A 144179-nucleotide genomic window follows, 5' to 3' on the forward strand; every position below is an offset into this window, starting at 1 on the left:
ACAGAGGGTGCCACTGTCTGTCTGCCCGAGGGATCGATAGCAAGTAATGGCAGCAACTTGCCACAAAAAGGCTAGAAGATAAAGGTCTTGCTAGTTGCCATTCAGAATTTATTGTGATGATGCAGGGACTGCCTCGGTTTCTGCAGGTGTCTCAGTGTGGGCCAGAAGTGAGACCCCAAATGATTTTGAAAAATTTTGGTTTCCACCCCAAATTCAAAGACCATCAACTCCTTCCAAGGCATCTTCTGACATCCCAAGCCCTCTGCCTCTTCCAACACTCTGCCACTCAACCACCACCACCTTGGGTGCCGTCCTCACTCCTGGAGTGCACGAAGACTAAGCTCTGAGCCCTGCCCTCCCTGGGAGCAGCTGGCTGTGCCCCATGGCCATCCAGGCATGGGCTGCTACGGTTGCACCACTGAACACTGGCGTGGAGGCATGGAGGCAGAGACGTGACTGGGAGGGCAAAGAATTCCATGGGCTGCATCGTTTGCATTTGAAGTATCATCTCCCCCTTCCCTCTGTCCACTGGCCTGCAGAATGTGTTGAAGACTTGGTCTTAGTGATGGCAAAGATAAGCTAAGGTAAGCCAGGGCATCCAGCTTGTGTCAGCTTCCCCTTCTCAAGGCCATTTTCCTTCTGCTCTTTCTCCCCCATTTGTTGAGGTGTGGACACCTTTTCTCCTCTTTCATCGCATTCATTGGTGTCTGAGGTCACCACAGCTCTTGCAGAATTAAGCCCAGGCCATGGTGATCAGCCCTGAAAAAGGAATGAAATCAAAGGAGGGCTCTGATGAGATATGGTGATATCTGGCAGTAGGCAGCAGCAGGTTTTGAAAGAAACCTTGCTGGGTGGGGACCAGTGCCAACACCTCCCCTTGAAAAGCCTCTTGGTCAGAGCGGGCAGATGTCACGCAGACTGGATGTGATTTCCAGACAAAGACTGCACAACACCCAGATATTGCAGACTGTTGATGGCTTCTAGAAGGGGTTGAAAACATCATCAGCATAGCATAATTATTCGTAACATGGGCCAATTTCAACACTCAGCACAATAGTTTTAACAATACTTGATGAAAATCAATTTCCAAGTCTGTGGAGAGGCTGATAACATCCCTGGTTGCATTGCTAGTCCTACTGGTGTGCTCATTCTCAAGTAATATTAGAGGCAGATGCCGCACAAGAATGTGACTCCACTAACCATTAAGAGACACTGAGCTCCTTTGTCTTCTGCAGCAAATTTCCAGAGGATCATACTGGGTAGAATAATTTAAGATTGAAAAAACAACAGCAATCCTTAAATCATTTAATGGGACATTTCTTTAATCTTCCTTGTATGGAAGAATCCAAACTAATCAGGGGTAAGGGGACATCTCTCCCCAGGGGTAAATGGCCACGAAGTGTTAGCTCACATCGAATTTCTGTGGTACTAGGACATTCAGTGGTTTTAGTATCTTTGCAAATCTCCCTCCTAGGTGAAATTGCACTCCCGTTCTGCCAAAAAGCAGTAGTCATTTTCGGGTTTTGGGGGGCTTTCTTTTTCTAGATGAGAATATACAGATATTCTCATCACTTTAGAGAGGCTTTCAAAAGCCAGGTGCAGAGCTTTGGCATCAGCAACCTCCCCAGAGCACTTCACAGCACATAAATCTTGCTCCCAGTTAATCAAACAGTGCTGGAGTGAGCCAAGGAACCATGAGAACTCAAAACACTCCCTGCCTTCCCACTTATCAGAGATTGTTGCTGCTTCTTCAGAGGCAAAGTGAGGGTTTTTATTGCTTTAACCATGACTTTAACACTGGTAAGGATGCTGACTTTATTGGACACAGGCATTTTCTGTGCAAAGTTTTTATTTCTTTTGTTTTTTCCAGAAGTGCCCTTGTGGGCCAGCTGCTCTTCTGCTTTCACCCTACTCTGGAACAGGTCCTTCGACCCTCAACTTACCTTTAAGCCCAGTCCGAGTCCTCAGCAACGCTGGAACTGTTCTGTACTTGTGGTCAGGATCAATCACACCATTTCTCCCAGCCAAAGACTTAGCTGGGCATGTGGCTGCCTTCCTAACACCGAAGCAGAGCAAAATGTAAAGCGTAAATGGGGTAATGTGATAACCCTTCTGTTGCGCGTGTTTTGGTCCTCTGTGCTCCCAGGGTTGTGTGCTACAGGACGACTCAGGGTGCATTGCCTTTCATTGATGAAGAGCTTTGCAAGGGTGGGAGAGGAGGTAAGACCACCGAGACCATTCCTTTCCCACCAAAGGCATCCTGGGACAACACCCCCTTTTTGCCCAAAGTTAACGCTGCAGGTGCCAGACTGGTTTATAACCAGTGATACACAGACTCAACCTGAGCCATGCAGAGTTGGAGGAAAAGACTGCACCTCTGACCTGTTAGGAAATCAGGATTAGCACAAGGAGCAGGAACTGCATTTAGAGGTTTGTTCAACCTCCTGCTTAACTGAAGTCCTTACTCTAATCTATAATGGCATCTTGTTTTGTCTCAATGGAGTTATGCAGAAAGTTCTTCACTGAAAAGGCCAACCCAGGATTTTCTTTCTTCCCTTCAAGCTGAGATGAAAAGGACTCCCTGCAGCCTGAAAATGTGTTTCCTTAAGGAAATGGAGAGCAAAGAACTTATGTTAATGCTTTGCATCAAGCATCTTTGGATTTCAGGGGGTAAAATTAGCCTCAACCTGGCTGCTGTGTCTAGGTTTTCACAACGTTTTTCCCACTCTGCTGGCTCCAAGGTCAGTTTGTTACACTTCTGCTTCGGCCTGTTTTAATTCTGGTCTCTTAGCACTGGTTTCTGTGTGCAAGACATGGAGGCCACACCCCAGTGTATGCTACTCCCAGGCATTAACAACCTTGTGCTAAGTAAACACACAAAGATACTTCTGCATCTGGCTTTATTGGCAGCAGAAAAAGACATTATATGTCTCTGGAAATCTGATAAAGCAATGACATATAAATCCTGGATTGCAAAAATCGCCAGTTTAACTCCATGGACCAAGTTTGCTACAATGCTTAAGGCTGAGAACAAGATTTCTCACTTTTTCTAAGCACTGTAAAGCAGACAATTTAAAAAGTAGTATTTGGCAATATCTACAACTTTCTACCAGCAGATAATAACCTCTCAAATTCAGTTGCTGCAGTCTGACATGCTACAATAGGGTAATGACTTTTCATTTGTTCTGCATTATTTGTGGATCATTGCATCAGCCTGCCTTTCTGCCATGAATATTTAAAAAAGCTGGATAGTTACTTTGGAAAGGCCTGGGCTGGTGCCTGAGTGTTGTGCAGTCTCTACCATACTCTGCCACAGACTACCTGCGTGACCATGATACGTGCGTGCATTTCTCCCATTTCTCAGTTTCCCATCATTGCAGTGTCATTCCTTTCCTCTATACTTTGTCTCTAAGTTCCTTGAACAAGGAAATATCCCTTTATATACGCATCTTTATACAGGGTTTACCGCAGATCTTGTTTAAGTTTTCATATGTTAGAAGCAATATGATTAAATTAAGAAAAAAAAAACATCAAAAAACTACTGTTAACTTGGTTGCTACAATATTTGAGATTATTTGAGCATGAGATATATTCGTTTAGCCCGTGTTTGCAACAGCCATTCACCTAGCATCAGATACGGAGAAAATAGTTACTGCTGTGAACTAGTGTTTGGATGCAGGCAGAAGACGCAGCCGAGATGAGAGAAGAGCAACACCCTTGAATCACTTGCAAGTGAGATTTAATACTTGGAACGGGAGAACCTTGCTACAGAAAAGGACTGCCAGTCCTTGTCTCTGCTACGAGCTGTGTACCCTTTCCCAGGGGTGGATTGAAATGTCTCCAGTGCTGTATTCAGGAGCCCTGAATCCTGCTGATGTCCCCTGCTCTCTGGCAGCAGGGCAAGCCCACCCCATCTCACTGCCATCAAATCCTGTGGGTGATGTTCTCCTCCTCCCTCATTCCTTCTTAACCCACTGGCTGTCACCCTGTGAAAGAAGGTGGCCAGAAGGGGTGTTAGGGAGGTGGTTCTGGCAGCATTTTTCACTGTAGATGAGGAAAGCAAGCATGGTTTGGGGAAACCTGGAACAGGGATGAGGTTGTAGGATGGATGAGTTTACGGAAAAGCAAGTGGCAGAGATAGGATTGTGTGGCAAAAGTGAAAAGAGGCATGGTCAGTAGACCACTAACAACAGGGCAAATGGAGAGTTTGTCAGGACTGGTGGAAGAAGATGGAAAAAGAGTGGACTGAGGGTGAAAACAGGAGTTTAACTTTGGCCATTGCTGATAGTGAGTCCTCATAAATAAAAACATGAGCAACCAGGACACGAGAATTTCCCTCAGAACCCAGGACCTTCCTGACCTGGAGAACCCAGAAGGATCTGGCTGTTTTTACAGGGAAACAAAGCCCGCATCTGTTTAAAATTTACTCTCTCCTCCTGTAGTCCCCATCCCTGCCCTTTTTAAGAATTGCAAGTGTGACACTTCCGGCAAGGAACTCCCCTCCCTGCTACCAAAACAGAGCTGCAACCTTCCTCAGCAGACAAGGCCTCCTAGTGCAGCAGTGATGGAGAAAGCCATTGCTGAAGTACTCAGTTCAGCGCTTTCAAAGAAGCTTCATCAAACAAAATCAGAATGAAGAATTCTGCATGGGATATGCTTCTCTTTAAATAACAAAATTGACATTATTAGTGTTATAGCCCTTCACAGTGCATGTATATGGGCTACATTTAAGGAATGTATTATCTATACGTTAAAAAGTCACTCGGAGTGTTATGGAAAAAGACTATCTACAGATAACGTTGACAAAAGCAAAGCTGTGAGTACTTAACCGCTTATCTTTGCTTGAGTGTCCTCTTAGAAATACACATTTTCATATGCTACTTAATTTACAGAGCTTAGAAATGAATGAAATCTGCCCCTCAGATCTTCCATTTGATTATTTCAGATACTGGACTAGATTATTTCCTTAGCTCCTTGTTTGAACGCGTCTGTCTGTGAAATCTGGACATCTTCTGAATAAATGTTGCTAGTGCTGTTGCCCATGTTTTGCTATAATTAAGTAGTTTCTATGTTTTGCCTCCATGAAAGTGTAGGATTTGTCCTTTGGGGTCTATGTTGCATTTATAGTTTCTAAATGGGCCTTTGTAGTTAAATCCTAGGGATGTAATTTATTGTGGAGCAATGGTATACAGTTAAGCTTTGTTAAGTAAGAAAATACCTAATATATGGGTGCATAAAAAGCATTTGAGGGCAAAATTCTTCTGTCTGAGCCACACAATGGGCGCAGAATATGTCCTGGAGATGTGCTGTGGCCAGCTGCTTGGGTGCAATTACATGATATGTTCACTTTGATGGTAAAGCTAGTTTCAGATGTTGCAGTGAAATATTCCAAACACTGTGTTTAATAATTTAATTTTCCACTAAAACATGTGTGTCCTTCAAAAATGCATTCTTGTTGAAACAACTTAATCAGTGACAGATATTATGAGAAGGTATAATATACATCTTCTGTGTGCTCTGAGGCTCAGAGGAGAGTTTTGCCAAGCTGGATCATCTGAGGGGCACAGCGTGTTCACAAGAGAAAGATGAAAATAGCTGCAGTGTGTAATTGTCATCCCAGAGTTTGGTGGATTTGACACTTTACACCAGCACCACTTGAGAATCAGGGAGGGTTACTGGAGCTGAGTGTTAAGTACATGAGCCTGAGCAGTGTAAATGTCACAGGAATAAGGCCGTTTTGGGAACCGGTGTTATTTCATAAACAAGCCTCCTGCTTTTGTTTATAGACACGATTAAAGTCCATGTACCGGTATGTTCAAGTGTTATCTTTTTCCCCTCTCTCTTTTCCTTTTCTTCAGATAAGAGCATAGCACAGGTTATTCTAAGCTTACAGGAAATGACAGCGATATTAAATCACTGATTAATCAAGATCTCTAACAAAGGCCCTTCTATTTTGAATATTCATATTGCCATGACATTAGGAATGTCAGAACTGCCATTGTTCTGCTCTCAGTGACACATCCCTGCTCTTCCCGCCCAGCATCTCCGAGATGCAGTTCTGACGAACGTGAACAGTGCTGCTTCTTCTGAACTGCTGCCCCTGTTCTCCAGATGGGAGGCAGAGGCACAGAGACATGAAATGACTTGGCTGGATCACATGGGATCCCACGGAGAGCCAGGAAAGGAACTCAGGTCTTCTTAATCCTGGCACAGGGAGGGAACTTTGTTTCTCATAAACAAAATAGTTTGCATACCTGACATGAAAGGATGTATCAAGGTGATGAACATGTGTGTGAGTACCTGTGCACAGAGATAACTCATATAGAATGTGTGTGAGATATGTAATATTAGATGTGTAACTCATTCAGACTTGGCCAGAAAGAGCTATTGTAGTGCTCGCTGAACACATTTATGCAAATCAGTCACTGATGAAATTAATAAGCTTTACAATATTCTTCAGGCAAAGCAAATGCTTGTGGAACTGTTAGTCCCAGAGCCCCAGTCCAGAAAATAGGTTATGGTAGAAAAATGAGTCTTAACAGAGGGTGAAGGTGTATGAAGAGGGAATTATCTGTCATCCATCTTCCTGCCACCACCCCAAGGCCATTCGTGTCTTAGACCACCAGGATTAACCTTTGAGACAGGACTTTTCTTGCACAACTGGTAGTCAGCTTGGGAAGTTTGTTGCTTTAGGAGGCTGTGGAGGCAAGGAGTGCCAGCAGGGCCAAGGGGGATTAGACAAATTCATAAACAAAAGGAGCAAGCAGGGATGTGCCCTCTAATGTCACAAGTTGGAACATGGAAAATTCCAGTTAGACAGAAGGCCAACAATTTTTTTTACCACGACAATGGTCAAATATAGCCCAAGTCACCCAGAGAAGCTGTGGGATTTCCCATCCTCGGAGGTGTTTGAGGCTGGACTGGACAAGTCCCTGAGCAAGCTGATCTGATTAGCCCTGTTTTGAGTCGGACCGAGTGGTTTCCAGAGGTGTCTCCCAGCCTAAATTATTCCTTGGTTCTCTGAGTTCCCAGATCTTCCTCTTACTCGTCTCTCTCTTTCCTCTCCATCCAGCTTGCTTTCTCCCTAACACAGCTGGTCATGCAGGAGGATGGGCTTGCCCTCCCCTCTTGCCCAGCCACCCTCAGGCTTTGACCTTCAGGATTCCCATAATACTCCCAGGTCTCATGTCTTTTAAGGCTAATTCCTGTGCTCTCCTCCCGAGAAATTTTCCAGTCCCAGCTCCTTGAAATAGAAATGCTGGTTTCCTCGGGCAGCAGGTCCATGGCGCTCTCACTCTGGCAGGAACCCCTGGGATTTAACTGGCCAGGGAAAGAGCTGGCCCAGCCCTGCTGCCGAACGGTGGTTTCCATGGTCATGGTACACCAGTTTCCTAACATTCATCATGCTCTTGCATTTTACCTGGCCTGCGTCCCCACATTGCCAGCCCTAGTATGGGAAGCCTGCAAAGATCTGGTAGGAATTTTGGCTGGGCATCAAGTAAGCATTCACTCAAAAAACCATCAGTCTTGGCCCATCTGGCCCATGGTCTAACACTTTAAAAAGTGGAGGACGTACCCAGCTTAAATTTGTTTTGGTCTCTGTACAGCAAACACCTTGCTCTAGCTCATTTATGTCGATATGAAGAGGCAATGACAACATGAGATGCATTAACGGGAAGGAAGACCCTGAATTTCAAGTGTCCATACCAGAACTGGGAGACTGTTCTAATGTTTTGTGCGTCTTCCTGCCCTGAAGTGTTTCAAACACTCACATCTTGTTTGCTGAACGCTGTGAACAATACACGTGTAGTTACAGACTGATGTCATAAATCACCTGAAGAACAAGGCGATCTTTCAGAACGGAGAGGACAATTTTGAGGAAGTTTATTTTTTAAATGGCAATATTTATCCGCTCAGTACTTTAGAAAGAAAAAAAAAAAAAAAAAAGAAAAAGCTGTTGAGCTTGAAAACCACCTGGAAAACATTAGAGAAGGCCTATATTCAGTCTTTCACATTGTATGTTTCTGTGTATGTGTGAATGCACATGTATATATGGATACGTATATATGTATATAAAAATCAAACAAAATAAAAGTGGATAGGACCGAATTTCACAAGCCAAGTGAACTCCAAAGCTCGTATTTTATTTCAGATAAATGCACATTTTTGAGCCAGTGTAGAGAGATGAAGCTAAACAGAAACAGCCTGGATAAGCAACGGCAGAGGGCAAATTTCTCCTTCACAGGCTGTGCTGGAATGGCTGCATTGGCAGAGACCCCAGATGTAGACGTGTATACACTAACGACAGGAGCTCCATGTCTGATACAGCTATGCTGTGTGTCCTGGTAATACAAGCTGGATCAGCAAAAGAAATCTTGGAAGGTCCTACTGAATGTTCATGTTCTGCCTCAGGAAGATTCCAGAGTTTGTCTTCGATCTGAGCAGGGTTGAAAACCTGAAATTTCAAAATTACTGTAAGGAAAAACTTTGGGGAAAAAAAAAAGAACACATGAGTTATAGTCGCTTGATTTTAATTCAATCTATTGATCTGTTTAATTTTGATTTTTCAGTGTTTTCATTTTGCGGTATATTGTATGAAGATTTTCCTGCAGTATGATCCATGCTATAACAGAATACTAAAAGCAGCAGCTGTTCTATGATGAAAAATGCAAATTATTCTCAGAAAGGTGGAGTGGGTTATTTCAACAACTTTTCTGCTTGATTTTACAGATCTTCCAGATTTTAATAGAACCAATTAGTCTTACTTCCATTGGCATTTCTCTGTCTGGCTCAATTTTTAAATATTAAATAATTAGAGAGTAAAAGGCACACCTGATGGCCAGCAGTTCCACGTAGACAAATCCTGCTTGTAAGTTAGGTACAGTTTTTCGCTTCACCAGAGAGGGCAGTTACCATTGTAGGAGGTTGCCAAGGGATGCAAAAGACTCCCTAACACTTGAAGTCTGTAAATTAAGATCAGATAATTTTTTAAAGGCATACTTCACATCAGTTAGAAATTATGGGGGCAGCAGCAGGAACTGTGAAGTGAAATTCCATAACCTGCATAAATGATTAGAAAGATCTTTTTGGCCCTGATCATGGCCATGTCAAGCCGTGATTTTCTGATTCAGTTCTGAGTTCAGTAAAAGGGCAGCAATGTGCCATACCCATCACACTATCTGACAAACAGCTTTCTGTGTTAGAAGTCTCCCAAACAGACAGAGCGCAGCGTGCCTGCATGCTGTATTTCTCATTTACTCAGGTGTGTTATTTATATACATTTCTATGGGATCAACTTAATTACCAAAGGAGTGATAACAACAAGTTTTGCAAGTGGAGCTACTAAACACAGCAAGGGTTCAACAGCTGGAATATGAAGTGGCAGCAACTTAAAGAGGTGTGTGACAGCTCATTCCGTTCCCACAGGCCATCCAGGGAAAGGTGGTGTCCTCTCAATTCACATTGACCTCTGCCGCTGTGCAAGTGATAAACTGATGCCGTACATTTGCTCTCTGTCATGAACTGAACAGAAGAAGCAATTATCATCTCCCCTCTCTTCCTAAGAAAAATGAAAGCATCCCTTTCATTTTCATGGACTCTTTAGCATTTGATCACTTGCCCCTCTTGGGTAAAGTATCCTCTTCCCAGAGGCACATCATGGGATCTGCCATCCCTGCCAAGGGTTTGGTTTGGCTCCAGCTCTTCTGTGCACATGAACGAGTCTCTCCTTGGTATGAAGAGGTCGTGACTTGTGATGTCTCTGCTCTGAAAAGGTTTGTTGCAGTTTTTCAGCAATCCTTCAGATACAGAGGAGAAATTATGATGCTCAGTATCCCCCACGCTCCACGGTGGATCACCACAATTCAGATCAAGAGCAAAAAAAAAACCAAAAAGAAAGAAATAAAACTTCCTGAAGCTGCTTTCTTTCCTAAGAAAGAGGATGAAAGAAGTCAGATAGAAGTCAGATTTCTCTGATTTTAGGCAATCCATCCATCTTCACCTCTTCTCAGCCATTGTTAGTGGTCAACGATGTTCTGAGCTTTTAAACTGGATCCAGCTGTGGTCCTCCTTCAGGCTGCTGGAGTTCAGTACACAAAAACATGCATGGTTTGAACAGGATTTCTGTGCTGATTCTTTATAAGGGTGTCAACTGACGCACTTGGTGTTTTCCTCAGTGCTTTCCATACACATCTTCATGATGCTGATCACAGCAGGGAAAAAAAGCCAGAAACTGAGGATGGGGGACCACAGAGGCGAGTCCACACTCATTCCTCCAAAATAACAGTCACCTGAAAATCAGTCTCCTTCCCATTTTTGTACAGAGGATATACAGCACTCACTTCTGTGAAGAGTTAAAGAAGTTTTGTGTTTGTCTTTGCTGCTAAAAATTAAAAATAAAAAAGACATTGTTTTGTCCTGCCTTTTAGACCCTTTCCAGGCACAGTATGCCATGACCCAGGTGCAGCAATGCCCTACCTCACCATGCACTTTGGATGAAGAAATTTCAGGACGCTTTGGGAGAAGATGTTTTCCAGCACAAAACCTGTGCTGGTGCTCTGACCTCCACGGCAGGCAGAGCCTGGGCTCCTCAGCTCACCTCACTGCCTGCCACTGGTTCACATCAGGACTGCATCTCCAGTAATCCCCCTGCTTCCCTCCTTGCTCCTTTCACAGTTTACTAGGGACCGATGCCAGGAGCAAATTGCCATCTGTCACCAGCTCAGCCACGCTGCTGAGTGGGTGTTGGATGGGAGAGGAGTGCAGCCCTGCCACCCACTCCCTGCCCTGCTGCATGGGGAGGAGGGTCTCTGCCCTCCCCAAAAGGCCATTTTCTGCTTCTGGGGGTTTCTCCAGCCTTTCCAGGGAGGAAGGGGGTCCCATTACAATCTGGGCCCTGGAAAAAATGAGAGGAGGCAAAGAGCAACTGGGAAGGAGGAGAATGCTCAGAGCCACTGAACAAACAGACTTGTGGCATCCAGGCGTGCTGCCCCTGTGTCATTTCAACCCCATGGCCAAACAGCCTTGGGTCTCCCAGGCCTTGGCCATGGTGGGGTTGGGGGAGAGAGGGAGGGGACAGAGGTAATAGTTTCACAAGGACATACTGTTCTTGAGCAATTTCTGTGCAGGTATAAACATGATTCCCTGCGGCACTGATTGGTACGTAGGTCTCCTCACTCAAACAGGGCTGAATGCATTTGTTTGCTGTGTCTGATGCAAGGAAAACTTCTGACATATGCTTTAATTTATGAGGTGTCCTAATGTAGTGATACTTTTTGTGTTCATGAGGTAGGGAGGGAGTTGGTTACCTCTCCATGGCTCCTAATTTGAATGGCTGAGGACTGGGTTTATAGATGTGTGGAGGCATGACTTAAAAGCTATACAGGTCTTGCTGTGTAAGATGATCAGTAAAAGTGAAGTGTCTACAACTGGGTACATTCACAGACCCTGCAGCTTTCCCCATGGTTTAGCTGCTTCTTTAGAGATGCCTAAAAGAGAGAAAATGTGGTCCCAAAACCAGGAAGAGCGAGTCCAAATGATCTCAATCTTTCTGAGCTGCTGCTGTGGGAAATTGATACAGATGTAAAGACAAGCAGGAGGGAAAATGCCAGAGAACCTCCAAAACCAGGAATGCACAAGGACAGGAACAGCAGCGTGAACAGAACAAGCCCCATGCTCACACTGGTGCTCAGGACAGCACAGCAAGCTCACCAAGGGGCAACTTGGTGTCCAGACCTATGGCAGATCCAACTTTTCCAAGCGGCTGAACTTGCTCAGCCTGTCCCCTCTCTTACCAGTTGGACATGGGTGGCATGAAGAAGGCAGCCAAATGACTTGAGTGCTGGGGCTGGAAAGCTTGCTCTGGAAGGAGAGATGTGGAGGAAAAGTTCATCAAAACATAAGAAAGGATTGTACTAATTCAGTCATCAGATCCATCTTGCCCAGAAACCTCTCTCTGGCAGAAGTGCATGTTGCTGGAATATTCCTAGCCCCTAGGACTATATGGCATTCTTACTTCCTGGGCCAGGACTTGTACCCATGTAGTCCTCAATAATTTCTTCTATTGTGATCTGGCATTGACTTCATGAAAATGTCTGAACTGTCCACTACCCTGCTGCAAGGATTTCCAAAGACTGCCTGAGAAGAGGACTGATGTTGCACTGGCAGAGAGGCAGGGAGCTCTTGGCAGAGGGGGCTGGAGGATCTTTGTCCTGGCTGAGCAAAGATGCTCTTTTCAGAGGCTGAGGAGATGGCAGTTGCTTGGTCAAGGAGGCTGGAACAGGCAGCGATGTGGCAGCAGGAGCTGAAGAGGCAAAGCAGGTCTGAGGAAGAACCCTGGTACAAGGTAGAAGTCAGCAAGACTGACTGTGACCACAAGGTAAGCAAAATATAGAGCTTGGGTGAAGACGCCAACAAGAATGAAACTGAGATTCATTGTGGTCAGGAAATAATGGAAAAGACAAGGAAGAGAGAAACTATTCAGATGGGGAACTGGGAGAAGAGCAGTTGGGACCATTCGGGCCGGAGTGCAGGCAAGAACTGGAGACAGTGGGATGAGCTTTGAAAAAGAGTATGCGCTGAGCAATGTGCTGCTCAAACGTGAGTCATTTAAAGGCAGTTTGGGTGCATCTACCCTGTAGTTACTTCTGTGAATGCGGTGAATGATGACATTTGCTGGCATGGGCCTTTCTGCACAGGGCAGGTTACTATAGCAGTGTTTACTTTAATGGCAAACAAACCTACCCGGTGCGAGTTACCTTGGGTACAAGCCTTCTCACTGAGCAACAGCGATGTTACAGCTCAGCCCGTATCTGAGCCTGCCCTTAGGCTCTACTCCCAGGAGGATTTGATGGAAAGGGGCTTTAATAATCACTTCAGGAAAGAAAAATGTACCTATAGCTTCTGCTGACTTAAGCATTAGAGCTGGATGGGGTTTCTGTGCAAACCAGTCCATTCAACAAACCCACAAACAGGGTTTTGGATGAATGGATGCTGTTCATGAAGGCAGGTGGAATTTGCCAAGAGTTTTGGCCAAGCCAGATACAAACACATGCTATGTAGTGGAAGGATGTAAGGGGTTAAAGATGATGATAACAAGGTCAAATAAGATTTCAAAATTTTGAATTTTCTTTGTTTTAGTGTTTTCTTTGGAAATACCATCTTTTCATTCGATTCTCATCCTCTTTTCATAGTCCCCTCCTTCCAAGTTTTTCTGAAGGGTTTAGGTATCTTGCAAAGAAATTAAAGTCTTTCTTTTCAGAAGGTCTGAGTGGTCTGGGGTTTCCAAAGTTATTTTTTCTTCCATCTCAAAAAAAAAAAAAAAAAAAAAAAAGTAGTTACAAGAAATATTCTATATAAGGTAAACGCTGGAAATTAAGCCTGGTGCATGGCAGCCAGCCTGGCGCTGTGCCCTTGGGGGTGCTGCCTGGAGTCAGACATGGGCGTCCTCTTTAGGAAGGAGAAGCAGCAATATAAGTCCATGCCAGGACTGAGGCAGGGTGGAAAAGGAAGCGTTTGAGGATCTGCTCCCTCCCTCAGTCACTCACAAGTCCGTTGTATTACAACTTTTGCGTGCTTGACTTTAATATACCCACCCTGACCTGGCCACACACATTAAGCACGAGGCACCGGCTGGTCTATATATATTTGCCTGCAGGAAACACCAAAGTCACTTCCCCTGCCGTGTTTCTTCACCAGCTTAACTGGAGAAATGTCTGCAGTGACGTGATGAGGAGGAGAAGTGTCTGGCTGCCACCGCAGCCTGGTGCAGGCTCCCCAGGCTCCCTAACGGCGAGGGCTAATTGCATCAGCTTCCTTTTTGCAAAGACCTCCTCTCTCCCAGCAAGCACACAGCCTGCTTTCTTTTCCCCCTGAAATATCCCAGTCTCTGAGTCACCCTACCCACAGAAATCAGGGCAAAATTCAGTCTGTCATATCCTGCTTTTTATTTGAAGAAAACAATGAACGACAGGTCTGCCAGCAGGGTCCTAACACACTGGGGACGGCTCTGGGCCCCGAATGAAGTCCAAGGGGATGGGGCCGACATCTGTCCAGAAATCAAGATGGCTTCTTTGGTCCACATATCTGGATGTATCAGAGGACACAGAGGTGCACTTGAGTTTCCAGATAGGCCTCATGCTTGTAACAGGTCTGCTGGTGGGGATGGAGTTTGCAAGGCCATTGAGTCAGCTTAGGGTATGGTGATTCCTCTGGACTGGCTTTTGGCTGTCACCTCTTTTGGCAGGATGCTTTTGCCAGCCACCTCATGCACTTCGGCTTCCAAGCCACTTCTAACTGCAGGGTTCAGTTTATTTGGAAGATGCTCTTTGTTCCCCAGGTTTTGTGCCACAGTTTTTAGGTAGCTCACTGACTTTGATCCCCATGCCTTTCATTATTTTTAGGCTAGTGCTAGTAGGAAGAGTATGGCAGGTGATAGGTACCATGAAGCTGACAGGAGAAAAACTGCTGTGCAAAGTGCTTCTGTCCCTGAATTCATTTGAAGGTTTGGAGACCTTTTAGCATCCAGGTACAAATGTGACATGATCTGTGTTGGATGCAGCACTGTTTGTCCACTTTCGTCCAGCCACAGGGATAAAAAAGAAATTTGCTTTTCATCAGTACCAAAATGTTCTGCAAATTCTGTCAACAGCCTATGTCATTCCAAAATAAAAACCGTCTCCTCTAAAGGAACAAGCCACAAGAAAATGTGCTTTCGTGTTATAGTCCAAAGCAATTCTCCTTTGGCAGGCTGACTACTCAAATCACATACAGGAAGTCCAAGGTAAGGCTGGTTTTCTGTGAGTTTGGTTTGGTTTTTTTTTTTTTCCAAAGCCTAGTTTGACTCTCTAGAGGTCATGTAAACCATAGCTAAAATCTCTTTGAGTTGGATAGTGGAGACTGCAGCTCCAGTAGCTGCTCGGGGATTTTGCAGCTGTTCTTCAGCAGAGATGTGCAATAACTGTGTGCAGTAACGTACACGTATTTTCTTTCATGGTGGATGTTAATTTATGAGCTCGCTTAGAACTTTAAACACTCGGTTGGTTTACGCTGCACCTTTTTTTGTTACACATAGACAGCATTTCCTGAACCAGGACAGCAACTGGATACGGGGTTGCCTCAAATTCTTGGTGAGGTCTGCTGCTCAGAAATTCCACCCTAAACCCAGCCAGGTCTTTTGTCACAGAACATTATTAGTTAGCTCTAAAAGGCCCTGAGAGTAGCAAAGTACTTCTGTTTTTTTTAAAACTTACCTCAGGTGGGAGGGAGAAAAGGTGATGGGAGGCTTATTTGTGGTGAGAAGATGCAGGCTGAGTATAGGACACTTTTCTCTGTTGTTCTTGTAATATGTAATACATCTGCAGGTCTAAAAAGAAGCCCTCCTCCCATTACATCTGGCTTCAGCATTACTAACATAAGAAATCACTTATTTACTTCAGGGTGGAGGTCGCATGGCATGGATTTCTGACAACCCCCCTGCAAGCTACAACCTTCTGAGAGGCATCCTAAAATACAGGTTTTGTGCAACCAGCACTCTGCAAAAGAGGTGCTTGGCACACTCACCAAGTGGGAAGGAAGGAAGAGCCGAGGTTTATGTGGCTCTCCCAGTGCAGCGAAAGGGGATTCCCATGCAGTAGGTGGGCATCCTACTCACTGGGCTGTGGCATACAGGCACCATTGAGTCCCTGCTTCCCTATCTTACACACATTTCCAAAAACCTCTGCAACTCTGGTCACTTTCCCTTCAAATTATCCTTTTGCTTTCCTGTAAAAGAAGTCTTCGAGCAGACCCAAGTGAAAAAGATTATTAGGGCTGGGAAAAAAATAATGTTTTATTTGATCTGCTTTTTTAAAGCTTTGTTGGTTTTCTGAAACTCCCAGCAAACCAAAAATATCAGGTCGTTTCAAGCGTGGTTTAAGCATGTGGTTAACTTCTGGATTCTAAGATGTGTTCTACAATACCTGGAGGTAAACACAAGCCCGAGTGCTTTATGGAATGAATTCCCTGTTCTTCCAGTGCAGGGAACAGACAGCCATGATAGCACAGTATCGCAGAGACATGCAAAAGGACCTCTTCTTGGGCTTCAGTTTAGAGCAGTCTTTCAGAGCTTCATTTCTAAACCCAGACAAATCTCTGGAAGTTGTTCTGACATGTATTATAACAATAAATAAATAATCACATGGCATTTTATTACACCATCAGAACTCTCTTTGCATGGGATACCAGTGGATCTGGATGAAGCCAGTTCTAATTACAGATAAAAGGTTTGATGCATGAAAAGAAGCTGGTATTTACACCCAATTATCTGAGGGAGGAGAGATAGGGATGCGCTTCCTTTTATCATTTTCATTAAATTTCTTTTGAAATTAAAAGACTCCTTGATTTTCTGAAGATGCAACAGTCTTTTCAACTTGCCGTCAGTGAGATACAGGTTGTTTTCCATGACGTGTTTCATAAGTTCAGACACTGGGATCTCTCCCCCCTCCCCCAGCTCCAGTAGAGCGCTGCATGGTGCTTGTTCGCCCAGTTGATTCCTTTACATCCCTTTGCTGAAGTTTAACCTCCTGGATTTGCATTTCATGTATTGCAGGTCTGAGGCTGGGCACCCTGTCTTTGTGAATTGTCTCTGCCTTCACATCACCTGAAGTAAGTCACTTTGAAGGAATGAAACCTCCATGCCTTTGGGGCTCAGTCACAAGGGGTCCAGCAGCCTGGGGTTGTCAGGGAGGCGTAACCCTGGCCCATTGCTAACAGAGGGCAGCTGGACCTACAAATGTCATTTTACTCCGGGGAACCCTCTGAGAGAACAGAGAGAAGGGATGGGAAGCAGTCAGGTGCATGTGTCATCCCAAAGAAAGCAGCTCCCAGGGGTGGGGGGAGAGCAGGACCAGATCAGCTCCATGTGCTGCTCGCAGTCCAGATGATCTGGTCTTTGTGACTCTTCTCCTCCCTCCCTCCTTGGTGCTCTGAGCCCAGCATCTCTTCTTGATCTCAGAATAGGTCGTTTACTTCTCTTTTTTCCTCCATCTGCAAATTGGGGATGATGTGTGTAAAGCTCCCTGAAATCCTCTGCAGGGAGGTGCCACAGAAGTGGAAAGTATTAGCTATCAGTATCCTTGTTAATATTCTGCTCGACTCTGAGTGAAGTCACATAATCCTGTGTTTGGGTCATCACTGTTTGTTGCTATGGAAATGTGTGTTATCAGATATTACAAATTCAGTATCTGAGGACATCTGAGGAGGGGAAAATCCTTTGTTTAAAGAGACACTTGTGTCAGTGACAGGAAACTTCTCCAGAAAGAATTCACCTATTTGTTTTTTTCATTCTCTGAAATTTGCTGGAATGAGTCAATACAAGCTTCCCCACTCTCACCCCCTGAAAGCCAGTATCTCTTACTCAATGCGCTATTCCAAAATGACTGCACATGCTGGGTGAATTTCCTGCAGTCATATGTGAATGCATCTGGTAGGATCATTAACACTAGAGCAGAAGACAAATGCAAAGTATGTGCTTGACCATATGGGTGAACGTGAGCTGCTTAAGAGTGTGCACCGTAATGGAGATGGAAAGTCTTACGAGAGAAGATCAGTATCCCTCCATCTCTTTGGTAAGGGATTAAGGCAGTTGGTCTTGCAGGAGTATTCATAGAGCATAAGGCCAAAGGGGACAGTTAGGTCACCTAGACTGACCTCCTGCATGTTACAGGTCACAGTATTTCATCCAGTGACCCCTGAGCTGAGCCCTACAAGTGTGCAGAGGCTACAGCAAAGCTTTCAGCCAGACCAAAGAGGCAGATGCTAACAACTCCCAGGCCAGTTCGTTCCAGTGAATAAGCACTCTCACTGGTGAGGCACAGCTGGTTGGGGTGGATGCAGATTGCACCAAGCTTGCTGCAGTGGGGTCAGTCCCAGAAAGGGATGTGCTGGCCCAGTGCAGCTTCTAGGTCTGAGCTGGTGATGTTACATCATCCTGCACCTCAGTCCCTCCTGGCTCCAGACCTCTGTATGAATGTGTCTTTTCCCTGGGAATATGCTTGCTCACCAAGTGACCACAGTCTTCCTCAAGTGAAACAGAACAGGTTTTTTGGGCAGACTGCTGCTCATTTCTACAATTCTCTATTGCACCTGGGCAAAATCTGATAGTATTTTTTAAATCTGATGATGCCAACAAATGCAGGTGCTCACTGTTGGGTCCTGTGCATTGAGTCTATAGATATGAAAATCGCCTTGTGGTATATATTCAGCATCACTCTGATTTCTAGATCTTACTTTCAGGTTCCCTGAACAAAGACTGCTGTAAGAGAAAACCTCGTTCAGGTTTTGATAATGTCACTGCTTGAGGTATTTCACAACTGCACTCTTATCTCATGCTTAAAGATGAAACACAAGCCACACCTCTATTTCCCTTTGGATCTGTGTATTGAGTGCATTCCTCATCATTTACCAGTTTCTCATTTAGATTTTCCTCCCTGCTTTATGGAAAACTGTTTTCAGACCAAAAGAAGGAAGAAAGGTGCCTAAGACCAAGATGGCCAGCTCGAGTAGTTTTCTTGATTAAGGTCTCTATTTTCAGCTGTTCAGGCAGGTTGTAAAGCCTGGTAATACTTGGGGGGGATGCAGCCGCTGGCAGGCAGGGCTGATAAGAACTGTTGCCTGAACATCATGCATATACTATTTTTAGCAGGCAAACACCTGCACCCAGCATTAACAGAAGACTGTTGCAGTGAGAAATGGCCAGCTCATGGAAATACGTATGTGTGATTTTATGTATGTATGTATGTGTGCATGTATATATATATACACACACACGCATGTGTACATATACAAATATGCATATATATTTGCCAAGATTTTTGTCTATGACAAATATTTAATCCATTTAAGCCAGATTTTCCATATTTAATGGAAAGTTATAGTGGAAGACTTTACTCTTCCTAAAGGAAGGAATATATGTTGTAGGGTAATTGTATATTATGATCTATAAATTCCCTGTCTGCTAAGAAAGATGGTACAGTTTTTATTTTGTACAAGTTTCAGGTTTACAACTCAGATAGTAATGATCAGGCTGGGAATCTGAACGCAACTTACTATTTCTGCATCTTTACTACCATGCTGATTTTTCCCATCAGAACCAAAACCGCCAATTACGAGGCTGAATCATGACACAAGACAAGATATACTTTGCTTTTCCACCCAAATCAGCAGAACCTGCAAAACTCCTGGTGCTTGTAATTAATCCTAACACTCTCCAAGTCACATTTAAAAATCAAGAAGTCATCCAGAACTGCCCAAGGTGTTGCTCATCAGGAGCAGAAATGGTGAATTTAGATCTTGTTTGTAGGAAGCTATTTATCGGACCCTCCCTGTTGCCAGCTCCGTGCTATTACAAATTACACCAGTGCCTGCGACATTGTCACCGCCTCCCACAGACTGTCGGTGTTCAGAACAGGTATTGCAGACACTCTTAGGAAAAATGCTGGTGTGAAAAACCAGTATCTGTTCTCCTGTGTTTGATGGGAGAATGCAGGTGCTACATGTTTTCCAGCTTGACGAGTTGTTCTTCGCAGACCTCAGCTCTTCTCTCTGCTGAAGCACAGACCGCAGTTCTGACCTTGCAGGATGGTTTAGCAAAAATTATACAGACTTAATTGTTAGGGCCGTTGCAGGTAAAAACCCCAAATAGACACATAATAACACACAACAGAGGGCCATATAATTTTGGAAATATTTAATACATCAAATTCTGTACATGATAGCCACAATACATTCCACTCCTTAGTAAAACTCTACTTAATTAAAAAAAAAAAAAGTTACAATTTTGTAGCTTCTTTTCATGCAGTTTCTATAGTCAGGATTTGCGGGCATGTTTGTATCATTGTTTTACCCTCCAGGTCAACTTTTGATCATTTTGGCCACTTGCAACAAACATTTGGCAGAAGGGGAGAGCTCTCAGATCTGCTACACTCCTAATATTTCTGTCAATACTTGTCTCGTCTTTAAGGGGAGAGAAACCTCATTAGCTTGCAGGGAAAAGCTGAAAATGACCTCAACCACAGCAGGCACAAAGGGTGTCTACAAAAGATGTTGTAACGGCCCATCCACAGCCACATCTTATGTTTTATCAGACACCAGCGTCTCCAGTCACAAGACGTGCAGCCCTGGGCAGCTCAGCTCTGCCTCTTTGGCTGTTCTTGGAGTTACTTGTTTTAAAACCTCGCTGGATACGCAGCAGATGCCAACATGAGAACCTCAGCCCACAGTGCACGATTTATGAACCACATCAGCAGGACATGCTTCTTCACTTACACATCTCTTTGCTAAACTCCAACAAGAGCCAAACGCAGCGTTTCTGCAGATCGGTCCTGACACTTCTCAAGGCTGAGCTTTAGCACCAGTAATATCCCAGCTCGATTTCTGCAAACCCCTTGATGGCAGCAAGTGCTAGGGACCGAGCAGAATAAGCCAAGGGATTGCTATGCACTGGAAAGCAAAGACCTTGAGTGCTGCCAGCTGCACTGTAGGCTGTTGCTAAATGCTCCACTGCCCTTGGGTAAGCAGTTTACTCAATCAGTAGTTGATTAGGACACCCCTGGAGTACGTTCAAAAGGACATAGGTGTTAGGACACAACAACAGACACAGTTATTAGTCCTGGGCTGGGCTGAGCAGTAAACACTTGAATCAGGTTTAGCAGAACTGACTGGTAAAACCCATACCTAGAAAGCACCATTATCCAGCCCCTCTTTGGGGAGCTGTCCTGTGTGGCTGCAACGTACCAGACCTCCGGCCCCCGCTTCCTAGAAATTCTGCCCTAAATTTGCCCCATGGCTAGTTGCCATTGCCCCTGGGGCTGCATACCGCAATATTGGCTGGCTTGACTTCTCTGTGTAGTGGAGATGCCTACAGCACGTGCTGGTGACATGCCCCATGGTACTGCTGGATGTTTCTAGCCTGCTCCTGACTGCATGACTTTGGTCTTTTCTCTGCTTGTGTACAGGCACATGGGGATTTTCCAGCAAAAAGTGTATCCCCCTTCCCTGCTTTTGTGCTCCCTTTCATTGGATTTAAATGGTGCCAGGTAAAGCTTAAGGGTTTTAACTGAGCAAAACAAAAATGATGGTGAAATGAAGCCATGGGTATACAAGGCAAGACCAATTGCGTGCTTTCTACAGATACCTGAGGGTAAAGATTTGTTTTTTATTCACCTTAGCTGCTCCAGTATGCCTCTCAGCTCACACACGTTTCAACCTGGGCCTTTATGGCAGCACTGAATGATGACTCTTGGTCACTAGTGAGATTTTCCTTCTCTCCTAGTGCACTTGGGCTTAACCCTTCAGTTCCAGCCATGATTTCCTGGTTTATTTTCTACTTGGAAGCAGTTCTCCACCTCTCCTAGCTGTGTCTGCCCGACATGTCCCTGCTCTTTCCATTCCCTCCAGCCCGAAACCTCAGCCCTTTCTCTCACATCTCGCAATAGCTACATCCTTCTCTCTGTAAAGACAAGCTGTAGGGACAGGCTCCCTTCCTAGCCCTCTCCTCCAGATCTGCATCAGCAGTGCACTTTCCAAGCCTCTTCCTTCCGTGCTCTTTTCTTAGGCTGGGCTCCCCTCTCCAGCTCCCCACCACCACCTCCCCTCCTCTCCGGGAAAAACCCGTGCTCGCCCTGCCTCCAGCCTCAGGACACCAACTTCCTCCTCCACAAGCAGCCTCAGCAGCTTCCTCTGACCGGCTGTCCCAGACACTCTGGCTCCATGGCACACCCTCCATGTGCACAAAAACACTACACCCGGGCTTGCTTTCTTCTTCAAAAATTCAGCTCAACTTGAGCAGCTGCACTTTGAGGAAACACCTGTAACATGTGTCAACCACTGTACCAACACCAGCACAGACACCCCGACTGGCTCCACTAGCCATCATGACCCACTTCTGTGGGTGCCACTGGGGACCGTGGCATTTGCTGATGTCCTTATGCATCCATGTGTCCTGTAGGACCATGCTGATAGAAGATGGTATTTTTGCAAACCAGATATGTTGTTCTGTTACAATGCAGATGCCCTGTAGTCTGCGGAGGGTACCAAAATTTTAAGCGGATCCACAGAAAAACACCCTTCTTGGGTGGGAGTTTGCAGAGAGAGGAAGTATTCAGCTGGAGTTAGTGCCCGCGGACTACCTGGGCCGAAGGAGCCACAGGGAACGGGCAGGGAGAGCCATCTGTCCCAGGGGAGCCCTGTTTGCTCAGCTGCCCTCCCAGGTGCCATGACTCACCCTCCTGCACCATCAGCTTGTGTAAGAGGGTGAATCCCTCCCCGCGAGCGGCTCCTGTTGGAGCTTGCTTGAAGGTAGGCTGCTCTGCGTGCGAGCCACCCTGGGCAAAGCTGTCAGGGATGGAGGCAGGACCTGGCTGTCCCCGTGCAACCCTGCTATGGCCACGCAGCGGCGGGGCTGCTAATGCCAATGAAGTCCGGACCATGCCCAGTGGCCTGTGCCTGGTCTCTGCAGATGCCCATGTGATTTCTGGCAGATGGATAACCAGGCTTTTAGCACAGTTCTTGTTTTTGATGCTGCCAGCTCTCAGACAGCTGTCTGTTTTCAGGTTGTATGAATTCAGCAAGCTTGGAACAAGCTGCAACTTGGCAGAGAGATCCAAAGAAAATCCAGATGTTGCAGGAAGTGCTGTCAGACTGGGTCAACATAGGACTAATTTGGTGCTGGTAGGGGCCATGACGCTGCTGACCTCCAGCCTCCCAAATAGAAAGCTACTTTTAATTTCCTGGTGACTTGTGGCCACTAGAACCACCGTGATCTCCCATTCCCAGGTGCTGGAGTATAAGCGTCATTGGCCAAGCCCAGTTTTAACTTACTTAATTTCCTGCTGAGATTTAAACCAGAGAAGTTTTGTTGATTTCCTCCTTTCTAGGCAATGGTTGTGTAACACTTCTGGCTTGGGATAGCTGCTGTGTTCCAGTCCCAAGCAGCTGTGCTGCAGCGGCAGATTTTGGTGATCCATATTCTTTAGATATAGTGTTTGTCATCTGTCTGGATACCCTTCAATCTGGGGGGAACTCTATGATGATAATGAGTTAAATGCCTTGACCTCGTTTGGGAATATTACTGGGGAACATGTGCAGAACTTGGCTAGCAAGGAGTAGGAATACTCAGCCTGTTCTTTACGTTTATGCTCACTTAAACTGCATATGCTCTGACAAATGCTATCTGGAAAGCCTGGCACAGCTGCAGGCTCTCCATCTCAAGCAAACCCCAGGTCTACCTACAGGATGGGAGACTGCTTTGGGAAGTGGTACCAACAACTTCAAAAGACACTCTCTGTGCAGTGGGGTGACAAGAAAATTCTAGTTCTTCCACAGAGGGATGGAAGGTGGAGTGACATGCAATCAGGAAAGCAATCTCGTATCTGTGACAAGAATGGTTTAGGCTAGGGCAGCAAGAGGACATAAAGACACTGGAGGGTGTAAAGGACGATCAATGAAGTGAGGCTACAGCTGGAAGTGGAGCTTTGTGGACTGAGGACCAGGATGCTTGCTTGGACCAGAAGCTTGTCAGACATCAGGTTGAGAAGCAAATTAATCACTGCTGTGGGTGGGTGATTCTACCTGGAAGAGATCTGACAGAAGGGAACTAGAGAGGCTTTTTAGTCTTGCTAGTGAAGGGGCAGCACAATCAAACAACAGAAAGCCTGACAAACCCAGCCTTGCAGTAAGGAGTTCACTGACATCTCACCTTCCCATGTGGTAGCAAGAAAGAACACTTTTTTGCATGATGTGTTTGTTCCAGCTACCAGAAATACTTTTCAGTGAAGTGAGTATGTACAATAGTGTGATATTGCATAATGTGGGAGGTACTTTTCCCTCTGAATCCATCTCCTGATCGCCCTCTTCCTGGACAGAGGATGGAGAAGGCAGCCAGCTGGAATTGTCCTCAGTGGTTATCACATGCACGGCTTTGTCTTCAGAGTATCAGAGTGACACAAGTTCGTGGCTCCTACAGGAGTAGATGCATTCAAGAAGTGTATTTTTTTGTTCATTTACCACCTCCCTCTGAAGAGTCATGATGCTTCCAGTTACCAACATGACAGCAAAATGGAAAGACCTGCAAATTGAAGTGTTTCTGAAAATACTCTTCTGTCTGGCTGACATCTGGCTGATTGGCCTTGCTAGCACATGCACTAAAGGGGTGCACACAGTTTGGTTTCTCCAGAGGCAGAAAGAAACAGCAGGAAATGCGCGTATGTCTACAGAGGGTTGGGTGATTCAGCTGGAAGTTCCCAGAAGCAGCCAGTGAAAGGATGCAGTTCTTACTGGAAATGCTCAGGTGTCATTTCCCCACAACAGATCGTTAGCGTAGGTGGGTGAGCTGGCAGGTTGCACTCAGTCACACTCATCAAACCAGGGTGCAGAGAGAGAGGATTGTGTTCTAACAGTTCTCTCTTGTGGACTTGGTTTGGGCAATCTGCCCCCCAAGGGAGCTGAACTTTGTGGTGTGTGTGGAAGGCAAGCAGGGTCCTTCGCTGGCAGCTGAGTGCTAAGGGGAAAGATGTCTAGCAAAGGAACAAATAGAAGAGAAGTGAACAGAACAGAAGAGAACAGAACAGAATAGAACAGAATAGAATAGAATAGAATAGAATAGAATAGAACAGAACAGAACAGAATAGAATAGAATAGAATAGAATAGAACAGAACAGAACAGAACAGAACAGAATAGAATAGAATAGAATAGAATAGAATAGAATAGAATAGAATAGAATAGAATAGAATAGAATAGAATAGAATAGAATAGAATAGAATAGAATAGAATAGAGTAGAGTAGAATAGGAGCAGAGCAGGACAGAATATATCAGTTGGAAGGGACCTACAACGATCATCTAGTCCAACTGCCTGACCAATTCAGGGCTGACCAAACGTCAAAGCATGTTATTAAAGGCATTGTTTAAATGCCTTTTAAACACTGATAGGCTTGGGGCATCTACCACCTCTCAAGGAAGCCTGTTTCAGTGTTTGACCACCCTGTTGGTAAGGAAATGTTTCCTAATGTTAAGTCTGAACCTCCCATGATGCAGCTTTGAACCATTCCCACACATGCTGTCACTGGATACTAGGAAGAGGAGATCAGCACCTCCCTCTCCCTCAGGAAGCTGCAGAGAGCAATGAGTTCACCTGTCAGCCTCCCATTCTCCAAACTGGACTAGCCCAAAGTCCTTAGCCACTCCTCATAGGCCATTCCTTCCAGATGCTTCACCAACTTTGTTGCCCTCCTCTGGACACATTCAAGGACCTTCACATCCTTCTTAAATTGTGGGGCCCAGAACTGCACACAGTACTTAAAGTAAGGCTGCACCAATGCTAAATACAGTGAGATAATCACCTCGATTGATTGATGAATTGCTTTGGGAAAGAGGCTAAGGTGCTGCCATTCCCTCACTCTTGTAAGATGGGCACACTACTGAAGGGCATCTCTGAAAGATCTGGTGGGAATGTGTGTTTACAAACATACAAGGCAGCAAATCCCCTCAGAGACTTCAAAGTATGTAACAACAAGAAAAGGACTTACAAATCAGGACCACAAAAGAATTGATTATTGAAGACTGCTAGGTTTACTGGCTGATAACTGATTTTCTAATAAGCTATTTATAGTATTCAAATGGCACGCACAAGCTTTTGTGTGCATCAAGTCTTTCATTAAGAAATTACTTACATTCATTTTGCACATTGTTTGGGACCTATGGACAGTTCCTAATGAGGATGTTATACACTATCGCTCTGAACTGTTGTTTGGTATAACACTGGAGATTTCTGCCCAGAAGATTGTGGACTGTGCTTGAGCAAGAAGTGGAAGTGCAACAAAAAAAGTGGTGCAACAGTTGTACATGGAAGTTGCCACATCCCCTTTTGACTCCTGACTCTAACTTGCTGAGGGTCATAAGTGATTACTGTGTTTGAGCTTCAAAACTGTTTTTAACTCAGATCAGAGAGCAAGGACCTGGATTCTTTTTGCCTTCCTCTGCAGTAGTGGGTTGCTAGTTGCCTGCTGGTATCATGGAGGCACAGCTCACCCAAGCCCTCCTCTGCCACTGACATGGCACCAGACACCAGCAGGATCAGTCTATCCTGTTCCCAGACTTTTGGCTGAGATCCTGTAGCCTTGAGACGATCAAGATGTTTTGCCTAATCAAGTCACCAGACCCAGTACTTGGGTGAAATCTGATGGTCTGTGATTGCCAAGCCAGGTAAGACAAACTAATGGCCCCTTCTGACTTCCACCTGCATCATGCATTGGGTTCGTGTTGCTGTGTGTGTGGTGCCCTGCGGGACATGGAGCATGGTCAGTTTTGGGGTGCACAGAGGGGGACCAAGGGCTGGGCCACTCGCAGGTGGCTCACCCAAGGGGACAGGTCCCCACCAGGGAGCCTGTGGGAAGGCTCCTCATGAGGGGAAGGTGCTCGGTGCAGTTGGAGCAAGTGCCCTGATACCTCCAGGAGGGCTTCTGAGAGCCTGGGGATGCTGTGCTTTGAAATTTCACCTGAGGTTTCCCCTGGGTGAGCGTGACTGGCTTGCAGAGCTGTTCTCAAACTGCTCAAGCACTCACACATCTGCAGGGTGTGCAGTGTACTCTTCCCATGTCTAACTCCCATTGACATCTGCGGCATTTTTTACACATTCTTTTCCCTATGCTGCCTCTCCTTTCTGCCTCCCCTCCCCTGGTACAGCCACTGACCTGTCCCTACTGCCCAGCTCCTGCAACAGGCTCCAGCTGAGCTGCTCTGGGAGGGGAAGCAACCCCCAAGGGCAGCTCTGGATGTTCAATAGCTCCCACCTCAGACATTATCCTCAGTGCTGATGTGTGTTGCTCACAGAGCACCACTCACAATGGAAACTTCTCACGTGTTCTCCTTGGCTCCTCTTTATTCCCAGTCACAGCAATCATGAGGCTGCTTTTTGGCCTTTGTTTGTCCTGAACTGCTGTGCCTCAAGTGAGCGTTTATTAGCACTTCCTTCTCTGAAAAGGAGTGACTGCAAAATAAGCCAAGGGTCATTTCCCTTCCCTTGAGACCAGGAGATGTCCTGGCTTTTAAATCAGGCTCCATAAATTTTAAGCCATAGCATCTCATGTGTTTCGCCTAGAGAGGGGTGGAGGTTCCCCCAGAGAGAGTGAGGAAAAGAAACTCCTTCTGATGTGACAGCATGTTGCTTGGGCAAGTGTTTTCAAGGTATCTGAGACAAATGACAGCACAGACCAGTGAAAAAAAGCAATCATTAATATACCAACTGTGTGAAATCTATCAGAAGAAGAAGTGGAAGAAGGAAGTGACTGTTTTCTGTTTCTTGCACCATCTTTACTTGCATATCATCCTGCAGGGTTGGGCATCAGCAAGTGGAGTTGTTGAACATCAGCCAGCAAAAAATAATGCCAGTAAATAAAATGCTGTTGTTGAAAATTGACACAAATAGACTGTGCTATGTGTGATGAATGTAAATTTTTGGACTGAAAACACTCCTGATATCTGCAATGCTCACTTGAAGCTCGGAAACAAGGATTCAGTCTAATGTCAGAAGCTTGAATCTTCTACAGGTCCATAAAAATCTCAAATTTCCCAGCACATAAACTGCCTTCTCCACACTACCCATGGGTTTCTCTAATCCATGCTGATTCTTTCTGAAAGAGATTCCAGTGGGAAAAGCCATCGGAGAACAAGGTGGCTCCTAACAAGTGGTGTCAGGAGTACATGTTAGTGGGGCAATGTGGCAGGGAGATCAAGAGCCGCAATGGCTGGCCAGTTCCAGTGGTGAGCATGATATTTGTACCTCAGCATGTTCTGGTCCTTTGATGGAGTATCCCTCTAATGCCTGTTTACATCCTGAAAGCAGACACAAGGGCTGCATCAAGGAGTTCCTCTCTGCCCCTTCCTTTTCAGGGTGAGAGTCAGTTCTGGTAGCTGGGGGGATGTGCCCCCAGGGCAAACACCCTCACTGAAGCAGCACACCTGACCCAGAAACAACGGGAGGTCTGGTCCCAGGCTCAGCACTGTTCCTTGGTTAAAGTCAATAGGTTCCCCATGTCCCCTCACTAACAAGTCCCACAGATCCTAGTACTAGCATTGCTTTTTCCCATCAAGCCCATACCTTCTCTTCGACCTCAGTTTTAATTTCTTTTCTACAGACACAATAGTGAAGTTGCATACTCAGGAGGGCTCACGGCCCCAAAGAAGTCCAGCTTTTCTAAGTCCGTGAGCTGCTTAGTGACATTTTCCCACAGCGCAGAGCTGCAATACAACCCACATTCCCCCAGAGAAGCAGCTCATGGGTAGGAGACAAATGTGTGCCTAGCGCTCTTTCCCTCCATCCCAGGAGTGGCTGTCCTACATGACCATGGCAGGACAGTCGCCTGACAGCTTCGTCCTCAGGTAGGGATTAAACCACCAACACCCAATTCACCAGTGTAACCCACAATATGAGTACGTGGGATGGTTCTAGCATAGGAGCCACACCTGAACACAAGCTGTGTGTGGCATACAAGCCCACTTCTGCCTGAAAATCTAAGCATTGCTCAGGGTATGGAGCAACCTACGTATGGAAGAAACTTGTTGTCATCTTCTCTGGCAACTGACAGGACTATGGATGAGGGTGTGCCATAAAGAGAGGGAGAAGTCAGGGAATCAGAAGAATATTTTTTCTTGACTTCTGTGCTGCAATTAAGAAAAGGTTTTTGTTTTTCGTTTTCACGTGCCTCAACTCCCACCAGCTGCATGCACCCACCCACAGCATGTGTGCCATGTTTTTATTACGGCTGTAGCCCCAGGTAGCATGGAACTGAGGCCAAGCATACATTAGTAAAATTAGAAGAAATATCATCTGACGGGTCTGGACAGTGCTGTGGGCAGAGCATATTTGGCAAGACTGCTTCCTTCGCAATCCAGCCCAGAGACATTCCCTGATCCTATCTGAACAGGGACTGAACTTGCAAAACAAGCCCCAGCTTGCGAGCTGTAAGTCAGGGATGTCTTAAACACTGCCTCAGCATCCAACACTAACAAGCTCCTTTTATCTTGTTCGTCCTGCTTAAATAAAGGCAGCAAGCCCCCATGATAATACAGCAGCCTTGAGGGCTGCAAGGGATAGGTCTGTGTTTTTCACACCCTCCAGCATTTGCCCTTTTGTATTTGGCCATTTTTGACCCATTATCCTCCTTTTCTCAGGCCCAGCTAAGGAGGATCAACTGTAGTGCTCACAGGCAGTGGTTTGAAACCTGCATCTGCTCCATATGTTCCTGTTCATGTTCCTCACTGATGAGCCATAAGGATCTACTCACTTCAGTGGGTTTCTTTATGTAGCAGCCTTTGAAGGGTATGTGTGCTTAAAATCAAGTATACGTTCCAACTTCTTTTGAGTACCATCCTGTTAAACAAAGCCTCCTTCACAACCCAAGAGATTTCGTAAATGGTCTGTCAAGATGGGCAGGAGCTTGTGGAATACCCTGTGCCCCCCTGCCATTGTATCTGAGAAAGACTAATTAGAAATGTTGTGTTTAGGAACCATTTGCTGAAAAATGGTGATGAAAAACATCAGATCAGAGGAAGACAGGATTTACACTGATCTCTTCCAGAAAATCCCACGTGGTAATGTTATTGCAGTAGCTTGAGCTATCCTTGCCCAGGCTTCAGTGGGAAAGTGCAGATGTAAAGGCATGATGACTGCAAAGTGCATTTACCTTGCTACTAGAAGATGGAAAGAGAAAACTTTACTTGTGAAGCAAAAGAATTTCAGGCAGAAGTTTGTAGTGACAGAGAGTAGAAAGCACAGTGTTTTGTTCAAATGCAGAGCAATGAAGACAAAAGGCTGATACAAAGGGACTACATGGGATGTGGCTGATGCTTTTATAGCCTTGATTTATCTACTTTAGAAATAGGCAAGCCACAGAGAATAAATGAGTCCTGTATGGTAATAAACAAATAGCATTACTATATGGGAGAGAAAGGGTCATGCTCCTGTGTACCACGGATGTACCAATGTTTACTGTACTCTTGTGCACCAAGAGAGACATGTTCAAACCTAAATTTCTAAGGAGGGAAGAGAAGGATCAGATTGGAAGAGAAAATAAAGGCAGCTCAGAACTGGCTTTTATCTTAAATATATTTTGCTCCTCATCCACAATACAGTGCAATGCAGTCTTCATGCCCCTTTTCTCACCTTCCTTTCATTTTGCAGTATCACTCATTGCTCTTCACATGTCAGTACTGCCCACTATCAGCACAACGCACATTCCTTTAACAAACAACATCATTCCCCTCTCATGGTCTTAGGATGAATTATTACAGAGATATCATTCAAGGGCCTTAAATATATTGGCTTTAGAGCTATTTTTACTTGCAAATGCTTGAGCCAGACCTTTGAAGTTTCATTTGGGTTCAGGGCAAAATAGAGAACACATTAAAATAAGCAAGAGCTGGTGGTTTTGTTCTAAGTGTTACCAGAAGCCAGGGTGAGACTCAGAAGAGGAAGGGAAGGGGATTGCCAAAGATTTCCATTGGATGCTTACTTTCTCCAGGGTTTGTAAATCTGTCCTGTAACACCCTTAATCCCTCTTCCTGCAGGGCAGTATGGTATCACTGAAATCTTCACAATCTCCTGCAAACAGAGGTTTTAATGCAGCCCTTTGTTTATTGTCTCTGAAATTCTTTCATTTTTCAGGAGAAAAAAGGGGTCATTTTTTCTCTGGAGCCTGAAGGCTCAGGGAAGTTATCCAGTGTCTTATCCTGCTCTGCCTCCCATCCAGCATTTTGACAGGCATGGACTAGTCCATACCTAGATACCACCTCACTGGACGTGCCAAAGAAATGGAGTGCTGGAGACCATGGCATGACAATTTTCCAGATTCAGGGTGAAGGTAAGGCAACCACAACTACCAGGCTTGAAGCTGATGTATGTATTGCACTGAAAGCAGCCTCTGGAAAGGCCTGAAGGCCATTCAGGCTGTCTGCTACCCAAAAGTCTTCTCACTAATGTTGTGCACAGGGCCCGGGGGCTCCCCACATCTCTACCAGGGCGCTGTGTGTGGGGGCTGAAGAGGTGCGCAGGGCTCATGTGCCCCTCCATGGCACTCCATGGCTGTGCTCAGGGTGTGTGCCATGCAGGAGGCAGGCAAGCCTGGTCCTGACAGCAGCCTTGGGAATGCCCTCAGCCAACAGTATCAATGTCATCAAAGGTGGCAGGGATCAGGAGGCTGAACTGATTTGCTCCTGTCTCCCCACCCACGCAGGAGCTGAGGAAAGTCAGAAGTGCAGAGCAGCTCCGGTGTAGTCCGTTTGGTGAGCATGACCTGAGATAAGACAGGAGCTTTCCCATCTGGCACCACCCGAAAGCAAGAGATAAGGAGACTGTCCCCCTCCATCCTTGGCGAATTGTACAGGCAATTATTCACATCCAAATCATCCTGGGAGCACGCCACTTAAGGAAAGGCTAGAAGAGTTACAGGAGGACAATCTACATGTAGCTTTTGGCAGCCAGCTTGCATTGCGAAAGACCCATGCCATTCTCAGTGGGCATCATAATAATTGGCCTGGCTTACATACAGCTGGAACATTGCTGTTGATTTCTTGCATCTCAATGCCAAACACTGTAAAATCAGAGGCCTCAAAGAAGAGTAGAGACATGATCAGATCATTTGGTGTGGGTTTGATTTATGAAGATTAAGTGATGCTTAGATATAAGCTGGTGAAGAGATAAGAAAATAGCATGCATGAGTCTACAAGTATCAGATGGATCTAGGCAGGGTCACATATATGTGCTTGGTGAGAAAGAAAATGGGAAGAAGGGAAAATTCCTTACCAGTATGGAATAGACAAGACTTGGATAGGGTCTTAGACTAAGAGAAAATTCTCTTGCATAATATCATAGAATCATTTAGATTGGAAAAGACCTTTACAATCATCAAGTCCAACCTTTAAACCAGGACTGCCAAGTCTACCACTAAACCATTTCCCTAAGCACCACATCTACATGTTTTTAAACAGCTCCAGGGTTGGTGATTCCACCACCTCCCTGGGCAGCCTGTTATAATGTTTGACCACCCTTCTACTGAAACCTTTTTTCCTAATATCTAATCTAAACCTCCCCTGGCCCAACTCGAGGCCATTTCCTCTTGTCCTGTTGCTTGTTATCTGGGAGAAGAGATGGACCCCCACCTGCCTACAGCCTCCTTTCAGGCAGCTGTAGAGAGTGAGAAGGTCCCTCCTGAGCCTCCTTTTCTCCAGGCTAAACCACCCCACTCCCCTCAGCCACTCCTCATAAGGTTTATGTTCCAGACCCTTCACCAGCTTTGTTGCCCGTCTCTGGACATGTTCCAGCACCTCAATGTCTTTCTTGTAGTGAGGGGCCCAAAACTGAACCCAGTATTTGAGGTGTGGCCCCACCAGTGCCAAGAATAGCAGGACAGTCACCACAGTCCTGCTGCTCACACTGTTGTGAATACAAGCCAGGATGCTACTGGCCTCCTTGGCCACCTGGGCAGACCACTGGCTCATATTCAGCCAACTGTCAATCAGAACCCCCAGGTCCTTTTCCACCAGGCAGCTTTCCAGCCACTATTCCCCAAGCCTGTAGCATTGCATGGGGTGGTTGTGACCCAAGCATGGGGCCAGGCACTGAGCTTTGTTGAACCTAGTACAATTGGCCTTGGCCCATCGGGCCAGCCTGCCCAGATCCCCCTGCAGAGCCCCCTGCCCTCAAGCAGATCAACACTGCCTTCCAACTTGCTGTCCTCTCCAAACTTACTGAGGGTGCACTTGATGGCCTTATCCAGATGATCGATAAGACATTAAACAGGACTGGCCCCAGCACTGAGCCCTGGGGAACACCACTTGTGACCGGCCACCAGCTGGATGTAACTCCATTCACCACCACTCCTGGGGCTTGGCCATCCAACAGCTTCTACCCACTGAAGACTACACCTGTCCAAGCCATGAGCAGTCAGTTTCTCCAGGAGAATGCTGTGGGAGACAGTGTCAAAGGCTTTACTAAGGTCCAGGGAGACAAAATCCACATCCTTTCCCTCATCCACTAGTTGGGTCATCATATCATAGAAGGAGATCAGGTTCATCAAGCAGGACCTGCCTTCCATAAAACCATGCTGTCAGGGGACCTTTTAAATAGCAGAAAATGTTCTGTAGATGCAGCCTTGCTTGGATGGGGTAAAAGATAACAGTTGCAGCTCAGACCTGTAAGACCCAATGCTTCTTGATGAAAGGTGAATTTTAAAAGTGAGTTCATTTCTGCTATGGATACGGTTAACTGAAAAAATCATCATTTATTTCAGTTTTCTAGATTTCCTTTAAAAACATTATGTGCAATGAGCAATCAAAGGAAAGCCAAGAAGCTGAGAGCTAAAAGTTAGCAAAATCATTAAAGAAACAGCAAAGAAATATTAAGAGCACAATGCATTCAAATCGGCACAGAAGGCCAGATGGTACATACCCAAGGGTATTAAAGGAATTAGCTGAAAAACTCTTAGGCCCATTATCCATTATATTCAAGTGCTCCTGAAGAGCTGAGGAAGCCCTGATGACTGGCAGAGGGAAAATATCATGCTTCTTTTCCAAAAGGGGAATTACAGTTCAATTAACTTCACATCCTTTCCAGGTGAAACTTGGTCTCTAATAATCAGAAACTACTAGTAGTTGTTCTGCAGGAAGAACAAAACAAATACGTGTTACACACAAAGACAAGTCACATTAAGAGAAGCAGTTGCATCCAAGTGGTAGACTCTACAGCCACATTATGTTCACAATGTTTATGGGAGGAGGAAAACACCGGGGGGGGGGGGGTGTTGGGTGGGGAGAATGAAAAATAAGCAGCTGCTTATCCGTCATGTGGGATGGAGTATACACCATAGTGGGACGTGCTGGCAGGAGGAGGAAGGGGATACAGTCCCTTGAGTTGCTCAGTAAATTTGCCCTGAAGGGTTTCACTCATTGACAAGACAACTGGTTGTACAGAGAGCTTTCCTGCAGAGAGCTCCTTGATTTCAGTAATTCTATTCAGTTTCTTCAGACAGAATATTCCCGTAGATCCTGATGCATCCCTAAAGGATTCCATGCAGATGCACTCGACTTTAACAGTGGTTGGACTGGGCCCAAAGCAGAATAAGAAAGATGTAGGGTGGATACAATGTAGGGGGAATAACAATGAAAGAAATTAAAATCAGCCCCTACAACAGAAAGTGGATAATGCTTGTAAATATTGCCGTGGTGGGATCCTCAGGGACTCCTGCTGTGTTGGACATTATACTCATCTGCAGTAGCATCAAGGAAGGAGAAAAAAAATACACCAATCAAATTCAAAGAAAACACCCAGCTGGAGCGTGAATTGCAAATAATTTATTAGAAGCATCATCCTAAAGGGATTTCAATAAATGAAGAGTGGGACATAGTGGGAACAGCAAGAAATTGAACAAATCTAAGTGCAGAAACATCCACAGGGTAACAACACTCACTGAGGAGAGGTCAAAACAGTAAGTCAGAGCCTGTGGAGAGCAGTAATCCAGAAAAGACCCTTGGATGCAAATGTTGATAGAAAACTACAACTGATAATTCATTAAAAAAACCCAGATCAATCCACTTTTGAAATGCTAATAGGAATACCACATGGGGCAGAGCCTACTGAAAAGAGTGCAGGCAAACAGGTGATGTTATAGATTAACTGGTATAGACAAGAGGGTGGAAGGAATGACCTATTTACTAGGAAGATCAAAGGAAATAAACACATACATAGCCTGGAAAAAAATGGGAGGCAGCAAGTATAGTCTGATACAGAGACAAACCCTACCATGAAAGAATGCTGCTGAGTGGGAGGGAGACCCAGGGCTCATCAGTTAGCAGTGGTGGGGCTGCACGCACAGGGCCACACTCAGACTGGGAAAGGGGGTAATCTGATGACTTGACAAGATCTCCAACAGGATTGTCTTGGAAAGGGCTCCACTGTCCAGAAGATTAGGATTTAAAACCACCATACACGCTAGTCCTGTGTTTGGTCCTCCACCTACATGAAGTCACCAGTTGGCTGCCTCTGGGTTCATGCCATGTTGATAGACAAATTTGCAGCAGAGTTCCTTGGGCCGGTAGATGTGAAAATGGAAGCAAAATCATCAGAGCTTGAATACGGGGGGAAAAGTGTTATGGCAGGTGGAAGGAAAGTCACTGCAGAAGAGGTGGAAAATCCCAGGTGCATGGGGTTAGATCGCTCCAGGTGTGTACAGCCAGGGGTGGGCAAAGCAAACGTATGGATGGTAGGTAAAGGAAAGGACATGAATTATCATGTGGAGTAGCCCCGTCCCAGCATGAGGACTGCAATGTCGTTTGCCAACGGGCTATTTGTTCTCCTTTCTTGGAGACTAATCGATGTGGGCCAGAGGAGAGAGAAAACTCACCTCTTTCTCAATATCCCTGTGGTAGATACCATGGTTCTTCCACGTGGGAACTGGGAGAAAGCTATGCTATACCTCAGGGACTTAACTCCTGTTAGCTCACAACCTCAACTAGACTGTCACCATAGACATATTAATGCCACACTTGAATCCAAGTTTTGTCCATCATCCCTTAGTGTCTCTGCTTCCTCTGTGGACAGCACTGGCCAATATGGGAAAAGATGAGAGGACCTACTGGGAATTTCATGGTCAGCCTTACAAAACTGCTGGATCACTCGTTCTACCAGTGCCCCCATTTCTCTGTGTTGGCTGCCCACTGACCCCTGGCTGGGATTCACAGTGCAAGTTATGATCCAGAAACCTCAAAGAGTGCATGGCCAGTTAGAAAATTCATTTTCACACGTCATCTCCAAGCCTTTATTAACACGAGGCTTTCGGGAGCCTGCAGCAGGGTGTATCTGCAGCAGGCCCTCTGCTCTTGAATCTGCACCCAGTAGAGACACTCCTCATTTTTATCGGATCTTCCATCAGAAGTGGCAGCTCTTCACCTCTCCGCTGAGGCAGTGCTGCTCACAGTAGGCTAAGGAATTCCTGGCAGTTCTTCTCAGTGGAAAGGATTTTGCTATATGTAAGCAATATGAAATCCACCTACATGTTTGGGAGGGTGACAGCACATTATAATCATACGGCATCACTCGAGTGCCCGTAACAGCGAATGCAGCCACACTAACGGAAGCTCTGAAGGAAGGGAATGAGAAATTCACTCCCACCACTTGACTCATGTGGGTTGCTGCTTAGATACAGGTAGAAGCAGCCGCTGAAGTCATGGGTGTCTGTGGGCTGCTGAGTTTCTAACTTGATGTTTTATGGGGTTCTGCCTATCAAAATATTTGGGATCTGCTCATCTCTGGTTACCGTGCTGGTTTGAGAAGTGTGTTTTGGCTGCATATAAGCCGTAGTAAGGCACCATCTTGCTCAATGCTGGCTGAGTTTGCTGCATTTTGAGCATGGTTATCAGGGAAAAGCCATGCATGTACAGTAACTCTGAGCTGTCAACAATAGTTTGTCAGGGGCATCCCAAGGCTCCAGGGCTGCCATTCTGAGTGGGCAACGTGGCATTTACATAAGTATTGTTTCAGAGAAACAATCACAAAGGGAATACACAGATATGTGAACAATTGATGGATTTGGGACTAGTAATCAAGGACCCAAAATTAATATTATACTTTCAAAGGAAATGTTATATTGTCTAATCTTTAAATTGCACACCACTTCAGTGTTACTAAACGAGAGGAAGTGCAGACTCATCGCTGAGATGGTGAGACAAGTTAGTCTGAGGTCAGTTTCTAGTTCCAGCCCAGACTTCCTGAACCCAAGTCACTAATTACTCCTACCCTTGTGTCCAGCAGTTCCCTATCAGGAGATAACGATAATACTACCTTTCTCCACACTTTTTCTATCTTATCTATTAAATAATGGAGGGAGATGGAGAAAGATTTCCTATAAAGATGTACAACCCCCTGCATAGTGGAACACCTCATCTTGATTGAGGACACATACAGTATTGTTATTTATATTAATATCAGCTGTCCCACCATATTCTTTTATACAAAGGAAGACTATTAGAGAAAACAACTGTTGTAGAGCACCGCTAACTAGATATTACATGGGTCTGTCTCTCTGGTTTAAAGAAACATATATATCTGTCTAGACGTGGGCAATGTGTTAGAGGCTGGGTGGTTTATGAAGGCACATATCTTGTAATGGAGAGTGTATCGTGACTGAAAGGCTGACGACTAACTCTTCATTTTCATAGAATGGCTCCCAGAACTAGCTATTATTTACTATGAATCTATGCCGTGAAAGGATAATATATGTAATTAAAACTAACATAGGTATTTGATTGGTTTGGGTACAGATTACCACGCAAGCCTGTTTTAATTCGTAGTATAATACCTATTTTATGTTTTACAAGCAAGAGTAAAAGCTTAAGGGATACTGTTTTCCAGATCATGGTGAGTCAATGAAAGACTATTTAAAGCTTCCTATTTAGGTGAGTGGTTATCCCCTTGTCTTCTTTCAAATTTATGATCTTCCTTCCTGCCTTTAATTGTCTTAGTTTTCCTGAGGAAATCAAAACATAATGGTATAAACCAGTCATTTTGTTGTACATAATACATATGATTTACCTTTTAACTTTAATGGTTTTTACCAGTCTAAGGCTAAGAGTGCAGCATTTGTATGCTGTGGGACTGAGTCAGTGCTGTGATGGTGGTGAACAGGTTCTGCTTCCAGGCTGGGTTTGTTTGGCTTGTTCTCCAAATCGTCTGAGGATGCTCCAGGCCCCAGGTCATCTCATACAATCTCAGATGCTTGAAAGTCAGGAGCTTAATCTGTGATAGGCATCCTAGTCATTGGAGAAATAACTCTGCAGACCAATTCTTCATGTGGTTCTTCTGTGTGGTCATTATAAGAGCATGAAGAATCACCAGTGTTGCCAACCAGGCAGAGTAATTAAACCTTCTTGTCAGAGATCTTATCACAGTGTGACAATCTGGTAAGAAAAAAAAGCTGTGCCAGGGTGCAAAGGGGTTCACACATAACTGCCCCTGCACCCATTTGCTTCAGGGTGATCAACTGCCCTGGAATTTATGCAGTTACAAGGAGACAGCCTGATAGTGATCAAGGTCCTTCCACCCAAACCATCCCCACAAGGTCATAGATAGCTTTCGAGTCCATAAACAGAAGCCTAAAGTACCTGCTTAGGTATCTGCTGTGTTCCCTTGTATCCAACCGTCTGCAGGGGTTGAGTTGTAGATGTCTCTGAGATTGATTCTCCCCTGTCCCCTCTTGCCAGCTAACAGGGAAGGAAAGTTTAAAATTTCAGGTTCCATGTTTCCTACCCATGCCTGTATGAATTTATTTTAATAAATGGGATGGAAGGCGAGCTGTCAGTGTTTGCAAACCAGGAGTTCGTGGCAGTATTGATATGCCACTTTCAATCTGTGTTCAATACATGTCACTTTGCGTTTCTGTTCTTAACAGTCGTAAGTGACCTGGCACAAAGCACACTGTGATCTGTGGGGTTTGGAGCAGCTCCGTGATGGGCTCAGTGTGTAGAAGTGCTGAGTATATTGGTAAAGCATGAGATTTTCAGTCAAGCTGGGGAAGATGTGCTGAATTTTGGACTGCCTCAGTGTTACTTCTCTTGATGAAACACCCTTTAACATTATGCCCCATCTGAATTTTTCAGAGTCTAAGTTAGGACTCCTTCATAAACTCTGTCGCAAGAGCAGGCTCATGTTTTATAACAAAAATCACAGTTTTACTTTGCATTTATAGGTGAGATTGATCTTTACAATAAGGCTTTCCTCACTGCAGCTTCTTTAAAGAAGTAAAAGGATGTAAGGGAAACAGAGTTGGAAATATTGATTTATGGGTTTTTAGGTAGTCAAATGCTGAATCAATACAAAATATGCACTGTGCTCTTAAATCTGCTGCCAAGGAAGAGTGAGAAAACAGACGCTTTTCCCATGTTTGTCTGTGTCATCCTCTCATAGTGTCTGTTCCGCAAACAGCACTGTGTGCGTTTGAGCACCAGCAAGCCTGCAGATTGAACACTCACGTAAACCGAAGGCGAGACAGACCCTGGCTGAGTGAAGTTGTCCAGGTTATTTTGAAGTCCTTTTGAGGATACTTTGCTGAATAGGAGTGTGCTGAGCATGTTCATTACTTCATTCCCACAGACAGATGGGACAACTCACAGGGAACAGTCTATTTGCCAAGTGTAACCTCTGTGGCCACTGAATACTAGTTTCTTCAGATTTGGTAGCCATTTGAATCTCTACATCTTATTCACACATATTCTTTATGACCAGTAGCATGAGTTGCAAAAGCAAGTCCTACCAGGGTGAGCATTTCTGTTAGTTCATTTGAAATTTGTTTTCCTTAAACACACATCTGGCAATGCAACATTCACTTGCTACTCATTTGCCCCAAAAGGCCATGACAGCGAGTGTTGAGTAAGATGGGAAGTGATACTAATAAAATTGAAATTATGATTACTGCCCATAGGAAAAAGATACAAGTTAATACACCTCCTTCCACACTACAGTAGGATATATTTTGTTTTCAAAATATCCTAAATGGAGTGTCTTCCTGGAGTCTCTGCTGCTCCCATATGTTGCTTTTAAATATCAGATGAGTTTTTCCAATTGGTTTCAACATCTTATGCTGTGGCCAGCTGATGTAAATTGGCATAGGTCCATTATACCATTGGAAATACGTCAGTCTATACCAGCTGAGATTATAGCACACTTCTAGTTTAAAATATGCTTAACATCTTTTTAATGCTTTCTTGAACAATGTTAGTAAAGTCACCTGTTTTATCAGTAAGTCACACTGGTAGAAGTTAACATCTTGGGGAAGAGGAAAGAGAACAGGACCTGTCTCCACTCAATTTTTAGGGCAAATATCCTTTCCAAAGTCACGATAGGAGGGACTATGTTTCTGTAAGACCGGTGGGATAAAACATAATTTACCATTTTAAGTGGTTCTGAAAACCGAGCTAAATTGAAAGCATTAAAGCAAATCTTTTTGGCTTCAACCCTGGCGCTGCTTAAATTATTCACTGTAAATATACGACCATACTGATTTAATACTTCTGCTGTTCTTTGTGATTTTGTTGAATGAGATTACCTTGATTTGCTGCCTGCTCAAAGCACAGTTTTGCCTATTAAATGACTTTCAAATGGTCACCTTGGGCTGCATAAAAATATTACTGACACACTCAAATAATTTCTCCCCTTGAAGTGCCCATCTAGTTATATCAAAAAGAAGTACACACACATTACCCTCGTGCCCCCAGGTAAAGTGGTGCTTTGGCAGGGCTTTGTACTTGCCTGGAGTCACCACGTGCTGGTGGTCCCTTGTGCAGTCTCTTATCTCCGCACCCTGATGTTCCCCATGGGATGTTGGGGGTGGGGGTGTTCCTGTCCAAGACTAACGGAGTTTTGGGATGGAGCAGCTAACTCCTATGTGTTCTCCCCCACCCTCGGTTCATTTTGCCCAGTTGTCTTTGGGATGGCTGCTGGTACCATGAGTACTGAGCATTGTGAGCAGAGCTCTTGATGGGGGCTGTAAGCTGATCTAAGCAGAGACCATGTGCCAGCTGCAGGAGTGGTGTTCCAGTACGGCAAAAGCCACTTTCCCAGCTGAGCTCACCCCAGCACCAGGCAATGCAGTACAAACCCGCGCTGGGGTATAGCTGGAGATGCCACAGAGCTTGGCGATGTTTCTCATCGCTTTGTGGGGGGAGCCCAGCTCAGCTGTACAGGAGCTGTTCCCATGTGCTCTGGGAGCCCACAGATACCCCTCAGTGCTCTTTGGCCCCACAGCCAGCCACAGCCTGTACTACAAGGAATATGCTCAGCCGAGCTGTTCCTTGATGGATTTATTGAGTTAACTAGAAACACGGATAGTATCTGGCTACCCCAATAAAACCAGAAGGACTGAACAAGAACATAAAGTGAACGTCAGGTGATGAAGCTGAAGCATGGATAAAGATGGGTGCTGTCAAAGTGGAAGGTGAATTAGTTGACTAAATGTACCTCCTCCTGAAAGTTCGGTTGTTGTGGGAAGACTGTCATTTAGGTTGACAGTAATGGATGTTCCTGGGTGGTGAGGTCCCTGAGGTATAGAGCTTCAGGTGTCCAAAAAAGGGGGTTTATCACAGCTGTTGCCCTCCCAGGGTCAACACTGGCTCCTTGCCTGAGGAACAAGTGCCCCTTTTGGATGCTTTCAGAGACCTTCAGGAAACTGTGTCTGTGATAGACCCCTCCTCACACACCCAGGCATCACCCCAGCCTTTCCTGGAGCATCTTACCTCTTCCTTCTCCCATCTGGAGAAGTGTCTGCAACTCTGAGGCTTTCCCTGCCTTCAAAAGGGAAAATCTGGAAAAAAATTTTAAAGCATTTTTCTCAAGTCAGAAACAATTAAATCTCTGTCCCATTCTTGATACCTTTAAAAGCCTGGTTTGGACCATTCAACTCAAGTTTGGGGTTTGTGAGAGGTAGGTGTATGAGTGAAACAGAGCTGATACACAATTCTGTCTCCATCTTTCTACACCCTCAGCTTGTCTGCCAGGCAGTGCACTTGCTGCTTTTCAGATTGGTGATATCTGAAATCCACTGAAGTGGGAAAGCAGAAAGGATGCCATTTGGGAACTAGTGATTTCAACATAAGCATGTTACTGTGCTGCTTTTTTGCAGCAACAAAATAAAGCTTAAAGGTCTCCTCTGCGTATGCCATTATCAGTATGTTGGGGAAAATACATTTTTACATATATAAAGCAAAATAAGCTCTGGGAGGCTGGCAGCTCCCTCCAGATGACATAAAAATGGTAGTACCTGGAAAGAATAAGTTAAAACCCTAGGGCTGTGTGAAATAGTAAAATGCAGGGCACAGACATCAGTAGTAAAACTCTTCTCCAAAGCAGTTTGAGGATGCCTAAGTGCAAGGTCATGCTGCTTTTAGTTGTACCATTAAAAGTTCCTCTTGTCAGAGTCTACAACATAAAAAGCTTTTGGTAAGTTTGGGGCTGATTGTCATGTCCAGAGGGTATTTAAATATGCTTGTTTTGACCTGAAGGAAGCGTTGCTTGCCAAAGGAAGGTAAATGTCAATCTAAACCCAAATGTGAGTGGTAGCATTGGTATTCATAACCTTGAACACCCATGAAACTTCCAGTACTCACTGCACAAAATGCTCCTCCTCAAGGTCCAAGTCAAGTCCATGAGAGGTTTGAACTTGATCTTGTTTCTGGTTTAAGACAGTTTGGTTGTGTTGCAGCCCTAGGCAATTCTGCCAGTCTGTGCCAGCTGGACACATCTCCCTGGCCATCGATCTTCACAGTGTGTTGCACCCAGCAACTGGCAAATATTCAGTGGTTTTTCTGTTGCTTGTGTTTCTCCTAATGGAACTCCTAAGTAACCTAATTGGTAATTCACATTTTAATGAGCTTCTTATTATGGGGTTAACAACCTGCATTATTTTGTGTGGCTCTAACCATTAGCAGCTTGATCTTAAATGGTTTTAATTTGTTTTGATGCATGTCTGTTGACTTAGTGCCTCAAAAAGTAAATAGTTCAGTGCAGATTTGATCAGGAACAAATTTGGGATATGCCCTTGAGGTCCTAAATGCAGGCAGCAACTCTCCCACTATCTGCTCTCTTTCAATTTGCCTTATTAAGACTTTCCCAAGACCCAGCAGGATGCGTTTTTCCAATATGATGCTCCACAAAGTTGTCCCGCTACTGCAGTAATTGGTGGCATGCTATTGTAACCCAAAGGGCTGCTTTCAAAGCATCTCCCTAGGTGTTCAGCTCAAGGAACAAATTTATACTGGCACCTTGGTGAAAAAAAAAAAAAAAAAAAAAAAAGAGAAATCTGAAAAGGGACCTGAATGGGTGGGGGAGGAGGAGGAGGACTGGTTCCCAGGGATTTCACACATAACTTTTGTTGCTATGGCAATCACTCTGTCTGTCTGTACTTGCTCAGAGCAACAGCTTCATCCGGAGCCACACAGTCAGGCAATTTCAATACTTCTCATTTGGGAGTGTGGGGAGCAAGCAATGGGGACGTTGTCTCCACAAAAAGTGGTGTGTAGGGGAGGTGATAGAGAGAGAAGAACAGTTTGCAAATATGCCTTAGCCTGGTCCCTGCTCTCGACAGGGTGTCATCTGGGGCACGTTTGTGTACGGCACCCAGCACAACCACCACCTGAATTTCAGCTGGAGCTTTGAGGCAGAGCCACGGTACAGACAAGCAAAAAAGTTTCGGTCAGGGAAGTGAGAATTCAGCAATTACACCCTCCAGCATGTGGAGGAACTACGAAATGTGTCTTGTATCCAAACGTCTCATTTGCGTGCTCTCAAACTAGCAGGATGGGAGAAAGTGTTGAATCACAGATATTGTCCTTGGTAAAACACCGTCTGGCCCACAAATTGCTTATAACACTAATAGAAACATGGCACAGACAAGAATCTGTGGGAAGAGTGAATCACTGGAAATGACATATTTATATAGCACCTCTCGGCATCGTATTATGGCAGCTCTGCTTCTGTGGGATCTGAACCTAGAGGTCCTGCTGTGCTCTAGACCTTGAGAATGTACTCAGCCTTCAAGCTCTGCTTAATCATCACCTTTCCAAACATAGGAACTGGTCAAAGCGTTCCCTCCATCAGAATACCAGGTGGCTCACTTGCACTGACCTTAAGACAGGCCAGATTTCAGCTGAACTTCATGATGCTCTGTGCCCACAGAACAAGAGGGGTGCAGCATAAGTCTACCTGCAAACAAGGTAATCATGCTTCTGAAGAAGGTATTTTCACCAGGCTAGAATCGAAGAAAAATCTGTAACTTCCCACACCCTTTTCACCGTGTGATTTCAGGAAACTGCTCCCTCGTGATAAAAAGTTCCTGCAATAATGCACCCTGAGGTGTTGGTTTTTAAGCTTTTCCAGAGAACAAGACGTGTCCTGCTTAAAGAATTGTACTCGCCAGGGCACAGCTTGCCAAGCACTAGGATTCAGGCTCAGAGAATTGAATTTTTTTTTCTCTCTCTAAATTGAGCTGGATCAAGTCTTAGTAAGAAAAGAGTATCTTGGCACAGCCTGGATAGAAAACAGAAATAATGCCAGTAGCGTGTTAACTTTTCAACTGGCATGTATTTTGTTGTTTAGAGCTGGTATTAGTGGGATGTGATCTTCTCTCCAGTGCCAGAGAGGTTAATGTAACTGTCACTACAATAATTTGGGTTAGTCAACACATATCTCAGTTTAAATCATGCTTCACATGTGGACTTAGCCTATTGAAAACATTTAGGATTTCAATCCACACTTCCTCTTTCAAGTCAAGGCTTCTTTCAGCTTCTCTGAATGCTTTTAATTGACTTTTTAAAGAAACTGAAGTAAGTGGATAGAGTCCTTGATACAATTTCCAGCATGCAGAGGAGTGCAAACTCTGTGCCATGAGCATCATGCCCAGCGAGACTTGCTCTGAGCATGGACCACTTGGCAACACCTGCCATCCTCCCCTGAATGCTCGTTGCCACCAGCGATAGTCCAGGGGAGTTTCTGTGCCATTTTCCTGCATCTTCTAGGAATGTTTCCTGGACCCATGTGCCCTGGAGTCTACTTTTATCTGGAAAAAATGAGAGGTGTCCTCTGTTGGTTTTGGTGTACGTAGCACCATCAGGAAGGGAGCATCTGATCAGGGAAAGCTGCTATCAGAAAGCCCTGCTCAGAATAAACATTGGGCAACGTAGAGAAGGGTCCGTTTTGTCCCGCCACATGGCTTCCCTGGTTTCTGCTGTCTGGAGTTATGTGAATCTCCCACACTTCGAGCAGCAGGAAGGGTTATTTTTTTTTTTCCCAGCTGTTGAAGTGTTCCACTTAAATAAATGGGCTCCGGATGGGGTCGCCTCCCCATTACAAGAGTGAAAAGTAGTAGGGCCTGTCTGAAGTGAACTGCCTGCAATCATGTTTCTCTTTGAGAAAAATCTCACTTTTTCCAGAGGGCTCCCTCAGCCTGGAAGCCTGGAGATAAGGAGGCAAAGATAAAGGCTGCACTGTGGAGCTGTTTGCATTGGAAGAGACAATAAAGTTGATGATAGTAAATGCTGAGTGTATGAGACTGAATGGTTGGATGGAAAATTACTGAGATATTATATGCTGCTTTATCTTGGGAACTCAGCAAGCAATGTGATTTCTAGCCCAGGGTGATACGATACTAGCTGAGCTGCATCCTAAGATACATGGGAGGACGACTGGCCTCTCCCTCATGCCAACCCACTGCTCTTCTCAGGGGTCTTTTCTGAGCGCTTCACGCCATGGACAGCCCGTGGCCTGGGGACTGGCCCATCCACTAGTGACCACCCGCCTGTCGGGAACCGTGTCCTGCCTGTGCCACTCCTGGGAAAGTCACACAGCTATGTTCCTCACCTCCACTTGATTTTTATCTCAGTCCTTTTGGGGTTCTGAGCCTTCACCTGCCTGTCAGTCACTCTATGTTAATTTATTTCTTTAAGGGCCACCAGCACTTCCCTCCCCACAGCCGTATTGTGCAGATAAATAGGTGGTGCCTGAGGGTGTACGCTCCAAACCTTTCTGACGGAGCAAACCCGAGGCCAGCACTGGGGCAGCAGAGCAATGGACTGCACTGCTCTTAAAACAACATCCAAACCAACGAGCGAGGGAGACATCTCCCTGCCATCTGAAGCCTTCCTGTCCTCCTGGCTGCCAGAGAAAGCCTTCATGGAGCATTAAGCAGATTGAATGGAGGCACAAGGCAACTTCCTTTCCTCCAGCCCATGTGTTGCTGTGTTACACCAGAAACCTCCATTACAGTGAGAGGAATTCTTAAATCCAAGATCCATAAAAGCTGATGTAGGTAAGCTGGAATTAGGGTGGAGCCTTTGTCATTCCTTTATATTTTTCCCTTCTTCCTCCTCCTCTTCCCCCCTATCGTTTCAGTGAGCCCAAGCAGGGACTGGAGGGCAGGAGTGGGACCAGGCTGCATGTGGGGAAGCACATGCAAAGTCCAAATGACATACCTGGGACCTTTCCAGGGCACTGACTGCAGCCTGCGTGTCAACTCTATCCAACAGCCAGGTCTGCTCCTGGTTAGGCCCCATGCAGGGTTCAGCGTCCAGATCCAAAGTGGAGGAATGGTCTGTGACCAGCTCAACAGCAACCTGCACTCTTCTCCTTTCCAAAGTTCCTGCAGAAACACACCAGGGACTACAGATTTGTTTTGCTTTACACATGATGTTTCCAAAGGAAAGATATTAGCCCTTGAAGCACAGGGAGAATGGGAAGGGTGGAAATAAACACACAGGCTACATTACTCTTAGGTACAAAGTGACTGGGGCCACCAGGAATTAACTTGCCCTGTTGCCTTCAAGTTTGAATCACAATCTTTTTTTTGGTATTATTTTCACAGAAAGGCACATCCTTTCCAGAGCCAGGCACAGGGTTTTTCAGATGCAATCTTCAGAGCTTCAGATGGGGTTCCCTGTTTAACCTCTGGGGTCTAAGAAAAGAGCCCATTTCCAGTCTGCACTGAAAAATTGAGACAATTTAGCATCTCCCAGCAGCATGCTGATCTCTCTTTGCTTTGGTCAATGGTGCAGTTTTCCTGCCCAGCATGCTATTTCTTCACAAGCCTGGAATCTGACAGGGCTTAAAAGAGGACAAAAATTATACAGGTGTGTATCACAGACATCATTCCCCCATGAACCGACAGAGCCCAAATTAGCCTGGATTTACACCAGCTCAGTAGGTCAGCCCAGATGTGAGAGTGGAGCTCAGCGTACACCCGGGAGCCCAGCCCCACTGCCCACAGTGTCTCTGCATCTCTTGGACCAACTCAGCATGAAAGGGATGGGGAAGGGTCTTTGGCAGACTCTGTTGCCACAGTCTTCTCTGCAGCTGCTGCCTCAGTTTCCCTATTCCTGGGGCAGTCTTGGAAGGAGGCTTTGGCAGGGGTTGGTTAGTCCTGTGGTGTGTCATGGGGAGGATGTTACTCTGTGTTTCCACATCTCACAGGTAACTGGAAGGCTAGGAGAGGGTCCCAAAGCCTCAGCTAGTATCCAAGGGGCAGCACTTGTACTCTAACATCTCACACCGCAGTTCCATAACCCACACAAGGGTGCTTCTCCCTACAGGGTGCCCTTTATACTGTCCCTGCAAACTGGAGATCTTCCTAGAAGCTTTGTGATTGATAATCATATATACATACACACACACACATATATACCTTACAGAGATCACTGGGCCAGAGCCTTTGCTGGCAGAAATATGTGCAGATTTAATAGAGCCAGATGGTATATGCCAGAAAATATGGCCGAGGCTGAAAATTTTACTGGGAGGGAATTGTTTGTGACATTTTGTCTCATGTCATGTTGTTAGCAAAGCTGAGCAAATAACTCACTCTAAATCATCCAGTCAATGGATGCGGCCGCATCATTGCTCACAAAGTCAGCATGGAACTGACCAGCGCTCTCTTCCTCAGCCCCAAATCTCTGGCCGGACAAGGGCTGGCCATGCATGATTCCTCCTCCATCTCCCCAGTTCACTGGGGAAGGACCCCCTCCACTGGGCAAGAGAAGACACAAGCTCTGCCTTGGAGTTCACGTGCCCCCTAGTCTGGGCATGGCCACATTACCCTGGAGCAATGTCCAGTACTCACAGATTAATTTCCCGTGACTCACAATATAATAATTCCTGCTGTAATTCATGGTATGACTCCTTGCATTGTGCTTCTAGGATTCACCATCTGAAATTTGAGGAGAAGTGCAAGGGCTTGATTGGATGTGCGAATTACAGGGCGTCTCCCAGGGATCTCACTGCCCGAGCGTAGAAAGCACCCAGTTCTCAGCTACAAATGCTTCCAGCCTCAAAGTGTGGTGGATATCCTGTTTGCAGAAATCCCAGATGTTTGCTTTAAAATTCACTCCAGCCCGAATGTTCATGCTGGTGAACTTGTTCATTGAACTGCTTCCAGAAAATGAATGCAAAAATGGGGCTGGGACACAGGGAGGGAGTGACAGGCGATGGTTTACTAGTTTGCCATGGGTGAATCAAATGCACACAGACACTATCTGGGATTTGACCAGCCATGATTGGAAAAATTGTAGGAATCAAGTAATGGAGATGGTAGAGGAAATCCTGTCATTCATTGTTTTAGTCTTACTGATGTCACTTTTATGTCCCTTTTATCCCTTCTCTCATCCGAGGCTTCCAGAGGGAATGTTGTGACTGACAGTTTTGGTCAGACAACCAGACATGACGTGCAAGAGGTCAATTCATTCTCTGTTTGTCAGAGAGGAAGAGATTTATTTGCTGTAGGTACATCCGGCTTTGGCTTCTTTGCGATGCTCTTTTGTTTATGCAAACCAGTCAGCTGAGGGCACGGAGGTCAAGATCTACATCCCAAGTAGGAAATCAGTGCTCAGAAATAGCAGCCCTGGGAGTTCACCAGATGAAGGTCCCTCCAGGCTCTCTCTCAAAGGAGTCCCATGGAAGAGAAAACAAAAGTCCTGTATTTCTACAGGAGGGCACATTTATGGTTTTAAATTGCAAAGCCCCGCTTTATCACAATGCAACCAAATGATTTCAGGGTGGATACACAGAGGAGGTGATGGGGAACTACTAGCTACTCACATTTTTCACATGGAAATTCCAAGTGCTTTAGAACATGTGTTTTGATAAATTTTGCCATACCAGCCCCTTTTGCGAAAACATTTGGGGATCAAGACAATGAGTCCTTATTTGCTACATAAACACAGAATAAAGGTCAGGTTTGTGCCCAAAAGAACACAAACTCTTAATAAGCCTATTCAGGTGGCTTTCTACTCTTGATCTGCAGTTATGTGGTAATCATTGGAGGCTTTTATGAACTGAAGGCTATCTCTACATGACATTGGGCCTCTCTCCTTGCAAGTTGCTTTTACTGCTTGTTTGCAGCTGTGGCTTCTGTCTTGTTTTCCTAACCCATTGCTGTTAAAAATTGAAAGTGGTTCAAGTCTCAGGTGAAATAACTCTCTCCGCTGACCCTGTTAATGACAGACCTATGTACTTGCCTTGCACTGAGATCACGAAGTTGGTTGGTTTCCTTGTGCTGCCATCTACAGAGCAAGCAACAGGTAGTGCCTGGGGATTATTTAACAGCCAGTAAATTCCAAATCCTCCTCTCTAAATCTTCATGATCAGTACCTTCTCTAGCTCTGATAAGCACGGGTGGCAGCTGAGACTGCTGGTTTTCTCTCCCAAGACTGTCCTTGAAGTCGTCACCATAAGACTGTCAATCCAGATCACTTTGCTGCATCACGGGCTGCTTCAATACCAGGGAGAATTCAAGTCTTCCACCCTCTGACCAGAGATCAAGAGCCAGGTCTCAGCTCCCAGAGTTTCTGGGCTATCCAACAAGTGATCTCTTCCTGCCTCATTCTCACTTCATGCTTTGATTCTTCATCCTCATCTCCACAAGACCTCTGTCTCTCCTTCAGACACCTGAAGATCTGAAATACCCTTGTGGCATCAGCAATGACCTGTCCGGGGACATTTTTCTGCACATCAGTTCTCCCCGTGTGGCGCAAGGGAACTGGAGCCTCTGCCACTGAGTTGCTGCATGCCCTTAGCCTCATCACCCCAGTGGCTCTCTGAGACAGGACAGCGCTGTGATGTTCTCCTGTAATGGAGGAAAATGCCTGGGGTGATCCTAAATCTTTCTGTTTATTTCAGTAAGTTCAGGGTCAGATGTCAGGGTCAGAGCTGAGTATTGTTCATGCCAGCGCCCAAGAAATGGACAAGAAACCCCTTAAGACAATCAGGCTGGTGGGAATCAGTTTAATCCTGGTGATTTAGACATTGAAAAAACAGCCCTTTAACAAATCCTGATAGTGTTTAACCTGCATCTGGAACCAAAAGGTGCTGGATGGACCCTCTATTTCAACAGAAATTAAGAAAGCAGACAGTGAATGTGTTGAAATATAATGTGCTAACGTTTAAAAATCAGATCCAGTCTGAATGCTCTAAGGGTCTCTGTATGAAACCCTACCCTGGGTGACTCCCTTTAGGTTAAAAATAAGTGTTGCTTTCTGTATGTGGTGCAAGTGACTGCAGTCGGAAAGACTCGGATGCAAAGCACATGGACCGGCCTGCAGAGGGGATTGCAGTGCAAGGATGTTTGTCGCTGGGATGGGGCTGATGCCGGGTGTTCCCGGAGAAGGAAGCACTCCAGCATGATGGCCTTCTCCTTCCTGTTGTATTTGCTCCCCGGGATGGCAGCAGGCAGGAAAGGTCTGGTGCAAGGTTATAGGTTCAGCCTGCAGATCAGTGGCAGGGCACGCGGTAAAGACATTTGCAGACATGGAAAAGCCAGGCTCCTGGGAGGCTACAGCAAGTATGGCCCGTGGGTTTTCCAGCCCCATGGGAAACCGGGGTGGTTAACAAGTGCCAGCCTTCTGGGGGTCTGCCTGGCTCTGGAGAGCAACCAGACACCACAGAGGCAAGGGAAACATGCTGCTCCTGCTGACTTGCTCCATGCTGGAGGTTCTTATCCTCCTTCACGACTCTTTCTCCTGCACAAAGCGGCAGCCCACAGCTTCCCTGCGCTGTGGCCTTGCAGGAACCAAGGAGGGGTAGGGGCGAGCTGCGGCTGGTGGAGCTCCATGGGGAAAGCAGCCTACGCGCCGGCACAGGCAGAGCAGGCGCTAGCGGGGCCCGCTGAGCTCCTGGGACCCGCTGTCAAGCAGAGCTTGCGCTCAGTTAATGGCTGAGCTGAGCTTGCCAAAGCAAGTAAAGATATAACCTGCAGCTCCCTCAACGTGTTTGTGCAGCTCTTTGACTGTGTCTCGGAGAGGAAGGAGGGCACTAGGCAATAACTCACATACTTGCGCTGGATTGTGTAAAATGTGGCGGTGAGCACCCGCCTGCCATGTTGCTGCATGTGCATTGGGTTTATTAGTCTCTGCCCCAACAGCATATACGCTGGTATTTTCAGGGTGGGGTTCATCACAGGTTTCCACGATTTATTTCCCTTCTCTTTGCTGGGGTTTCTGAAGCCTCTGAAGAGGCTTTTGAGGCTGTTGGAGGGAATCATATTTTTGTGCCTGTGTGCTAAATGTCTTTGGCTTCAGGGTCACTCTGTAATATCCACAAGGAAGAGGACTGCGAATAAGGGGCTAGGGGGGTGGGGGTGGGGTGCGGGGACAGGTATGCTACTGAGGCAAGGTCTGGGTGCTCTGTGCTAGATCAGAAACCACTCTTGAATAGATTAGGGAAGACTGACATCCAGGACTCTGCAGAAGCCAGCACTGGCCAAGGACTTACAGCCACCAAGTAGGTTTTGCTGCCAGACTTACTTGCACTGTACAGGCAGCCTGCTGGCCTCTTGTGCAGGATCCAAATCCGTTGCAGAGGAGAGCCTAATAAGCAACAACAGCCAGTCTGGCTCTTCCATCTCAGTTCCCAGGATGCTTGCTCCACCCTACGCATCCCACGCGGTGCCTTAATTCCCCCGTGCCACCTCCACCTCCCTGGCTGATGGCGAGGCACCAAGTCACCTGCGGCAGTGAGTCAGCTGCAGGCACTCATCGCTGCCTGCCGGTGCCTTGCAAGAGGCTGGGGGTACAATCAAGCACTCCTCCTTTCCCGAAGAGGACATTCAGATTTATTTAAAAAGGCATGATTGACTTTAATAGCATGCACAGCTACCTGGAGGCTGCAAACTCCTGTAGGAAAAGATGCGTGAGATGAAAAGAAGTCTCCTGCAGTGGAGGAAGCATCACGTTGAGCTACTGCCCTCTGCTGCTGCACACCCCGACCCAGGCAGAGAGTCAGGGGGGGTGTGCATCCATTTCCAGCAAAACTTCTCACTGGAGGCTCCCAGGGGCTCCAGTCTGCCATCCTGCCTTCTCTGTAAGGACTGGGAAGCTTCTCCGAAGTTTTTATTCAGGACGAAAGTAAACAGATTTGTTCAGCTTATCCTGAGCACTCATTGTCAACGTAGGTAGCCTACAAGGAAGTAACTGTCATTTACCAAGATAAAAGGTTGCTATTTAATCACCAATTATCTCTTATCATGCTTTGCTGACCTGACACGAGCCAAACTGAATGCAGCGCTGCCAGTAGGTGCTGTGTCGGTGCCCAGGGAGAGGGAGCCTCCGGGCTCCTCTGCAGAGCGTGGGCAGACAGGATCTGGGGTTTCAGTGTCTCCAGAGCCTTGTCATATGTCTTGTACCCCCTGCTCACCACACAGCATCCCCATCAGTAACACTACTTTTTAAACAGATTTTTGATCTATTCTGATGTACTGCTCAGTGTCTAAATGCTGCTTAAAAGCCAGAAGCAGGAGGTAGCTGGGAGAGGTAATAGCACAAATAATGAACTGCTTGGTGGACACCCAGAGCAGGCACATGAGCTCCCACTGGCGTGCCTTCAGGTCAAATTATGGACAAATGCACAGGGACAGACGACACAGGGAAGCCATTTCAGGGAGGGCTGTAGGCAGTCCTGAATAACAGCAGGGTTGAGAAAGCAGTATTAAAAGCAAAAATCTGGGAGGTACCTGAAGCACAACCTGGCTCCTGATTTTGTCCCCAGTGATGGTAGGAAGTTGCATTTGCTGAATCTGGATGCAGGTTATACCCAATTCCAGCTGAGCTGATGGGCACACAGAAAGCAACATCATAAAGTAGGTGGCAACTGATGTCCCTTCCCTGCTGCCACAGCTTGCCTCTACTGCTGCCCATACCAAAAGGTGTGATGACACTTGACATCCCTCCCTCCCCGAGTAAGCAAACAACATAGGCCATGAGACCAGCTCAAGAAAATAAAGTTAATGCAATCTCTCATATTTGCCAATGTGCGCTGAGAAATGGTCTCTGCTCTATCCTGTTGTAACCCCACATCCACCTCTATACACAAAAATATTTTTCACTAAGGCTTTCAGCACACTATAACCCTAGATTCACCTTTTCTTCTCTTTCTTGAAAGAAATACTTAGGAATTTTAAAAGCCATCTTGAAAAATATTCTATGAGAATAACCCATAGAATTAGCAAATCATTGTAGAATAGAATAGTTCTGCTGGAAGCAACCCACAATGACCATCTAGTCCAACTGCACGTTAGATAGACAAACAAGTATTTTTAGAGAGTTGTGTACAAATTCTTAAAATTAGACAAAGACTTATACAATGGCATGGCTCTCTAGCAATGCTGGGTGAAATGTCTGTCACTTCATCTTAAGCAGAGTGTACGATTATGATCAGCACCCAAAACAAAGATCACAGACTACATCCCTGATGCTGTTTTTTTCACTCCAGAAACACTATGTCCTAGAGATAACATAATATTTTTTCAGCAAATTAGCGGAAAAAAAAAGTCTGGTTTAGTTAGCATATGAAATGCACTCTGTGCACTGCTACTGTCAAAAGTGTAACTGACTGCATAATGAAATATAATTTGGGATGTAAAAATGGCATTTTAATATGCTTTACTCAGGGAGCAGAATTTGATATGTCATACTGGCTTACTGGTAATATACATTTCCCACTGGGTAAACTAAGAGACAAGTAGTCATGCTATCCAGGAAGGTGTCAAGTCATACCCAGCCAAGAATATGCTTTTCTAGGCCATACAGAAAAATGTTAATTTGCAATACATGTCTTAATTCAAAGAAGATAACTGGAGTCACATGCTTTAGACCAAAATTACAGTAGTCAGGTGACTGCTAGGGAAGGCAGTCACAATCAGCAAACTGGAAGCAAGCAGAAATGAGCTAGCATTACACAGCCTAAATCTTGCTCTGCTCTGCTGCTTGGGATGCTGCAATTCAGGGGTTAAGGCTTGACCAAGCACTGATGTTGGGGCTGGGTATGATAACTGGAGTTGCCCAGGGAGCAAGGCATTTGGAGCTGCAGTTCTTGATGGATAGCTTCAATCAGCCTTCCTTCTTGGTTAAAGCCGGGGAAATGGTTCCTCAGATACGTGACTTAAAATCAGAATTTCTGTTGACCACCACACAGAGGAACCCACCAGTTACATCTCAGAGTAACTGCCAGAAAAGACCAAGAGAGCTGAACTGGTGACTAAACACCCATTTCCACTAAAAAAAGCCTAGTTTCTGAATCAGGATGCTACTGCTTTAGAAAAGAGATGCTGTGCGTGGTGGACATGCAGAGGAGGCTACAGACCCAGGCACTGCCACCACCATCTACAACAGCCTGCAGGGAAGGGACAGCAGAAATCTCTGAAATGCGGGCTATTCGCAACCAAAAGTGCCCCTCCACCTCCTGCAGTGACCTGAAGCCCAGCAGCACCCCTGAGCCACACATCCAACACCCGGGAAAGTCGAGGTGTGTGTCAGAACTCATCCACCCCAACAGCAGATGCTACAGACCCCGCGCCCCGGGCAGGGGAGATGCCCCTCACTCGCATTGGCAGCCACCTTCACTGATGGCATTCCCAATGCCAAAATCAACTCACAGTGCTTCATCCTGATCGATCCTCAACCAATTAGTGAGCTTCCTAACAGGATGTCCTGTCGTGTCACTGTTATCTTTATTTGCACAGTGCTTCAAATGCCAGAGAGCTGGCTGGGCAGCTGGGCAAAGCCAGACATTGACTTAAAGGAACATTGGCCAGTTTAGCATCTGCTGCCTTAATTCCCAATTGCTTCTCAGGGAATCCTCTGACCTCCCTCCTCGGACTCAGAGCCTGAACTCACCAGCAACCCCTCCACACCTCCATATTTTTTTTTTTTGTTTTGCCTTATTTCTATTTTATTTTTGGGTGAGGAGCAAGAAAAGTCTGGTCCCTCCTACAGCTCTAACTGTATCAGGCCAGGCTCATCCTGAGGGTCTGAGCAGAAGCGCATCCCAGGCTCTGGGACCTACCCTTCTGGGAGCTGCAGTCGTGGAGGAGACTGCCTGGGCAAAGGAGTTTTCAAATCCCACCAGAACACCTTGCCTGCGAAAAGGGAGTCTCTGAGTCACCACAGCTCCTGCTTCCCTTTTCCACAAAATCATACTGAAAACGCTGGTTCTTGCTGCTGGCACCAGGCAGGGTTGGAGCAGGGGGTGGTGAAGGTGTAGGAGAACAAGTGCTGCAGGGACTGGCTCCTACCACCCACCAGTATAAAGCTCCTGTCTGGCAGGTGGTGTTTCTCCACTGACTGCTCACAGAGCCCAGTACCCGGTGCTGTACAGCCAGCAGACCAGGACACCTGCCCCCGGACGAGCCCACCTTGCCTCTGACTTACCCCAGCCACAAACAGATGCTCACAACAGCTTGTGCAGTGGTGTACAACCCCCCTTTCGGAAATGGCGTGTTAACAGTCAACCGCTTATTATCCTGATTGGTTTAGCATTGCATTTTGGCTGATGCACAAAAGCCTTGCAGTCACACAAAGGAGCCAGTGTCACACTAGCTGCAGCTGAGCAGTAACATTATATAAGGCTAATGAAGGTAGAAGAGAGTGTGGATCCCCGTGAAGGCTGGAGCTGTCACGCCAGGGAGTCTGTTAATGCTGCAGCTTCACTTCAGCATTGTGAAGGATTTGGAATCACTTTTTTGGCCAATCAGTCTCCGCAGACTAGAGGGTCTGCTGCAGGATGGTCCGTGTAACTGACAGGCAGGGGGTGACAAGCATGGGGAAGTGGCATGCACACGAAATATGTAATGAAATGTGTGTGCGCACACTCGTTGAACATGCAGAAATGGAGGCTAGCCCCAGAAGGGAGACCAAAATGAAGGAGAGACTCTTGGAACCAGTGACCCTTGGCCACCTATGTCTGCGCTGCAGTAGGGTAAAAATACTGCAACAGCCGCCACCAGCCCCATGAGCATCTGAATTACCTGGGATCCCCTGGTGTACCACCTCCACCGAAGCCTTTCCTGATCTTTCCTCTTCCAACTGGCTGTACCTTTCCAAGTCTAATTTAACTGACCATTTGTTGAACTTTATCTTCTCTGACTGGACCAAAAACATTGTGTGTAAGTGCAGGAAACATGGAGAAGCAGTTTAAATCATGTTCTTTAACTTTGCTGGAGAAAGGGACCTGGCTGCTGATTACATGGGGCCAAACCACGCAGCTGAGGCTTTCTAATATTGCCTCAAGGAGTGTAATTTCAGGGAAACTAAGCCTGGCCTTGAGTTGGTGCCCAGAGGTAGGGGAAGCAGAGAAGCAGCGTGCAGGCAGCCTGCACTGCTCTTCCAGGCTCTCTGCAGAGCAGGAGGCTCAGGGTTTCTGTGCCGTCTTCCTTGGGACCAGGTCTGAGCCAACACATCGGTGCTCAGTGGAATGGTCCCTTCATGAGCATGTGTCTTTGTCCACACTGCAGTTCCTGGGACCTGACAGCAAATTGCAAAATGACTGCATATAAAACAGGTCACCTCTGGGAAGAGGAGGGGAAATGAATTGTCACAAAATACATGTGAGAAAAGGAAATGTTTGCTCTTAGAAAATAGGGTAAGTTGTCCCTCTGCAAGCCTAAATGCGCCCTTCCCAGTTAAGGCACTTTAATAGCAATGGGGAATTGTCCTGTCCCATCTGCAGAGCAGCACCTTTGGACTTCTCCTTTGTTAATGGAGCTGAGATTTCCCCATCCCCCAGTGATGACTGGAGTAGGTGGCCTGAGGAAAAATTCTTTATTCATGTGAAGACAACCCATCAGGTTCATTAAGCTGCAGATTACATAGGTTGATGACAGAAAGAAATTAAATAAGGTTTTGTCTCTTTACTTCCTTATTTTTAATTGAATAATAGACAATTAATTTGATTGAAGCTAGTAATGTTAAACAGTTTTCTAGGACATCACATTGAGAAATGTCTCATCCTGCAGGTTGACCTGTTACTTCTTTGGCAGTGATTTTGTAGCAGTGATTTTAAGATGCCCACTGAGATGTAGCTCCTAGATTGTTATGCCTTTTCTTTTTTTGGAGAGGTTGGTGGAAAGTAGGGTTGATATCATTATTCCATATTTAAGCCTGACCCAGGGGTGATGGAAAAGCAAGCTAGTGTGAAAATAGGACAACTCCAGTGAGAGCTAGGAAGGAAGAGGGCACAAGACCCAAGCTGCTGAAATGGAGAAGGTCCAGAATGAATGTCGGGTGGACAGATGCTGCTCTCCTGTTCCTTGCGCTCATGCCTATGTCAATACTGGTGCATCCAGTGGGAAGTTTGCCTGGACACATGAAAGACTGCTTGAAGGAAAACAGGCTGAGTGCTTTCCAGCCCGCATCTGCAAAGCCCACGGGGGTGGGCAGATGCTCAAGGAGGGCTGCCTGATAAGTTATGGACGGGCAAGCCACTTCCTCACCTCAGTGCCTCTGCCAGCAGCCATGCCAATGCCCAGGCTGATCAAATCTGGTGTGGAAAACAAGCACGAGCTCAGTGGAGCAGGAGTGTGGTGAGGTAGCTGCCCCTCAACAAGGCTGGCTCTCTCCCTGCCACAGAATGTGGAATACTGTTTGCTCCGAGCACACATAGTTTGTGTGGGTGTAGATTTACATTTCGTTAAGGAAAATGAAATAAGGGGGCTGGTTTCAACTAGCCTGCAGTTTTATTATTTGCAAGAGCCCTTGCCTTCATGTGATGCTTTACGTAACAGCCTTACACATCTGCAAAGTATGTAAAGCATTTCCACTGTTGGGAAAAAGAAAAAAGGGAAGGAGATTTCTGAAAGGTACTGTATCCCCTGGGAGGACTTCACAAGGAAGTTTTAGCTCCCACCAGACAAGAAAACAGCAAGGATCAAGAGTCTGTTCTCTAGGGCCAACTTTCCCTAGGTTTATGAGATAGTAGACCACACTTCCAGGCATGACCACAAACCATGCTTGAGAACATACCTGATTATGTCTTCAGTTCAGAAATAAAATGCTAAAATGGGATGGGCTGAGTGGGAAAAGTGGCAAGAAACTGGGACATGCATCCTGATCTCAGGGAGAAACAATGGTACCAGGAAAAACATGAAATTAAGAAATGGATAGAGCTCAGGAAGCAGGAGAGATGTTACTGGGGGCAATCTCTGAGCGGCTGCAGAGCTGCAGAGAGCTGAGCTGAGGGCTATGTTTCTGTCTTACATCACCTAGAAGACGTGAACAAGCACACTCCTTCTTTAATGCTTATTATTACCCTATCTGATAGTGCAATGTATATACATGTAAGGCTGCAGAAAAAAATAGCAAAAATGTTATGAATGCCTCCAAGGAGGATTGGAATGAATGAGAAATGTCTGAAGCTGTTCAAGTGCAAAGTCTAGTGAATCAGCCCATCCACTTTTCTTTGGCTTCTGAGTCTGGGTGGACCCAAACCACAAAGAAAAGAGGAAACAAAGGTGGAGTAGACATCGAGAAAGATCTTTCTGAAACTTGGCAGTAAAATGTAACAGCTCCCAATCACTGCTCAGCCCACGCAATGTGAAGCAATTGGAAAGGACTGGAAAATCACTGCATGGTGCCCTGAGGTGCAGGGGGTGTTAAGTGTGTTTCTTTGCCCCAAGAGCCACTTAAGAGCTATATGACTTCTGAGGAATTGTCACCAAGTTCCTCTCCCACTGGGGTTTCCCTTAAAATGACCTGTAAAACCACAGGAAATGTGAATGTTCAGTTCAATTCAGTAGTTCTGCTTCGCACTCAGTTGTCCTCATTTGGAGGTTTGTCACCAATTCTAACAGTCTTCCCCATTTTTATAGTCAGGAATAAGTCTCAGGCTGCGAGACTCCTTCAAAACAGAAATTTGTAACTTGTCATAGTTTCTAAGTGCCCATCTTTTGGACATAATCCTGCAGGTACCTCCTATAAGCAGCATGGCTTACCCCTGGAAGAAGATCTCCAGCAGAACGTACCACACAGTCAGAATTGGTTCATCAGGGTCTCAGGAGCATAAGACTGTCCAGCTCTTTTCTGCCAGTTCCCATCCTAAAATTGTAATATAAATACTAAAAAAACAGTGTTTCTCCTTCCATGTATCACCTGCACCCACAATCCCACATGGAACTTGGCCTAGAAAAGTTAGATTAATATGAAGTCCTAGAGTAGCTTAGACAGATTTGTGCCTTCAGGAAAGGGTTGGATCCAGTATTGTCCTAGCTCCTTTACCAAATCAGCAGAAAGGTAAGAAAAATTAGTACACTGTTTCGTGCGGGCCCTTTGCCATGGCTCTGCTCCTGTCCCACCAGCCTGCTGGGCACAAGCCAACAGAGGGGCTGAGGAACCCTGCTCCAGGAGAGAGGGGACAGCCACCAGCCTCCAAAACCCCTGCTGGGGTGTCCATGAACCTCTCACACATGGTGCAGATAGGAGAGTTAATTCCCCTGCCAGGGCTGTAGCCATCTGAGGAAGACAGACGTTGCATTTTCCAGCAAATGAAGAGGGTGATATTTCCTCTGTGGATTTATTTAGATCCCCAATTCTGCCATATAAAATGCACGTCGAAACACCTTGCACTGCTGCCCCCGTGACTGGACATCCCTCCCTTTCTTTGCCTGAACATCTTGGCTGGGAGCCATTTAGCAGGAGCCGTTCCTTCTCTCAGTTGCTTGCTTGATGCGCTCTCCTGTTTGATCCTCTCCTCCTTCCTCCTGAAAGGTTCACCACTCGGCAGATATATTTGCATTACTAATCTGTCTCAGGTCTTTTTACTGCTGCCCAACTCAACATCTGATCTGCATCTGATCCTCTTCCTTATCACTTTTCTTTACTTATTCATATTTCTATACAATATAGGACTGAGAGATCACTACCAGAAACGTTGCCCTGATTGTGCCAGGCCCACAGGGAGAAATGGTTCATCATCTAACGACTTTAAAATTGAAATGGCCAAGACAGATGGACACGTGGGGTGCAGAGGAACTGATCACCATGCTTGCACCCTTCATCTGGACCACACGCGTGTCCTCCTTGCCCCTGAATGTGGTTTCCCCCTGCCTGCGGTTTCCCCTGCCTGCCACATCATACTCTTGCTTCACAAGCAAGCATCAGGAAGCTGGATGAGTCCTCTCCCTCCCCTGACCCACCCTGCAGGACTGTCCTCCTGGACTGGAGTTGGGTTAGGTCCTTCTCCATGGGAGCTCCATCCCAGCATGAGCATGGTGCAACTTATTCAGCTTTCAAAAATGATTTGCAGGGCAGAGTTTTACTGTTTGACCCCTGAGTCGCAGCCTTTCCCCATTGTGCACATATACTATTCTTTTGCCAAGAAAATAGTACCTTTTCTTCACTGAAGGGATAAAGGTAAAAATTTGCTCCCAGAGAGGAAGGGAAACTTTTCTTGTCTGGTTTTTGCCCTTTTTGTAATGCTGGCACCAAGCCAGCTTGCTGTGTTTTACTTTCTTTCCTCTGTATGTGTGAATTTTTTTCTTTTTTTTCTTTCTTTTTTCTTTTTTTTTTTTTTTGCACAGTTCCAGAGGAAAAGGCTTTCTCAGTCTTAACATCCTGTTCACTTCTGCATACTTTTGAATGCTCGTTATTAAAAGCTAGCTATTTATACACAGGAACAAAGTACATTCCACTAACCCCTTGTGGCATAACTCTGCATGCTGACTGCTAAGCTCTAGAAAGGTGAATTGAATGTATGACAGAAATCTTTTTATAGGGATTGAATATCCACTGTACATCAACACAGTAATACCCTTTTAAAATTCTCTTTGCTATCATGTCTTTGGAAATATGAAAGGAAAACCTTTCAACAACCTCATTCTCTCTGACTCTAATCTTGATTGTGTTGAGAGGGATAGGTGCCAGATAACTGTATCGGTGGAAACAAAGATAAGACGGCTGTGCATACTATAAACTGTTACATTGCTGGAATTATGTTCTTGGACAGATGCAGTGACAATAACAGGACAGCATTAATAGGGTGAGTGGTTAATTTATCAATGTATCTTTCAAAGAGATCACGTTGCATTTCATTGCTGGAAAACTCCTAAGAACTTAAAATGAATCAAGAACAAGTTCATTATCTCAAAATCACCCGTCTGACAATACAGCACAGTGACATCTCACAAGGAGAGGTTCATTTAAAAGATGCCTCTGTGCAGCTCACAAAAGGGACTGGGGTTGAAAACAAGATGTCAAAGCAACCTCTGGGCTGAGGAACAGAAGGATCCTTCAGAGAGGATTTGGATGTTTTGGGTCTATCTACTCTTGGAATATCTTTAAGACAAAAGATTGGTGCCCAAGGTGCAATTTAGCATTTTTGCTTTGATTTTCACCTTTTTTATACTCCCATCAAAGGATACCTGATGCCCCCTCCAATTCACAGCTGGTACATTGGTTTCAAAACCCACTGAATTACACTTTTCATCTTGATGGAAGCTTCTTCCACCTGCCTGCCCCAAAAGTGCTTTACTGTATGCACAGCTGTGACTGCAGTTCCACCTGGCATTCACCCACCTGAGTGTTTGCTCTGGGCCTTCAGGAAAAAAAAATAATCTACCCACACAACTGTGTCTCCACAGAGCATCATGCCCCAGGTCTCCAGGAGGGAATTCTGGTGAGACCACATCATGACTTCCACCAGTATATCACAGGAACGGTGCAGGTACAGAACTTCAAAGTCCCAGCCTCTCAAGAGGACAGAGGCTGTAATGCCGTCCCACCTCATTTGTAGAGACTCTCTGATTGATGCATCACCCAGGTTTTGTAGGTCCTCCTTGTACTGTGCTGGTACAAACTGTTTCAGAAAGCCTTGGCAAAAGAGAGCAGAAAAAGTAGCCCTCCTTAACCCAGTTTACTTGACGGTTTCCATAACAACTTGACACAGCTATTTATATAGTGAGAGAATACCATTTGTGCTTCATCATTTTTAGAACCTTTGTTGCCATATCAACCCCAGCACCATGTAGCACAGCCCCATCCAGTTCTCTCTTGTTTGCTCAGAAAGAAATTTCCCTCTCAATGAATTGAAATTCAGTTGGTCTTAGAAGGACCCTTGAGAGGCCTACATGTCACTTAAAATATCGTTTGAGCCCTATTTTAAATGGGCTTGTGCCTATGTGGCCTACCTGCGCCAGACAGGTGGGATCATCTGGAGTGGGAAGCAAAGATGACAACAGGGTGGACAAGCAGACCAGCAGTGCCAGCAGATTGTTTATCTTTCTTGGGAAGCAAACAATCAGAGGAAGGGAAAACTAATTTTGAAATGCCAGAGTTTCAAAGGCTTGGTGTTAGCGTTCCTGAGTCTGCATTTTGGGAGGGAGGTTGAGAGTCAAGGAGTTCCGGCAAAGAACAAGGTTAGGGTGCAGTGAAAATCAGGATGGGTAGAAACGTGGCAGAAGACAAGTGTCAGAGGAGAGAAACCATGTTCCCAGAGGAGGAGAGGAACCTTCCTCGTGAGGTCTTAGGTGCTACTCAGTCCTGGATTCCTTCCCTACAATGCCAGGCACCAAAAGACAACCCAGAAGGTGAAAGACTTCCCCAAAGCACAGCTCAGGTGGGGGTTAGCTGTCTCCCAGTACCTCTCACTGGAGGAAGCCGTGGTGTTTGGGCACTTAGTTATGTCCTTACAGCCAGTGAAATTAATCTGGGCCTCAGATTCTCACAAAGGCCTTTTTTCTGGTTCCTCCTGACTGCTCCAGCAAGCGCACATCACTTGCACAGGTATGGTCTGTCTGGGGAAGTTCAGCCTTAAAGACCCATGGCACCAACTCTTCCCTCCCAGGCCAGAATATAATTAATTTTAAAATACTCATACAATGTGCAATCACAGGTACCTATAATCCACCTAACACATTCGGCCGACTAAACAGCATTCAAATGACCCTTTGACTGCGCTGCATTTTGTCACTCACACATCCTCCTCCTGTTGGGAGATGCCAGGTCTGTTGTCCGTGCCCTGACACCCCACTGTCACAACCTGCTGTGGCTGCTACTTTCCCAAGACGCTCCTGTTCAAAATAGGTGTCCCTCATCTCCCTTCCTTCCGGGATCTGAAGGTGTCTATGTATTCCCTGGAGCAAGCATCCATTTGGCATAGCAAATTTCATACAAATAAGGCAACCAGTTGACACGGTGCCAGTGATTTAGCCTGCCTTCCACCAGCAGAAATGCATACAACAGCGTTTCCAAGCAGTGTCAGTTCCTGGTTTGCATTAGTGGTATTGTTCTGTCTTGTCTTAATCATCTCAGTATTTCTACAGGGTCTCCAGTGAGACTGAGGAGCATGTTAGCAGCTCCGGCATGGCTGTGTTTGGCTGCCTGTGTCAGCAGATGAGAACCTCTGCCTCACGGATGTGTTTTGTCATGTAGCAGTGCTGAATACAGACTCTGCCGGCTTTATTAATAGCAGCCGTATTATTTTAACAAGATGTTCCACCAAGCCCTTGGACTGGGGACAATAGGAAATGGCACTTACATGTTTAAATCTGCGGCACACTGAACTGTTTGAATCGGTATGATTCATTGTCAGACAGGACTATGTCAGGCACTGCAGGCAAAATAAAACAGGCTGCATATGCACGACCTATATGTGTCCTACACGTAAGCTGTATGAAATGCATCCTGCCCAGCTTCTGCTTGCAGAAGCTGTAAATGAACTCCATATATCCTTTAAAGCATTCTTAGTAGGATCTTAGTAGGAACTTGGGAAGTGCCAACCTGGTGCCTTTAACCGTAATCTCAGACGGTGCTAGGAGCTCTCTCTTGTCTTTTCTGCAGGCGCTTGGAGGATATCTGGCTGGCTACTGGAAGGAAATAGATTTAGATATGTTCTGGAAAAGGTCATTTGATTCTTAAACCCGGTAGTTACCACCCACACTTCATCAAAACCCAGAAAGTTTCAGAGTTTTGTCATGGTTGTTCTTTTCATACTGACAGGTATTAGTTTAGCCCTGAGAAATCTAGGAAGCCCTGTAAGTCTGAAACTTACACTGCTCACATTCCCTCAGCACCTGCCTTGACTGATTGGTATGCCTGGATTTCTTTCCTCTCCCCTCTCCCCCAACCCCTGCTAGATTTGCAACATAATTGGTACTATTTAAAGTCACTGATTTCAAGGGGAAATTTCACATTGGAAAAACTGTTTCCTGAAAATACTAGTCCTCCCATCAAAATCGTAATTCTGAAAGCTGTGATATACCCTGAAAGCTTGTGTCTTACCATACAAATGGACCAGTGAGAGACTTTTCTAGAATTATTTGCTTTACTTGCACTGCATCTCCAGTCCTGGAACAGAAATGGTCATAAGCAACATGTATGTGATTCTTCTTCAGGATCCTCAGCCGAAAACACAAATGCCTTTCTTGAGAGCAACCTGTCCTGGGAGACTGAGGCAGAGACAAACTATGCCACTGCCAACACCCCTTTGAAAGGCTGAAATTCTCATATCCAAATTAGGATTTCTTCAAAAACTGAAAAATGCCTGCAAGCTGAACAAAACAGATCTGATAAAATCTGTAAGAGTGTTCCCTGGTAATTCCCAGCCCAGCAACATGGTCCATCTCTATTGCTATTAAAATAGTGTCTTGTTCTCTGCTAGTTGCTTTCAGTATGAAATCAGGCCTTACACATCGTACTTCTCTTTGTAATTGTCTGCAGAAAATAGTTCTGAGTTTACATTCATATGACAGTGATAGTCACCATTTTAGAGAGAAGTCCATTTGTCTGAAAGCTGCTGCAAAATCACTGCCTTTCCTCACAGACGGAAAGGTTGCTGACAGACAGATGCTCTGAGCATCTCACATGGTCACCATTTAATCCAACTTTTCCCTTCTCCTAGCCCTGCTCCTAAAATTTTGTCCAACCTAGCCTGCCTGGCCCTGCTAGGAACTAAAAGCCATCCCATAGATGCTTTTCTTTGGAAAGCAGCAGGGAAATCTGGCAGGACTGTAGCCCCTGTAGCACCACAGCCATACACAGCATGTGGTGTGCCTTCCCTGCTATGCCAGGCCGCCACACAGGACCTTCCAGAGACGTCAAACCCTCCATCTGTTGCTGATCAAAAATCTTGTGCATAAACCTCCCAGATTTTGGGACAACCAAGACAATTTCCTCACTGTCCCCCTTGGCCCTTGGGTGTCTGCCCTCCAGCTGCAGCAACGATTTCAGATACGGGCAGAGGTCTGTGGGCATCATCTCCCAGCGAGAGCTGCACAGCTTCCACCTGCCAAAAGCACAACCTGCTCCTTGCCCTTCGGACGTCAGGTGGACTCTGTACCTTTGGTTTTTCTATACCTAAAACAAAGAAAGGGAAAAAAATATCCACGCTCCAAATGCCAAGCCAGGATCTGGTACACTATAATGTGATCCATCCCATTTATTTTATAGCACTTTAGTGCCTCTCTCAGTTGTCTCACTACACAGACTTCAGGCAGAGCGGAGCCATGTTACTTAGCAACTCGCAGTACACATGACAAAATTAACCCAAACAGTTTTGTTTATTAACTCTTAATAAGGAGCAAACAAAACCGCAACCTGAGCGTTTGACAAGAAGAATGTTTTCCATTTTGGGTGCGTTACTAATATTGCAGATGACAATGTTATCTTGGGTTTCTGTGGGATTTTTTTTAGCTCTTTTGTGAAGACCTATTTGAAGCACAAAAGTCTTCCCCACCCTCCCCAGTGCCTGCCATTTCTATAATGGAAAAAGTATATGTAATAATAGAAAAATTAAAAGACTACTGGAGCTAACGAGCTGTAGCTGATGCATGCTTGGCCCTGTGAAATCCAGGTTTGGAGGCTGGAGATGTGAATGCTACCCCCAGAGTCTGGACAAATTGCAGGGGTGGGGTTTTCAAACTGCTGTGATTTACTCCAGGCTCTTCAGAAAACATGACCATATGTTACTCTGTCCCTGTACCCCAACCCTTGAAATACAGCTCTGCTTCACAGAGATTTTATGAGGATGCATGTATTAACACATGCAAGGTACCACAGGCTTGATTTGAAAAGGTATTTAAGAGGCTAACTAAATCACTGATTTCAGAGGCAATTAGGTGTCTAAAGATCTGGTCTTCAGACGCTGTGGAGATACGAGACAGAGCTGTTCCTGAGACGAATATCGAGGGTGTCACTTGTGGAATATGTTGGGTTATGTCCATCATAAAAAGGGACTAGATGCACTTTTTTTATGGTTTCTGCCATATGGACTTTAAAAAAGAATATTGTAGTTGCTCTTTGAAAATATATAAAACTTGCCAGGCTTTACCAAAGGACAAGAGCCCGTTGCCTTGCTGTCCCAAGGGATTCGGATGAAAGGCTCCTGCCAAGAATTTCAGCCCTAGGAGAGACTTCTGCAAGATTATTTCCAGATATGAAACCCTTTTCCTGCTGTGCTGCTGAGCCCTCCCCGTCCAACGCTTCGTGGCGACTGCTGATAATGAAAGCGCAGAGTGCTCCCTCCCAGGCATTAACCACAACAGCTGATCCAGGCAGCCTTTTCCGGCTTTTATGGAGACAAATGAGTGACTTGCGCATTCTTCTGAGAAACTACTTGGACACCAGATACAGCATCTATAGGTTTTTATGGAAGCAGAATGCAGATTCTTATCAGACTCTATTTATTTAGCAAGTAATGACAAATGAATTCCTTGGAAACTTACTCCCTGTAATCCCAGAGCACAGAGAGCTCAGCACTGGAACAGCTTGGAGGCAGGGTGGTCAGAGGCACGTAGTCCAAGGGTCACGCTCTGCCTGGTGCCAGCTGATGGAAGGGGTGGCAGGGAGGTGACAGAAGGAAAGGGGATGGAAAGGGAGCAGTAGATGAGGGAGAAAATCCACTTGCACTCTGAGCTCTGCAGCTAGACTCAGTATCTTTGAAGGGTTTCTGCCCAGATGCAAGTGAGGAGGTACAGGCTGGAAGGATGCCAACACATCCTCGCTCGACGCAGCGTCGTGTAAGCAAATGGACAGGTTCTGAGAGTCTGACAAGATCGCTTATCTTATCAAGGCCATCCTCTGTCCTACACACAAATTTTTCCTTTTTGTACATTTTCCAGTAGGCTAAACCTCAGTGGATGTAAGCATTTCCCTTAGGAAGTCTTTCACAAGTGACTTGCTTTCCCTGCCAGGAGGTCTTGCACAGACTGCAGCTAGAGCCCCATCGCCAGGTGTTCTCAACATAAAAAGGAGTAGGTTCAAATATATAGGGTATTCTTGCTAAAACTAGCCTGCAGCCTTGCTCACCTCCCCACCCAAGATTTTGGCTAGCATCTTCCAAGGCTCCCTGAGCATAAAGCATTTTCCCTTTCATGAGCACTCAGTGCAGAGGGGAAGCGGTCAGCCTGGGAAGGCACAGAGGCAGCAGGTCAGCATGTCTGTGCACACCCAGGGGTAAGGCAAACTCCCCTCCTACAGTGCTTGCTCAGCTTCATTTGCTACACAGCCCATGGGCTTTTCACCCTCTGCCCCAGCCTTTTCTGTGCATCCCCTTAAAATCTTATTACTGGTAGCTGTGAGGTCCCAGAGTACATCAGGAAAAAGTGATCCTATCCTGCCGCATGGAGTAGGCAAGGGCCTCCCTGTTTCCCCCCAAAAAATTTCCATCTCTGTACCATTATGGCCTTCGCACAGTCTGGTGCTGTGTTTTTTCCTCCATGGAAAGACAGGCCAGCTTTGTTCCTACATCTCAGGTAAGAACCAAACCCTCCTTTCCCATTGTCTTCTCCTACCTGATTTCCACAACCCCTGTGGTCTTTGACGTTTGAATGAAGACATTAAGGTAAGGCCAGCATCCTTTCAGTAATAAAAAGCTGACAAAATTGAGTGAACCTCAAAACTGAAGAGACTTTCAGCTTCTTTAGGGCTGACATGACTATGTTGGTACCATGTAGCACTGGCCAGAGCTGAAGGGTACACATTGACTTGGCACATCAACAACTGCAGTGTCAAGAAGGTTGAGGTTTTCACTCTTTGCTGAGGACAGCAAGAAATATGATTGGCCATCCCTGACCCAAGCTGGGCTGCAGCTTTCTCAGCTCAACTGGATGCTTATCTCAACTGGTAGCTACTTGATGTTGAGTGTTGATGCTATACGACATAGCAGGAGCATCAAATCCTAGAACACATGAAACAAACTTTGGATTGATTTTCAGCAGCTCCTGGCCTCCAAAAATGTAAATGAGACCAACTAAGCCTTGTGGACCCTGCTGTTAAGTGTGGCTCTGGGAACAAGGAAAGGGTAGGCATGTGGTTCAGGACCTCAGCCCTGAGATCTGCTTCTGCTAGCTAAAGTGTGGACCGGCTCCAAGAAGAAAGAGCTGAGCTGATGATTCATACCTGGTCCCCCTTAAGATGCCTGGTCTGTTTTCTTGCTCAGCTCCCTCACCAGCCCCAACAGAGAGGAGGAGGAGCGAAATACCCAGCTGCTGCTCTGCTCCCAAATCAACATCTCTGAAATGGAGAGGCAAGTTTTACCTAAAGCGTTGCAGAAGAAAAGGACAGTATACTTTGGGGAAAGGAAAGCACCTTGTCCCCGACCACTCACCAAGGTTTCTTTTCCTTCTGTTTTTAATCTTTTCCCCTTTCTCTGTGCACTTTCTCCAAGAGGAAATCTGAAAGCTGGCATTGCCTAAAAACCTCTTTTTAAGCCTTCCTGATTCCTCACATCTACATTTTTTTTACCCACAGCTCCCTCAGTCACACCCATCTAACTCGATGCCTTACAGCAAGAAGACTTGGATACACATGAAGGTAGATTTGAACTACTGCCTCTGGTAGTCACAGGGTATGCTTGTGCAAACTAGGCTGAATACAAAGGTTTCTAATGAAAGTTTACACCATTCAGGTCCCTCCTGGCAGCTACAGACGTCCCTCTCAGCCCAGCTCAGAGGGACATTTGTAAGTTTGGTTCACATTCTCCTGTCAAACCCATCTTGTAGAGTTTGGGGGTGCCCAGATGTTCAAGCCACCCTGGGCCCCGTTATGCTCCGTTCATCACAAGAATTGTTCTGGTGCAAATGCCCTAGACCAGTGAAAAATGTTCCCTGGGAGACTGGGTAGATTATTCTCCTCCACCCCTTTCCCTTCTTTTCCTTTCTTTGTTCCAGGGCACTGGTCAGCCCCTGGCTCACCACCCACAGACACGTGCGCACACAGCCGGGCCAAGAGGGGAAATGAATCATTTGCAGTGGGAGATCATGACTGCAGGTTTCTTATCTTGAAAATGAACGTGCACATCTTCAGGAGCCTGGTGGAGCAAAAAAATCTTGGCCAACTCAAGAACTTCCAAACAAGATTTGCTGGGGGTCAGGAACAAGTCTATTTTCTTATTCATCAAGATCTTCTTCACCAAAAAAAAACCCAACCCAAACAAGCTATACACCAACATTTTCAACTGTAAAATATGCACACTGGGAATAGGGAGATGGGAAAATCCCTACAAGATCAGTAGCTCCAGGCAGGATATCCTCTGTGTTGTGAGTTTCAAGGGTCTTTCAGATTCCTGAAAGCTGGCAGGCTGCAGCCATTGTATCAAATTGGATTACATGGGTAAGAATTCCTGATCTGAATGTCATTTGGCTGCAGCTGCTGCGTACAAGCCAACGCTATGTAGACAATGCTCTGAAAATCCAGCAGGTCCTCTGAGAACTTAGAGCTTCTCAAGGCAAAATTAATTAAGGAGTAATGAACTGAGCTTTTGATACCACAGTGGAAGCGTTGCTGCAGGCACAAACACTAAGAGAAGGGTGCTTTTGACTGATTTTTAATTAGAATTTAATAGTGCCCTGAAGTTACATCTCTCATTTAAAAAAAAAAAAGCTTACCTAGTTCTATGTGATGAACAACTCAAATTAGATTTTAACATATGCAAATAACTGATCTGGAAGATCTGTGTGGGAGTAATAGAGATAGGACAGGTTAGATCCTTGACCCTTTACGGTTAATTTTTCTTTAACTGATCCATCAGTCAGTTTGTTTGCAATTAAACGTTAGAATTAATAGAGTTTAAAGAAGCACTGAAAAGCCATGTGAAATGCAGACACTGAGGGCTTCAGCTGAGATAAATTAGCACAGCCCATTGATTTTTACCACATTAACTGTATTAACTATCTCACTGGAGTGTACAGATCTTAACTATATGCAGTATTTCCAAGTCACGGTCAGTCCTGAGTCCCTACTTACACCAAATAGCCTCTTACTCTACAAGATGTTCCATTAGTTAAATACAGCTCAGCATGTATAAGCCTGAGGAAATCTGCCCGTGGAGTCATCCAGATTGCTCAAAAAGCTCTAGCTGGAAAACAGTGTGTGTTAGGTACTCCAAGAGCTCCTGGGGTGGCTTAGCCAAGGAGGTTTGTATCTCTAAGACCTTTGCAGGTATGTTGTTACTGATAGCATCAAGAAACCCTGCTGAGCAAGAGCCCACAGAGTCTGGACGGAGATGAGTTACCATGACAGGAGGCCAGCAAAATGCCTTAGTTCATCCTGAGCAAATAGCTCCTTTCGCTGCCACTGTATGCAAGAGAATATTTGTATCACATAAATATAACTGGCCCTCTCTGGAATACTGTGTTTTTGCTGCACTTCTCTCAATAAATGTCCACCTCAAGATGAACAATATCATGCAATGTTAAACAGTAAAATTAAATAATAAATGTGATTGCCCTCAAGTGATCCTGCCTAGCAGAGATTACCACTTAGCTGCTTTTCAGATGCATCTTAAACTCATCTCATTCAGAGAAATGATACAGCTGCTTAGCTATCTGAAAACAAAACTCCATCGTCATCTTACAACATCTGGTGGGGATGGAGCTTTTACACAGTTAAGCAGATCAGAGAGGAGCTGACAAGACACATAAAATCACCCCTCCTGCTCAAGACAAAGGGCATTTGGGTACCTAACGTTAAGTGCCACAGTTCTTTTCCTCCATTCACTGTACTAAAGCCTTGCAGTCCTGGATAATAAGTGACCTGAATTGCTTACAGATCTCTCACAGTCATGCGCTGTAGCAGTTGGCTGTGTGAAGTGTCAGCAGCAGGCTGGACACAGCCCATAAGTTCTGGTCTGCAGTGCTCAGGAGTCTTGTCTGTACAGTTCCCTATTTTTTAGGACTTCATTAAGCATAAGGGGAGCAATAAAAAGTGGTGCTTGTTGTGGTTTGGAGTTTTTTCCTTGCTTCTTTTTAATTACACAAGAATTTAAAAGAAGTGTAGAAAGGTCATGCCAAGAAACTGTATCTTTCCTCACTAGTTCCATGTCAGTTAAGCACTGATTCTACAACTACTGAAAAGCAAGTCTATACCTTCTCTTTGACAGGTCCATGATCTACTGGCAGGGTTTCTGTTTAGACATGGGGCGAAACATCCTATCGTTGTTCTACCTGTCTATCAGACACAGCACAGGGACAGTTGATGTAGCTTAAACATCTAGGCTACAATAATCTTTTCATGTGACCCATAGCAGGTCACGTTCCCGAAGACAGAAGCTATCAGGGGGTGATGGAATGGGCAGGGTGAGAGTTTCAGATGATGGGCAGGTTATCCATGCAGCACCGGGCAAGGGTCTGAAGGTTCGCTATGTTTGATAAGATGTTGTGTATTTGGTTTGCTTCTGTAGCAGTGTGGCGACAGGGGATCATGCTTCAGCTGGCCATGTGATATATGGAGCCTTTCCCCACTTTGAATCCTGTTATATTAGTATCAGTCACCATCTGTGGTGATAGATCCCTACAAATGCACTTCTAGACGCGTTTTGCTTTCGCAGCCGTGGGTCTTTCCCACTCTGCAATCAGATTTGGTGCCGAAATAGAGGCGCTGACGTTCCTTCAGACTGCCTCTGTCATCTCAGCACTTAAATCAACTCAGACATCACAAAACTTTGTTTTGTTGGCTGTTTCTTTAAATCTTCAAGATCCCAGATCACTCCTCTGACACTTGTCCCAGCAGTCCTCGACTGTTTTGTTCCTTATTTATGCCAGCCTCACAAACCCCGCTATTTACCAAGGAAATATAGGGCATCACAGCAATAAGTGTTGAAAGCAGCAGCATCTAAATGCCCAGAGTAGTTGAACTATCAAGGTGAGTCCTTTGGGCATGAAGAAGGACACAGGTATAAATTTGGGCTTGGGATGCTTTGGTGCGGCAAGAACAGCTGGGAAAGCTCATGGGTAAATTGTTCTCTCTTGGTGTTTATGGGACCTCTCATCACTGGTTTGTACTTTCTTAGCTCAGACATGAGCCTGGGGAGGATGTATGGGGGCTTGACAGGTAGCGAATGATAACGGCTCCTTGGCAGTTCCTCTGCATCACCCCCAGCGTGATGTGCTTAAAGAGCGTCTAAAGTGGGTGTTGTTTCAAGGGGATAAAGCAGCTCTTCAAGCAGTTTTATGGCTTTGTAATTTATTTACCAAGGCAAGCTCAGGTCAGTCACACTATCTGTTTCTTTTTTAATGAGGTGCTGTTTATTTTTCACTCTCATGTTCTGGATGGATTGAGACACAAGGAGGTCAAACGACTTCTCCCTGAATTCTCCAGGGCTTCCAAAGTTAAGTTACACCACCTTTTAATGTCAGAAGAACTGCAACTTTCAAAGGTGTTCAGAAACTTCTCCTAATGAGAGGCCTGCACAAGAGCCTTGGTCTTCTGTGTACTGTTGAGCCTTAACAGCCACACAGCTCCGCTCACTTCAGCTGAGCCTCACCGACAGCTGAGGTGATCCAAGGATACCCTTTGGGAAAGGTCTGCAAAGAAGGATTTTTCATTAGCTTAACTACTGATCTGGATAAATTCAGATACCCCCACTGTTTTTCAGGTCTGAAATAGAAGCTTCTAAACTTAGCCTGGAGTTTTCTGTTTCAGACCAGTCAAGGACTGCACACTTGCCTTTCTGTTCAAATATACCAGAGGGACTTATAAAAGATACTGACCCTCTTTCCACACCTTGCCTCCACTTTAAAACTGGTGGAACAGACAGGGGAATTGAGAGATCCTTTGATGGTGCATGGAAGTTAACTATTAAACATTCAGAGACTTTTTTTCAAAAAGAATCCCTTTTTCTTTTCCCTTTTCCTTTCGCAAAATAAGCAAACCAAATCTGAGACTAAATAAAATCATCCCAGATGTTCTTGCACAACCAGGTCATTAAAGAAAAGCATCAGGTGAAACACAATAGAGGCTGGTGTCACTTTTGGTGGTAAAACACAGAACCAGCGCTCAGGTCTGAGCTACGGTGGTGCCTGTGGGTTTCAGACACACACGATGTTTGGTGCTGCACAACAGTAAACCTGCAGACAAGCTGCTGAGCTCACCTCTGAGGCATACCACCACCCCAGGGACCTCCCAGCTCAGATCTGGGGGTCCAGCCCTCTGCCACAGGGTATAAGAATAATGAGGTCACAAGAAACTAGCTACCTGGGTAAGGCACAAGGATAACCCATGGGGAACTCAGGAGAGCTGAGCAGGTGTTTACATCCACTTGGGAAAGTCATCATTTCTGGTGGCTCAGGGTGTGTCCTGGAGAGGCATCATTAAGGATTTACACTGTGATTTTGCTTTTTCACCAGCACCTGCCTTCAGCCAAGGCTAGAGACAGCCATGGAGCTGGATGGACCCTTCTGACCCAGCTCATGCTTCAGACTTTATGTGGAGTAGCTCAGGTTCTTCCCACAGAGACGTCTTGGTTCCTGTACCAGCAGTTAAGGTGCTTGCAAATTCCTTTCTCTTCTGTTTCAGGGAAATGCCCAAATAAGCAGGCCCTGGATGGTCTTGGGAAGGGGGGTCTCATCCTCTCCCATTGGAGCTGGTCCAGTTTGCGCTGCTGGTTAGCTGCTCACTGGAGCAGGAACCCCCTAACTTGACTTTCTCACATCACACACGAGTGTCCTTACCGTGGGGCTGGAGAGTCCATCTTCCACTTCTGTCTGGTTCAGTGAATGGTTAATTATTTATACACCATGGAACAGCTTCAGCAGGAGACTTTGAGACCAAACCCCAGAGGATCTATCAGCTGGATGCTCACAGCACTTTTTCAGGACATGGGAGACTCTGCATGGGCCGTAGGAAATAGAGGTTCAGTGTGGGCTTCCAACAGCCCAGAAGGGGGCTTAAATCAGCGGCATCTGTTTCCAGTGCAGATTACTGGTGCACTGAGAAAGCTTATGGGATACAGCCATTTACAGAGCTTCTCGTGCCTTGTAAATTTAGAGGATGAACTCTTAAGTCAAATCGGGAGAGAGGATAGACTTCCCATTTGTTTCTGTGGGCTAGGAAGTCATCCGGTAGGATTTAGGCACGATCGTTTCAGCCAAGCCAAGATTTAGGCAGGTCTGCATATATCACTGTGTCAGAAATGTAAACACTAGAGCTAAGTGGGGCAGATGCCCCTGCGCTAAGGTTAGGCTCAAAGCGGCAATTAGACACCTAGCTACCTACCTTTATGGGGTTAATCTGCAATAACTCCACAGCAAAAAGCTGAGGAAAAGCTATTAAGTGATTATATAAGAATATATAGCTAAAACAGAGAGGAGAGAAAGCTATAAAGGCATACACGAGTGCAAGCTTCCTGCAGCATAGCCTTTGCTTCGGTTGTATATCATAGGGAGAGATTTTATTAGAGCTCATTAAATTTTAGAGCTTTAATGGTACCTTCCGCGATTGGTACAAAAAAAGGAGAGCTTGACAAAGCATTAGTGCAGCAGGACGAGAGGCACCCTCCACTGCAGTGCTGGTGGCTGGGGGACCAGCTCCCGGCTGGAGAGCATCCGCGGGGTTAGTGTGACATCGTCTGGCGAGAGGCGGTACGGGTCCTCAGCTCCGGGCTGGAGCATCCCTGGGCTGGCAGGAGCCCATCAGGGGAGCAGAAAAGATTTGGGAGGTGAAGGAACTGGTCCTGATGCCTTTCAGAGCGTGGGAGCGCAAGCAGGACTGCAGCAAATCAAGCAGCACAGTACAGCAGGCTCGGTGCAACAACGCTGTAAGCAACTCAGAAGTCCAGATTCTCACTTTGTATGAATTGGTTCTGCTGTAGCTAAACCTGCCTACTGGGGCTGTCAGGTTTTAGTTTCTGTTCCCTCATTTTCCCCACTCTTGGCTTTTCTTAAGCTTCAAAACTGTAGCAACTAGTTGACACATTTCCTCTTTCCACTCGTCTGCCACCTCCAGCCACACTTTGCGGATCAGGTGAGACACAGAGTCGTGGGACAGTGCTGCGGCCTCGTAGCAGGAATGTCTGGGAGCAGGAGTGAGTCCCTGCAGAGCAATAAGGTTACTCGCAGGTGGATGCTCTGTGCATGGTTTGAACCTTTGTATTTAGAAACTAAAAATCCATCTGCAAGACTGCTGTACTTCAGGGGCAGCAGGGCTGAAATTTTCAAAAAAATCCCTAAGGGTGTTACAGATGCGAAAGTCAGTCTCCTCGGGTGTTGAAGGCCCACACGCACTTGGGTCTCTCCCTCCCTGAGCTGTACACCCACAGCAGTAACCTGAAACTCTCTCCATTTGGATCCAGGTCAGGGAGACACCCTAAGACCTCATTTGCCTGACTCACCAACCTCCTTGCCAAGTGAGCATGAAATTTTCATGACACTGCAAAGGAGCTGATCTACAGCCTCCTAAATGTCACCGCTCCGGAGATTTTATACCCAGGAAGCACCCTGAATAACTGATTTGCTTTTGGGATGCAGGATTATTTATGTATTTATTCCTTCATTTGAGGTGATAGTAGTGCTGGTGGTTTAGGACAAATGTATCGACTGATCTGGGGAAAACAAAGTGTCTATAAAATCTTGGGTGGGACAAGACCACCTACCAGCTCTGTATAGGAAAACCTAGGAAAATGGGAAGATGATGCAGGGTTGTGACACTGGGCCAGGGAAACAGTCTCCAGTCTTGGAGGTGGAGTCCCCATCAGTTCACATTTTTAATACAACCAGCGTCAATGACTCAGACGAAGCTACTGTTGTTCTCCGTGGATGCTGAACATCCATCCAAATACCTTTTAAAGGGCAGCTGAAAGTGGCCTCCTAGAATCATTCACAGCTTTGTGCGTTTTTTTTTTTTAAGTTTGTGTCTAGTATGTTTTGGTCTTCTCCAAAATGCTAATGAAAAAAAGTGAGTGGCCCAAGCAGTGAATCTGAATGTTATCCATCGTTTTCAAAGCACCTGGGTAGAACAACAAATGTCCTCAAAGCCTAAATGCTGGCACAGCTCTCCCCAACATTTTCTCATCGTTGGCTCAAGTGACAGCCACAGAGGCACGTGAAACTTTTCTCTGTATCCCATTTTTGCAGTCTTATGCTCACAAGGGCTTCCCTGGCTTTGCCCATTGTACCCACAGTGCCTCAGATATTTTCCCTGCCAAGACTGAGCTGTTTCCAAGACCAGGGTCATACAGCCAGGCACAGCCAAGAGGAGCTACAGCTGCGGGGACTGGAGCAGGGGGACAGACTGATGGCTCAGTGAGAACAGAGCATCGTACCCCATGCCCCGAGGATGTCATCCATTCTGCAGAACCAGCGCTTGTAGAGTCAGCCTAGGCCATTCCTGAATTCCTCTGGTTTGAGAGGTTCAGACAAAAACTTACCTGTCAGTTAGAGGTACAAGATCCTTCGAAGCCACATCTTACAAGCTGAGTCTTGCTTTAACACTCAGTGGGGCCCAGGCTGCGTTGCTTTATTATTCAAACACACTACATCTTAGTCATGTTATTTTTTCAACATGGAAACAGCTACATTCCTTCTTCAGGCAAAGAGGTTGGATGTGCAGCCTGCACAGCCGAGGCATGTCTGAATTTGCCTCTTTTAAACCCTTTGATAATTTTCTCTATCCCTGAGTAACTCAAATAGTTTTACAATGAGTGACCCGGGGGGGGGGGGTGGGGGGGTGGGGGTGGAAAACCACAACCAAAAAACAACTTATACCTGACTGCATAAGCTTTGAGAAGTTCCCTTCAGATCCCTAAATTGTGATGACTTTTCTGTGCCACCTCTGAGTCCTCTGCATAAAAGTGTGTGAGCTCCCTTCAGTCACGCAAGAGCAAGATCTCTGCACAGGCAACAGGCACGTGAGGGTATTTATTGAGGCAGCCAGCCTACCCAACGCAGTGTAAATGTGCTCACACACCAAGAGCATGCAGGAGCTCCTCACTGCCGCTGCAGGGTCTCTGATAAATGGCCAAGCTGAAAACGAAAAGCAGCTTGCGATCAGCAGCAGGTAGCTCTGTCGAGCTGCTCTTGGCCCAGCGTGAGGTTTCCTTCCCTGTGGCTCCCCGGGAAGAGCTGTGCCTCTCGCCTGTGGAGGTCCAGGCTCTGTCCTTCAGACACATGGAACCAGATACACATCCATGAGGAAAGAATGCACCTACATCTGAGAGGGATGCAGTGGTTATCCACAAGCAGCCAAGTAGCAAAGCAGTAAAGAAGTAACTTTTTTTACTTTTAAGAAGTAAATCTCTAAATTTTTACTTTGAAGAATTAAAAGTTATCTTTCCTGTCAAAAAAAGGGCTGCCTTCAGACCATCTCTCATGTAGCCTTTCTGACCTGGCGCTGTGACCCTGGCGAGGTGGTGATGGTCCTGGCTGCAGCAGTTACAACTCTGCACCCCCAGCCAGCGGTCCAGCCCTCCCGCAGGTCCTGCCTGGGGACAGACAGACAGACGGACAACCCAGTTCCCCTCTGACACGTACTTTCCCAGTAACTTCCTCTATTTCCTAGTCAGAGGAGCTAGAAAGCTTCACGTGCATTTTGACACTCCCCAAAATCCAACCACAGAACAGCTTTGATGCATGCAGCAGAGGACTGTCATTTTTTGAGTCCGGGGGAAGGCACACGGTGCCACCAGCCCCAGGGACGGAGGGGACACCCCGCAATGCTCCCGTCCATCACTAGATGCCCTCCTCGCTTGCTCCGGGGACAGCTCCTGGGTTCTCTTCCTTAAAGCCCTGGAGCAGCTCTCCAGTCCCTTTGCCCATCCTGAGTGGTTGTTCTCTGCTCCTCCTGCAGAAAACTGGTGGCTTTGTGCTTCACCTCTCAGGACAACTGAGACTGCCTGCTCAGCTGCTCGTGAGCCCCTCCTCACCACTTCCATCCCTGAGGAGAAACTGCCAACCTGGTGGTGAGTGCAACTGACCCCATCCAGACCCTCCCTGATGAACCTTCAGTGCCATCTCCTCCTGGAGCTGGACTCTCACCCCTTGGTGCCTGTCCCACAAGTCACCTCTGCAGGCCTTGCCAGTGAGGGCTTCAGTACCATTTGCCAGTCCCTCCCCTGGCAAACTTGTCCCTATTCCTTATCACAGTAACCATTTTTTCTGAGAAGGATATTTCCATCTATATTGTTAGTCTGACCTCTCTGTAACTGTGAACTCTTACATGTCCCACCACCAGCTCAGAGACCACTCTTCCTACAATAACCTTTATTTTAGACCCACTCCCGTTCCTGCTGACTCCCTCCTCCACCTCCATGCCAGGTTCACTCTCCTTTTCTTCTCCCGTCTTCTTATTCTCTCCCTCCAGTCAGATTCGGTAACTTCTGTCTTTGCTTACAGCATCACCAAACTCTGGGGCTTTTCTCACCTTGCTTACAGTAAAATCTCCTGCCTACACCTTCTTCACTGTCCCCACTTTCAGTAGCACAATATCTTCCCCCCTGACTTCTCACCCAAAATGCCACCACTATAGAAACCCCCTTGCACTCCCTGCATCAGACCACTCTTCCTGTCTTGGTTTTGTGTGTGACTGCTCTGACTGTAATGCCTTCAAGTCCTGTCCTGGCTTTCCTGACTTGACAAAATGACAACTCTTTTCCATCCTTGCGTCCCTTACTTCTCTCAGGAGGCTCCCTCTGACCCTCTCCGTACTACCTGGTGCAGCATCCATGCTGTGAGCCATGGGATCATAGCATCCGTCTGCCCTGGTAGCTCTCTGCCTTTATGCAGAAGATGCCTTCATCTGGCTTCAGATTTCACTTTGGTCCCTCCAGCCCATTCTAGGCTCTGTAACCAGGAGTGAGGCCATCCCCTCCACCTGGGCAAGCCCTGGGTGGACTTGGCCACCCTGTTATGGGGTGGGAGCTGGGAGACAGGAGCTGGAGCTCTGCTGCTGGGCGCTGTGCTGCCCTGCCACGTACCGCAGCAGGTCCCACAGTGGGAGGCTGGCTGGCTCATGATGTTTCTCACTTTCTCAAATACATACACACTCACTTGCTGTTACTGTCTCACACTCTCTTTCCTTCCTCCTTCTGGAAATACACTCCCACCACAACAGCCTGTCTCTGTCTCAAAAGCACCTTTCCATGACCCAGATATTATAGCGACATTTGTTTTTTATTACTGTAACAGTGATGCAACCCGCAAGCAGTTCAGAGTCAACCTCACTTCTCAATCTTCATGTGCATATCAACAGATCAGCAAAACCGTTCTTGAAGCCTCCTAAACCTAAATATTTTCTCACTAAGTATTCAGGTCTTTCTTGTTTTCGTGCAGCTAGAGCTGACATGAAATATCAGCCTGAACTCAAAAAAACAAGACTTGTATTTGACTGATATTCTGAAATACCAAGGCAAAGCAGAAGAAATTGGGAATAAGCTGTGCATGGCCAGCACAATGGGCATGAGGCAGCCAGGCTTACTTTCACTTGTCTCCTGCTCTTGAGGAAGACAGGTAACATCAGAAACAAAAATTGCTGCCACATGTAGGCTCCACATATTTTTAGAGGGGGCCATACAGGGCTGGTTAGACCAGCAACACTAAAGATAGTGCTGAGGAAGTGTGCGCCACAACTCAGCATGCAGCCAGCAACCTGGCAAGCCTGAATGAGAAATAATGAGAACTTGTAGTCATCTATATCAGTGCTAGAAAGATTAGTAACACACGAGCAGGACGTAATGTTAGTTGTGAAGGAATTTGGTGTAACTAATGCCACAGAAGCCTGGTGAGATGACTTTCCCGATCACTGTAATAAAACTGTTGATGAGGAAGGGCAGACTGGGGACAGTGCTCTCTATCACCACTACAAGCTTGCGAATTGTTAAGTCAGATTTACAAGATGCTGAGCAGAAGAGGAAAAATATCTGCAGAACGATCTGCTACAGACCATCAAAGAAAGTCAGAAAGTCAAAAAGCAGGATGAGTTGTTCCTTAAACCCATTATTCATTCAACCCTCATCCAATTAGACTTCAAAGTGGGAGGCATGCTAGAGATGTGAGAGTCAATAGAAAAATAGCATTTAGTGATAGAGGTGAATTCTCTCACCCATCAGGTACTGCATCTAAGGTGAGATCATTCACTATGGCATACCATGATGAACTAATTGCTGAGTAGAAAGTTTGTTGCTCTCTAAAGACCAGCTGTCATGACTGTGACCTGAGTATTTGTAGCTGCCCCAAAAACAAAAGACTGCCCCAAACACTCAACATTAAAAAGGTAAGTTCTCTAACTTGACAAAAGTTACTATCTAGATACATTGGCAGAAAAACTGTGGGTAGAAAAATCTGAACAAAAGTTCAGTCCTTTGATGAATTGTTTATCAGATGGTCAAAAAATTGGGATTTCCAAGTCAAGAGTGCAAACAGATAAAAATCTCATCCTAGTTCGGTGACAAAGTAAAGGAATCAATGTAAAGTAGAAACGCAATCTATTACAGATGTGAAAGGGGGAAATGGCTGCTAACTAATACAAAATAGAAGTAATTAAGTGTGAAAAATGAGTAAGTCAAATTTGAACCATCTGGAAACACCTCAGAACAGAGCAGAGAAAGTATTTTAACATCTACTAAGAACAGAAGTAGCTTAACAATAGTGCAGGAACATCACTAAAGAGAGGCAGCAAAATTAACAGTAATATATAAAAAAAGAGTACTTAATAAATATTTGTCTGTATTCAGAAAGAAGTCAGATCATGTACATGTACAGCATGGAGCTGTCGAGGGACTTTTTTGCTCAGTAATATCAAGAGGATGATAAACAAGGTCTACCAGGAAAAAATATTTAAAATGAGCACTCTAGCTAATTAGTATTCCTGAAAGAGATGACATGGTCTCTCTCCTGCTTTCATTTGAAGAAGTGCTCATAGCGTATCAATATTCCAGAAGGCTAAAGAGGATGAATTGGGTAAGTACAGTAAAACAGAAGCGACAGATGCAAACAACTGTGAGCTAAGGGTGGGAGTGTAGCAAATGCTAATAAGCATCTTTCAAAGAGAAACAAGATTTATTTGCCAAACTGAGTTCCAGCTTTTATGAGTCTGGCTCAGACATGATAGATTCGGAGTTTTCTAAAGCATTGGATACTGTACCAGGGAACAAAACCATGTCCTGCAGAACACTAAAAGTTATCCCATAACTAATCTGAGAGCTGGAGAAGTGAAAGATTTCAAATACAAATGAATGACCACAACATGGGCTCCCAGTACAGCACTATAACATAATAAAATAAAGCAACTGTGACTGTGTATGTGGTGTTACCTGTAGGCAGAGATGTAGGGGAGTAATTTTACCTTAGCATATTCATGCATAGCAGTAGAAAGACCAGTGCTGAAATAGCCCCTGACCTGCAGAGTCATGGAGAGGCTTTGGGGAGAGGATACCAGGTGCTGCCTTTATTACACTGCTTTTCCCCAAGGACTGCTTTTAGCCACCACTGAAGACCAGATCTTGAGCTAGACAGACATTTGGTCCCCCAGTAAAGCCACTCTTACTGTCTTGTGTCATTCCCACACATCCATTCTTCAAAGCAATCTAGAAAATAAATAAATAAAAAACCACACAAACACCCCCCCAAAAAACAACAACAAAAAATATTAACTAACAGCAACCAGCAAAGACAAGAGTAAACACTATCTTGTGTGAGGTTCAGGACTCACCCTGCTCCTTGGTCTTTTATTGGCTTTAGCCAATTCATCACATTAAATCACTTCTCAGTCTCTTGTGACCATGTGCAGTTAATTACACAAATACTTGCATAAAAAACACCTGTTTCTTGAGTTCCTAGCTATCACCAAAACCTTTCAGCCTTGCCAGCACAGGTCTGGCCTTGAGCATGACCTTTGGCAGGGTACATGGGCAGCAGTTGTGTTTTGGGCCCAGCTGTCAGGACTATTTCTCCATTTGATCCACTACAGCTGTCTGCTAAAAGACAAAAATAACCCTGGCACCAGAGGCTGGGACTTCTGAGAGCAGAGTTCCCCAGACTCCAGGCCACTTCCCCAATCACTTTCCTTCTGAAACATACATGTGTTTTCCATATATTTGGCCTGCTTTCGGTGGGAGAGGTATAGACCTCACCCTCTTCCACCCCTACACTCCTTATCACATCTTTTCTCCAGAGCAACCAAGATTCTCATAGGAATGGATAGACATAGACTGGTACCTGCCACTAGCTGGGGAATAAGGACTACAGCTGCTGGATTGCTGTGTACTAAAGCGAAAGATAACAACAGGATTAAAAAAGTAAATCCTGGGTGTGGCAGCGTTTCCTAGAAGGACCTGTTGATGTGAGGTGGTCATCTCTAGTGCAGATCTGCTACACTGAGACTCTTGGGGAGAGGGACTGTGATTTCAGCATGCTTTTGAATCCACACCAGGATTACGGTGTTTTGCTGCTCAGCACTGGCCACATGGGAGGACTCAGCCACAGGTATCTAGGGACCGCAGATGATCAAGAGTGTGATTTCTAAGGAGAGGAAACAGACTGTGGGTTAGATGTGGGATAAACTGAAAGGAGGGCTTGTTAAGTGTCTGTTGTTCTACCAAGAATGGTTTCCGGCAGTTATGCCTCTTTTTGTACCTTGAATTTACATGGAAAAAAATTCCAGGAACTAAAGACAGCTTTACTTTAGGTGAGAAAGTTGCAATAGGTGTGCTCCTTATGTATTAAACAGGTGCATTCCTTGTATATAAACGATGCGCTGGCTTCTGCTGAGTCCAGACACACTGAGCCTGGAAGAAAGGAGACGGTTTTCAGCAGCGCTCTTTGATAACTGGACAAAATACCATGGGAAGGAGCCAAACACAGTGGGGGACTGGTGGGCTCTCTATTCTCTGCATCTCCAGAGCAAGGCTGTGCATCTCTCCAGGAGATGCTTTAACCCAACAGGACCTCTTCAGGCTGGGTGCAAAGCAACAGGGTGCAATGGGGGTGAGGTGCAGAGCCCAGACGCAGTGACCGTACAGCAATGCTGGCAGAAACCTCCCCAGCCAAGGACACGGCCCACTTTTAGGCATACTGGAAATCTAGGGGAGGTTCTGGGAGGAGATTGTTTGGCCTGGTTTTTCTTTTGAACCCTGTAATACCGCTACTCACGTCTATTTGCGCATGCCCTTTAAAGAGCTGGGATTCCCCCTTCTGACAGAAGTTACATAGCAGTCACACTGCCTTTAATCTCCATCAAACTACTACTTCAGCGTACCACCTACACAGCCAGATGAAAAAGCACCAGTAAAAAGGAACTGTTGTTGTTTTGTTTTCCCCTTCTCAGAAAAAAACCAAAGCTTAGGAGAAAAGCTCAGAGTCCGGCTTTGTATGTACTAACTCCTCCTTTCCATCTGGAAATTCCCCTCAGTTATACCATAAACAACTCCCCTCAAATTTTCTAAAATAAAGTGAACCGAAATTCAGTAGCAGACATGGAAGTAGGGAATATTTGTAATCTGGTGATTTCCAAAAAAAGACCAAGAGCAGACAGAAACTGATTTATCATTTCAGACTATTTTGAATTTCTTATTCAACGAAGTAATAATTAATCTTATAAAGTATGTTGCATTTGAATGTGGCTTTTCTTTTGATTTTGTGATTGAGCTTGACAAGGTTTTTAACTACTAGATGTTGCTTCTCTTCATACCCAAATAATGGATTAGACTTTGAACAGTAAATACCACCAAGCTGCTAGCATCTTTCACAAGGATTTTGGCTTCATAAGATAATTATTTATGGTTTTGTTGTCCTACCACCGATGCTTCTAGTAAGACCCCCTCTAACAGGGAGGTAAAAGGTGGTGTCCTAGCAGAAAACATTGCTGCTAGGAATAGGTGCACAAATTTTAGATTACTATCACAGACTCATAATTTGTTACAACAAACCATTATATGGGCATGACAGAACAACCACAGAGGACACCAGAAGATGTCCTTTCTATAAATAATATGCTAGCCTCCATTCTCTCCTCCTGTCTTTTAGCCTTTGGAATACTAAGAAGCTTTCTAGGGGAATAGTCCTGGTATACACTGTGTCCATTTTATTAAATATTTTTTTAAAATCATACTTCAAAGCAAAAAAAAAAAAAAAAATAGCTGACACATCCCTGGCTGTCATTCTGCCCAGTCAGCACGAAGAAGCAAAGCATTTTTCAAATTGTGCTGCCATGTGCTAATAGGAGCAGCCACTGGGAGCCTGACACTGTTCCGAGATCCACTAAAGCTGCCCAGATCTAACTCCATTGCTCCAGCCCAGTAATCAGACCTCAACTCATAAAGCATTTTAAGCGCATGCTTCAGACTGATGCAAGCTGCAGTCCCACAGGCAGCTGAGCCAACACAACAATTTGCTGCCAACCACCTTTGTACCATATCTGGTGTTTGTCGGAGCCTTGGTTGAGCCAATTCTCCTCCCTAAAACGGCAGAAAACTATCATATCGTTTATTTTCCAAAGGGCGCTGGACCTTCCCTTTTGGACAGAAGCAGCCTATGATGTTGGCTAGCCCTGCCTCCTGAAGCTGTGCCCTCGAGCAGTTATTTAGATGCTATGTTAAACTGCAGCTTACAGAACTCTGCTTTCCCTTCATGTTGCTTTTGCATGGTGCCTGTGAGAAACAGGGTCTGCCCCATACGGCAGGGTGTCCACTGCAACAGAACAAATAAAAAGTATTGCAAAGTGGGCCCAACCGCAGCTGCAGGCCTAGGTGGCTGTTTCAGGGGGTCTGCTGGCGAGCAGACAGACACAAGTGGCTGGTTTTGTACAAAGCAAAATGTATGAAACATGAACTGCCTGAGATGGGTAACAGGAGGATGATGACCAACGCTTCTGCTGTGGCTGCTGCCTTCCTGGTCTTTAAAGAAGTCCTGAGCAAAGGGACTGCCTGGCTCAGTAATACAATGTCAGTTTCTCCAGGGTGCCCAAAAACATACGTAGGATATCCAGGGCTGCTCCTACAGCTGCCTGCAGATACTCATGTTCTTCTGCCTACAGAAGAAATTAACTCATTTACCACTGCCCAGAGCCCTCACCAGTATCTAGGCATCTCAAACACCTTGAAATCAAGCAGAGCAAAGACACTACATCCTTTCTGGACCAACTTCTTTCTTCTTTTGTCCTCAAAGCACTTTACTCCTGTTCCCAAAAGTGCTGGGATGTCACCCCAGGTGATGAGACAAGGGCCTTTGCAGAGAAATGGAAGTCGGATTTTATGGCTGTGCTTGCATTACTGTTTTCTTGGGTATCTGGTACTTACTTGGAAGCCTAACAAGACACGCTTTATTTTCACCCACGTATCTGCTGTATGTATTTGATAAACCGCAGCTCCATGATGCAGCTGGACTGCAGCCTGCCTTTCTCCTGCCAGAGGTTCTGCTTGCCTGAGACCCGAGCAGTGATGTGGGCACAGCACACCATGACACTCACCCAGTCAAGTCAGCAGGAGTCTTGGCATTTAGTTCTGTAGAATTCTGAGAATTTCATGCATGTTCATTACATATAGTAATCTATACATTTTTTTTAAAATTTGTAGTAATACCTGGGTCTCATACAGCATCTTTTTGCCACTTCATCACAAAGTATCTTCAAAGGAAGTAGATGTGACAGCTGTCTTTTTAAATAGAGAAAAAGAAGAAGACTCAGAGATGCGATTAATGAAAAGAGCCCACAAGATCAGTCCAGAACTGAGTAGTATCTGTTTCCCTCCCATTATTTGGCCACATACTCTAGCAAAGCCGGTGGAGAATTACCAAATGTTTGCATTTCTTAAAATGGTGAAGCCTGCAGATTTGCCTGCACTGAAGTTTCATGCAAAAACACCCCACATCTGGGTAACCCAGAGTACACAGAGCTTTATGGTGTTAAGGTCCACCTGCTTCCACTCTAGAAAAGCTAACTCAGGTATCACTCCCATGCACCAGAGACTGCAGGGCAGACAGAGTTCACATGTCCAGTCTCATGTGTTCAAATACACCTGTACTACACCAGCACCAGGTGAAGCTACATCATTTATCTCTCTGTGGGTAGCTCTGTTTACAAAATGATTCAAGCTGCTAGTGTCAGGAGAAAAGACAATGGAAGGGACATCTTTTAATCTTGAAGAGTCTTTCCAATTAGTATTGTTGCTTCACAAATGCATCTTCAAAAAATACATTCCTGGCACCAAGTAGGGCATGGAAATAGTGTTTGGAAAATGAGGCTGTAAATCTGTTGTTTAAGTGAATGGAAACTGCTGAACACAAGCCAAAATCCCAGGTGTCTATAGGAAGACCAATTTATAGGGATATCTATTTATATGGAGAGAAATGTGCCAGAGCTCAAAAGTCAGCATTTTCAAGGGTGATTTCCAGTAGATTTTTCTGTTGTCTTTTTCATCTTTATGACGGAGTAAGAGGATATGAAAAACTGGTGGGAAAGGAGGGGAAAAAACTTGGATTTTTCCCCTCAGTGTGTACGCATACCTAGAAATCTCAAGGAAGACCATACTTACTTTTTCAGACTGTATCAGGGTATTTATTTGAGAAACGGAGAAGCACACGTCTCAAGACATGTGCCCCACTAAATCTTTCGCTGCAATTGAAGGCTGAATGTCCTACCTTCATCAGGCACTTTCTTTTCTCCAGAAGATTAAATTGCTTGTGACAATACTAACAGCAGAGACTGAAAGGGGCCTTTCACACCTACCAGCATCCCTGAAGACTCTGAGAAGATGCCTTAAGAAAGTCATCTGAGGTAACCATCTAACTCTGCAGGAGGTGGCTCCATGGCCTGGCCACTGCAGAGTGGGATCATCACCCACATGTGAGACTCAGTTTCCCCAGTGGAGGCCGGTGACACAAAGCAAGTGGAGATAAATGAAGCAACAAGTAATTGTAAAATAGGGCCTGTGCAGCCCTGTGAGTTCCCCCACTGAGGTGCAGTCAGGTAGATCACAAAATGTCTGGCAAAGCTCGAAAAAATCAGTTGTGCAGAGAGGCTCTCCCTGATGCTCTTATGGAGACACATGCTGCTGGCAGGAGGTGTCTCCCATTGCTTGCTGAAGTTCATAGTGGGGGGGGGCGGGGGGGTGTTCACCTCACATGGAGTCACACAGACCTCTGAGGTCATCTTGCAAAAGGGGATTTTGAGAAAAGCTGAGAAATGGAGCATAGAGGTGACAACTCTACCATCACATGCCTGCTCTGCAACAACTCCATCACACAGAGGTGTAGAAGTTCAGATCAGTGGCTCAGAGACCTGTTTGCTCTAGGTAAGGGCTAGCATGCCCGGGGGATTCCAGCTGTATACAAGAGTCAATTTCCAGTAGAGAATCCCAAGGTGATGCAAGTTGCCCATCTGTTTTCAATAAATACAGACCTTTCCTTTTGAATCAAAGGACTGACATCCTCAGTGTCCATGTGTGATTGCAGATCACAACACATCGTGCTCAGAAGAAAAACCAGGACATGACGTCCTGTCCCCAGTGAAATCTGCCAGCCTGTTTTGTTGTCCTGCTACCTTTTTCCTCGCACTCCTCCTCCATCCCATTTCCTTTTCCTGTGATGCTTACATGGCAGCTACTGTACATGCGAATCAGTAAATCAAACCATTTATGGAGTATTTTTTTCAATGTTATCTCTGCTCTGCAAAACGTTTCCTGCTTTCCTGTCTGCGGTATTTCTCTAAGGTGCCCCTCGGCAGCGAAGTCCCCGTGCAGACATGCCGGAGGTAACCCATGGGCGCCTGCCCCTTCAGTGGCAGTTTCCCCTGAGAGGGTACAAGCTTCCTAAAGCCACTCACCGTCCAAAGGCTGGGTGCAGCCCTCCAAAGGGCACTGCCCAAGGCTTTGCCCGAAGAGCTGGCAGTGAGGCTCCCTGAGGATGGGAGGAGGAGCTGATGCAGTGTAAACACCAAAGCCCTTTGAATCTCTGCTGCATCAGCTTGGTCTAGCCTAGCAGAGCAAACTCTTGGAGGCTAAAAGGGAAACAACAGGAGCAAAAAAACACATTTGAATATATGGCAGAGGTGTTTGAGTGGGATTTGGTGGATCCGAAGCCCATGTTTGGCCAAGGCACTTGCTCTGTCTATGCTAATTCCCTGTCCTTCAGCCATTCACTTCACCAGGGATTTCAAATGAGAGGACAAATCTTACTTGTTTCCATGGTTGACATATTTTTTATATTAATATGAGATACAACCAAAACCAAACGAGCCATGCAGTGGCACGGAGCTCTGGGTAGCCACATTAAAAAGTCATACCTGCTCACTAAATCATCCCCTGAATATATACCGAAATACTGCAATTTCAACAGCTTTTGCCTCTTTCTTGGAAGCCTTCCAAGTTTAAAACAAAGTGAGGCTTGAAATTACAGCACTATCTGTAGAAGGTGCAAAACCAGCTTGAATTTCTGTCTTTGCACCACAGAATAAATGTGGTTGCTCAGGGGTGCAGGCCATGCTATAGATGTGCAATTGATTCTTCCCTCTGAAGTTTGCTAAGATTAAGCTAACTTCAGGTGTTGGCTCACCACTTCTGTTACTTCGATTTTGTAAAAAAAGTCAGAAACACGTTTTCTTTGAACCGCACCCTTTTCCTTCCCATGCACTAACAACTGTAACCTTTTTAACCCTGTGGGTGTTATAGTTTCCTAGTATAAGGAGGGGGTTTTATAAAAAAAAAAAAAAAAAAAAAAACACCAACCAAAAAAACCAACAGACATATGGGTCGAAAGGCTGTGACCCAGGCTGCAAGAGCTGAGCCGGCAGCGCAGGGCGGCACTTGGCACAGCCAGGCAGTGGTCGGTGTTTGCCATCTGATTCTATAGGTTTGGGGTTTGGTTGCCTTTTATTCCAGCAGTTTGAGCTGAACCAAAGCACAATGTGGATGGGCTGGTTGTCTGGGGACGTGCATGTTCAGAGCTGGAGTTCGAAGCGTGGAGCCAAATCCGTTGCTGCTGCAGCACACCCACTCACCTCAGCTCCCGCAGCACGCTCTCCCAAAGAGGCTGTTAGACAAACACAGCCGTGTACCCCACCTCATCCCAAGGACCCCAGCATACGGACCAGCACCTCTTTACTCTTACCATACAGAAGACAAATCTGTTGTTGCCCCAGAGGAGTCAGAAGACCCAAAGGTCTCTGAGATGCACCGTGTGACAACCAGCTGCACTCTGCCAGGGGGCTCTTGCCCGGGTACAAACTAACCCCAGTGGATCTGTACACCTACAGAGGCAGGACTGTCAACCATGGTAGGGCTTTTCTCTTTGGGGTGAGAGACCTTGCCTTGACAAGGGCATGATCAGTGACATTTTTGACATAATGGATTTCCATTCCTGAGGCACACGGTACATCACTGCGTCAATGAAAACCGGGCATGATCAAATTTCTACAAGCCGCTCACAAAAACAGGCAAATCAAAAGCAGGAGGACTTTCAAGCGCAGATGCGAGACGCGGGCATTTATGCAGCCTGACAACCCGGTAGGAATCTGACTGTGTCACCCCTCCCTCCAAGAGCACAGCATACATCATGTGTGGAAAAGCCAGGGCATCAAAAATCTCAGCAACTGACACATCTGTGTTTCATTTCCAGCAGCAGCATGGGAAGGTCTCTGCATTCTCTGCAGGCTGCCTGCTAGGAACCAGGCGTCCATGGGAAGCCAGGAAGGCGGGTGAGCTCTGTGCTGGGCTCAGCACAATGCTTCTGCCACTCAGCCGGCCTGATTGCCAGGGCAGAGCAGAGCTACACCCCGTGTGAGGGGAAGACTCTGCAGGTAGGCAGTTGCTGGGAGGAAACTGAGCTTTGGTTTAAGCACAGAGCTCATCCCACGCTATCTGGCTTCAGCAATCCAATCTGTGGTTGATCCTGCTATAAACTGCAAAAAAACCACCACCGAGGCTGATTTTTGTCTCTGTCCCAGATCAACAGCATCACAGCCACTGTCACAGATGACAAACCAAGTTTGATCCATAAGCTATGGAGACTATTAGTCATGGTTGTATATCATAACAGTGCAGGGGGACTTGTGCAGTGCTTGGCCAGAGGAGCACGGAGCTGAGCAGACTTCAGTCCTCAATGCTTCTTAGCCTCTGGCCACTGCTGTCCTAAAGAGACTCCTGAGCACTTTTCTGCTTTGCTTTTATCATCAATAGTCCTTTTTGCAATCCTGCACATGCTGCATTCCCCAGACAGGTCTGCTGTCTGGGAACAAGAAAAGAGCCAGACACGGCTTTTTCCTACCAAGACCCATACTTCAAGGAGCTATTTTCATTTCCTTGTTTTCCACACTGTGAAATCTAAAGCCAACAACTTTTTCCAAGAAAAATGAGCCTCAGTTGCTTACAAAAAAGATGCACAAGTGTACAAATATTGTCTTCTTGGGTAATCTTTTGTAGAGCTGTTACGTGCATGTGACTCCGTGTTCATTTCTGTGTTGAGGCAGGAGAGGCAGGTGATCGGAGGTTTCTTTCCTCCGTTCATAGGTTCTTGTTGGACTGGAGCAGGGGAAGATAATGATAACACAGACCATTTTCATGTGTGGTGGAACAAAGAAATGCCAAATATCCAACCAGCTTTTCTCTTGATAGTTCCTAAACAAGAAAGGGGAGTGAAAAACTCAGTCTGAAAGTCTTTCAAAGACATTGGACACCATCAGTCTTCCACAGTTATTTCTGTTTACTGGTCCATGGTGCACATGCATTTTCTCTATCATAGTGCTGTGAAAACCCCCAAAAAAAGTCTGGGTTATGCAGCAGTGAGCTAAAACAAAGCTGGACTCTTTTATCCCTTACCCTTTGGACAGTCACTATACTGCAGTAGGAAAATTATGAAGAGTGCAGAGAAGACATCTCATATGCATCTTAACTTCCTTAAACATGCTATCTTAAAGGCAAGTGTCTAAATAGCCAGCAATTAGAAGGTAGAAAGAAATAGGCTCAAAATGCCCAATCTAAACTCATTGAGGCTCAAAGAAACATTTCCATTTACTTCAGCTGGCTTTAGACAGAGGCCAGAGGGTTTCTGCCTTCTGCTATAAATGGTTCTTTATCTGATCTTTTTTCTGCCTGGATATGACATCAGTACAATACAACTCAGGCCAAAATTTATATTGCTGTACTGCTTGTATTATCTCTACTGAATACAGACTAAACTTACTTGAAATGTTTGGTTTGATTTTGCCACCCATGGAAGCACCAGCTCTGTTTTCATTTCCAGTCACAGAAGATCATGTCGAAAGTCTTTTAAAGCACCTTCCAATGTGAAATCTTGGCTTCAGTCTTGAGCTTGCTAGGGCAATGACTGCGACGGGGTGATGCTGATTGGGGCCATATTACTGAGAGAAGCGTGAAGGAGCCATGACTCTAAATAGTAATGTTTTTCAGGCCGGTCTGGAAGGTCCAAGGCCATGTGTTGTCTTCCATTTCTCTACAGAGGACCACACAATTTTCAATGTTTCACCATAAAATCTGGTCGGCAAATGCCTGTGTGTCTCTGAATATCCTAAACCCTGTGTCAGTGTGTGTAAGCATCACAGAAAGCATAATCAGGCAGGGAGCTGGCTGCACAGTTGACTGCACCCAAACGGGAACTGTGATCTGGTAAATGAAAAATGCCACGGAGACCCCACTGGTGCCTACGAAAACTCCAGTTCTTCAGGACAGAGAGCACTCTCCTCTTTTCTGTCCCACATCTCTGAATGAAGAATGGTCACCTACACAGATAAATCAGTTCTAGCTATCTCAGAAACATTATTCCCATCCTTATTCATGGTTTCCTTTGGGTTTGATATCTATGCAGAGGACAAAGATGAAATCATGGGTTTGCAGCAGTGCACAGACTGGGTCCAGCACTATGTCCAGCCAGGATGAGCTGGTTCAGACAGAAATTTCAACTGCTTTTCTCCACCGATGGAGGCTACTGAGCTGGCTTCAGCCTCTTCCCCAGTTCCTTCTGGCCACTGAGAATGAATTGCTCTTCACAGAAAGACCCTTCCCCAGGAACCAGTTCAGCAGAACTGAACCGAAGTAACTTTTTCACCCCAGAATGAAAGTACATGCCAAGCATTTCTTTAATTTTCCAGAAGAAACATTTAACTTCCAACACAGCTACCAAAAAGAAAATTAGTTATCTGCTTGCCTTAGGTTGACACCCAGTTCCTCCCCATTCTACCTTAGCCCCAAGCAGTCTGCAAGCACTGACAGACCCTCATGGGGTGCTGTAAGCACCTCATCAGAGGTGGAATGGGTAGAAGTTGATCAGGAAGTTGCCTGAAAACTTAATCAATCTGGTCATAACTGGCTTTTGCAAAGTCATACACAGCATCTGCAATGACACATGGAACAGTTCTCACAAGGAAGGTCTAGCCTGGCAACGTAGCATTAGGATCTTCTTCCTCCTTCCTTTAAAGCCTGAGTGAGGGCACTTGGTAAAGCTCATACGCTCCTTTGTATCAGGGCTCTTTGCCATTAAGGAACTCCTGTAAATGAACTCTTCTTAAAGCTGCTCAAACCACCATTTCATCTTCTTTAGCATTCTCAGCCCTTTCTAGCACAACTGGCACCAGGATGGTCTTTCTCTTATATCACCACCCCCTTCCCCATTGGGCTCTAATACTGTTTCTCATTCATTTAAATACCCAGCAATTTCATACGTATTTGAGTGACTATGTGGGTATTACCTCCACTGTACAAACAAGGATTAGGCATCCTGCTCCTGACAGAACCTGGCAGCCCAGGCCAGCAGGGTCTGGGGTGGTTCATCGGTCTCTTCTCCTTCCAGGGCATGTCAGCACAATGCCTAAGGTGCACACTCAGAACAGGAGTCCAAGAGCTGAAACTTGGGGTCACAAATGGAGTCTGGAGGTTACAGAAGCTGCACCGCCGTCTTCTCAACCCTGTGCAAGTGACAGAATTTGAAAGCAATCACTTCCCTTGTTAAGACTTTCTTTTGTCTTAGCTGCTTTCCTAACTGCATCGTTTTCTCTGCTCCCTCCACCAGCCAGCTGCAGCGGTTCATCCTGCCACAGCTGCACGTGCTGAGCAAAGAGCCCAGGCATATCTGTGGATGTCCTACCACCCCGCTGGCACAGCAAGGATAGATTACATGGAGGCTGAAGTCAAACAGCAACAGCCAAAACTCCTGCAGACCAGGCCGTGCGGTCTGGTTTGGCACAGGGGAGGCAGAAAGCACAGCCCTTCTCATAGGGCCCCTCCTGAAATGCAGCCATGGCTGCAGAGCCACTGACTTGTGAAAGGCAGCAGCCATGCAGGGCTGATCTCAAGCCCACCGTGCAAGAGTGTGGGCACTGCTTCATATCTGAAAACAACACAGGGGACAGCGATGAGAACAGGCTGTTTCAGAAGGCTTTGCAACGACTCAGCAGAAATGCTGATATCCTGCGTGCTCTGCTCAGTAGAAACATCACAGCCCTCAGTCCCCAGCCAGCACTTACACACAGACCCACCAGCACAATGCTCTTTATTCCTTCTATCATCCTGTTAATTCCACATTTTCCTATACTGACCATTTGGGTTTTTCACCTTTCTGATTATCCCCTACTTACAGTAGCTAGTAAATTGTTTCTTCTGCTTCTTCTCACTCTTTCAGTGTATTTTCAGAGGTGGATCTTCCCCAAAGGTTGTCCTTGCCATAGATGTCTTTTCACAATGACTTTCTCAAGTGATGACATGACTAAGATTTTCAAGGTTGAGGTATTCCAGTCACCCCTCTATATATAAGTGTACACCTAACTACAAGTGACACACTTTGGGAGCTTGATGAAGTCTCATAAGCAAAACTCTTTTAGCTCACACCACTTATGACTGTTGTCGTTAGCAACTTCCTGAAGTTTTTACAGAGCAGCCTGTGAGCACAGAAGTAGTGTGAGCGCTTCACCGTCTCCTCTGCAAAAGCCAGAGAAAAAAGAAGTAAGTGATTTCTGTCCCTGAGGCAAGGTATTACTTCCACTTAGCAGTATTTTGCTTTGTTCTGCTTGGATTACTGCTTCTCCATGCTGTGCATTTGTATTTCAGAAATGCAGACTCTGTTGATGTTTCACTGTAGTCTAAATCTCCTTGTGACTGATACACCAGACATAAAGTGTTGTTGGGTCTGTATTAGAGTTCATTGCAGTCGATGGAGTCTTTGCTACCTGTCTTCCTTATGAATACCCTTTCCTGTTAAAAACCTATTTCTCTCTTACAAAATAATTTTGTTTCCAGTTGAAGGATTGTGGCAGGATACAGGTTGCTGTGAAGTTAGATTTAACTATCACTGCAGACCACGAGGCATGAATATAGAATTGTATTAGAAACACGAATGCTGGGCTTCCTTTCGTAGACTGTAAGGAGAATCCACATCCAGCCTTTCCTCTCATATTTACTCTGCTGGAAAAGCAAAACAACAGGCATTTGACTGTGTAGTTTACCTGCTGGTCTGTAGTCACTAATTGGATTGGATACACTACATTTCTTCTTTTTTTACATCTTTTATTCACACAGTACTGCTGATCTCTGGTGCTCAGAAATGTGAAGACTGAGTTAAGATTTTTTTATATTATTATTTTTATTTTTTGGTCAAATATTTTGGGAGTTGACTTGTTTCTTTGAGACTTCAAAAATACTGGGACCATGCTTAATGCTCTTCCCAGCAAACGACCTCACTTTTACATGAAAGCTGATACTCCTTTGCATTTAGCTTAGCCGTTATTTTCATAGCTGGAGATTTAAGAAGACCACAAGTCTTGTGATAAAGTCACAGACCGGCAAGAGTGATTGCACCACACTGGTAGGTGGGCAGAACAGATCTCTTTGGGTTTCTTTCTTAGAGACTTTAAAGGATTCTGCCTTTGCTTTGACAGATTCTGAGATCGGAGAGGATCTTTCCTACGCCAAGTAAGGTTTAGCAAAGAGTAAACAAAAAATCCTACCACAGCTGGGCTGACCTGCTGATTTCATTGAACTGAATTGTTTTCCTGAATTCAGCATCTCATAGGGTGTTCTTGGTTGGTTTTTTCTCTGTGTTACCTCCCCCGTACAGTTGTGTTTATGTTGCAACAGAAATCACTACAGATTATAGCTACTGGCTTCTCTTTAAATGTTAACATGAAGTTTGGTACTCTGCCAAAGACCAAGAAGCATGTGGGCTTAGCTTTAACCTGCCCTTCCCGTAATCCCATTTAGATCTGCTACTGCCTCTAAACCAGCAGTTCTTTAACTTCCAGTAACACCTTTTGAGGGGCTGGGGGGAGAAGGCAAAAAAAACCATGTATTCTGCTCTTTAGCACTCCATGGGCAAGGATGATTTTCTTCTGAGAACTTTTCCTCAGTTCTGTACACAGGACACTACATTGAAACAAGTACTCACAGTTTGAATTCAGCACCCTCTCTGTACAGATTGCTGCTTGAGACTGCAGACGGCTCTGTCAGATTCAGCATTTCCCATCCCTCTCGGGAGACACTGATCTTACAGCCCCATCACGGCCACACAAACAGCATTGTTGTCAAAATAGAAGTGCCTGAAGGCAGCATTTCAACTATCTCAGGCTGCCCTGACAAAGCTCAGTCCCACTTCAGAGCTGAAATGGAAATCTGCACAGCTTTGTGCAGAACGATTTTGCCCTCTCAGCCAGGTTCCTTTATTTTTGTATACAAGAGGCTGCAAAAAGTGCATGTAAGCCAGTGGTTCCCAAACCAGAAAGGGCTGGGAGAGGGGAAGTGGAAAGTGGTATCACTGCAGTCACAGAGGGTCATGCCACTGCTAACATTAGCAGTCACAGTCCCAGTACAACAGGAACGTGGCTGGAGGGGCAGCTGCAGTAACTGCTGTGCCAGATGACAAGAACAGGTTTCTGTGGTTGCTCTCCGTGACTGTACCTCTGGCCTGAGCTCAGCACAAGCTCAGTTTTTGCTTGCTTTTTCTTGATACTCAGTTCAAACCTATTGTGTTCTCAGTGTGTCATGGGGTGTAATTAGCAACAAGCAGTTCAGTGCAGTTCCACCTGGAGCTGGCTTTATCTCCTTTGACCCCTTTTCCCTCCCTGCACAGACCCAGCTGCCCGTCCAAAAGCATCTGGATATCTCCCCACTGCTCCAGGCTCCAGAGTTGCTGTGCATGTCTCATGCACGGAACCAGGACAGGTCTGGTAGAGTTTAGCAGACCTATATAGGTATCCTAACACCTTCTCGCATCCCTCTGCCACACATTATTGCCTCCTGAGTGGGGTGTATCTCGCTGTGTGAAAATCACTGCTTTAAACTGAACCCTTTGGTAGCCAGCATGTAGGGGAGAATACTACTTTCACTTAGCATGGCCTCCTATGCTGGAGCTATAACAGAGCAGTGGAGGAGGAGGTAGTCAAGGATCCCACCATACTGGCAGAAGTACGATCATCTTTACAGCTGCTTTCTGTAGAGCACATCAGACTTGACAGAATCTGTCTCTTAGACCACTGTTGCTACTTCGATCTTACCTGCCTTCATGAATCAAGGCTATTTTTAAAGCAGGGTATTTCATGCAGACAGATACTACCAAACACAGCTAAGGTTCAGACCTGGCTGCTGCTGTTGGTGGAGCAGAGCATGGACAAAAAATATCTCCAAGAACAGCCTGTTGTGGACTTAAAGTCCATAAACACCAAAGGTTCTGTATTGAAATTGAAGTGGAAGGTGAAGTGGGTTGTATCACTGCACAAGTGAGCAGGGCCTGACTGGGGCAGAAAAGTCTGAGAAAATTAGGAAATTCAGAACAGGGTCTAACAGAAACAATGTATGCTTTTGATATCCCTAAAGAAGGACACTTCAGGGAATATCTGGTAGCTGGGATTTTTACATTAATATCTTTCAGGATAGATCTAAGAGTCCTACCGAAGAATAAGATGCTCATTGTGGTAGATGTACAAACAGCTAGAAGAGATCGCAGCCTGAGTATTTGGACAAGACACTACAGGAGATTTAGCAGACATTAGTGGGGTTGCAGAGATGACAGAGACGTGTTAGGTGCAAAGAGGAATCTTTGAGTGTCACAGTTTCTGCTGGTATAACTAAGGTCTTAAGGGGAAAACCCTGCCACTGGTATGGGAGCTAGCTAGCTGCAGGAGGTGACCCACATGGCAAAAAAGGAAAACGGTAGTTCTCCAATTAGTTGAGAGTGAATCATACAACAATAAGGAACAAAGAAATTTATTTCAATAGTAAATGGAAAATGAGGAAATACTAGTGCCTGAGGTCAGAGCACTTGTAAATACCATCTTTAACTGTTAAAAATAGGGTTGTTTCAAGTACAGAAGGCACTGTGGTTTTCATGAGGCTTTGCAGATTGCACATGTATTCCCAACCCTACATTCATTTTACACAAAAGTAAAATGATTTTGAGGGGAAACTAGTTGGACTTCTCAGTGACAAGCAATATGTCAGTGAGCCCAAGTTTGGCAGGTCACAAAATTATTTTGGGCACCTTTTTGCTCTGTTTTTCCCCAGCAACCTCTTTAGCATTGATGATGCTGCCAACAGCAGTGCAGTTCCCACATCTCAGTGGCTCCCACACAGACACACAAGCAGTGTCAAGACCAGTAGGTCCCCCATGGTAAAGAGTTAATCTACTGTCACAAGGTCAAAGCTCGATGCTGTCTTTGCATTCTCCTACTGCTGGGAGGGAGCGGCCATCCTGTCTGCGCTCCCTCTTTTCAGGACAGCTAAGCTACACCCTGGCCAGGGGATTTCAGAGGGATGAAAGGGACAACCATATTTTAGGGATGTAGGAAAAGCCTGTGATCCCAGAGGTGTCAGTGCAGGAAGAGAGGAAGCTTGTGACTTTGGGAATCTGATCAGATGTGTTTGGTTATGAATAAACATTCTCTGCAAGTGTCATTGCCTGTGGCACTGGACACTTGTCCCCTGAGACAGCATCCTCTGGCTCCCATGGGAACTTGAGCAACAGAAGAGGTATGAGTTGTAATTTGTGGGTCTCCTGGGAAAACAGTGGTTTGAACGCCACAGGCTGACTTGGGCCAGAGGGAGGGAAAGCAGCAACAGGATGGTGAAAGGCAGGAACAAGCCATGGCAATGCAGAGACCACGTATTGGGAACGATAGACCCAGGCGATGACAGGCTGGTAGAATGTGACCAGATCAGAGATGGAGGACAGAGCCTGAGCAGAGAACAGCAGCGACAGGCCAACAGCATGCAGGGCCAAGCTGCAGTCAGATACAACTCTTGGCCATTAATAAAATCAAACCAATAGAGGGAAGCAAATAGAGCCATTGCCCAGCCACAATCCACAGCCAGCACACAAAGAGCAAAGAAGCTTACCACAAGGTAGGAGAGCTGCATGGTCACTAAAAAACCTCTACCTGGACCTGCTACAACATGGCTCTCTTCACGTGCAGCAGCAATAGAGCCTAAGGGTCCCGTAGCCTCTGCAAGTCCAGGAGCACAGAGGTGCTGGGTGCCAGCTGAGGGCTACCACAAGCCATAGGCATGGCTATGCCATGGCCATCCATAGCTGATCGCCTTGCCTGCCTGACAGGCAATGCAGCTGAGCGTTCACACCTCTGGACATGACGCTCCTAGCAGGGACAAGCTTCTCTCTTGGCCACAGGGTGGCTGTGGGTGTCCCTTGCATGCGCATGCACAGACTTGAATGTCTTTACTCAGGCTGTGCGTGTGCCCAGGTGTCACACATGTTCTCCTGCTGGCATTCCCTGAAGGGTGAGAAGATGTATGGCCTCAGTCTGCAATCTCCCGCAACTCCAGGTGAACAGTTGCTGCCACAGAGGTGATTTTGAGTGGTGATATTTTGGGGTGAAGATGGCTCTAGTACAGGCCTTCTGTGGCTCTTGGTCTGTTTCTAACTGCAGGTGCCAGAGGTTTGGCAGGAGCATCCCATTTGGAGGCCTGGATGACTGAGGCCAAGAAGGAGGAACATGTCCATAAGTAGCTGCTGGTGAGATCCTAAAGCCTAAAGGATGACAGAGCACCCCTTTTTAAGGGGTACCCTTGTGGGTTTGAACAGAGATCTTGGTCCTTCTTTATTAAGCTGCTTGAAGCTGGATTTTCCTTAAATCTGGCAATTAGACACACTCAGCTCTAGCAGTGTGCCAGCATGGCCAGATATCCTTGCCTTGTTAAAACAGCCTGCTCCCCACCACCCCAGCCTGCTCGTTCGGGAGTCCAGAGACGTACTCATCCATGTGTAAGCCCTCAGCTTACAAATCTGCTAGCACTCAGCTGTGCTTTGACATCCAGGAGCACCCCTGGGGTGGGTCAGACATTCTTCCAAGACCATAGTTCCTACACCAGCCAGCAAGAAAGCCTGGCCAGTTAGGTTTCCAAGTGAGCCACCTGAGTAACAGAAACCTTATTCAAATAGCCCCGCTGCCAAGGCCATCAGTCAAGCTGCGATAGCTTTAGGGAGGCATTGAGCACAAGCGCCTGCTGGTTTTGTGTGTGAAAGTGTGTGAAGAAGAGGGTGTCAATCAGCAGCACAAGTCGCCAGCCTTGGGGCTGCTCTCAGCTGGTCCCTTTCACTGCTGCTGCTCCAAAACCTATGTTTTCCTCAGCCTTTTGACTTGATGGGCTTTATAGTTTAGCCTCAAATTTATGATGGCATTTCTGGGGCTCCTGATGGCTCTCCTCACCATAAAGTCAGTCCTCTGGCTCCAGGACCTTTCTAGACAAGCTGCTAGGTAAATCTGCCCTGTAACAGCCGCTCTCTGATGCTCTCAGGGAGCACTGAGAAACTTTGCTATGTCCAAAAGTCCCAAAATCATAAATCATGGCCTCCAAATCATGAGACTGAGGAAAAAAGTCCACTGATACAGGGGGATTTTGCATTCTATTTTTCACACGTGAACTTCCCCTATCTACTCTGTATGACACTTGCATTGTTTTACCTACTTTTAGACGTGTTGAATAAGATGGTTTTAAACTTTGTAGCAGGAGCTTCCATTTACACATTTCTTTCTTACTCACCCAGCATTCTTCTTGCCCATGCAGTCCCTCACTGGGTAGTGTAACATGGCACTAGGACACCCAGTTCATGGAAGGATCACTATTTTAAGCCAGGTTCTTTGTCAACCCTGAATTATGATAGTTCACCTCGATGATACCACAGCTTCTCATTTTACCAAAATAGTATATTTAGTTGTAGATCGTGGGAAGGGGGATGTGGATGTGTGAATCTACATAAACACCCACAAACAGGTATCTAAAATCTCTAGGTGCTGAGAGTTCACATCTACAAATGGTGTATCATAAGGTATATCAAACACCTCGGAAATGATTGCTGAGTTCCCCTCCTGAAAGGCAGATGGTTAGTATCTTCTTTCTTCTAACAGGTATCTTCCTTTTTTTTTTAGTAAGACTGTTTATATCTGCAGTATAGAGTTAAATATTAAGGCTGTATAACTAATCCCAAGGTCTTGCTGCTTCCTTACAGCAGCTATTTTCAGCCTACAATTGCTTCATAGCTTGTTTTAACAGGCACTAGTCAACAGAGGGATTACTTGCTTCACCGCAGTGCTCTCTCTTAGGTGCCTTGCAATTGGCAATCAGCGTAACCACTGACACCGAAGCAGTTGTTTCTAGCAAAAACTTACCTGACCTTCAGATGGCTACACTCGGTAACCAAAACAAAGCGTATGTCATGCCTTGGTTCAACCCAAGTCTGCTTGTTTCTTAAGAGTCTTCTCCATGGCTGCAGCAGCCAAGGAGCCTTCCAAAGAGGGTAAAACTCAAATAGAAACCTAGCAAACACAAGAAACTTAACACTTTCATCTTTCAGGAATCAAACGGAGACCTTTTTTCCTGACAAGGCATTAAAGCTGCTTTGCACAGCGTTTATTTGTCTCTGCATTCAAAACCTATCAGTGGTTTCCTTCTGACCAAGCTAGGGTGGAGGCAGATATTTTAAGATGGAGTTGTGCTCAGACTGGATTCCCAGTACAGTCCTGTAGCTTTAAAAAACCTTTTTTTCTCTACAGAGTTTTGAAACTAAATAGTTTCAAAATTATATATTCATATATTTGAAACCACATAGTTTCAAATTCCACTATCTTGTGTATATCAGTAAAAATGATTGGTCTGCTGAGTAACTAACTGGAGCCATTGCTGCTTTTCCTTTGTACGAGGAGACTTGCTTATAGAAGTGACTTCATCTACTCATTTGTTTATTACTAATGGAAAAAAAATAAACTTCACTGACTTGCTGGGGTAATGGGACATAATCTACTTTTACCCACAAAGATACCACAAACAGTTTTTTCCTACTTTCAAGAAAAGCAGAGCAAATAATCCATGGCAATGTCTTACTTTCTATTAAAGTGAACAGACACAAAAGCTAGTGGTCGGAAAAAATTAACAGCTCATAAAGTTTACAGGCACATAACGTAAGTTCTGCATGAGAAAGAGAAGCCCAGGTTCAGAAAAGGAGTGATTTTGCTGGCAATGAGTATTGTAGGTGACCTATCTGCTGTATCTGGGAGTTGATGTCTTACGATACTAGGTCTGAGTGGTCAAACTGACATCACGTTAGTACTCTTGTGTCAAACACTTGCAGTACCACATGCTGCTGAGGAAAGTATACAAAACCTGTCAGAAGAAACTCAGGTCCTGTTTCATTGAGAGTTGATCTATGCTTTGAAGCATGCAGGTTGCTATCCTCTCAAAATATTGGGGGCAGGAAGGAAGGTGGTAAGGGATGGCTTGTTTTTATCTTAACTATTATAAGCAAAGTGCTTTTTAAAAGATATTCTTAATATCCACGTAAACCCCTCAAATTTTCATCTCTAACAATAATCCTTGGCCTTGAAGGATGATCATAAAATTATTTTAAAAGGAAAAAATATATGAAATAATCCACTCTGCTGATCTAATTGTACTAATGTTATGGATTTCACTGTGTCTTTTTTCTCTTCTGTCCCTCTGTATCTCAGGTGAGTTAATCCAGACACATTCAAGGAGTGCTCTGTTCAGATACCATGCTGGGTTTGACTCCTCCCTCTCTCCCCTGTATCTGCAATCTTCTTTTTTAACCTTTCCTAACAGGTGTTATTTGTATCACTCCAACTTCTCTGTTGCAAATTAAAAGTTTTACATGAGTAGCTCATAGCAAAAGAAAGAAAGAAAGAAAAAAAAAGAGGCAAAATAAAGCCTTTTGCTTTCCCCCTTGTTTTCACTTCCCTCTTTACGCCTCAGTGTTTGCAAAAACACCTCAGTCTCTTGAGGGAAGATCAGATATTCATGCAACTGGCCTGAATGAGCAGCAGGAGTCACCAGTCAAGTTTCTGCATCTCCTAGAACATTTTCCTGCTTCGTTCAGGGACCAGTTTCCAGTGAAAATCTTTACATTCCCCCAAAAGTGAGAAGCTCTAGGCTAACAGGCTCACTAAAGCCCACATGCTTTTCAGGGCTTAGCAGTGGCATTTTCAAGGCAAAAGAACTGCAGAGAGTGATGCGGTTAGAGCAGCCGTCCACCTGCACGTGACCCAGATGGCCAGGTGCACTGCCTACCCAAAGCTCAGGGCTTGCAGCATCCACAGAGAAGGTGCCTGGTTGGGTAACTCCATTGCAAACACCTCTAAATAGTCAGCAGAGATCCGCAGTGCCTCTGGAGACTGATGAAGCTCACACTACGGTCAAGCTGTTCTCAGTACAACCCCTCCCTCCACCTGCCCCTGGCTACTCCACTCTTGGCCATGGGCTACTTACTCCTAATCACCTTGTGCCAGCCCTACTGATGCTTTGAGCCTGGTGAGCCACTTCAGAAAGGTCAGCTGGTGGACAGCTCACCCAGATAGGAAAAGGGGACAAGTTTCTGCTAGTTTACCAATCTGTGTGTGTTCACAGTGTTCAGGTGACCCACCAGTCACGGACAAGGCAGAGAGGAAAAAGGATGACAGGCTGTTATTCTGGCGTGGCTGTGATGTGAAACCACATCCTCATAGCACCTCAGGTTCATGATTTCATCTCCCATGAAATGAGGAGGGCACCTCTGTAGGATAGTTCAATGCTCTCTGGTACTGGGTAGGGGATGACAGATGACCATCACACAGGCTCTCGGCACAACAAAGCAGTACTTTGGCCCCTGTCCACATGATGGGAGATCTGTTTCTGGACCAAACACCAGTTTGGTGTTTGAAATCTGCCACTTTCTAGGAAAGCCTGAGAAAGAGCACTTTTTCATTCCTCTTGGTAAACCCAGGCCACCTGCCACGAGGAATGCGCTGGATCAAAGAGAAGGTGAGGAAAGGGCCATTAATCTCAGGCTGGTTTCACAGCCCTGCTTGGTGGCTCTGCAGAAGGACACTTCTGCTGCTTTCTCACCACCCCCCAAGAAAATGGGCTTTCATGTCTGTCATGCTTCTTCCATCCACAACCCCTTTTACTTGGGCATCTCCAGGTGCCCTGCCCTCTTCCAGAGTTTTCTCTCCAAAAGGTCTCAACACATTAGAGCATGTAGGCGCTCCATTTTAGGAGTAAGAGATGTAATTATCTGTTCATCGAACAATGTGAACGTAACACAACAACATTCGAAATTCTAGGCCTACCTACCCCAATACTGTGGCTACAACCTAGGCCAAGAGCAGATGTCTGGGGAAGAGTGTAGATACAGAGCAGGCACACAGTAGATCTTCCTTAGCGGATTACTCCATCTTCCAGTGCTTAGTGCTTCCTGAGCCGGGAGTGGTGGCTCTGTCCTGGAAGATGAGATGTTTTGCACATCTTGATTGTGAGAAATATGCACGTGTTGACTGCGGTTTGCTGTGCGCAGTGAGTCTCACAGAGCAAGAAGCCTCAGAGAGCTGCTAAATATACTTGGAGCAGTTGATGCAAAACACAGCCAGGACCTCGTTTAACACCTGGTTATCTTGTCAATGTTTGGTGAGCCCTAGCAGAACAGAACAGGTCATAGAAAGGTGAGAACAGCTACTTTGGACAGGCTTTGCTCAACTGAAAGCTACAGAGCAGCTAAGACACCTAATTCATTGAAACAGCTTGTCTCTCTCAAAGGTGTTCTCAGATATCACTTGTACTTGGCATCATGGCTTCGTTTGACCCTTTATAAATGCTTTAAAATTGCTCGATGTGATCAGTCTCTTAAGTTCTGCTGTTCCAACCAATGCTTCTAGCACTAAAATTGCTCATCACAAATATTAGCAGAAAATGAACCCTGAAATGGTGTATGTTTCTGTCAGCTGTGTAATTATTATTATTATTGATTTGAATGAACATCTGAGATGCAGGTTAGCCTGCTCCAGTCCTGCACCAGTGTGGGACAATAACAAAGTGCTGACAGGTAACCAGCTGCCTCTTTAAATAAAGCAGTACAGTTATGAATGCTATATTTCAGAGATGTGGGCATACATCCGTCACAGCCCAGCCACCACAGAGGAAGGCAGAACTGGGAATCTTCTGGGCTGAGCCAAGTGTCAAACCAGCAAACTCCAAAGGCCTGAGAAGACAAAAGTGTACATTCAGTTGCAGAAGGGCAATGTCATAAATTGTCTTCAGAGTGCTGCTTTCTGATCTTCAGTTAGAGGAGGAAACCCCGCTGCAGGCCTGGAGAGCTCAGCAGAGGCACGTGATGCTCAGAACTGGGGCTGGATGCAGTGGCCAGGGCCAGAAGACTCTTCCTTGGACAGGGCAGAAAGGCAGGAGAAGGTGAGGGGGGGAAGCAAATGGATTCCCTCCCCTCCTCCTTCCTGATACAGGGCTGAGACATAAAGCATTACTGCTGGGAAGGATCCAAGCTCCTGAGCTGACAGGCCAGACCTTCAGGAGAGTCATTCAGCCTACGTGTTTTCTCTGCAAGTGCAAATTCATGCCTCTGGCTGCGTTTTGTTGTTGAAGCTTTGCGCTTGGCAGCTGACAGTCATTTAAGAGTGAAGATCTTTTCAGCCCAGCCTCAGCCCTGTAGAAAAAAACCCCATGCACCATGCAAGCAGCCTAAAAAAGTCACAGGCATCTCCTTCCTGAGGCTCACTCACAGGCGCAGAGCATGGGAAGGAGATTTGGAGCAAAGCAGGAAGGGAGGAGGCGAAGGAAGGAGGTGGGAGAAAGAAACGCTGGGAACCATGTGTCTGCAGAATAATGCCGCTACTGCTTCCCCCCTGCCCTGCACCATCACTGCCTGCTCGCAGGCGAGACAGGTACCTCCAGGGGAAGCATGCCTTTGTGCAACAAGTGGTGAACAGCAACAGCCGGTGGAGGCATTGCAGAAAGGAGAACATCCAGACAGGGTCAAGAGAAGCATGCAAAGCCCAGGAGGATGGGAGGAGAGCACACCTCCAACCACTCTTGAAGATTTTTTTGTTAAGGCACACAGGGTAGACAGCCGCTGAATCACCGAGATGGCGTGCGACTGCGCTGCATCCCCACCCTGGCTGTCACCATCTGTGCTTTACCTTAGAGGGGGAAGTCTCCAAGACCACTCTGTGGTGTGGAGGTGTACAGCAGCTCTTACACCAGTCAGACATGTCTGAATGGAGGACAAACTCTTGTATGCCATGTCCCAGGTGAGGTCTGGGCAGAGAACCACTGCTGACCCTGAAATCAAGCACCCTTTTTAGCCTCTCTACACAGCAGTTCAGTAGGTGGCCCAGAGCAGACCCCACTTCATTCACCAAGGGTGAAAGATACCCAGAAGCAGCAAAAAACCTCAAGTCGACACCAGCCCTTATCACAACCATTGTTTTTCTAAGTTGACACCAGCTATCAGTACTTTCACTGCTAGGAAGGAAGGGAAGTAATTTTACTTCCTTTCATGCAGAAACCCTGCGGCAGCCCTGCCGAGTACCATGCTGTCTTCCCCACACAACGGTGAGGATCCTCTTCTCCAGTCATTCTTAAGATGGGACGTTTGAAGCTAAAGGAAACTTCAGATCCCCCTTTAGAGGGCTTCAACATACTCAGCAGACTCCAGCCCAATTCTTAGACATGGGAGGATGTGGTCCTCTAGCAAGACACTTCAATTGAACCAGCACATCAACCACTACCTGCTAACCCTCATCAACGTGTCGGTACATGAGCACCGTTTGCCGCAGGGGGAAGTGGAAGGCAGTCACAGAGCACGTTCTCAGTTCCTCTGTCGGAAGAGGCCCCTTCCAACCGTCCTCACCCCAGGAAACAGCTTACTCCACTCCTGGGGCTGGGGACAGCAGGTACCACTTGCTTCTGCCCTATCTGCTCACTTGGCAGGACATCTTCATTCAGAAGCAGCTGTCATTGAGCAGGCTCCGATTGCATTGGGGTATTTGATGGAAGTGAACACCTCTAAACGTGAACCAGGAGATCCTCTCTTGGTGTTTACAGCTATGGCTAGCACTGTGGTGCTGTGGGGGTCTTGCAGCCTAGGGCAACCTGCATCCTTTTTCTCATACCATTCTCATCATCATGTAACTAAACTAAGCCAGGGGACCTGATGGGCCTTCAGGCTTTAGGGATCTTGCATGGCAGGTGCTCTGTTAAGCATTCAGGGTGGAGTTGCTTGTGCTACCCCAGGGACCGCTCTTGCCCACACGAAAGGGAAGGAATGGCCCCACCAGCTTGTCCAACCCTCCCAGAGATGCAGGAGACAATCCCACTGTGCTGGCCGCAGACTGCTTCCCCTTGGTCTGCTTGAGATGGGCCCAAACAAATAACAAATAAATGTTCCAAGGCTGCTAAAAGCTACCTTCTCCCCTGCATGAACTCAGGGTGAAAGAACTTGCTTTTGCATAGTGTGAACCAGGAAAGCTTATGTCCCTCATCTGTCTGAAGAGTCTTGATCTCTTGTCAACACATCTGCTTGTGGAGTTAGCTGGCTGTTCCCTGGAGCAGGCATCGACCCCAAAAGAGAATTCCCAAAAGATTAGGCCAGATGAGACCTCTTTTCATCAAGGATGTTATACAATGGACACCTTCAACTCATAAACATGGCGAAGTACAACTTTTAAGGGCATACAACACGATTCTGGCACACTCACCTCCATATTCCTCTGTTCACTTGGAGAAGACATCTGCATGGAAATCATCACGTGGCTTTGCAAGAAAGGCTTCTCCAGGCACTACTTAATGTTAACCAAATGCCAGAACTGCTTTTGTGTGTCATCTTGGAAAGGTGGAGTTTTTTATAACCACTCTTGTTCAAAGAGCATTAGATTTCTTCGCCTCCATTTCTTAAACGTGTATATTGTTCTCTTTGATCTTGTTTACTTCATCTTGCTGCCCTTATTTCCTGTTGTTTCACAGAGGCATCAAACAGATGCAGTAGGCAGCTTCACCGCCTTACTATGGTGGGTGTTACATCACACTACAAGTTTATGTTCTTCAGCTGCAGTTCTTCGTTAAGAGGAGAGAGAAGTATGAATTAACTAGATCTGAACCAGTATGTTGTAATACAGTGTGGAAGTACACGCTAGTGGCTGGATTATGGTTCCTGTATGCTGGGTAGTCTCTGACACAACTACCACCGGCCACTTCACATGGTTCCTCCATCTGACTGATGATAAATGATAGCTTCTTTTGGAAGTCTGCCTCTGAAATCTCTACAGTTTACATTTTGTGTTACTCAGTTTCAAAAAAAATTAATTGAAAACTAATGCCTTCAATTTCCTTGTGGAAGTGACTTTAGTAATTGATCAGCGTCTCACTCTTATTTAGGAGGCAGCCTGCTTTAGACACAGTCCCCAATACCCTGTTTTAGCGAATAGGCATGCTGTAGTCAAGAAATTCCTTATGAAGAAAGGCACTTTTTACTGGAAGTAAATCCAACCTGACTCCCAGGGGACACTACAGGAGACCAGCAGGTCTTGGGAAATTTGCCTGTCTTAGCTGCTTCCCCAAGACAAGTATCCCCTTTATTCCGCCAACACATGCTGTTGGCACCTGTGGTACCATAACCTTTACTGACACATTTTTAAGTGATATAAATGCTAACTTTCCACCTTGTCTTCTGATTCTCAGGGAACACCAGCTGGAAAAAGAATAATGGAAAATTGTACAGACGCAAATAATAACTCTGCTTGCGAAGGAATTCCCTACAAAGACAGCAAGACACTTCTGGTTGCAGTTTACAGCATCGTTTTTGCCATAGGCCTTCCAGCAAATTGCTTAACTTCCCTGCTTACATTTGTACAAATCCAAAGGAATAAAGTAATTGCCATCTACATTTTCAGTTTATCATTGTGTGAGCTGATGTATTTAAGTACCTTGCCTCTCTGGATTATCTACGTGCAAGATGAGCACCAGTGGAATATGGGTGTAAAGGCTTGCAGAATAACAGGATTCATCTTCTTCTGCAACATATACATCAGCATTCTGCTTTTGTGCTGCATTTCTGTGGATCGTTACGTGGCACTGGTGTATGCTCTGGAATCAAGGGGGACAAGAGGACAGAAGAAGGCAACCATAATAGTGTGTATTCTCTTCGCTGTGGTTGCAATAATCCACACTCCAGTATTTTACATGGAAGATTACTCACAATACAGTAATAAGAAAACCTGCTTTGAGACTTTGCCCCTTGACATAAAATTGGCTTCTTTCAGCTTTGCTAGATTCCTATTTGGATTTGCCATACCTTTCACAATCCTCATTTTCACAAACTACAAAATTTTCCAAAGTACAAAAACGAGCAGCAGCTTGACTTGTCGCCAAAAAGCCAAAGTGAAGTACCTGGCTATCGCCATTATTGTCATTTTCCTGATCTGTTTTGCTCCCTACCATGTGGTACTCTTAATAAGATCCATATACTTTATGTTTCATCAAAATTGCTCATGTCTATTTGAAAAAGATGTATATTCAATTTTTACAGTGTTTCTGTGTTTAGCCACTGCAAACAGCATTGCCGATCCAATCATCTATGTGCTGGTTAGTGAAAATGTCAGAAAAGATTTTTATAGGAGTCTGAGAAGATGGAGACTGAACTCATCCAGGCTGAATTCATCCATTAATTACAAGAGTGACAGTATAAAATGTAGAATGTCAAAAGAATCACCAGAAGGAGGGTTAAGAGAAGAAAATAAAGAAAGGCCAGCTTCATCTGACATTCAAAAGACCTGTAATAGTGGCAAAGACCAAGAAGATGGCAGGTAGCAATCGGCTGCTGACACAAGTAAGGAGTTCCCAACATCACCTGTGGGCTGCAGACTGCAACACACAAGTACTTACATGCTGACGTCCATGGGGGGGTGGGTGCATGGGCCAGCAACTCCCTGAGGATGCTACGGGAGCGATACTTCTTATTTCTGTTTGTCTCCTACGATAAAGTTTGCCCACCAGTATCATTGGTGAAAATATTGCTTTGCTAAGGACATGTGGAATAAACTAAGTTATTTATATTGATTCAAATTGAAATCTTAAAAGCTTATTTTTTGGACTGGCTCTTTTCCTCATATGAATTCAGAATCAGCTTTATAATCAGTGTTATCTTCTGAGCTGGACCAAAAAAATCCCTGCTGAAGAGAACAATGCACATTCTTATGGTTGAAAATTTTTGTTCTTGAGGAGGTACGTGTTCAGATTCTCATACACGTACCCTGTTGTTAACATTTGTGGTTAACCAGTGGAAAATATTAAAAATTAGTGACTCTTTCAACAAGAACCTTGAAAATGTTCCAAATACTTCAATATGCAGCTTTGTCTACCTTGCACATTATGGGGAGAATTAGAAGGCAAAAGAGTGACCTGGTAACAGAACAACAGTATTTCTACCATATTACTCAAGATCCTGCACTGCCCTGAAATTCTTCAAATGTACAATTCTAATGCTTGACATTTTACAGCTAGTAAATTTTATTTGTTTTGCAGTTAAACCTAGAATGCACTGAAGCATATAGAAAACTTACACATTTCCAGGTGGAGTCAGGAGATCTTTTCATGCCGTCTCCAAATGTTTGTTGAACTTGTGTTTCAGATCTGACTAAACTAACAGTTTCCTTGTGGTATTGATACAACTTTTACTGTGTAGGAGTCTGCACAAGAGCGAGGTGCCTTTCTGGCAAGGAAGGGCTGGTGGCACGGAGAACACAGCCCTTTCTCCCCATAGATGGGAACTCCCTCCGACACGCTGGTGGTGCACACAGGAGACGATGCTGGGGCAGATTTCCTTGTTGCCGCTGCTGAATAAACTATTGATAGTAGTTTCCTGTGCCTTCAAACCAGAATTTAAAAAATAAGAATGATAGAAATCTGGCAAGATTTAGACAAACAGCTTCTTCATTTTTTTTTATGCGATCAAAGTAAAATGGACGAAGACCATGAAGCAATTGGATGTTTATTTGAATACAAATGTGTAAAGTGCTTCACAGCATCATGCTCCTTAATCTGTAATGTTGGATTTCTGTGATATTTTTAAATTGTTATTAATGTTCACATTTCTGAATTGAAGTAACATTAACTAATGTTAATGTCAACACAGTACTAGTATCAAAATGGCATTTCATCAAGTTATTATATCTATGACATATTTAATTTTTGCATTATTTAATGACTCGCTACCTATGAAATGCTTGTGTCCTCCAAAGTAGTTCATATTAATACTGAACTGAATAGGAGATTGTTTCTTGGAAAAATGTGAAATTCTGTTGTGATGCTAGTTAACAAATTGTGGTTTTCTATTTCCATACGCATCCTAGAGATCAAACTCTCTGAGGTATTTGTGGCGCACTGAAGCACGGACTCCGAGAGTGGATCGAAGACACTTTGAAGACACTATATTAAAATCAAGAAAGCCTTTTATACCTTTACAGCATGCTGACCTATCAGCCTGCAACTATGCTCAGTAATTTTCCACTCTTAACTCTTTTTTTCTATTGCAGACACAGCAACTTAGCAACTCCTTTATCTACAAGGCCACAAGCTCTGCAGACTACTCCGTATCTTAAAGTTTCTTTTCTTGCTCCCATGGCTTCCTTCCAACAAGTGTAACTGTGTCTCTCTCCCAAGGTCGGTTTTCACTTACTGACACTGTCAAGCTAGCTCAAGAAATACCCACATCTCCCCCTTCTTTATATATAAAAAAGGCTTCTTTCAATGCTCTATTAGAGTTTGCACACATTTTAACATACACGGAATACAGATCAGAATACATATAAAAATGAGTAAGCATCCTACACCTATTTGTAATAAGCTTTTTACCCATGCAGTTAAACCTAATCTACTAAAAAGATTTCCAAAAATGTTAAAACCATCTCTTCATTGTAGTTTCTGTACTCCTTCTTGCAAGTTTCCAAGACTTTTGTGAATATATTCAAAATGATCAGAGAGATCCATACAACAAAGTCCATCAAAATTCTGACAACCATGACCTTGCGCTAACTATTGCAGCTCTATTTTGTAGCGTAGCATGTCTTATTGAATCCACATCTAGCAATAGTCCACTCAGGGCTAACAGCATTGCATTAGTTTGTTTTGCAAGCCAACAGCCAAGCTTATTCAAGGTGGTTAACACTTGTGCTGTTCCTACTCCTGGAGCAAACATAGATGCTGCTATAACGTCACCAGGGCTCCAAAATTCCATATTATCTTTACAATCAGTTTTAAAGGCAGGTGTAGCACATTTGTGGCGGCATAACTTATGAGTTATAATCATGGATGTATTGGGTGTTAACAAAGTTAACCTTCCAATGCTACATGGTCCTCCTTTCACATGGGAGGGAATGCCAGGCCACGCACGATCTCCACAAATTAGAAATAATCCTGTGGGCAGTTTAAGTGGACGTTTGCTAGACATTGATATATTAGGAGAAGTATAATTACACCAAGCGCTAGCATTTCTATATGCAGGTATGGTAGCATTTAACCATTGAATTGTTTTTATATCATCTTTGCCGGTGTAGTAGAAGTATATACCATAATCCATTTTACAGATCCTAATAAATCCAGGTCCTGTGGTTCAATCCCACCATATGCTAAATATGGAACCGAACCATCCCAATTGTTAACCACATCACCAAATCCCTGAATTATGATCTGTTTATCTGAGGGGATGGGCCAATCATCAACAGGTCGTCCAATCAGACAGGTTGTAAAAGAATTTTCTGGAGAAGCAGTTGATAGACATAATGTGTCCTGTCCCGTGCAATTGACCAAGGTTACCTAGATGTTGGTTTTGGGTTGAGGTGGGATCCATATTGATGCAGCTGACATCATGGCACAGATGATGGCAATGACTGAGATAACGATGGCTTGATCCATCGAGCTGGTACCCATCTTGGGCCAGAACCTGTGGAAACACAAGCATACCCTCTACCCCAAGGTATTAACGGAAAAGGACCTTCCCATTGATTTCTCTGTAAATTTTTTACTATGAGTTGTGCTTTCTCATTAGATTTTGAAGCACTGTATAAGCCAAAATGGTGTTGTATAGGAGGTCCATTCTCCATCCAATGGTTTTAAAAATTCAAAGCATAAGAAGCTTTGGCTATATGCTTTTGTGGGGTTAACCCTAGACTCTCCCTTTTTTGTTTTTGCAACGTAGTTTTAAGAGTGCTACGTGTGCGTTCGATAACGGCTTGGCCTGTGGAGAATGTGGAATGGCTGTAATATGCTGAATTCCCCATTGTTGAAAAAGTGCCTGTGTCTTAGGTGCTTTATAGCCAGGGCTATTCCCTTTTGTTATAGTTTTTGAACTCCCAGGGTGGCAAAGGCCATAGTAAAGTGTCTGCAAACATCTTTTGCTTTTTCACCTGAGTGTACTGATGCATAAATACAAGATGAAAAAGTGTCAATAGAGACATGTACATATTTGTACTTGCCAAACTCTGGTATATGAGTAACATCTGTCTGCCAAATTTCAAGCGACAGAAGACCTCGAGGATTAGTTCCGATCGACAGTGCAGGCAAAACTTGTGGACAATTGGGACACAATTGTGTAATTTGCCTCGCTTGGTCCTGAGTCAGTTGAAACGTGTGTTGCAGTGCTTTTGCGTTTTGATGATAAAATTCACGAGATAAACGAGCCTGTGCAAAACTGTCAGGTAAGAGCTCCCTGGCACCTACCAGCCTGTCTGCTTGTGCGTTCCCCTCACTTATGGGACCGGGTAGGGAGGTATGTGAGCGTATGTGTTACATAAAATATGGATATGCCCATTGATCCAGGAGCCACTTGAGCTCCCAGAGAAGAGCAAATAAGGCTTCATGTGAGACTTCCTTCAACAAGGAGCATTCTAGCCTAGAAACAAGGCCGGCCACGTAGGCAGAATTTGTGATAACACTTATTGGGGTAGTCCATAATTTGAAAACACAGACTACTGCAGAGAGTTCTACTACCTGAGGCAATCCTGTGACAATATGTATGTTGCTTTTCCAGTTTCCTTCATCATCTCTCCAAATTATCACTGCTCGGCCTGTTTTGCCAGACCCATCAGTGAATACTGTAGGGGCATCAACTATTGGTGTGATAGCTAATTGTGAAGTAGGTAAAAGAGGAAGAGAGTGCAGGGATTGTATAATTTTGTGTCCTGGGAAATTAATACTTACCTGTCCTGTAAAATCCACTAGAGCACAATGAAAAACAAAAGAATGGTGACTTTAAAAAGTGAGCTGTTTTGAATCAAGAGGCAAATAGATATTAGGTTCAACACCATCTAAAGTTAATAAATGCTCTCCTCCTTTCTTAATTACCATAGCTATCATTTCAAAAGCTGTGGTAACTGTTTTTCCAAAATTATGTGGTAAAAATATCCATTCCAGAATAATCAAAGGATATATGTCTTGTGGAACCCACTGTGCTAAGAGACCATAGGGCTGAAAAGCTGAATAAAAAATGAAAAGGCTAATAGAGTGGTCTGTTTTTCACCTATGAGTGACTTGACCTGCTAATTTTACAACCACTTTATCAAGAACAGTTTTTGCAGAGAGGGTAAGTGTTTGAGGAGACATCAAGTCTGGATGTCCTTCCAATAGTTTAAAGAGGGGATGGAGTTCTTCAGTAGATATCCCTGAGAGAGGATGAACCCAATTTATGGTTCCTAACAGTTTTTGTAAGTCTTATTGCAAGGCGATACATTGAGGTTGGATGTTTTGTTCTGATATTTTCCATCCTAAATATCACCAAGGTGGTATTTCTTGTATTTTTAATTCTGCAGTTTTGAGCCCTGCTGTCGAGACTGCTTGGACTACTTGCAGTTTCACTTCTTGGGCTGTCTGTTTTGATTCTGCAGCGATTAAGATGTCATCCATCTACCAGTGCTGCCACTTGTGCTGGCGCACAGACTGCTGCAGCTCGGGGGGGTGGGGCATTCGGAGGGGTAATTTGTCATCACAGCACCACCCCTCATGGCGCTCTGCTTGGGGGTTCCTGGTAAGGCCAAAGACTGGCCGTCCTGGTCAAATTTTGTTTGACATTATTGGCATAATGACGTCCTTTATGACATCATCTTCCAGGTGGACCCCCTTTATTATTTACTTTTGCTTTCGGACAGTTCTTTCGTAGACGGCCATACTGACCACAGCACTGCTGTGACTTAACTGACAGCACTGCAAATGCTTCTGCAATCTGAGACAAATCATGCTGTCTAGACCCAATATTCATACAAGCATTCAACATACCATCAATCCCAGGATTCTTTAAAGGTTATAATACTTTCTGACAGTCAGGGTTGGAATTTTCAATAGCAAGTTGTTTAAAGATATATTCAAGTGCTTTCTCATTATCAATCTGCTTTTCCAAAGCCTCATGAAGTCTGTCCAAAAATTTCATAAATGGTTCATTTGCTTCTTGCTTAATTCTGACAAAAGGCTGCCTCTGTTTACCTGCTTCAGGAACAGTTTTCAAAGCATGGAGTGCCAATTGTTTTACTTGCTGCAAACCCGCCTGACAAATCCTAGCTTGCGCAGCGTTGGTGCTATGATCGGCTTGCCCTAGTAATACATCTACGTTAACTGTTCGCAATGGAGCACGCGCCCCCAACACTGAGTTCTCAGTAGCTTGGACACCTGCAAGCTGCCTCATTTTTGACTCCTCTACAGTGCATTGCATGTCCGTCATTATCAAGCAAAACAACGTTTTAAAATCATTAAGGGTAAACACATGAGTATCACAGAGAGACTCTATTAAATGAGTTGTAAGGAGCCCCAGTTCCATGGTCCGTCACTGTTCTCCTGATATCTTTCATAAGAGCATACAAGGGAGCTTCCCATCAAGGATCTTGATCTGGCCCATACACCACAGGGAAGGCACGCAGCACATCTCTATCCCCTGCTTGCCTTGCTTCCCCTTTTACAGCTGCCTATTTATCATGAGGGTCTGGAGGGTATACATCAGCCTCTTTTTCCAGATCAGTAAACTCTGGGTCAAAAGGATTATCTGTGTCATCATCAAGCATATCAGGTGGCAGAGCCACAAGAGCAGTAGCAGCAGGTTTAGTTTTTGGTCTTACAGCAGGGTCTGCTAAAGAGGTGGCGGTGAAGGAGCTGAAGCAGCTGTTTCTGCTTCCTTTCATTGTCAGCCAACATGAGCTTTTAGTTTCAAAAATAATTCGCCAAGGGCTCAACATAATACCCACCGGCATCTGCAAAGTGCTGAATATCTGTAACTGTGCTGAAAATCAAACTTTCCATTGCTAAAAATTCAGCGGCAGGCGTTGCTCAGAACAGCCCCAGTCAGCCAGAGCGCTGGTGATTAATCTCTGAAGACGTGTATGTAAACTGTCCCAACCTCAGGATTTTCATAGTCTAAATGTAAATTCTGATTAATAATAGCAGTGAATTTAGAAGAAAACAAAGGTACAGACTTCTGAACTGATTGAAATGGATGCAAATTGGATATTCACCCCAATGAATTCAGAAATCTCCCTGATGTTTTTCCTCTGATAAAAGTGAGTGTTTTTAGAGCAACCACTACTGGAGCCCCGTGCCAGAGCTGCAGGAGCCAGGGATTAGCAGGGTCTGATGCAATGTAAATTTTTTGCCTTGCCTAATTTACATGCTGTTCTAAATTACTACATCATTATGCATCTTCTCTTAATGAAAATCCTTGGAGCTTCACTGTTCTGAAAGACTCTGAAAAAAAAGCCTTAGAAGCGACAAAGCCCTGTGCAGCCTGCTCTAACTTGGAAGATGACCTAGATGGTCTCCAGACATGCTTTCCAAATTCAAATATTCTGTGGCAGATTACTGAAGGGATTAGGGGCTGGGTACCAAGCAATGTATCCACATGGGAAAACTGCACATCCTGACTTCTTTGGATAAACAGAAAAGCAGCTTTACACCTGAGGGAGTACATTGAGAAATGCTATTTCCACATTGTTAAAATATCGCATCAGATAAGCTGTTTCTCATCTGACAAACTGAAGCACCCGATCTCTTTTGCAACACGGTATTTGACTGTGCCATACAGGCAAAGGAAGCGTCTCAGCACTGGGACACTTGCTAGAGACACAGCAAAGGACATTACTCAGGTCAGAGCAGATCTGAAAGGTGGGTTGGTTGTGTGGGCCTTTCCATCCTTTCCAGCTGCAGGGACACTACCAGCGAGCCCTCAGGGACTGCTTCATGCTGTGAAAAAAGATTCACCTGCTACGTAAGATCTGCTGTTCTCAACCCAGCAATATGGATCTGTCCCCCTACCTCCTCAACTGAGCTTAAGCTATAAGATGACCAGGAAAGAACCAAACCTAGGCCATGCTTCCCAGTTTGCTCTTTAGATGGCCAGGTCTCCAGACATAAGGCTCAGAGCAGGTAATTTGCTCACCAGTGTAAGTGGGTGAGATTCGAAAATTTCACTCTCTTTTACATTCAGCATTTACTCAGGTCTAACTTCCATAATTTGATTTAAAGAAGAGTGGGCTACTGAATAAATAAAACATGATTTTATTTTTACATGTGTCTCAGACATTCATAATGTACCCGGGAGATAAGTGGATTGCTGATTATTTTAAATATGATTGTAAAGCATGAAGTGAATAATTTCTGGCGATGAACTAGAGCTGGCCAAACTAGTTTTTGCAGACAACATATCTGATTTGTTTTTTTATTCATCAATTTTAAGTTATTTCTAAAGACTGCACTTTTCAAGTAATCATTTGGGGTAACTCACTTATAAAACTCTACTGCTGTTTAAGAAATGCTTTCATGTTCAGTATTAAATTTTGCTTCAAGAGAATAGTTATACAAAACAGGCAAAACCAGATACGAATGAACTGACTTTCTATGCATGACAAAGTTTCATCTGCAGTTGGTGACCCTGCAGCTGGTCTGATTTAGTCCCTGCTACCATGTACAACCCAATGTCAAATTTCTGTTGTAGTGAGTGATGAAACCTAACTCAGAACCAGGCTTTCAAAAATGTCCACAATGTAATAGCTTTTCTTCACAAGCATATTGTCATACGACAGGTCACGTTGCGGGATAGGTCTTTTAGGAAGCATCTACATAGTGAAACGACACCAGAGCTGCCTCACAGGTCTTATACCTGTCTTATTTTCAAACTAATGGTAGCAAACAAGGGCAGGGGTGGGGTGGGGGGTTGCATCAGCAAGATGCAATCCTTTTTTTAACCTCTTTGGTGTGCAGGGAAGCATACAGGTAGCAGCATCCCCAAAGCTGGATCTCCCAAGCATGTCTTCTGCAACTAGTGTCTAGAGGATGTGATACCTACCAGCCTTCTCCATCTCTTTCAGTACCTCTTGGGGTGGTTTGCATCCCACTGCACTCCCTCCTTCCCCTGCACAATTAACCCTTGCACAGGAGAGGATGCTTCTCATACTCTACTTGCATCAGGGACGCAGCATGGCCTCATGATGCAATCTTCAAGTGACAGGAATGTGAACCATAAAAAGCCAAATCTATCGTCCAAAATTAGACTAATACTGATATCCTGGTAATAGATGTTAGTTGCTGTTATCATGAGCTATTGGTAAGAAAGAGTAGGATTCTCAACTCATTATGTCTCATCACTGTAATTCAGATCACTGATAACTTCTAGGGTTTTACTTTCTTACTCCATCCTTCAAAAAATGCTTAGAGATAACAAAGCAAAAACCGGCCTTGGAGACAAATAGAAAATCTGCTGAGGAGACATGATAAGCTATGTGATAAGAATTTCACAGAACACCACACGAACGTATATCATCTATGCAAGCAACCTCAAAATAAGCCTTTCTCAGTACACCATAGAATCATAGAAACATGCCATGAAATGATCCATCCTGTTTGGCAGCCTCAGTCTGCGACAGGACCCATACACTGCAGCCCACGATCACAGAACATCCCTGTATGTTCAAAGGTCTGTCTTGAAATATTTTCTTGAGGGTGGTAAAGAATCAAAGAGAAGAGAGTTACTGTGGGAAAAGGGTGTTGTACGATATACAAAGTCCTGGAAAGCCATGTAAGCCTAAAGTTGCAGATGTTCTGAACAAGTATGCAAATACTCAAGTGTTCAGAAAGCTACTTCAGAAACGCATCAGCCTGTATCATAGTTCCCCATCTGTAAAATGGGACACTTCCCTTGAGCATTGCCTGCCTTCTTCGTTTAAAATACAAGCCCTTGCAAGAGATACTAGAAAGAGTAAGCAGGTGTGTCGTATGCATGTTCAGAACGTACTCCAATGGAGTAGTGAATGGCATGGAGGCAAATAGAAGCACAAATTCTAATGAGTCAGCACTTTTAGGGTCAGATTCAAAGCACTTTATTTGCTTCTAATTATGCTGGGGCATCAGAAAAAAAAAATAGGCAGACTTTCATTTTAACTTCACTTGGATTTTTCCTCACTGGGATATTTTGGTGCTCAGAGGTGTTTTGCTACTTCCAAAAGGTAGGAGTAATACCGATCCACAGAGTTGACTTCCAGATTGGAAATACGCAGACCCAAGCACTCAAAAGGCTCACAAGACTCAAAACAATCAGCAATGCTAATAGCATTTGTTGTTGCAACTTCCTTACACAGTAGGCCACCAAAAAAAATCTCTAAAATCCTTAATGCTTTGAGATCTATCCATGTGGACTGCCTCTCAAGCTCTTCCCTCCCTGCTACTATATTCGTGAGTTGGGAATCACTTTCTTAGCACCAGCTTTCTGGAATGGGTCTCTGACAGTGTGAGCCTAATATGTTTGAGGCAACAGCACTATTGCTTACCTATCTGATTAATTTGGGGGGTGGGGGTGGGAGGTGTTACCTTTCTTAAATATAGTCAAGAAGACTAGGCTCACACTACCCACTACGGGTAATTTTTATTATTGTATGTTTTACATTTATAGGTGACTTTACATTATGTTCGATAATGGGCATTTGATAAGGTATTAAAATAAACCTTGTGTTTTCCATTTAGCTGTAGGTATGGCTCCTGTCTAATTCTTTTGTCTAAATCTTTCCTAAGATAAGGTTTATAAAAATGGACAGTCCACAGCTCTCAATGGAATGGTGCACTGAACTGCACCACTTCCAGTAATAGCTGTGTCCCAAAAATAAAAAATGCACAAGCCTCAAACTAAATTCAGGGCTGGAGGCAGCAATATGCAGAAGGGAAGAAAAAATGTACGTTAAATAACAAGGGAACTCAGGAGCATGCCTTCTTGATTGTTACTGTGGGAATGGCCCATCAACAAAAGGCAGGAGATTCCAGCCAGACCAAGTACAAATCATAAGTTTCTATCACAAACAAAAAAAAAAAGGGGTGAATGGGGACCTTTCTTCATACAGAGGGGTGTGAAGCAGATATAGACAGACTGTAACGTCATAACAGAAAAGATTTGATGGGAAACAAAAAGTCAGCGGGCAACTTCAGTATCCACAAAAGCAGAATTCGAAGGCGTGTGTGATTTTGTAACTCAGCAAGGGGCTTTCCCTAATAAGAAGCTGAGTGGACCCTGCTTGCCTTATTCAAGGATGAGTCACTCCCTTTTCTGACCAGAAATGTTCCCCTCTCATGAGAGGGAAGAAGCTGGAAATTATACTAAATATTTGTCTTTTTGTTTTCTTAGCATTCGGTTTCAGATACTAGAACCATTTCTTAATCAAATTCCAAGATGAGAAATAACACTGCATAAGGAAAAATCCCTGGAAAAAAATCTTCTTTTCTCTGGAGATACTGAAAACCATTACAAATAAATCAACATAAAGTTAAACCAAAGCTGTGAAACCAGCCTTCTTCCCTGAAGGCTGTGGAAAGTTAAAATGTGAATCTGAAGTTTTTTTGCTGGCCCATCGTTTCAGATCACAATGACTTCAAACATTCAGAATTTGGGGAAAAATACCTTTTTTTCATTTATGTAGAAATGTAGCTTGGACATATTCTTCCATGATGTAAAGCAATAATGTATAATCCTGGCTTGTCTATGCTTCAGTATCATGCCTGATTGACTAGCATGAAGAAAAGCTTTTATGAAAGCAGCAAACATTTGAAATATTGAACACATCAGTCAACTATGAGTTGTGAGTCTACTGCCTCTATTCTGAATGACGAGCAGAAGCTTCATTTCAGAAATGCCACTAAGAGGTTAATTCCCCTTTTTATACTTCCAGCTTTTGTTCAAGCCCTGATGGCTTTTAAATCAGAGGATGATGTTTTTTCACGAGTTTAAGGCAGTCACAAGAGGGCACCAGACTCTAGCCTATTTCTCCTGCTGGCTAGGGTGGACTTCACAGTGGAAAAAAAATACATTTGTCTCTCTTACACCTGTTAAGTTTGCAGACAGTAATCATCAATTTGTAAGAATTCGTGCTGCCAGGTAAAACAGCCCGTACAGATGACAGGGTGTGTGTAGGGATGCTCGTGCTTACCAAACAGGTAGCTGTTGGGGCAGACACGAGATCGGCTTATAAGGTTTATCCAACTACGCCAGAAACATGCAACCTTTTTCAAATGGTGGCTACAAACAGGCAGAAAAACAAGAAGAAAACAAAAACAAACCCAAAACAAAACAAAACTGAAAACAATCAAGAAAAATCATGGGGAGAAAAAGAGAGAGACAATTCCCTTGCATCACACACTAAAATATGGAGGATTATGGAACTTGCCAGGATCTGTCCACGATTCCCTGGAGAGAATGTAAGTGGCAGGAGGCAAACACACCATCTAAGGCATTCAGCTCAGCCAGCCCTCGCAGTATCTAAACACACATCAAAATCTAAAAACTCTTTCAGGAGCCCCACTTTGCCTCCCTGTCTCAACAAACCACTCCCCACATCATTCTGCACCACTGCTCACTGCAGCTCCAGTGACTTTATCCCATTCTGTTGGCATTTGGTGCTGTTTGTTACTCAGCTTATATAAGGAAAATTAAAGATTTATTATTCCGTTAACATTAGACATGTTGAAATCATTGCAGGGAAACCACTGGCTACTGACAGAACAGCAGGAGACGTGAGTTAACACTCCTTTATTGCTACAAAAGTCAAAGCTGTCATTCCCATCAAGGTGCAGGACTGGAGCAGAGAACAAGACCAGCAGACAGCCTGTTATCTGTGTTCATCCTCATGCTTCTAACCAGGTTAACCCTTTAACCAGATAAGGCAGAGTCTCATTAGCAATCATTCTCTTAGAACAAAGTAGGGCAAAAAAAAAATCACATTTTTAACATGCCTTTTCACACCTTAGTTTACCTACTTCTTATGTTCATTTCTGGATACCCTCATTAAGCTATAATTGCTATGTTACTACTATAATTTATGATATATTTTTTTTCTTATAGACTGTAATTCAGATAGGTCAGCATCAAATCAAAATCAGCAGTAATGTGTGGATACAGTAGGTTTTCCAGTTTAACCTATCAATTCACCAGACTCTAAAACAAAATTTGGAAACAATCTAAACACTCCAACAAGCCATCAGCACCTTCGTCTGTGCTTCCAAGGAGCACAGAGGGTCATTTTAACTTGCAGATAAAGCGTTAACTTCTATAACCAGCATATTTCTTTTATTGATGCTCTTATTGATAATTAATTTTATTCTCCTCATTACTTATGATGGGTCTAAGGAAAATCACATTTCTGTTTTGGAAAATGTAAAACAACTAATGCCATCAACAGCTTGTTACTGACATCTCAACCACCAGAATTAAGCTACTGCATAAGAAACTCAATGTTCTTATTTTTCTACTTTCCCCCCCTAGTTTTTGTGGTCCAAATGCTTAAGAACTTCAAGACAAGCTTGAAAGTAAACAAATGACCTACATATTTTCAAGTTTTGTTAGCATTAACCGTGCTTTTGAATTATAACTCTCCTGTTTGCCACTACTGCAGAAATTAGTTTCCCACTGGTGGTGCAATTTTCAGGGACACAGCTTCTAGAAACAGCACAGTGCCTTCCAAAAGGCTGGTTTCAAAAGCAAAACACTGTAATATCAAAAGATGCAGAACCGCAAAGGTGTAGAGCCTCAAATCTGGCCTAAAAGATCTGAAAGCCACATTCTAATGTATATTCAAGGATATATAAAAAAGGAATTATTCATTAACTTCTTCAGCTTGCAACTGCTTCAGGCTATTTTGTTCTTACAGTGTCTGCAGTTTTCAAAGGAAGGTAGAGCTGGTGGGGGGAAAAAAGGATCTTCACATGCACAGCACAAACACATTCATCAGAAACAGACTAACTCCTGAGATGAAAATATGGTGCTTAGCTTGCTGCAAAGAAAGGAATACCTTGTGTAGTGACAGGCTGCACACGTTTTTTGAGCTTGTGGGTGCTATTTAATAGTAGATACTTAGTTGCTATAGCAACTGTCATACCCTATGGTATTTATGCTTAGATATGGAACACATATTTTAAGCAGCACCAGACAACATGGCATTCAAGTGTCCAAAATGTATGTTTAAAAGAAAATCCCTGTTATGAAGGAAGTAGGTGTGTTCCTCTAGTTATTAGAAAACCTTTATAAAGCAATACTTTTGCAACAACAAAACAATTTTGTCCCTCACAAACATAAAACAAAACTACCATGTTGATCCAGAAGAGGGCTTAGAAACCTTAAAACCCCAAACAACATTCAGCACTTTAAAATCCATCTTTGACTGCCTCCGCATGATCTAGAGACTTCTGCTGTTCAGTACAGTGAGAGCACAGTGTTTTGCCACTAGAGGTTTCTATTGTAGTTTTAGTATCTCACTAGGCACTACTTTGATAGTCTTAACTTGGTATCATCCGGGCTTTGCTCCTACCACAGATATCCACTATCAACACAAAGCCACATATACTTGCTGCTGGCCCCTGCCTGCCAGTGCACATACGCAGTACTCCAGTACTCGCGGCTTCGTGGCTGGAATTTCTCCAGCGTGCTTTGTAGCCCCTTTGGTGTTTGTAGTTTTGCATATCACCTGCCATGGAGAACACTTCCTCTGAATTGGCTGGCAACAGTAAATTTTGCTGCAAACACTCCTTTATTTTTATTTTGTCACATCCTGGTGTCTGAGGAGCATAAACAAATAATGTAGTATGAGGGCACTCTTTCTTTCAGGTCCTTTCTACCCTATGAGGAAACCACTGGTCAGTAACTTCTACAGCTGCCTGTGAAGCATACTTAACCCCAACATGACCACTTTAGCCAGGCAGGCTAAAACTTTGAGGGCTGGAACAAGCCTAGTAGCTTTCCTGTGTCCTGTTCCCACTGTATTTCCTGCAGTCAAAACATATCAATACCTCTTCTTAGCAATTTATTATCAGTTCCATAAAGTTACTAGCTAACTAGGATAAACACGGTTTTAGCTCACAGTTTCTTAGTCTGTACAAGTTCTTAAAAAGAACTCATTTCTTAGCTCATGTCATCCCTAACACCCCTGGCCTCCTAGTAGATAGATCAGTTACCCACAGCCGTAAAACCTAAGGCCTGAGGCAGACATATTTCTGCCGAAGAACAGATTTGCTTTGCCACTGTTGTACTGACAGCCACATACCCTCCCTCCCGTCACTTCTCTACTACTGCTTTTCAGTATTTTGCCAGCACAAACACCCGGCTGAGCCAATCCAGCCAGCCAACTGTTGCCATATTCAGACATGTATTAGGTGGTGCATGGAGTAGTTGATGACTGCTCTGACTACACCATTCTTGTTTTGTAAGCCACTAGCATTTGATGCCAGCATCATTATCATCCAACATCAACTACAGTTAGCCCACAAATGCTCACTCACTTACTATGAATTCTTTGGTAAACCAAATTACAGGCACCAGATGCCTGCTGTTCTTTGTCCAGCCCCCTCCTACAGGTAGAGCAACAGCCTCACCAGGCTCAGAGCAGGGAAGGAGAAGCTCACCCTCACTGAAGGCTGAACAGAACTCTCAGCCACCTTCGGTGTGGTCCACACATTAAGGCGTTGTAACAACACAAAAACACTTCATCTTAAATTCAGTGCCCTGTGACTGCAGAATACATGCAATAAAGTTGTATCCTGTACCTGGCTTACGGGGCCCAGCTGAGCTGCTACAACAGGCTTACTTCTTAGGGAACAGCCACATTTAATTACTCTCCTTAGCCTTTCTCCCATCTGCTCTTGGATTTTTTAGGCTAGCTCTGCTGCAGGAATGTGCTTGTCTGCAGAAGCACTCCGAACTGTTTCATAATGCTGCCTATCTCAAAGGTAATCAGAATTTGGCAGGTTGGGCTTAAAGAAAAATGGTACAAGTGGGCCTCCTGCCCTACTCTGGAGCCAAATTAAAAAGACAAACATATCTTAAACACTTTAATCAAACAGTAATTATGAGAGAAACAATACAGACTCAGAGCAAGTCCACGTTGTCTTTAGCAGGCAGAGGCAGGCAAGATCTGTCTCCATTCTGAACCAGCAGGATCACAGCCAAAACTCTTCCAAACCTCACACATTCGTGCTGGTACAACACAGAGCTTGAGCTAACACACCTTGTCTCTCAGTAAGACTCACTAGCCAGAGCACAGCACCGCGCTGACGACAGCTTGCGGCTTCCAGTTCAAGGCTGAGTCATGTCTGGTTGGCTCCAAGCACCGGCAGTGCAAGCACACGTTTTCCTGCCTCCCGACTGCACAGCCGTACTCTGAACCATGCGCCCAGCTACGTTAACCCAGGGCCCTCAGACCAGTGACAGAAAACACTGCAGCCATGCAGTGGTGCAGAGTGGAAAACACTTCACTGTCAGCACACGATTGGTATTGAGACAGGACTCAGTCCTATCTCACCGCAACCATTTGTTTCAAAGCTTAAGCAACCTCCTGACTAATTTTCCTACCCTCTATCTGAGGGCTTGTAAGCCACTGGTTATGAAACGCTGTGCTAAGCCTCATACAAACACTGAGTAAGAGACAGTGGCTGTCACAGCCCAAGAAACACTCCCTTGGAGAGACTTTTCCACAAGCTAGAAATAACATCCATGCAGGGATCCAGGGGAAAGCGACAAACTTAAATCTGCATGTATTTCTGTCTCTTATTCACCTACATAAAGATTATCTGCATTAGCCCTTTAAAACTATTAAAACCCACTATTATTGTAATAATTTGTTATGTGGAAATCTCATGGACTAAGATCCTTTGTGCAGCTTGAAATTGCACAAATAAATCACAAATTCCGTCAGGTTTGTTTTTTTTTTTCCTTTTAAAAGCACAGTTTCAGCCCTGCTCCCTGCCATTGAGCTTCTATTAATTTCTGTGGTTTTACAAACAGTGTCCAACTCTAAACCAGCCTTCCCATCACCACCGATGTGTGAAAGTCTGGCCAGCTCAGCAGGGGCTGAGCAGCTCTGAAAAAGAAGCAGCAAAGCTCCTGAGGCATCAAGCACAGCCCAGCACAGGCTCACTCCAGAAGGGAAGGAAGGGGGCTGGGAGGGAGGGAGTTAGTGGCTGCTTTCCAACGAGCATGGCACACAGGTCACACCACCCGGTACCAGCCACCGCCAGAGGAAGAAGCAGGCCAGGGCTCCCGGGAGAGCAGGCAGGCTGTGGGATGGGGAGAGTGGAGTTGGCTGCCAACACAGCTCCCACAGCCGCTGCTGCTCAGTCACAGGGGAGGCAGCGTGCACATGCCGCCCTCGCAGACTAAAGCTGGGCCTGTCCTTCATCCACGTTGAGCACAAGCTAACCACTGCCAGCCAAGAGAAGGGGCTCTGGGTAGCAGCTCCCCTTGTCTCAGCCCTCCTGCTGAGGCAGGAGCTCCGGCTCAAATAAGCCCCACTGTGTGCTGTGGGATGTGATGGATCTGCACCTTGGACCCACTCAGAGAGGTCAAGGATGCCTGCTTCTGTTAAACCAGCCCTGTACCTCCTGTTTTCAGCCAAAAAAGATCATCCCACTCAACCCTCTTTGGCAATCACACTTTCATAAAGGCTGCCAGTGCTTTTAAATCCCCTCAGGACTGCCACTCGCTCTGAAGATTTTGCTGGATAGCAGTGGTGACCCATCTTCCTAGGAGAGGTCTGCTGAGCTGGTTTGCATCATTTTCTTTCCTGTCACCTGTATTATTCATTTCATCAGCAAGCAGGCTGTCCTGCAGTCTCTCACTAGGTGCCATGCCTCTCAATTGTCAGGAAGCTTTGAGTACATATACTGAATCACCTTTCAATTCAAAAGTCTCCTGCCATTTCTGACCTGGAATTCCCCCCCCCCTCTTTTTTTCTTTTTTTAATAGACTTATTGTCTTAATTTCAGTTACCCCTATCAGGTTGCTTTGCAGACCTTTCTTTCCAGTTCTGCTCTATGCTTTGTCTCTAGAACTCCAAATTTGGCATCATTCCCACTTTCGCTTGCAGATTATCTTAGCTGTGAAAGTTTCATGGGCTGAGATAGCTTTCTCAATATATAAAAATCTGTTTAGGAAATTACCAGGCTTTCACCTATTCTGTTGAACTCTGGCACTAAAATGTCATTTACTGAAACCAGTAGGAGGATGAAAAACTTTAGCACGCAGCTAAAATGCAACTGTTCTCTTTATCACATCATCATTACGATTCAGTTAAATTCTTTATAACACTATTTTAGTCCCATCACAGATTGTTTACTTTCTAATAAATACTTTGGGCTGTATTGTTTTGCATAGGTCTGTCCAGATTTTTCCATTTTGACTTTTAAAGTTTTCTCACATACGCGAGATGTGAGAGTTGCTTTCTCCTGAGAATAATCAAATCTTGTCATACCTCGATGAGACATAGTTTCTCAGCTTTTCAAAGATGATGGAGCGCTGAGAACCTTTCACAATTTTTCTTTCAGTGGCTTAATCAGAAATGTATATGATGTAGTTTTTAAGACATCAGACATCCTCTCATTTCACTGGAGGATGTATCGGGAAAAAAAACTCATAAACAAAAATGTCAAGACCCTCTCATTGTTTTTAAAAGGAGAAAAAAAGAAAATAAGGGGACTTCTGTCCCTTACTATATAGATGATGCTGTCACTAGAAAGAGCAATACCAACGAACTCTTCTAGCAGCAATCCTCCAGGGAAGAGCACCTACACTGCCTCAAAAAGGAAGTCCAGAGAGGCTCAAAGGTTCTTGCAGGATTTGTTGTGGGATTACCTCTTTGAATTCTTTGCAGCAAAACTAGAAGCCAACGTCAAGCTGAACAGAACATAAGAACACATCTCTTTGTGGTACCATTCTTTCAAAGTTTTGACTCATATTTTTTGCACCATTGATGCCACTGAGTGGTGCAAAAACCTGTAAAAAACCCAAGGGGAAATACTATACTTTGTAACCAGTCTTGTCCCCAAACCAGATCTTGCTTTGCTATGTAAATATTACGTCCTCCTGCTTTCTCGCACCGAGCCACAACTCCGCTGTTCCACAGCCCTTCCTACCAACCCCAGCCCCCCCGCTGCCCAGCCCCCCCCTTTCTCCATTCTCTCTCCCCGCCCCCGCGGGCCGGCAGCCCCCCACCCGCCCGCGCTGGCCGCAGCAGCTGCCGTGCCCCCCAGGGTCCCTGCCGGCAGCCGCCGCCAGGCCGAGCGCGCCCCCCCGCCCCGCCCGCTGCCCGCCGCGGAGCCAGCCGGCACGTAGCTGCCAGACCGGGAAGGCGACCGAGAAACGCCCGGTCGGCTTAAGCACTTGCAGATGTGCGGCAGCACCAAGCTAGAAGGCACGGCGGCGTTAAAAGCTTTCGGGATTTCCCCGCTCGCCAGGGCGGCTGGAGCTTTGGGGACAGCGCAGTCTCAGCCCGGCCCCGCGCCCCCCGGGAGCGGCTTCCCCGTCCCCTGCCGCCGCGGCCGGCGCTGGAGGCCCGGCCCAAACAGGAAATGCCACAGGCCTTGCTAATGGAGTCATGAGGCCTGGCACCCCCGCGGGGCGGCAGCGCCGGGCGGGAGGGAGCGGCTGCGAGGGCGGGCGGGCGGGACGGCCGCGGTGGGCGCAGAGGTTCCCTAGCCCGGCGGGACGCGGCGCCTGACGGCGGAGAGCGGCCGGGCCCGGCGGGGAAGGCGGCGCGGCCTCGCGGGGGGGGGCCGGCCGCTCCCCCGTCCTTGCGGCTCCCTGGGCGCCCCGCGGGCTACAGCAGGGGGCTGCAGAGGGGCCAGGTCGGAACCTGTTCCCGCCGGAGCCCGTGGCCGGGAGCCCAGACACGCCGCAGGGCCTTGGCTGCCGTTTGAAATCGGGGCGGCTCCGCCTCGCCTCCCGCCAGCCTCTCGCGGCCGAGGGGAAGGGCCGGGGCGCCATGGCAACGCCACAGCCTCCCGTGGGCGGTACCTGGAGGCGGGAGAGGCCGGGCGCCATGGCAACAGAGCCACCAATCGCAGTGGCGAGCGGCGCCCGCGTGGTTTGGCAGCAGCCAATAGTAGCTGCCGCCCGCTCGTAGGCGTGGCTGCCGAGGAAGGCCCAGCCCTCAGCGGGAAGACGTGGGCGGGGGTAGGAAGCGAGCTCCTTTGTGGGCCTTGACAATAAGATGGCGGGCGGGGGGGCGGGGTTAACCGTAGGGACCGGCCCCGCCCCCTCCCTCAAGCGCGGAGCGGTCGGTGAGGCGGGAGAGGGGGCTCCTGAGCTAGCAGGCGGCGGCGACAGCAGCGGCGAGGCGGTGAGTAGGGAAGGCCGGCTCGGTCGGGCGCGGCGCGGGGACCCCAGGGCCGCCCGCCCCCCCCGGGACTCGGTGTGGGAACGGCGCGGGCGGGGAGCCGGTGCCGGCGGAGCCCGCGGAGGAGGGAGCCGATTCAAAATGGCGGCGGGCCGTTTGCTGGGAGCGCGGGACGGTGAGTAACTGCCGCTCGGGGCCGTTGGCGGCCGCGCGCGCGCCCCTGGAGCGGCCAGCTGGGCCGGGGCGGGTGGTCCAGAGGAGCCGCTTCCCCGCCGCCGTCGGGCGCCCCGCTCCGCCGCTGGGTGCCCTCGCCAGCCGCGCACCCTCCGCGCCCGCGCCGCCACCCGCCGGGCACCCTCCCGGCAGCGCCACACGCCGTGCCGCCCTGCCCTCCCACTGCCGGCGTGCCGCGGCTGGGGACCTCCCCCCGCTCGCCCGGCGCACGCATCGCGGCTCGGCCCGCCTCGGCCCCCGCCGCGCTCCCTCCCCGGCCTCCGTGCGTCGGGGCTCACTCCCCGCCCCGGCCGCCCCCGCCGGTCACGCCTCTCCCCGCCGGCCCTGGCGAGCCGGCCCCGGCGAGCCGCTCCCAGCTTCTGCCGTCTGCGCTTCCAGGAGCTTTCTGCTCCTCACAGCGCCTGCCCTGGGCGTGCAGCTGTTCCCTCTTCCCCGCCTGCCTTTCCTCGGGAGCTGGTGCCCTTTCCCCCTGTCCTGGGGAGGTGGCTGCCAGCCCCCTACGCCCGGAGCGTGGAGCAGACCCCGGTGCTTTATAGGTGCCTTTGTCCCGGTCCAAACAGGGCTGTTCCTGGCCCTGCCAGTCTTCTGCTGTGTCTTCTGCCCAGCTCACAACTCAGCATCACCACAGGCACACATAGGCATGCCTAAGAGGAGTGCCTGGCTTTCCATCTTTTCACCATTGCACATAGCTCTGCTTTCTTCCAAAGGACAGTTTTGGAGTGGGGAGGATTAGAGTGGTAGATACAATACTTTCTTACATTCCCATGCTAACCATCATTATGCTTAGGGCTGTACAAAAAGCACTCTGCTTAAGTGAACCTGCAGCACTGGCCTAGGTAGGTCTTGTCTGCTTTCTCCTCAAGATGAACAGTGTTAAAATTTCCTCTCTCTTGAAGTGACTTTTCCCCTTACGTACTTAAGTGTGTCTGTGGCAGCACATTACTACAGGGATCTGAATTGAGTGTGAATCCTGGAACGTTTTAAGTTGATGCTTTAGTAAGAATTAGATCAGTTTTCAAGCACAGTATTTGTAAGGCAGACTGGGAATTTGTCCATCCCCAAAGCAAAACTTTTAATGAATTATATAATACCATGCTCCCTGTGTGACTATAAAAAAAAACCCACACCAGAAAAAGAACCCACACCAAACCCCACAAAACTCCTGTTTTCCTGCTCTATTATGCTGCAGATAGCTGTTGTCTCCTTGACAGCTTTTTTTGCACAGCTATTTCAAACAGCACTTAAGTTTAACACATGAAATTTGGGCTCTTGACGTGCAGATAGTAGTGGAAGAAGGGAGATAATATAGCTAGTCTAGATACTGCCTCCTGGACAGAGACAGATGCTGCTTGAAATTATCGGGGGTGGGGGTGGGGGGGGTGAACACTTCGACTCTAAAGCAGCAGCAATCTTGCTTTCGTGTACCAAGAAGTTTTACACAAGGTCCAGGGCCTTTTTTAGTATGTTAATATGTAAATCAGTAGAGAAACATATCTTGATTCATTAGGGGTTTAATTTCGCATTCTCTTGAGATGAATGCTTGTTGGAGATAGTGCAGAGAAGTCTGAGGGAGGTAATTTATTTGCAAGGTTTTAACTGAATCTGATAATGGCTATGAAATTAATATCTTTTTTACTGAGACCTTCGGTTCTGAGGCACACTCATATGCCAGTTAATAGAATCTGATGAAATAATTGCTGTGATGGGTGTATTCTTTAAGTTTATACTAATAGAGTCCTCACGGTTGGTTTATTGCTCTAGGGAAGAACCTGGAATCACATGTAGCAGGTCTTCCGCATTATTATGTTGCACGGGAGAACTGTTTACTTCTTTAGTATTAGATTACAGACTGGACTGGTCCCCCAACATCCCTTATGCCTTTTAGTTTGTGGATATGATGATGGCTCTTCTACCAAGAATTCATGCATTCCCGTAACGGTCCCCTCCTGTATTAGTCTGCTGGTTTGGGAGACAAATGGGCAATGCCTCTTCCTTCGAAATCGTTAGATATACAAAATAGCACCAGAAAATATTTTAATTTATTTTTCTGCCGATTGCATCATCTTTACCTGTAGTAGTTGTGGGCTTTTGTTTGGTTGTTTTTTTTTTAAACAAAGTTTATGCCCTTGTCACCTACTCTAAACTAAAGTAGGAATTCAAATTGTTGCCATATACAGGCTCGCAAAGAGATGGCTCTTCATTTATAAAATGTTTTGAGAGTATACCTGGGGAGCAAAAACTTTTTTTTGGTGTCTTTTTGAGGGATATTATGATGTCTTACTGGAATTGTAGTTAGGTGCCTTATGACCCTGTCTTGAATGCTGATGTAAGCCTAGTCTGGAAAAGAGAATGAGACTATGAGTTGATTGAAATACAGTTTCCATGACATAACAGCATTTTAGTCTGAATATTTTGGGATCAAGTCAAAAGAGTTTGGCTTGAGAGTGTTAAGGTGGGGTTTTTTGTTGTGAAGTATGCAGCTTCTTGAGATAAACATGTTTTCTCCCCCACCGTGGTCCCCAGCTCCTTTGTCAACCATCTCCCCACCCCCCAATTCTGAGAGCAAACACTTAAAAAATAGTTTATTACTAGCCACAATAGAAGACAAAAATAGATGACCATATGTATCCTCTTTACTTGTGTCTTTTCTAGGTATGTACTTCAGTTGCAGACACTGAACTGTCTTGTATTATACAGACATGTCTAGAAAAGTATCTGAATTTTTGTCATATTTTATCATATAAATTTATGTAGCTTGTTGAAATGGAACATTCTTTTTGGTTTCAGTAATTAAAGGAATTGTTACATGTGTTTGGTGGTTGTATTTGGTATGTCAGATCTTACTTCACCTTAAAAGTGTTTTAAAAACTTCGCCTATATAGTTAAAACAATTTCATTACTGTCATTACTTTCATTATTGTCATCTTGCGAAGTAATTCTTAGTCATAAAGTTTCTGTGCTGGTAAAGGAAAATTCTCCCTGGTTTTGCTGTGTTTCAGTTTTATATTTGCGTGTGCTTGCTGTTTTTCTCTAGATGCTACAGAGATAATGCGGTTTTGTACCACAAAGGTGAAAACTGTATAGTTTTGTGATAAAAGTAATGAAGACTTGCTTTCAGTGTGCTTTTGTGCATGTTTAAGTTTATCAGATGATTGTTAAAGATTTGGTTTGCTCTTCAAATGGCAAAGGCATAAGGATAAGGGAGAGGCTGGTCCAAAGGTCAGGCTAATAGCCTAAGACTTGGACTTAAACTGGCAGTTTCCTTTTCCTGCCACTGATTTTGGGTGTATTGTTGGCCAGATCACCTTCGTGCTCTAGCTTTAAATTGGGTTTAATAGTACTGTTCAAGTTTGTAGGAGCACTGTGAGGGTAGAGATACTGAAGCAATTGAAAAGGGAGGTGTGTAAGGTTTCTGAAATGGGGAACTGTTTTGTTCTGCATCTCCTGTACTTGCCTGACATCTTGCTTCCCGGTGCTTGGTAGGTAGTGCTCCAACTTTTACTGTATGGACTCTTGCTCAGTAGCATGGGAGAAGAGGAAGGACTACGTCAAACACAGTTACTGGTATGTAATTTTTTGCTTCTTAAATGAACTGTCATCTAGTATTTTTTCAAGTCTCAAGAACAGGGTGACAAAGAACTGTTTTTGTGATGTAAGATACTAACTGGAAGTAAGTGTTACAGAAAAAAATCCAGTGAATGCTATGAAAGGTTTACCTTTAAGTATCCATAAACATTTTTTCCTCTGCTTCACCACACCCAACTGTGTGTCATGTATTGAGTTTTTCAGGTTTTCTGCTGTGTTCTGTTCTTCTGTTGGTGTGCCTTAGAAGGCATTTAAATGCCAGATAGCAGGTGTATGAAAACAAGATTAACATTCAATTGAAGTTTTAATTATTCTTCACAGGAATATAATAAGTTGAAATAAAAGAAGCTTTAAACTCTGCAGTGTGTTTAATGTTTGATGACATAATCATACATGGTTTGTTAGTAGTCCCAAAAGATGTCTCTACAGGTCAGGTTTCAGGTGGTGTTGGTGTTAGAAATTATTGTACATACAGCTTTGTAGGAAAAATTAAATGGGATAGCCTCTGATATAGGAAGTTTGCAGAAATATCTCAAAATCTAGAAAAGGCACTATAAAGCAAAAACTTGGGCAGTGTTTAATGGGAATAATGTGGATATGTTAGGCTACAGGAGAAAATGTAATAAAAAGACTTTCTAAGCATTTAATATATTGGTAATCCATGGATAGCTTTTATGAAGTCTATGAAAAATGACCATAAGAAAAAGTTCATATATTCTATATTGTAGGCTTTGCATATTAGGATTTCTCTGTATAATGATTTCTATAAAGAGTTTTGTACATTCAGTGGAAATAAATCTTTTAAGAGTCAGCAAATCCAAAAAAAAATAAAGGTTACTTCATGGATATATATACAGCAACTTAAGAACTGTTGTACTGTCAGACCAAATGTTTATCTAGCCACTGTGCTATCCCCAGGTTTTCAGAGTAGATAAGTATGTAATGTATTTTGAAAGGAACAGTGTTGCACTTCAGTGGATTTTTAGTGACTGAAAAAGCTCGCGGAGAGCTCCCTGAACATAGGTGGAACATACCATAGCAACCAGAAAAGCAAGGCAGAGGTTAGGGCTTACCAAGGGCAAGGGAAAAGTCTATAGAAAGACACTGCAATAGTATTTTGGTTTTATCAGCTTTTAGTTGAAAGCCTTTGTTTGGGTCACTACATTTAAAAAAAAAAAAAAAGTCCGCAAATACTGGGCAAACAGGAATATTAAGCACAGAAGACTTAGAAGGAACATGTCAAAAGTGCATAAATTTAAAGATCGGGTATTAGCTTTCATTTACAGCCTAATTTTTATAAGAAATGTTACTTTGTATTTCAAGAGATAGCTGCAATATTTGCATGGGGGACTGTTCTCAAAATTAGTGCAGTTCAGAAGGTCTGGAGGCTAGTGCTTGAAAGCCGTACCTTGGAAAATTCAGCAAGTGTTTTTTAGATGTAAAACATGAGAAGCCTGCATGCACCCCTCTTGTTTTTAGCGGGTGAACCTAAACTTAGGCATACAGGAATTTTACTTTCTTGGAGTCAACTGGGAAAGAAGTACAGAAGCGCATATGGAGGATGACTATGCCTATCCTTATTGGACTTGCTCAATTCATATTGGAATTACACAGTTCATTTACTCATCTGAGTAAGGGAACCAGGAGGACTGCTTCAGGCACTTCAGTTGAATGTCCCAAGTTTTAAGGAACAAATATAGATTTTATTCTCTCTGTAGCCAAAATAAGCTAATATTTTCAAGTGTGCTGCCAATGGTATTTTTTTCATGTTGCTTTGGTAGGCATGTTGATGTACCGGAGAGGGTCAAGTCTTGAAAAGATGGTGTGCCAGGTTGTATTTTTATTTCCAAAATTAGAGGTTAAGCATGCCAGTAGAAACTCTGGAGGAGCGAGGAGAAACTGCCTCTCCAATAGGTGAAATACGGCTGTTGAGATGTTTGCTTCTGTGCGAAGCAGTGGCTCCTGACTTCCATCAAGCGTGCAGCTTAATGGGAGCCAGGAGCTGGGAGCCCCTGCCTCTCTCCGATGCCATGACTTGTGGACCTGCTCACCCCTGGTTCCCGAGTGCCGTCTTTGGGACCCAGTCCATATGTTCCTGACCCCTGTTGTACCACACTGGCCATTCTATAACCTGGTATGACAATTCTGATGTTTCTATCTTAAAAGAATTTGCTGTTTAAATTTAAGATTAAAGTTTTTCTGTTTTGGTTTTTTTTTTGTCTTTTTTTTCCCACTCCCTCTTGAGCTGTTTACATTGTACAAGACTTTTTTTATTTTTTTTTAACAGGACACAATGTTTGTGCGAGGATTAAAGAGAAAATGTTTTGATGGTGAAGAAGATATTGAAGGAACTCTGGCTGGTATTAAGGCTATTCCTTCTTATAACCTTCAGCGGCAGTCACTTTTAGATATGTCCTTGGTTAAACTTCAGCTGTGTCATATGCTGGTTGAACCTAACCTTTGTCGTTCAGTACTTATAGCCAACACGGTGCGGCAGATCCAGGAGGAAATGACTCAAGATGGGACTTGGCAGATGATACATACACAGAGTACAGGGCAGGCATCCCTGGATCGTCTTGTTTCAACAGATATCCTCTGTCGTTCATCTAGGGAACAAGCTGAGGGAAAGCATGTTTCAGGCTATAGTGCTTTCAACAAAGACTTTGAGGGTGACCAGGCACAAGATAGTTCAGAAACCATGTCAACAGCTTCTTCAGTGCAAGCTCCGAGAAACCTGCAGAGCAATGTGTGGGAAATGGAGAATCCACAAGAAAATAAAGGAAACTTTCAAAAGTCATTAGATCAAATATTTGAGACACTGGAGAATAAAAGTCCTAATTCTGTTGAAGATCTGTTTTCAGAAGTTGACAATTCTTACTATGATCTTGATACTATGTTAACAGGCATGATGAGCAACACAAAAATGGGACACTGTGATGGGCTTGAAACATTTTCTTCTCCAACAGCTACAGCTTCTAACTCTAATTTTAAATCTGATCTTAATGAGCTTGATCATATTGTGGAGATCCTTGTTGAATCCTGAAGCTCGTTCTGTAGGAGATAAAGATCTGTTAATGGGAAGAAAAGACTGGAGAAAGCTATTTCCACAGTTTGTTCTCTCAAATCTGCACGTGTATTTTACAAATATCTATATATTATATAGATACATATATTAAAAAGCACTTCATATTGCAAAATAGTGTTAACTCTTAAAGTTAACCTGCAACTTGTAGTGTAATAATCTGATTTGTTGCCCGTTGAACTGTAAGTACATACGGTAAATGTTTTTAAGTTTGGGGTCCAAGGCTCTTGAAATTGGTTCCTTTTACCAATTTGTTTTAGCCTTTGATGGAGGATATGCTCAGTGAGAGGGATTCTCTCATCTTTTTCTTATACTTCTCCCAGTAAAAATGGTAACAAACATAGAGAGAAGTTGGGTAACTGGTTTCCTATTTTCCTCTGGTTTCCACTCTGCTCCACCACAAAACTCCTACCCTGTCTGCTGCTTCTGTTCTAAGTCGCTACATGGCTCTTAAAGAGCAGTATGCAATAGTTTCTTTTATTCTAGCTAGCTTGTTCTGGGGTTTGCTACAATTTTTACTTCAAAAATAGTTTTAAAGTGTTTATTGGTGTTTAGATTTTTCCAGGTATTTTCCTAAAATATATTTTTTACTACAGATGTTATGTCAGCTGCTGACTTAGTAACTTTTGATCGTATCTGCAGTTGATGTATTTTTTGAAAGATTTTCAAAAAGGGATGTTTTTTTTTAATGTGAGCTACCCAATGTAGTTCAGTAAAGTGTATGTAAATGTAATATACATTTTTATACTTTACATTAAAATGTAAGAGCTGTTTTCATGATTCTGTTTTAGAGAGTAGTACTTTACTAAATTGAGAATTGTACGGTTATGCTTTTCATACCCTGTATACTTGAGTATCATTAGAGGAAGAGCTTTGATCCAGCTAGATACAATTACATTTAATTCATTTCAGACCATACTTTTTGTTAACTACAAACCTTAATTACATAGGTTTTTATTTATGTGTATTTATATGTAAATGTCATCAAGTGAATTGTTTATCACTGAAGTCTACCATCAAATATTTGTTTATATGGGATAACGACCTTGCACTAATTACTACAAAAAGTGTTATTAGCGGCCTTTAAATCTCAACTGGTATGTCATGATGTCTTGTCGTAATTAATATGCTCTGCTCTTACCAAGCGTTTCCTCTTGGCCTTTTTTTAATAACAGAAGATAATACAACATGGGATGGTGTTCCTGTCTTCAAGTACTCACGCTCATTTTAGAGTGTGTATAATTAGACTTATTCCTGTGAGGCTTTTTCAGAGGAAAGGGATAGATCGAGTAGAGTGTATGATTTTGTTATAAAATGACAAACATTTACCTTCACAAGCTGGTATTGGGGAAGAGCCCCAAACTAGCAGGGAGGTAGAGAAGGGCAGAAAGGATTGATTGGTTTCTGGAATGTGTTAGCATTGGTTGTGCCAGGGGAAGATAACCACCAGTAACTGTTGTTTTTTGTAGACTTGAGCCAAATGAGTCACTGAATGTGAAGAGTACCATTCTGCGCCCGACAGACTCAGCCTTCCCACAAGTGACCTTACCTGCTACACACTACCCTTTTCAGATTCTCAAACACCTAAAAAGGGGAGGGTGGGGGTGGTGGGGTGTTATGGATGTTCTAGTGTCACCTGCATAAAAAGAGACCAACTGAGCTCATGGTTTCAACAAGTGCTTTAGAAGCATCTGGTTTGGGCAAAACTGGTATAATTTTGCTAATTTTTTCAAACTTGGTAGTTGAATGCATACTAGCTCAGTCGCATGAAACCATGCAGTTAGTATGAGTCTAGTGAATTTGAAAATGTTTCTTGTATCAAACTTGGCATGAGATGATCTGTAGTTACTGTAGTAATTAAACATTGCTTCCTCAATTGAAGTTTGATTAATAACTTCATATTAAAGGATGAAATACCATACAGATACTTGCAATTTTAGTCCATATGATGTAGCTGGATGAAAGAAACAAGCCAATACTACATGTCTTAATCAATAGAGATACCACTTGTAACTGAAAAGCGTAGCAGTAGTATGTACTGCTTCAGGAGGGTACAAATATTGATGTGAATTGTCATATCACAGAGAAATAACAGGCTGTTTTATTTGGCAGTGTTTGTTGTCATATCAGAGATTCCTTCAAAATTATAAATCTGCAGGAAATTTTCCTTGATGCTTTTCTGTGTGTGAATAGGTCCCCTGAATTGGACCCCAGATGCCTTAGGGTAAAGCAGAAAGCCAGGCAGTTTCAAAGTTTTCTAAAGGGAATGTCAGCATTGAGTTGAATAACTAAGTATCTTCTTGTCCCTCTGGGAAGGTCCCCCAAAACTGCTCTGAGCTGTGGTTGAAAACCTAGGGGTTTGAACAACTGTGGGTGTTCCCCTTTGCGCCCCCATCCCCATTGTCATTAAACGAGCAATTGCATGTTAAGGTATTTAAAAAGATGCTCTCCTCCCCCTGCTTAGTGTGCATCAGTCTCCGTGTTACAGGTAGGAATTAGTATAATTTTTCATAATTCTTAAACTGTATATGTCAAATGCGTGTGTGTGTGTATATATATATATAAAAAACTGAATATCTTGCTGTACAAAGCATGATGCTGGGTGCCTTCCTTTACTGGGAAAGCTATGCCTGGTTAGAGCAATTTGTAAAGACTACTTGACTTAACGGGACAGGTATTAGGTAAGTATGCATTTATGTAGTTAAGCATTTAAACAAATATATATCCCGTTCTATTATGTTCTTAAAACTTATGCCAAATCTTACATGCTTTTACATGCCTGATACCTTGGCTCAAGTCTTCAGCTGAGATAAGAATTTGTGTTGCTGAAACTTGCACAGTCACCATACAGAACTGATGTGTGCCCAGACCTGGTCTGATTTTGCAAGGACCAGTCGGAGTAAAATCAGCTTGTCTCTCTGCTGCTTTATTGGCGTGCCTCCGTCTGCTGCAGCTGTTACTGCTGCGTGCCTTCACCTCTCCTGGCGGGGGGGGGGGGGGGGGCAGGAGGTGGGGGGAGCTTTGGTTTCTAACTTGCATTGTCATTTCTTGGCTAGTCCAAGGAGGTCTTAGCTAAATATGCATCACTTAAAGGTTAATGCACTGTATTTCCCCTCTGAGTACTCCTCTAATATACTTGGAGGCATCAGAAGTGACGGAGTGTCTGTGAGATGGCGAATTTTAAAATTACCTGGTTTATGAACTGTTACTACAAATGGCATGGGATGATACTTCCTGGTGGTGATTTTCTTAATTTCTGCATATAAATGGGAAATAATTTAACCTCTGTTAAATTAGGGGAGGCTTCTACCAGGTTTTGCTGCCACTTCTACCAGCCTTTTTTCTTTTATGTGCTCCTAGGGAAAAGAGTTGTGAAACTTGCATGGCAGTCAGCGCCGTGTCTGAAACAAGGTTGTTCGGTCTGAATGACATAACTCAGCTGTAGACTTGCACAAAAGAAAGTACTTTCAAGCAAATAGCTAACACCAAATCTGCTTCCTTCTCAGGTAACCATGAATATCTGTCCCCTTCTGTCTCTGTGCCTGTGGTTTTATTTCTCCTCCCTTGTCTGCTTATCGCTTCCCTGTTTGGTGTTTGTTGGGCTTTTTAAATCTCCTCTCTGTTCCACAGCACTCTGAGTTATCTAGCAAAAGATGTTGCCTGTGAATGTAGCCAATTTGCCTAAAGAACAAATTTGGTAAATGAAGAGGGAATCATTACTTTGGATGAAAAGCACCTTTCCAGACTGCCTCCGAGGTGCAGCTGTGAGGGGTTTCAGCCCTGAGCAGGTTAGGGATTCACACGGGAGTCTTCACACTCACCAGGAATTACCTGTTTTCAAAGCTGTCCTTAGGCTGTTTTTGAAGTCTCAGGTATGTCTGGACTGCTGTAGTAGGCATTTTAAAAAGCATTGTAAATTGACTGATAGTATAGTTGTATATTGTAATTATCAGACGATTATGGATGTCTTGTGCCTCAGAATATTGATTTGAGTGTATGACTGCTTTACAGTTCTGCGACTTATTCCATATTGCCATATAACTAAACAAACCGTCAAAAGCTAGGATGAAAATAATACCCATTTATTTGCTGACATCTAGGATAAGACAAATAAAAATGCTTTCAAAAGTGACTTCTGTTCAAAGTGAAAGTATTTTTTTGTCTCAGGCCTAGGATGTGTATAGTCCCTCATGCACAAAAAAACCATGACTGATCATGAGAAATTTTGATTGCTCATCGAGTCTTAAATGAATGTGATTTCACACTATGTGACTAATAATAAAAGTACAAACCCACCAAGTTCCAAAGAAATTAAATGTACCTCTTAGAAACATACGTATTTTTGTCAGTTTGGTTTGTTCAAATATAAGCTTGCACAAAGATTGTCTAAACTCCTTTTGGTGTCTCTTGCAAGCTGATAGTTAAGATAAATTTTCCTATTTTTTTTCAAGGAAATTCCACAAAGAGATGAAATCCTGCTGAGTCATTGAAGGTGTCAGGAAAAAGATTTACTTCAGATGACCGTAGTGACTTTTTTTTGTAAAACTAGTGAAAAATACTAAAATGTTATTATCTGACATTATTTTTATAAGTTTATATGGTAGCTTTTTTTAAAAAAAAACACAATTACTCATTTGCTCAGCCAGGATTCCCCCAAAATGAGTGTTTTATGACCTGAAGAATTATTGTGGCAAATGTTGATGCACAACCAATGTGTCAACAGAAAAATATAAAGCTAGAGACAACTTTCCATTGCAGGGAAAACATTCAGTAATTTTAGCTGTCATCATTTTAGGGAAGAATAATTGAAGATACAGGTGATTACATGACTACTTGCAAAAACAGAATTAAAAAGAAATTGTATCCACACATCTGCTGTATTTGGAAGTCCCCTGGGAGCATGTGGGATGTGGCAAGTACATACTGCAATAGTAAAATACTTCAACAAAGGAACAGTATATTGTGGTTTTCATGTGCCAATTACAGACAAGTCTTGGAGATCAAGAAAACGTAATGTAACTTCAACCATGGTTGCACAAGCTTCCTAAACAGGACTTCTAAAGGGAAGAGCAGGTATGTTGCTAAAAAAACCCCCACCAAAATAATTTAATAATCAACAGGATAAAGCCAGTACTTCTTAACAAATTCACTTTTCTGTGTTTGAGATCATTACTGAGAGAAACACTAGCTATGGAAAGTACTTGGTGTTGGGATTTTTTTGTCCAGTGAGATGACTGACGTTTAAGATAAAACTGTTGAAAGGTTATTTGTTTTAATTGAAGCCCAGTAACATGATTTGGTTATGTGCCTCTGCTTTGTTTGAAAGGTATACAGAGAAAGTGTTTTTCCCTGTAAATTGTGATTCTTTTGACAAAATAGAATAATGGCTTATTTAGTACTCTTGACAAATACTAAGTAATATGATTGGTTTTTGTGGTTTTTTTGTAATTTACCATCTTCGGTCACGGCTTTTTTTTTAAACCTGAATAAGTGTAAGATTAGTTTGTAGTTCACAGAGGCTTTACCACCAAAAAGAGGTGGTAAAACTAACCAGACTTTAGTGCAGCAGGCACTACTCTTTCTCACCTTCCTATGGAAGTACAGCATACACGATTGTTCTGTCATTCAGCTTTGGAACAGCTAATTAATGTCAACCAAATCTGGCAGGTCTCACAGTCACTGTATTTTTAGATTTTTTTTTTTTTTTTAAGTGGGGTGGTGAAGGAGATCAGAAGAAAACTGTTTTCTGTACTGATATCCAGTAATCCAGATAAGGGAGAGACATTTATAAGTTTCCAGGCATAAGACCAGCTTCAATTAGAGCTTGTACCTTAGACACAGAGGCAATTAATCACAGGCATAAATCCATAGGAAAGCAGTCTTCATTAGTTCCTGTGTTCCTGGAACTGTGTTTTTGAGTAGACGCCTAGTACGAAGGTAAGTAGAAGTAGCTGACCTCCAGTAATACTTTCAGATGAGTGATATATAGAGACCCAGATTGGTTTTGGGGTTGGTTTTTTTTTTCTGGTTAATGCAAAATTTGCTGCAAAAGCAAAAACGCTGCTCATGAGAATGGTATTCTGGCCTGCTGAGGTGAGTATAGTAAGTCATACTGAAAGACCCATGTTTAAATCATAAAAACATATTGTTAAGTCCTGTGTTTGCCTCAAGGATTGAGTATTAAAGACTCCTAGAATGTGACCTCATTTGAGAAAGTAAGAGCCCTTTAAAGAAAACCTTTGTCAAGAAAGACCTTATATGCCAGCTCATACCTCTGAATTCTTAAGCCTGTGAGACAAGCACAGCTTCTCTAGCTTGAGTTGCGTGGGGCATAAACATCGCTAAGGTGAACTGGGTTCCAGTTCTCTTCTGTGAGTCCCACTGCTGACGTGAGTGAAAAAGTGACAAAACCGTTTGCAAATAATCACTGTATTTTGTGTAATTTCTGTTAATCACCTCCAAATGTTAGGCTATAAGTCTAAAGTTCTGATGTGTGTAGTTGAACAACTCCATGTTAATTTTTTTTTTCGATCTTGTTAGAGCATGTATGAAGTGGAACTGACCTTCCTAGAAATGCCGGCTGTAGGAGGCACAGGCACCCTTTCCTGTTAAAACAAAAATTAGTTGCAAAACAGCTGATCACATGAGGTTAATCACTTACAGAGTGGGGGAAGCAGGGTGATGGGTGTTGATATCTTTCTGAGAGGTCCGCCTAATGGGAGGAGGATAGCAGTGTGGCTCAGGTATTGCATCCACTCGCTGCAGCTGAGAGGTGTGAATTGTCCGCTGTGCTGCTGTGGTGGGGCCGCCCGGAGGTCATTCAGTTTTGGTCAGCGGCGGCCAAGTCTAGAAAACAGCATTTTTGCTCAAGTTATTGCTAGTTAAATTATGTGTTGCATTAGACATAATCACTAATGATGTGATCTGACCCTTCGACACTGGCTCCCCTCATGCGCCTATCCTGTATCTATTCCTCGGAGATAATCCCTATCATATGGCAGGGGTCGGTCCTGGTGCAGTACTTCTGGTTGTCCCTGGTTGACTTGAGCAGATGGAAGAATCCTGAACATCTTGGTGTTACTCTTCCACTTAAGCCACAGTGTGTGGTGGGAAGGGAAAGGGTATGGGGGGATATTTGGTCCCTTCCTCCCCTTCAGCACTGCCACCAGTCCCCTGCTTATACTTGGTGCAGCAGATGGACCATGGGGGCAGGGGCGTCACCCCTCAGCCATTTGAGGAGGCATCCTCCTCTCCGACACATCTTGTCAGAAAGGATTCATTAATGCTTCTGGCGGCAGCACTAGCTCCCCTTCTGTGCTCCGTGACCCCCGACAGGGAGGTCAGAGCACAGCTGTGGCCCAGAAAGTGGTGGCAGTACGCTGAGGGGGTCCCCTCGCCTCCAGCCGCGGGTCCTGCAGGGCTCAGCCACGGCTCTTCGTGCCCTTTGCCCCCTCTGCCAGGCCGCAGGCCCGCTGCGCTCCCACCCCTGCGCAAGTGCCACCGGTGGGCAGAAGGGTTTGTGTCTGTTGGACCTGAGGGGTTTCAAACAGCCGTCGGTTTTCTTCAGCTGAATAATCAGAAAAAGCTGATCTTTCATCAAAGTTGTAGATCATCTCTGACAGTTTCTGTAGTATTTATTAGACCAGTGCGTAACCTCTGTGTGAGGGTGGGCAGCGCTGGTGTTCCACGCGTGGCTCTGCCTGCCCTGCAGGTAAACCCACCCCGCTGCAGAGCGGGGCGCGGCAGGGGCTTCCTCGTGTACTGGAGGCTCCAAATCAACCTTTGCAAACGCTCCAACCTCCGATTTTGAAATCTGGTTTGTACAGCCCATTGTGCCAACAGAACTTGATTACGCAAACGCCAGTGGAAAGCAAAGATGAGGGGGGGCTTGAGTGTGGCCAAAGCTACCTCATCTTTAAACGGGAGGGGGAAAAAAATGAAGTGAGTATTTATGGAGGGATTGCGCAATGCTTGAGGTGGTGTTATTGCCGGTGGAGGGACGTGCGTGCCTGCTTTCCCAACTGCCCTGGAGACGGGAGTTGCAGGAGCGGGGCTTTGCGGAGGCCCCGCCGGTGCCTCCCCCCGAAGCATGGCCCTCTCGGTCAGCGGCTGGCTGCCAGTTTAAGCCGAAAAATAACGGGGGTGTGGAGCGCGGGGCCAGCCGGTGTCGCCGCGGGTGGGTTCGAACCCCGACGTGCGGGCAGTAGCGCCTACGGCGGGGCGGGGGGGGGGGGGGCGCCCACCGCGGCTGCGGACCCCGCCGGCGGCGGGTGGGGCCGGACCTGCCCGCGGGCAGCGGCGCGTGCGGCCGCGCCTCGCGCCGCCTCGTGCCTGCCCGCACGCTCCGCCCTTCCCCCCCCCCCCCCCCGCCCCTCGTCAGCGGCACCCGCTCC

At 45.1% G+C, this 144179-nt stretch overlaps 2 protein-coding genes and 1 long non-coding RNA gene across 16 annotated transcripts; 2 read left to right on the forward strand and 1 right to left on the reverse strand.

Moving 5' to 3' along the window:
- Positions 1–25900: 25900 nt before the first annotated feature.
- On the forward strand, positions 25901–113774 carry GPR132 (G protein-coupled receptor 132). 9 transcript variants are annotated; one of them, XM_027780959.2, is made up of 3 exons: positions 25917–26234; positions 77862–77973; positions 107962–113774. In XM_027780959.2, exon 3 carries the CDS (start codon positions 107986–107988, stop codon positions 109087–109089), a length of 1104 nt encoding a protein of 367 aa, XP_027636760.2. In that variant the 5' UTR covers positions 25917–26234; positions 77862–77973; positions 107962–107985; the 3' UTR covers positions 109090–113774. The 9 variants fall into 9 exon arrangements, 7 of the variants coding, with proteins under 7 accessions (XP_027636760.2, XP_027636761.2, XP_055659184.1 ...); XM_055803209.1 differs by lacking the exons at positions 25917–26234; positions 77862–77973 and adding exons at positions 93815–93948; positions 98877–98962; XM_055803215.1 differs by lacking the exons at positions 25917–26234; positions 77862–77973 and adding exons at positions 93866–93975; positions 98877–98962.
- On the reverse strand, positions 77990–93723 carry LOC129784406 (uncharacterized). Of its 2 annotated transcripts, none has more exons than XR_008747121.1 (3): positions 93585–93723; positions 92700–92915; positions 77990–91447 (listed from the first exon to the last, which is right to left on the reverse strand). It is a non-coding gene; the product is annotated as an uncharacterized LOC129784406 (long non-coding RNA). The 2 variants fall into 2 exon arrangements; XR_008747118.1 differs by having other exon boundaries at positions 88867–90612; positions 91178–92915.
- Positions 113775–128758: 14984 nt separating the features above from the next.
- Positions 128759–136978, forward strand: CDCA4 (cell division cycle associated 4). Of its 5 annotated transcripts, XM_055803336.1 has the most exons (5): positions 128805–128888; positions 129907–129955; positions 132603–132683; positions 134619–134838; positions 134992–136978. In XM_055803336.1, the coding sequence occupies exons 4-5, from the start codon at positions 134794–134796 to the stop codon at positions 135745–135747; spliced, it is 801 nt and encodes a 266-aa protein (XP_055659311.1). In that variant the 5' UTR covers positions 128805–128888; positions 129907–129955; positions 132603–132683; positions 134619–134793; the 3' UTR covers positions 135748–136978. The 5 variants fall into 5 exon arrangements, with proteins under 5 accessions (XP_055659310.1, XP_055659313.1, XP_055659311.1 ...); XM_055803338.1 differs by lacking the exon at positions 134619–134838 and having other exon boundaries at positions 128786–128888; XM_055803335.1 differs by lacking the exons at positions 129907–129955; positions 134619–134838 and having other exon boundaries at positions 128759–128888.
- The last annotated feature ends 7201 nt before the right edge of the window (positions 136979–144179 follow it).

This window comes from Falco peregrinus, chromosome 1 (assembly GCF_023634155.1).
Source record: "Falco peregrinus isolate bFalPer1 chromosome 1, bFalPer1.pri, whole genome shotgun sequence".
Taxonomy (NCBI): domain Eukaryota; kingdom Metazoa; phylum Chordata; class Aves; order Falconiformes; family Falconidae; genus Falco; species Falco peregrinus.

What these genes read in the sequence shown, in the direction of transcription:
- GPR132 (XM_027780961.2), top strand. Translation starts at nt 104,623, where the DNA reads ATGCAGTGGCCAGGGCCAGAAGACTCTTCCTTGGACAGGGCAGAAAGG. An exon ending in GGGCAGAAAGGCAGGAGAAG is followed by an intron (nt 104,680 to 107,961) that starts GTGAGGGGGGGA and finishes TCTGATTCTCAG; the next exon opens with GGAACACCAGCTGGAAAAAG.
- CDCA4 (XM_055803335.1), top strand. Translation starts at nt 128,760, where the DNA reads ATGGCGGGCGGGGGGGCGGGGTTAACCGTAGGGACCGGCCCCGCCCCC. An exon ending in GCGACAGCAGCGGCGAGGCG is followed by an intron (nt 128,889 to 132,602) that starts GTGAGTAGGGAA and finishes GGTGCTTGGTAG; the next exon opens with GTAGTGCTCCAACTTTTACT. An exon ending in TACGTCAAACACAGTTACTG is followed by an intron (nt 132,684 to 134,991) that starts GTATGTAATTTT and finishes TTTTTTTAACAG; the next exon opens with GACACAATGTTTGTGCGAGG.